General features: G+C 43.2%; 1 protein-coding gene across 1 annotated transcript; it reads right to left on the bottom strand.

Annotated features, from left to right (window-relative positions):
• Positions 1 to 42,705: 42,705 nt before the first annotated feature.
• LOC126298817 (uncharacterized) lies at positions 42,706 to 139,151 on the bottom strand. The gene is made up of 4 exons (XM_049990284.1): positions 139,080 to 139,151; positions 81,616 to 81,901; positions 56,343 to 58,865; positions 42,706 to 44,951 (listed from the first exon to the last, which is right to left on the bottom strand). Exons 1-4 carry the CDS (start codon positions 139,096 to 139,098, stop codon positions 44,729 to 44,731), a joined length of 3,051 nt encoding a protein of 1,016 aa, XP_049846241.1. The 5' UTR covers positions 139,099 to 139,151; the 3' UTR covers positions 42,706 to 44,728.
• Positions 139,152 to 144,179: the final 5,028 nt, after the last annotated feature.

Below are 144,179 nucleotides of genomic sequence, written 5' to 3'. Positions count from 1 at the left end.
TTGTAGAAGTTTTAACAGAGCGTAAGTTAACCATAGCTAACACTTGGTTCAAGAATCATAAAAGTAGATTGTATACATGGAAGAAGCCTGGAAATACTGGAAGGCGTCAGATAGATTATGTAACGGTAAGACAGAGATTTAAGAACCAGGTTTTAAATAGTAAGTCATTTCCAGGGGCAGATGTAGACTCTGACCACAATCTATTGGTTATGAACTGTAGATTAAAAGTGAAGAAACTGCAAAAGTTGGAAATTTAAGGAGATGGGACGTGGATAAATTGAAAAAAACCAGAGGTTGTAGAGGGTTTCAGAGAGAGCATTAGGGAACAATCGACAAGGAGGGCGAAAGAAATACAGTAGAAGAAGAATGGGTAGCTTTGAGGAATAAAGTAGTGAAGGCAGCAGAGGATCAAGTAGGTAAAAAGACGAGGGCTACTAGAAATCCTTGGGTAACAGGAGAAACATTGAATTTAATTGATGAAAGAAGAGAATACAAAAATGCAGTAAATGAAGCAGGCAAAAAGGAATACCAACGTCTCAAAAATGAGATCAACAGGGAGTGCAAAATGGCTAAGTTGGGATGGCTAGAGGACAAATGTAAGGATGTAGAGGCTTATCTCACTAGGGGTAAGATAGATACTGCCTACAGGAAAATTAAAGAGACCTTTGGAGAAATGAGAACCACTTGCATGAATATCAAGAGCTCAGATGGAAACCCAGTTCTCAGCAAAGAAGGGAAAGCAGAAAGGTGGAAGGAGTATACATAGGGTTTATACAAGGGCGATGTACTTGAGGACAATTTATGGAAATGGAAGAGGATGTAGATGAAGATGAAATGGGCGATATGATACTGAGTGAACAGTTTGACAGAGCACTGAAAGACCTGAGTCGAAACAAGGCCCAGGGAGTAGACAACATTCCATTAGAACTACTGACAGCCTTCGAAGAACCAGTCCTAACAAAGCTCTACCATCTCGAGAGCAAGATGTATGAGACAGGCGAAATACCCTCAGACTTCAAGAAGAATATAATAATTCCAATCCCAAAGAAAGAAGGTGTTGACAGACGTGAAAATTACCGAACTCTCAGTTTAATAAGTCACGGCTGCAAAATACTTACACGAATTCTTTACAGACGAATGGAAAAACTAATAGAAGCTGACCTCGGAGTAGATCAGTTTGGATTCCGTAGAAATGTTGGAACACGTGAGGCAATACTGACGCTATGACTTGTCTTACAGAACAGATTAGGGAAATGCAAGCCTACGTCTCTAGCATTTATAGACTTAGAGAAAGCTTTTGACAATGTTGATTGGAATTCTCTCTTTCAAATTCCGAAGGTGGCATGGGTTAAATACAGGGAGCGAAAAACTATTTACAATTTGTACAGAAACCACTTGGTAGTTATAAGAGCCGAGGGACATGAAAGAGAAGCAGTGGTTGGGAAAGTAGTGAAACAGGGTTGTAGCCTATCCCAGATGTTATTCAATCTGTATATTGAGCAAGCAGTAAAGGAAACAAAAGAAAAATTCGGAGCAGAAATTAAAATCCATGGAGAAGAAATAAAAACTTGATGGTTCGCCTAAGACATTATAATTCTGTCAGAGACAGCAAACGACCTGGAAGAGTATCTGAACGAAATAGACAGTGTCTTGAAAGGAGGATATAAGATGAACATCAACAAAAGCAAAACAAGGATAATGGAATGTAGTGTAATTAAATCGGGTGGTGCTGCGGGAATTAGATTAAGAAATGAAACGCTTAAAGTAGTAAATGAGATTTGCTATTTGGGGAGCAAAATAACTCATGATGGTCGAAGTGGAAAGGATATAAAATGTAGACTGGCAATGGCAAGTAAAGTGTTTCTGAAGAAGAGAAATTTGTTAACATCGAGTATACATTTAAGTGTCAGGAAGTCGCTTGTGAAAGTATTTTTATCGACTGTAGCCATGTGTTGTTGTTGTTGTTGTGGTCTTCAGTCCTAAGACTGGTTTGATGCAGCCCTCCATGCTACTCTATCCTGTGCAAGCATCTTCATCTCCCAGTACCTACTGCAACCTACATCCTTCTGAATATGCTTAGTGTATTCATCTCTTGGTCTCCCTCTACGATTTTTACCTTCCACGCTGCCCTCCAATACTAAATTGGCGATCCCTTGATGCCTCAGAACATGTCGTACCAACCGATCCCTTCTTCTAGTCAAGTTGTGCCACAAACTTCTCTTCTCTCCAATACTATTCAGTACTTCCTCATTAGTTATGTGATCTACCCATCTAATCTTCAGCATTCTTCTGTAGCACCACATTTCAAAAGCTTCTATTCCTTTCTTGTCCCAACAATTTATCGTCCACGTTTCACTTCCATACATAGCTACACTCCATACAAACACTTTCAGAAACGACTTCCTGACACTGAAATCTATACTCGATGTTAACAAATATATCTTCTTCAGAAAATTCGACTACATTTCGTTATCTTTGTTTTGCTTTTGTTGATGTTCATCTTATATCCTCTTTTCAAGACACTGTCCATTTCGTTCAGATGCTCTTCCAGGTCCTTTGCTGTCTCTGACAGAATTACAATGTCTTAGGCGAACCACAAAGTTTTTATTTCTTCTCCATGGATTTTAATACTTACTCCAAATTTATCTTTTGTTTCCTTCACTGCTTGCTCAATATACAGTTTGAATAACATCGGGGAGAGGCTACAACCCCGTCTCACTCCCTTCCCAACCACTGATTCCCTTTGATATCATTTGAGTCTTATAACTGCCATCTGGTTTCTGTACAAACTGTAAATAGCTTTTCGCTCCCTGTATTTTACCCTGCTAACTTCAGAATTTGAAAGAGAGTATTCCAGTCAACATTGTCAAAAGCTTTCTCTAAGGCCATAAATGCTAGAAACGTAGGTTTGCCTTTCCTTAATCTAGCTTCTAAGGTAAGTCGTAGGGTCAGTATTGCCTCAAGTGTTCCAACATTTCTACGGAATCGAAACTGATCTACCCCCAGGTCGGCTTCAACTAGTTTTTCCATTCGTCTGTAAAGAATTCGTGTTAGTATTTTGCAGCCGTGATTTGTTAAACTGATAGTTCGGTAATTTTCACATCTGTCAACACCTGCTTTCTTTGGGATTGGAATTATTATATTCTTCTTGAAGTCTGAGGGTATTTCGCCTGTCTCATACATCTTGCTCTCGAGATGGTAGAGCTTTGTTAGGACTGGTTCTTCGAAGGCTGTCAGTAGTTCTAATGGAATGTTGTCTACTCCCTGGGCCTTGTTTCGACTCAGGTCTTTCAGTGCTCTGTCAAACTGTTCACTCAGTATCATATCGCCCATTTCATCTTCATCTACATCCTCTTCCATTTCCGTAAATTGTCCTCAAGTACATCCCCCTTGTATAGACTCTCTGTATACTCCTTCCACCTTCCTGCTTTCCCTTCTTTGCTTAGAACTGGGTTTCCATCTGAGCTCTTGATATTCATACAAGTTGTTCTCATTTCTCCAAAGGTCTCTTTAATTTTCCTGTAGGCAGTATCTATCTTACCCCTAGTGAGATAAGCCTCTACATCCTTACATTTGTCCTCTAGCCATCCCAACTTAGCCATTTTGCACTCCCTGTTGATCTCATTTTTGAGACGTTGGTATTCATTTTTGCCTGCTTCATTTACTGCATTTTTGTATTTTCTCCTTTCATCAATTAAATTCAATATTTCTCCTGTTACCCAAGGATTTCTAGTAGCCCTCGTCTTTTTACCTACTTGATCCTCTGCTGCCTTCACTACTTCATCCCTCAAAGCTACCTATTCTTCTTCTACTGTATTTCCCCCCCCCCCCCCTCCTTGTCAATTGTTCCTTTATGCTCTCCCTGAAACTCTGTACAACCTCTGCTTCAGTCAGATTATCCAGGTCACATCTCCTCAAATTATCACCTTTTTGTAGTTTCTTCAGTTTTAATCTACAGTTCATAACCAATAGATAGTTGTCAGAGTCCACATCTACCCCTGGAAATGTCTTACAATTTATAACCTGGTAACTAAATCTCTGTCTTACCATTACTTAATCTATCTGAACCCAGTCAGTATCTCCAGTCTTCTTCCATGTATACAAACTCCTTTTATGGTTCTTGAACCAAGTGTTAGCTATGATTAAGTTGTGTGTTGTGCAAAATTCGACCAGACGGCTTCCTCTTTCATTTCTTAGCCCCAATCCATATTCACCTACTACGTTTCCTTCTCTCCCTTTTCCTACTACCGAATTCCAGTCACCAATGACTATTGAATTTTCGTCTTCCTTCACTAACTGAATAATTTCTTTTATTTCATCATACATTTCTTCAATTTCTTCGTCATCAGCAATGCTAGTCGGCATATAAACTTGTACTACTGTGGTAGGCGTGGGCTTCGTATCACTGTTGGTCACAATAACGCGTTCACTCTGCTGTTTGCAGTAGCTTACTCGCATTCCTATTTTCCTATTGGATTTTGTGTTTATAACCCTGTAGTCACCTGACCAGAAGTCTTGTTCATCCTGCCATCGAACGTCACTAATTCCCACTATATCAAACTTTAACCTATCCATTTCCCTTTTTAAATTTTCTAACCTGCCTGCCCGATTAAGGGATCTGATATTCCACGCTCCGATCCGTAGAACGCCTGTTTTATTTCTCCTGATAATGACATCCTCTTGAGTATTCCCCGCACGGAGATCCGAATGGGGGCTATTTTACCTCCGGAATATTTTACCCAAGAGGACGCCATCATCATTTAACCATATAGTAAAGCTGCATGCCCTCGGGAAAAATTAAGGCTGTAGTTTCCCCTAGCTTTTAACTGTTCGCAGTACCAGCACAGCAAGGCCGTTTTGGTTAGTGTTACAAGGCCAGATCAGTCAGTCACCCAGACTGTTGCCCCTGCAGCTACTGAAAAGGCTGCTGCCCCTCTTCAGGAACCACACGTTTGTCTGGCCTCTCAACAGATAGCCCTTCGTTGTGGTTGCACCTATGGTACAGCTATCTGTATCGCTGAGGGACGCAAGCCTCCCCACCAACGGCAAGGTCCATGGTTCATGAGTGGGGTGTAGCCATGTATGGAAGTGAAACGTGGACGATAAATAGTTTAGATAAGAAGAGAATAGAAGCTTCCGAAATGTGGTGCTACAGAAGAATGCTGAAGATTAGATGGGTATATCACATAACTAACGAGGAGGTACTGATTAAAATTGGGGAGAAGAGAAATTTGTTACACAACTTGACTAGATGAAGGGATCGGTTTGTAGGACATATTCTGAGGCATCAAGGGATCACCAATTTAGTATTGGAGGGCACCGTGGTGGGTAAAAATCGTAGAGGGAGACCAAGAGACGAATACACTAAACAGATTCAGAAGAATGTAGGTTGCAGTAGGTACTCGGAGATGTAGAAACTTGCACAGGATAGAGTAGCAAGGAGAGCTGCATCAAACCAGTCTCTGGACTGAAGACCACAACAACAACAACAACAACCAAGGAAAAAACACTTGGCAGCACCGGGAGTCAAACAGGGCTTTTCCCCCTGGAAGTCAGTCGCACTCACCACTCAGCTAGGGAGGCGGATACATGCTTAAGTGCTGTATAATCTGTTGAAGCTCTTAGGAGCGTTTCTTACTTTTGTATATTGCTACAGCTTCAGTATAGTATTTTATGATGAGTAAAATTCTGTAAATCTCTAAAAGAAGTTACATAACGTGTAAACCACACTCCCTCAGGCGTGCACCATCTTGTACATTCAAATGAAAGGTCTCCTACCGTGGAGTACGTGCTATTTGCAAACTACACTGAAGAACCAAAGAAACTGGTACACCTGCCTAACATCATGTCGGGCCCCGGGAGCACGTAGAAGTGCCGCAACACGAAGTGGCATTGATTCAACTAATGTCTGAAGTTGTGCTGGAGGGAACTGACACCATGAGTCCTGCAGGGCTGTCCATAAATCTGTAAGAGTACGAGGGGGTGGAGATCTTTTCTGAACAGCACGTTGCAAGGCATCCCAGATATGCTCAGTAATGTTCACGTGTGGTGACTTTTCCGACCAGTGGAGGTGTTTAAGATCAGAAAATTGTTCTGGAGCCACTCTGTAGACTTAAGGGGTGTCGCATTGTCCTTCTGGAATAGCCCAAGTCCATCGGAAAACGCAATGGACATGAGTGGGTTCACATCATCAAACCGGATGCTTACGAACGTGTCACCTGCCAGACCCGTATCTAAACGTGTCAGAGGTCCCATACCACTCCAGCTGCACACTCTTACGGAACCTCCACCAAATGCTGACATGCAGGGTCCATGGATTCACGAGGTTGTCTCCATACCTGTACACGTGCATCCGCTTGATACAATTTGAAACGAGGCTCGTCCGATCAGGCAACATGAGTCATCAACAGTTTAATTTCGGCCCAGGCGATGTGTAAAGCGTTGGGTCGTGGAGTCATTAAGGGTACACGAGTGGACCTTCGTCTCCAAAAGTTTATGTCGATGATTTTCCCTTGAATGGTTTTACCGGATTCCTGATATTCACGGCGCACTCGTGAAACGGTCGTATAGGAAAATCCCTTCTTGATCGCTACCTCGGGGATGCTGTGTACCATCGCTCGTGCGCCGACTATGATACCAAGTTCCACCTCAATTAAATCTTGATAATCTGCCTTTGCAGCAGCAGTAACCGATCTAACAACTGCGCCAGACACTTGTTGTCTTATATAGGAGTTGCAGACCGCAGTATCGAATTCTTCCTGTTTACATATCTCTGTATATGAATGCGCATGCCTATACGAGTTTCTTTGGTGCTTTAGTGTAAATGACTTTCTTTAATTTTCTTTGTCTTGAAAACGGAAATTTTTGTTAGTTGCAACAGCTCCTGTTTCAAAACTTTATCGACGTGTAAATGGTCTTTGATAATAGTTATTCTTAATTTGATTTACCTGACAGATTGCCGCGCGGGGTAGCCGCGCCGTCTTGGGCGTCTTGTCACGGTCAGCGCGACTCCCCCCGTCGGAGGTTCGAGTCCTTCCTCCAGCATGGGTGTCTGTGTCGTCCTTAGCGTAAGTCAGTTTAGTCTAGAATAAGTAGTGTGTAAGCTTAGGGAACGATGACCTCAGCAGTTTGTTCCCATAAGACACCCACAGATTTCCAGATTTTTCCTGACAGATTATTAGTGTTTATTAGGGTAATAACGCAACACGTTGACTATTAAAAACAGTATTGACAATGATTTCTCGATTGAAAAGAACAGAATATTTGTTCCTGTGTACGTGGCCATCCGAATTGTAGCGTATAACATAGCGATGTGTAACGCAACTATTTCGGTGGGTGAGAAACAGCGTGCTGTAATCGAGTTTCGAAGTGATCGTCCACGTATGGAACACATTGACCTTCAGCATGACAATGCCAGACTACCCATGTGCGCAGAGATATCTGCAGCACAGTGGGATGCCTTGGGTTCTCTGTGATCGATCATCCTCCATACAGTAACGACTTGGCCCCAGCCGATTTTCATAGCTTGAAGAAGAACACTTTCGGTGGCTTTACTTGATAGTGATGAAACGGTGCAAACAGAGGAGAGCTTGTTGTGTATTCGTCAACAAGATCAAACATGCTACAGTGACGGTATTGACAACACGGTCTCTCGTTGGGACAAATTTGAATGTCGCCAGGGTGACTAAGCTGAGAAGTAAATATGTAGACTTTAAGAATAAAGATTTAGAACGTTAATAACTTTTGTTTTATTTAAAAATCTTTAAAAGTTTTCATATAAGAAATTCGAATGAATTACTTTTGAGCACGCTCTCATAAGAAGGAGCATTAACGGTATATGTTTTCTCCTGGCCTCAAAAAAGGCAAACATGATATTGAGGCTCATTTAAATATATGTCTTCAATGTGGGAGGCTAGATTAACAGAGAGAGCTTACCAAAATAAATGGATGAGATCCTGTTCATGAGACTTCTCTATCAGTTTTAGAATCTCCTGGTTTCATGGGAAAAATGGTCAACGATAAGTGAGAGTAAACTGAAAGTATTCAATGCAAGAACCGAAGTGAGTGTAGAATGTAGACTGTTTAAAGCGATCGTTTCCCGACTCATTAGGGGAAATCCGGGAGAAGCATCCGGTGTAGACTGCGCACACCTCGTAGTTTCGGCAAATACCGACACAGTGTGTGCGTATGATCACTGCCGTTGCTCAATGGACGTCAGGCCATAATAAAAGTGTTTACATTTCGATCGAGGAAGTTTTAAATAAACTTTGGGGGAATAACTAAGGCAAGTTTATAAATATCCCTTCAAAATCTATTTAAGACTCACTATTAGTTCTTAGTGTATACAAAATAGTCAAATACTTCCAAATGCCTGAGTCTTTGTATTAACAGTAAGTTGTGCTGGGCGTCATTGATTCGAGTGCGGCCATCTTTGCTGCCAAGGTCATTAATTTGTAAGGTGTGGCGTCTCTCCCCTACAGATCGAGATACATGCCGCAGTAAGAGCCAATACTTACTCCTCACACGGTTTCGTTAGGGATACGGGCCGCACACATGAAATTAAAGTTGTATTTTCGATCAAACGACAAACGACTTACAATGCATTTTCAGGGTGTTCACACAATCTCATGAGGATCAATGCACAATATTGTTCAATATAAGTATAACCAATTTCTAGATAAAATTATATTTTTAACTTAATCAATAAGTATATTGGTTAGCTAAACTAGTGAACTACTTAGATATATAAATTTCATTAAAAACTTTTTTTAACGCTTTATCGTTTTTTTCTAAGCAAAAATGTATTTATCGGTATATTTATACATGTTTTGGGTTTAAAAAGAAAACATGGTACTTTCGCGGTTTTTTAGCATGTGGTGTATCACCCATAGAATAAGGGATAGACGCCGTAATGTAAAGATGTTTGCATGGTCAAATAGAATGCTTAAATGTTACATCGAAATAAATATATTTTATGTCACAAAAAACTGGTTTGTTTAGTTCTTTAAAAATAGTTTTACTAAACACGCACCATCGGACTTAACATTTGAGATTTTGAAACTGTGCGCCATCTCTTCCCCTACTTGGGTGTTCCTTTCTGACGATTGTGACCTGTGATGTCATTCATATATTCATCTCCATTTCTACAAGGAAATACCAAGAGAATTATTTATGTTTTAAGTATTTGACTGCGGAAGGTCAAAATACATTCAATGCTGTAGTGCACTCCATTGAAATTGCACCAAATGAAGAGTTCACACTCCACGTTGAAGTAATATAAGTGTTATCATTGAGCCGGCCGGAGTGACCGAGTGGTTCTATGAGCTACAGTCTGGAACCGCGCGACCGCTACGGTCGCAGATTCGAATCCTGCCTCGGGCATTGATGTGTGTGATGTCCTTAGGTTACTTAGGTTTAAGTAGTTCTAAGTTCCAGGAGACTGATGATCTCAGAAGTTAAGTCCCATAGTGCTCAGAGCCATGTGAACCATTTTTGTTATCACTGAGCTTGTGCCTTTTGAAAATGTTGATTGAGCTTACAATTCGAAATTTTGTCGTTTACAAGGATAGTGTGACGTTAAAGTCCACTCTACAATGTTAAGACGTGACATGCATAACTTAACATTACAGAGTCCGATTTAATATCCCACTGTGTTTGAAAATCATAAAATATCGAAGTTGCAATCGCAATACATATTTTCAGTAGCCTTTAGAGGAATCACACAAAGGCTGTGAACTCAGCCTTCATCAAAATTTTCATGTAAGGGTACTATAAAATTGTTACAACATGCTATTTTTAACAACCCAAACATGAATTATGTTTTGATCAGGAAATTTCATCTCACAACTGTTTTCAGCATCCGGTAACACATTGCTTCCTGACGCAAAATTTCGTGAAAAGGAAAACAGTTCTGATGGGGAAAGACAACAGTATTTAACCCATTACGATTTTGTGTTTTTTTAGTGTCGTATGCCGGTAACACAAATAAGGTAAGAGTTTGTAGTAATAATATCCATGTATATAATTAACGAGGGTTAATTTTCTAAATTAAATAAACTTTATTTGTTTCGTCCGTTTCTTGTCAATTTCAACGTCTTACTCCTGCCAACGCTCTGTTGCGTTCTTTGCGCCAACTACCTTCGATCCACCGCTGACTTTTAATTAGCTATTTGCTTTTGTGTTCTATCAAGCGGACGTGTTCTGTCGGACCCCTACACCATCGCGATTTTGGCCGGCAGGTAATCTGGCACCAAGCTAAAGCAGCGTATTAATAGTTTTCGACATTTACCTTCGTGGTGCTCTAGGTTTAAGTTAGATATTGTGTTACTGGAACTATTGTTGCATTATACGCGTTTGTTTTAATTCATCTACATCTACATTTATACTCCGCAAGCCACCCAACGGTGTGGCGGAAGGCACTTTACGTGCCACTGTCATTACTTCCCTTTCCTGTTCCAGTCGCGTATGGTTCGCGGGAAGAACGACTGCCGGAACGCCTCCGTGCGGGCTCGAATCTCTCTAATTTTACATTCGTGATCTCCTCGGGAGGTATAAGTAGGGGGAAGCAATATATTTGACACCTGATCCAGAAACGCACCCTCTCGAAACCTGGAAAGCAAGTAACATCTCGATGCAGAGCGCCTCTCTTGCAGAGTCTGCCACTTGAGTTTGCTAAACATCTCCGTAACGCTACCACGCTTACCAAATAACCCTGTGACGAAACGCGCCGCTCTTCTTTGGATCTTCTCTATCTCCTCCGTCAACCCGATCTGGTACGGATCCCACACTGATGAGCAATTCTCAAGTATAGGTCGAATTAGTGTTTTGTAAGCCACCTCCTTTGTTGATGGACTACATTTTCTAAGGACTCTCCCAATGAATTTCAACCTGCTACCCGCCTTACCAATAATTAATTTTATATGATCATTCCACTTGAAATCGTTCCGCACCCATACTCCCATATATTTTACAGACGTAACTGCTACCAGTGTTTGTTCCGCTATCATATAATCATACAATAAAGGATCCTTCTTTCTATGTATTCGCAATACATTACATTTGTCTACGTTAAGGGTCAGTTGCCACTCCCTGCACCATGTGCCTATCCGCTGCAGATCTTCCTGCATTTCGCTGCAATTTTCTAATGCTTCAACTTCTCTGAATACTACAGTATCATCCGCGAAAAGCCGCATGGAATTTCCGACACTATCTACTAGGTCATTTCTATGTACTGTGAAAAGCGATGGTCCAATAACACTCCCCTGTGGTACGCCAGAGGTTACTTTAACGTCTGTAGACGTCTCTCCATTGAGAAAAACATGCTGTGTTCTGTTTGCTAAAAACTCTTCAATCCAGCCACACAGCTTGACTGATATTCCGTAGGCTCTTACTTTGTTTGTAAGGCGACAGTGCGGAACTGTATCGAACGCCTTCCGGAATTCAAGGAAAATAGCATCTACCTGGGAGCCTGTATTATGTTGGAACGTTTTACACTGAAGAAAGTTAGGGATGCATAAATAATCTGTTGTGTCTTCCGCCTTTTTGATAGTGAACAACATGAACACATGAGCAAAGCGTTCATTCTCGAAGTCCAAACTTACTGTAATGACATTCTGCGCCACTCCTTCCGAAAATGGTACCATTTTTGTCGTATCAGCAGTGATCTACTGACCGGGGTTCCTTGAATTGTTGTATTCGTTCTTCACTGTCTCTGGTTTCAATTTCCGACACTGCCAGGGCTGCAATGTCTTCTGAGTGTGATATGTGTTCTTTGATTGAGATTGCCACGTCTCCAACTTATACAGATTTATTAGATGACTGTTTCAACTGGTGCATCTGTCACACACTAAAAATTTGAATGGATCTGTTTCGGAACTAGTGTATAGTGCATATGCACACTTTAGAGGGAGCAGATTCTTCGAACGGTTTTCATAGAGCGGAAAATACCAACAGTTCTGTAGATACTTACCGAGCTGATTGTGGTCATCGAAATCAGTATGCAGAGACTAAGAGCTTCTCAGTCATTTATAGTTTTTTCTTCTGTTTTCAAGCAGTTAATTCTGATAATGTTCTATTCGTTATAATACTTTCTACAATTTTTCTGTTTCCGATGTAGTACGCCAATTCCGTGTTACCCAATTAATGCGCACGTAATATAGATAAAGGAGTTGGGTATTCATATCAAACAGTGCAACTGAATTTAATTAACGGAAGTAGCTTCTGAGATGGAATAAGCTGGTACTTGAGTTTTCTCATGAGAATTTGATTGGAAACCACAAGGAAGGTATTACTGACTGAATTCAAAACATCCTCTTGTGACCTCAAGAGTAAAGACATTGTTGACATTTATTCTTCTTCATTTTTCTTGAATGTCCTACCCTGGAACTGCGATCCAGAAATAATCATTATGCGTCTCATTAGATACACCATGTTCTGAATTATTTTCAAGATCTCAACTCAACAGCATTCAGACACGCAAATCTTACAACTTTCGACCGATAGTGGGATTACAGTGACACGTTTCAGCACCTGACCAGTTAAGTCTGACAACAAATAATATTTCCTGTCACATTTAAAGAAATTTACTGTATTTACAGTTGACATATCGACAGTGACAAAGAAACGTATTTAGTGCGTCTGCGGATTTTTATGAAGGGTGTACAAACTTCTATTCGCCACTGAACCTCAAAAGCCCAACCAACGATCTACTCGCACAAGAAGAACTGCGACTCGCCATCGACAATAAAGGACTGTGTCCATCAGATGTCACATCTGAAATGCGAAGACGTAAAAGTCAATCAGTAGGAACTGTAGACGATTACAGAAGCACTCAAGAGAAGAAACAGTTGTATACGAAAACGAATATAACGATTAGGATGAAGTATACGAATATAATGCCTATAAAGAAAGATGAATATGAATGTAATGGGAATAAATAAGACTAAAAGAAGAGGTAGTTGCATATAGAAACAAGAAAGATGATAAAGATGAAGAAAATAAAAATAGAAATTGAAACTACTGAGATAAAGAAGATATGATACATTCAGAGAGTCCAAGTTTTCCTGTAGCAATGCTGAGGAATTACTTACAGTCGCAATGCTGGTAACTATTCTCTCACGAAAACTTTTTAGCGTGGCGAGGGCGTACTGAAAAGTACACTACTGGCCATTAAAACTGCTGAGAGGAATGGAGTATGTGCTGGCCAGGGCAGCAGTCGAAAATTTTCTGTATCCAGAAAGGCTCGTACAGGACCTGCAGCACGCGGTCGTGCATTATCCTGCTGAAATGTAGCGTTTCGCAAGGATCGAATGAAGGGTAGAGCCACGGGTCGTAACACATCTAAAATGTAACGTCCACTGTTCAAAGTGCCGTCAATGCGAACAACAGGTGACCGAGACGTGTAACCAATGGCACCCCATACCACCACGCCGGGTGAGACGCCAGTATGCCGATGACGAATACATGCTTCCAATGTGCGTTCACCGCAATGTCGCCAAACAGGGGTGCGACTATCATGATGCTGTAAACAGAACCTGGATTCATCCGAAAAAATGACGTTTTGCCATTCGTGCACCCAGGTTCGTCGTTGAGTGCACCATCCCAGGCGTTCCTGTCTGTGATGCAGCGTCAAGGGTAACCGCAGCCATGGTCTCCGAGCTGATTGGCCATGCTGGTGCAAACGTCGCCGAACTGTTCGTGCACATAGTTGCTGTCTTGCAAATGTCCCCATCTGTTGACTCAGGGATAGAGACGTGGCTACACGATCCGTTACAACCATGCAGGATATGGGGATCCAGCAGGGCGTTCCGTATTACCCTCCTGAACTCACCGATTCCTTATTCTGCTAACAGTCATTGGATCTCGACCAACGCGAGCAGCAACGTCGCGCTACGATAAACCGAAATCGCGACAGGTTACAATCCGACCTTTATCAAAGTCGGAAACGTGATGGTACGCATTTCTCTTCCTTACACGAGGCATCACAACAACGTTTCACCAGGCAACGCCGGTCAACTGCTGTTTGTTTATGAGAAATCGGTTGGAAACTTTCCTCATGTCAGCACGTTGTAGGTGTCGCCACCGGCGCCAAGCTTGTGTGAATGCTCTGAAAAGCTAATCATTTGCATATCACAGCATCTTGTCCCTGTCGGTTAAATTTCGCGTCTGTATCACGTCATATTCGTGTAGCAATTTCAATGGTCGGTAGTGTAATATATCCAAATTTTTGTGTGAAAACTGTCAAAACGTTTAAATAAAACCAACGTTATTCAAATTCTACATTTTTATTCTTCTTGTCTACATATTTGCAACTATCTGCCGCTAGAGGGCTCCGAATTGTAGTCTGTAACATGGCGGTGTGGAACGTAACCGTGTCGATGCATGAGAAACAGCGTGCTGTGATCAACACTTCACCACTTAATGCCTAAATTTCTTCATGGAGGAATAAAAATTATGTCACTCTTGAAGTACCCGAAACACTCAGGACATGGCAGCATATGTCAGAAGCGTCGGTAGCTTCGAGGAGAATGTTCACCTTCCGGCACTGGAGCTCGAAAATACACTCCTGGAAATGGAAAAAAGAACACATTGACACCGGTGTGTCAGACCCACCATACTTGCTCCGGACACTGCGAGAGGGCTGTACAAGCAATGATCACACGCACGGCACAGCGGACACACCAGGAACCGCGTTGTTGGCCGTCGAATGGCGCTAGCTGCGCAGCATTTGTGCACCGCCGCCGTCACTGTCAGCCAGTTTGCCGTGGCATACGGAGCTCCATGGCAATCTTTAACACTGGTAGCATGCCGCGACAGCGTGGAAGTGAACCGTATGTGCAGTTGACGGACTTTGAGCGAGGGCGTATAGTGGGCATGCGGGAGGCCGGGTGGACGTACCGCCGAATTGCTCAACACGTGGGGCGTGAGGTCTCCACAGTACATCGATGTTGTCGCCAGTGGTCGGCGGAAGGTGCACGTGCCCGTCGACCTGGGACCGGACCGCAGCGACGCACGGATGCACGCCAAGACCGTAGGATCCTACGCAGTGCCGTAGGGGACCGCACCGCCACTTCTCAGCAAATTAGGGACACTGATGCTCCTGGGGTATCGGCGAGGACCATTCGTAACCTTCTCCATGAAGCTGGGCTACGGTCCCGCACACCGTTAGGCCGTCTTCCGCTCACGCCCCAACATCGTGCAGCTCGCCTCCAGTGGTGTCGCGACAGGGGTGAATGGAGGGACGAATGGAGACGTGTCGTCTTCAGCGATGAGAGTCGCTTCTGCCTTGGTGCCAATGATGGTCGTATGCGTGTTTGGCGCCGTGCAGGTGAGCGCCACAATCAGGACTGCATACGACCGAGGCACACAGGGCCAACACCCGGCATCATGGTGTGGGGAGCGATCTCCTACACTGGCTGTACACCTCTGGTGATCGCCGAGGGGACACTGAATAGTGCACGGTACATCCAAACCGTCATCGAACCCATCGTTCTACCATTCCTAGACCGGCAAGGGAACTTGCTGTTCCAACAGGACAATGCACGTCCGCATGTATCCCGTGCCACCCAACGTGCTCTAGAAGGTGTAAGTCAACTACCCTGGCCAGCAAGATCTCCGGATCTGTCCCCCATTGAGCATGTTTGGGACTGGATGAAGCGTCGTCTCACGCGGTCTGCACGTCCAGCACGAACGCTGGTCCAACTGAGGCGCCAGGTGGAAATGACATGGCAAGCCGTTCCACAGGACTACATCCAGCATCCCTACGATCGTCTCCATGGGAGAATAGCAGCCTGCATTGCTGCGAAAGGTGGATATACACTGTACTAGTGCCGACATTGTGCATGCTCTACTGCCTTTGTCTATGTGCCTGTGGTTCTGTCAGTGTGATCATGTGATGTATCTGACCCCAGGAATGTGTCAATAAAGTTTCCCCTTCCTGGGACAATGAATTCACGGTGTTCTTATTTCAATTTCCAGGAGTGTAGTTAACCTTCACTTACAAGAGTCGCACTGGTGTGATGCGAATTCGCGACTCCCGACGTTGAGGGGTTAAAGACTACCTTAGTGCAGTGTTTTTCAACCTGTGGATCGCGACCCCCTCGTGGTTCGCAACGCCTTGTTCAGGGGGTCGCGGTCGAAGGACAAACCAATTGCATCATGGCTGGTAACGTATGTTTCATGATGATCGTCTGCTATGGTATAAATGTCACACGAAAGTGACAAGGGTCTTTGAAAGCAACTTGCTAATTCGCTCACTTTCAGATCTGGTACTTCTATTATATTTTTATCATACCTTTATTATGGTTCTGAGGGTTGCCAGAACATTTTTACTTGGCAAGGGGTCACGTATTCAAAATGGCCAATAAACACTGCCTTAGAGGATTTGATAGTGATGAAGCGGTGCAAGCTCAGGATAAGTTGTGGTTCGGTCAACAAAGTCAAATGTTCTACCAGTGGCGGTAGAAACAAACTGGTCTGTCGTTGGGAAAAATGTGTTCGTCGCCAAGAAGACTATACAGAGAAATGAATCTATAGATACGAAGAATGAAGGTGTAGAATGTTAATAACGTTTGTTTCATTTATAAATCTGTAGGAGTTTCTACACAAAAAATTCGGAGGCATTGCTTTTCAGCCCGCCCTCGTAATAGTCCCAGCATAATGCCATTTGAGTTCACGTGTCAACTTTTTTTTTTTTTTGCCATGGCTAGCTTTTACTCGTATCAAGAGACTGTGCAAAAGATGGACGTTGACCTTCACAATAATTGCTACCTTCAATAGTGCCGTCATCGTCAACTTTCGAAAGATACTTGTTCCATTAATTTCTCTCTCTCTCTCTCTCTCTCTCTCTCTCTCTCTCTCTCTCATTGTCATGATGAAGACATGAGCGGGAAAACAGGGTTATCTCAACTGTAAAGGCTTAGAGATAAATGTTGCCATCTTTTGCCGGATACGGGAACTATCAAAATTGACGTTGGTCTCACCCCTAAGGGATATTTAGGGGTGAGGCCAACGTCAGTTTTGATAGCTCCCGTACCTAGAAAGAGATGGCAACACTTATCTCTAAATTTTTAAACTTGAGGATTAGCCCAATTTTCCGCGCATATCTTCATTATGATTCTAGCCACTTGACAGAATTCTTCTTTGCAGATTCCGATAGAGCCAATTTTTTTTTTTCTTTTTAAATTGGTGGTAAGTTCCTATGGAACCAAACTGCAGTGGTCATCGGTCCCTAGGCTTGCGCACTACTTAACCTAACTTAAACTAAATAATCTAAGGACAAAACACACACACACACACACATCCATGCCCGAGGGAGGACTCGAACCCTCGACCGGGGGGGGGGGGGGGGGGGGGAGCCGTGCCAACAGCAGCAACGGGTCTCAGATTGCGCGGCTACCCGTGGGGCTAGAGCCAACGAGTATGTTAGAAAACACTTCCTTTCTGAACACACTTGTAGAGTATTGATTCCAAGAGAAGTAAAGCGAAGTCATTTTTCACGTAAGATCTTTTTTATTTTGCAGCCCTCTATCTTTTCATGATTGTCATAAGATATTTGAAGAATCTCAATAAAATTTGAATTTTAATTCCATAGATGATGTTTTAGTGCAGACCCAGCCACTCAATATCACAATCAATTTCCACTACCTTCAATGTAGAGCAACTCTTCCTATCATGACCGAGTTGATTGTCTAATTTTTCCCTTCTCAGTTTTCTTTGATCTGTCAATGTATTTAGTTAACAACTATCGACTTCTCAGGTAATTCCATTTCATATACGTGAAGGGCCGGCTTCTGTGGCCGAGAGGTTCTAGGCGCTTCAGTCCGTAACCGCGCTGCTGTTGCAGTCGCAAGTTCGAATTTGCCTCGGGCGTGGATATGTGTGATGTGCTTAGGGTAGTTAGGTTTAAGTAGTTCGAAGTCTAGGGGACTGATGACTTCAGATGTTAAGCCCCATAGTGCTTAGAGCCATTTGTAAAGGAGTACGTTTTTCCTGTCCCGATGATTTTAATTTTGATGCTGTCATCACTCACATATCTGAACATGCGATACCTTAGACTTTAGCAGGAATGAACATCACCCAGATCCCGAGGCATGGACACTAGGACTTGACCTAATCTGTGAAAAAAATGAACATGAACGTCATAATATATAGCCATTGATATTTATATTTTAGACTAAACCACTGCTCATGTCCTCTTCATTCGTATTTCTCTCATTTACGATCTTCTGTATCTTCATCCTTGGGTTCAAGTACCTGTTGAAGTTCATTGCCACTGTTTGATTTTATTTTTGTCCGTCTGTGAGAGAGGAAACGTTTTGAGGGGTGGTAATAGATATGTATTTATAACTACAACTTGCAATTTTTTGACTTTTGCTGTGCCTCTAAATTTGTCATTTTTAACTGTAAATGTTTGACACATCGTACGTTGGTTGAGTATTTACTGCCATACAGTGTTCTTCTTTGATCATTTCACACACATTACGATATTTTTTTCTTTTTTTTATAGATAACGAGTGAATACGGATATTACTTTTTTAGGAAACCAGAGACATAAGTGTGTTTAAATCTTACCTTGATCTGGATTCTCGATCTTGTCATACTTTTTCTTAGGATAGGGGGAAATATTTTCGCCTTTAAGACTCTGCAAATATCTCTTTCTCTTATAGTCTCATTCTAATGATTTAAGGAATTTTTAAAACGTCTGTATGAAAACGGCACGTATGGAGTTTGAACACAACATGCACTGATCACGAGGGTAGCATCTCACCAGTACGTAATAAGTATCTCAGTACACTTTTTCTGACTCTAAGCACACTTGCCCCTTGAAGTCATCAAGAGGTAATCACATCAGCCAGGAATATAAGAAAAGTGCATGAGTGTGATTTAAGTTTGTGTTCTATCAGTACCTTTATTCTCGAAGCATCAACTAGTGTTGCAGCATAAACTTTTTTTTCGAGGGTGCTCTTGCTTGGAGTTGAAAGTCACCTGTTTCGTAGCCTGGGTGTTTTCGTTTTCTCACTTATCCTCCAGTACAGCAGCCCTTTCATTGTGCAACTATTCGTAGTACTCGGCTATACTGCCATTCGCTGCAGTTTCTGCTTTCCATTGTGTAAAATCTTTTCAGAAGCCTTTAATTATGGAATTAATTAATTAATTAATTAATTTGATCAATGAAGGAATTACCATTGAAGTTTCTTACTTTATCTTTTATAAAATTACGAGCATAATTCGGAAAAGGAAGTTATTTGTGTGCAAATGGTCACATGTTCTCATTGTTCAGTAAGGTGTACAGGCTATTCTACTATAGACTGTACCGTGGACCTGTCCTCCATCAGTGCAGCAACTTATGGCAATGAACGCAACGGTTAAAGATCCATTCAGCTATAAAACATGTGACTCAATTTTTGCCGTCAGTAAGTCACACCCTTCGACATTCATAGTGATCGCATTCAATTCTATCACGAAAATGTGAATAGAGCTATCGTCCGCAAGTAACGCTGAACGTTTAATCACGGGCGAACAGATGTTCATGAGGCCGAGAGAAAGGAGAGTAAGGAAGAGGGCCTGCAAACCTCATTATTAGTAATATGTACGAGCAATCTCCACTAATGTCACATAAATCTTCGTATTAAGAGGCCATGCTTGAAAGTAATGCCTACAAATTTTTTATGCCAAAACTTTTAATGATTTTTGAACTAAACAAACGTTATTAACATTCTACATCTTTATTCCTCACTTCTACATATTATTTCTTAAGATAATCATTCTGGCGACGAACAAATTTCTCCCAACGAGAGAGTAGTTCGTTGACGTGGTGACAAAAGAATGTCTGAATTTGCTCACAGCGCCACAAACCTCAGCTCTGCTTGCACCGCTTCATCACTCTCAAAATTAAGTCATCGAAGGAGCTCCTTATGTTCTGGAAACTCATGATAATTGGATTGGGCTAAGTCGGGATTCTATGGAGGAATATTGGCGACAGTGATCCCAAGGCGTCGGATTGTTGCAGATGTCGCACCGCTTGTGTCTCTTCCGGTGTTGTCATGCTGAAAAACAGGGTGTTCCATGTAAGGACGAACTCTTCGAATTCGAACCTCCATTAGAGCATGCTGTTTCTTGCGCACTGACACAGTAACGTTACACGCCGCCATGTTACACGCTACAATTCGGAGCCGTCTAGCGGGCAAAGGACTGAAAATATGTAGACTTGGGGAAAACAGTGTAGAATGTTAATAACGCCAGTTTTGTTTGAAGAAACTTTAAGAGTCTTCACATAAAAAATCGGTGGTAATGTTTTTCAGCACGCCCTCGTGGATTGGCACTGAATTTCTGCTTCCAGGATTATGCTTCGATATCCGGGAGGCCGGTTGTGTGAAAAATTACTACCGAAAAGGACATCTAAGTATTACTCACGCATTATTGCTCTAAACAAGTTAGGAGGTACTGTGGTCGAAGCACTGGACTCGCATTGTCGAAGAGTGGTTCATGTTCGTGTCTGATGAACCAGATTTACTTTGACTGTGATTTTACTGAACTATTCGAAGCAAATGCTGGGACGATTACCTTGAAAAATGCCTGCCATTCATGGCCCTATACTTGTCAAATCCGGCATCGGGCTCGCTTTGCAAAAGTGTCATCGTCGAAGGGAACAGAACAGGTGGAGTTGCTCCCTTCTTTTGTTTCAGTACTTAAGGCGAGTGTTTGGAGAACAAGAAGCAAGTATGTAGCAAAATGTATTTTCTAGTCCATCGAAATTTAATGGACTATTCATTACACCGTAAAAAGTTGAAAATAGGTATATGTGTACTATCTTTTTATGATAATATCTATGATATATAAAAGTTCTTTACTTTTTGACCTGTTTTGTTTTAGTGTTCATAGCGTCAGCATAGCTAAATGGTTCACGAGACCTGTTTCTTTTTACTGAACCCTTCTGAAAGCTCCAGTCTACTAAAACACTGTGTCAATCCAAAGACTGACTATCGTCTCTAATGACATCGTCGTCGATGGGACGTTAAATACTGATCTTCCTACACTTTAATCGAACACGTGACGAATAGTGCAACTGTTCTTTGAATCTTTCCTGTCTTTTCCGTTAATCAAAATTTTAAGGGCCCTACACCGACGAAAAATACTCAAGAATTGGTTCAACAAGACATTTGCAAGCGCCCTCTTATGACTTTATATTCCACTTACTTAGGATTCTTCCAGTAAAACTGAGACTGGCATCTGCGAACCGACGATGAGGTTTACGGCATCGTTCCATCTTAAATCACTCCAGACAGAAACTCCTTGATGGCCGAAGGCTGCGACTGATTCAGTAACTGATCTCAGATCACGAAGTCAAAAGATGGAGGATCAATGCGTCCATTACATTAATTTTATTATGTTTAAAGTCAGCTACCAATCTCAGCACCAGGAGCAACATCAGCAACTCTCTTCATTTCGTAACAAGTTTCCAAGAACGTCATCTCGCTGTGCAGAACTGCATCGTATGCGAACAGCTTCTTAGCGCTACAGGCTATCTGGCATAAACAAGAACAGCCGTGGCATACACCTCTGAGTTACAGCACTACTGTCTTCGTTTTTGAGGGCACTTCTCCCTTAAGAACAACACACGAACTTTGTTTCCTACGAACTGTTCAGAAATTCCGTATACTGATTAACTGTCGATGGTGAGGATCTATCTCAACGACTTTCAGGAAGCCAATGTACAGTTGGTTTGTTATTTTCAGTTAATATGAGCACTTTGTTTCCCTCACGCAATGATGATATTACGACCATAGTTTTTTTCCTTTGGGAATTTCATCGCTGCAAACTGATCAACGCTATACAGTCAAATGTCTTCAGACACTCCTATGTAATACGGAAATGACCAGTAGATGTCACGAGAGGCAAACCAGCAAGTATAAAAGGAGGCGGGGAGCACTGTGTTATCACAACAGAAGCAGTAACTGTCCAACGTGTGCTAGTCGTAGGATGTCACCTAACTAACAATCCGTCAGGGACATTCCACTTTTCTAAAGCTGGTTAAGTCGACTATTGGTTGGTGCTGTGCTTGTGAAGTGGAAACGTAACCTGAGACACGCAAGACGGACAGGGATCGTCTAGCATTGCGGAGGGTGGATACGAAAAACAGAAGGGGTAATTCGTGAGTTCTAAATTCCTACCAGCTGTCGAGCCAGTACTACCACTTCGTGTAAGGAGTAAGTAAGAAAGGCGAATAACTCCTGGGCTCGACTCAGTTACGCACTGTCGCTTGCTACATAATGTGCGCTTGGATAGAAAGTTTTCTAACAGACGGGGAGCAGTATGTCGTCTTGAACGGGATGACTTCAACAGAAACAAGCGTAACTTCAGGTGTGCCCCAGGGTAGCGTGATAGGTCCTCTGCTTTTTGCTATTTACATAAACGGTCTGGTTGATGGTATTGACGGCGACCTAGGACTGTTTGCCGATGATGCTGTAGTCTAGAGGAAAGTAGTATAACACGAAAGTTGTGAGTAAATCAATAGGGATTTGGAGAAAATAAATGCGTGGTGTAATGATTGGCAGTTATCTCTCAATATTAGTAACTGTAACCTACTGCGTATAACAAGGCGAAAATCCCCATTAATGTACGATTACAAAATAAATGCTCAGTCTTTGGAAGCGGTAACACCCGTCAAGTACCTGGGTCTGACAGTTCGAAATGATCTCAAATGGAACTATCAGATTACAAAAGTAACGGATAAGGCGAACTCTAGATTGAGGTTTGTTAGTAAAATCCTGAAGCTATGCAGTCCTTCAACAAAGGAAATAGCTTACAATACGTTAGTTCGTTCAGTCTTGGAGTACTGTTCGTCTGTTTAAAAAAAAATGGTTCATATGGCTCTGAGCAGTATGCGACCTAACTTCTGAGGTCATCAGTCGCCTAGAACTTAGAACTAATCAAACCTAACCAACCTAAGGACATCACACACATCCATGCCCGAGGCAGGATTCGAACCTGCGACCGTAGCGGTCGCTCGGTTGCAGACTGTAGCGCCTAGAACCGCACGACCACTCCGGCCGGCTGTCCGTCTGTATGGGACGTTTACCAGTTGGGTCTGATTTAAGAGACTGAGAAGGTCCAAAGAAGAGCGGCAAGATTCGTGACTGGTACATTTAGCCATCACGAGAGCGTTACAAATCTCATAGAAAGTTTGAAGTGGGACACACTTGCAGATAGACGGCCCACCAACTTTCAAATCGCACAATGATCACCATTCGAAGATAAGGGAAATAAGAGCTCGTGCGGAGGCGTTCAGACAGTCGATTTTCCCTCGCGCGATCCGCAAGTGGAACAGAGGGGGGGATTATGACTTTGGTGCGAGTTGTGCCCTCCGCCACGCACCGCTTGGTGGCTAGCGGAGTATATATATATATAGATATGTAGATGTAGATAAACCTGACGGAGAAAACAATCGCAACACCAAGAAGGATTTGTGTGAAGTAAACGAAAGTTGATAGGCATGTTCCTACATCTGAAAGATGGAAATCAGGTTTGCTTTAAATACACACTGTAACGGTCGTGAGTGTTAGTTACATTTCATATTGGACGTGCTGAGTTGATGCCTGTTTAGAATAGGATCAAGGTGACAAACACGCCATTATCAACACCTCACTGTGTTTGACGAGATAACGTAACAGGACTACGAGGAGATGGATGTTCCTTCTGTGGTATTGCTGAAAAACTTGATAGGAATGTATGTATTGTACATGGTTGCTGGCAACGTTGGTCACAGGAGGGCCGGGCTCCGGACGGTCTCGTGGCACTACAAAGCGGGAAGACCTTCGTGTCCGGCTTATGGCTCTGTAGCATCGTACTGCATCTGCAGCAGTAATTTGAGCAGCAGTTGGCACCACAGTGACACAACGAACTATAAGAAATTGGTTATGTCAAGGGCAGCTCAGAGCCAGACGCCCTGTAGCAAGCGATCCATCAATTTTGACTTCAGCGGTGTCAAGCGGGAATTCACTGGAGCGCAGGATGGAGGTATGTCGTGTTTTTTGATGAAAACTGTTTCTTTCTCGGTACTAGTGACGGCCGTGTATTGTTTAGAAGAAGAAGGATAGTGAGGGCCAACAAACCAACCTGTCTGCGTGCTAGACACACTGGACCTACATCAAGTTATGGTCCGGGGTGCGATTTTGAAAGAGAGCTGGAGCATTCTCATCGCTGTCCCACACACATTGACAGCAAATTTTTACGTCAATCTGGTGATACTACCTGTTGTGCTCTCATTAACGAACAGCATTGCCGGGGGTGTTTTCCAACAGGATAACGCTCGACCACGTACCGCTGTTGTAACCCAGCATGCTCTGCATGGTGTCTATATGTTGTCTTGTCCTTCTCGATAGCTAGATCTGTCTCCAAAAGAGCACCTATGAGACATTATCGGACGGCAACTCATGAGTTATCCACAAACAGCATTAGCAGCTCCTACACTCCTGGAAATTGAAATAAGAACACCGTGAATTCATTGTCCCAGGAAGGGGAAACTTTATTGACACATTCCTGGGGTCAGATACATCACATGATCACACTGACAGAACCACAGGCACATAGACACAGGCAACAGAGCATGCACAATGTCGGCACTAGTACAGTGTATATCCACCTTTCGCAGCACTGCAGGCTGCTACTCTCCCATGGAGACGATCGTAGAGATGCTGGATGTAGTCCTGTGGAACGGCTTGCCATGCCATTTCCACCTGGCGCCTCAGTTGGACCAGCGTTCGTGCTGGACGTGCAGACCGCGTGAGACGACGCTTCATCCAGTCCCAAACATGCTCAGTGGGGGACAGATCCGGAGATCTTGCTGGCCAGGGTAGTTGACTTACACCTTCTAGAGCACGTTGGGTGGCACGGGATACATGCGGACGTGCATTGTCCTGTTGGAACAGCAAGTTCCCTTGCCAGTCTAGGAATGGTAGAACGATGGGTACGATGACGGTTTGGATGTACCGTGCACTATTCAGTGTCCCCTCGACGATCACCAGAGGTGTACGGCCAGTGTAGGAGATCGCTCCCCACACCATGATGCCGGGTGTTGGCCCTGTGTGCCTCGGTCGTATGCAGTCCTGATTGTGGCGCTCACCTGCACGGCGCCAAACACGCATACGACCATCATTGGCACCAAGGCAGAAGCGACTCTCATCGCTGAAGACGACACGTCTCCATTCGTCCCTCCATTCACGCCTGTCGCGACACCACTGGAGGCGGGCTGCACGATGTTGGGGCGTGAGCGGAAGACGGCCTAACGGTGTGCGGGACCGTAGCCCAGCTCCATGGAGACGGTTGCGAATGGTCCTCGCCGATACCCCAGGAGTAACAGTGTCCCTAATTTGCTGGGAAGTGGCGGTGCGGTCCCCTACGGCACTGCGTAGGATCTTACGGTCTTTTCGTGCATCCGTGCGTCGCTGCGGTCCGGTCCCAGGTCGACGGGCACGTGCACCTTCCGCCGACCACTGGCGACAACATCGATGTACTGTGGAGACCTCACGCCCCACGTGTTGAGCAATTCGGCGGTACGTCCACCCGGCCTCCCGCATGCCCACTATACGCCCTCGCTCAAAGTCCGTCAACTGCACATACGGTTCACGTCCACGCTGTCGCGGCATGCTACCAGTGTTAAAGACTGCGATGGAGCTCCGTATGCCACGGCAAACTGGCTGACACTGACGGCGGCGGTGCACAAATGCTGCGCAGCTAGCGCCATTCGACGGCCAACACCGCGGTTCCTGGTGTGTCCGCTGTGCCGTGCGTGTGATCATTGCTTGTACAGCCCTCTCGCAGTGTCCGTAGCAAGTATGGTGGGTCTGACACACCGGTGTCAATGTGTTCTTTTTTCCATTTCCAGGAGTGTATATTGACCGACCGAGTGCAACAGGCATGGAACTCCATCCCACAAACTGACATCCAGCCCCTGTACAACACAATGCATGCACGTTTGCATGCTTGCATTCAACATTCTGGCGGTTACACCGATTATTAATATACCAGCATTTCACATTTGCAATGACTTATCTCCCACTGTGATTTTTCAGTGTTAATCTCTTATATATGTTACCTAGACAAACGTATTCCTGAAATTTCATTGGTTTGCATTATTTATTTTTTGCTGTTTTTCCCTTCGGTGTATTTCTGTATTAAGTGCCAAGACACGCTTTAATTCGTGTAAACAGTGATGGCACTGGACGGAGTGTGGTCTCGAGGTCGCGTTCCCGCTTCCCGAGCTCAGGGTTCTGGATTCGATTCCCCGCGGGGTCAGGGATTTTCACCTGCTTCGAGATAACTGGGTGTTTGTGTCGTGCTCATCATTTCATCTTCATTCGTAAAAGTGGCGAGATTGGACTGAGCAAAGGTTGGGAATTTGTGCGAGCGCTGATAACCATGCAGTTGAGCGCCCCTTCTATGTGCAGTCACCATGGGTTTCGAAAACATCGTTCCAGTGAAACACAACTAGCTCTTTATTCACATGAAGTGTTGGGCGCTATTGATAAGGGATTTCAGATAGATTCTGGGTTTCCGGAAGGCTTTTGATACTGTATCACACAAGCGGCTCGTAGTGAAATTGCGTGCTCATGGAATATCGTCTCAGTTACGTGACTGAGACTGGATTTGTGGTTTCCTGTCAGAGAGGTCACAGCTCGTAGTAATTGACGGAAAGTCATCGAGTAACACAGAAGTGTTTCCTGGCGTTCCACAAGGTAGTGTTATAGGCCCTTTGCTGTTCCTTATCTATACAAACGATTTAGGAGACAATCTGAGCAGCCGTCTTCGGTTGTTTGCATATGACGCTGTCGTTTATCGTCTAATAAAGTCATCAGAAGACCAAAACAAACTGAAAAACGATTTACAAACGATATCTGAATGGTGCGAAAAGTGGCAGTTGACCCTAAATAACGTAAAGTGTGAGGTCATCCATATGAGTGCTAAAAGGAACTCGTTAAGCTTCGGTTACACGATAAATCCGTCTAATCCGAAAGCCGTAAATTCAACTAAATACCTAGCTATTACAATTACGAACAACTTAAATTGGAATGAATACATAGAAAATGTTGTGGAGAAGGCATGTAGATGCAGATGTAGATATAGAAACGAATGATTTGGAGTAACGAATTGCGCGATACACTGTGGCAATCCGATGGTGGGGTTTGGTTTTGGAGAATCCCTGGAGAACGAAGTGCCAGCACTGAAATAAGAAGAAGGTAGTGTATTTGTGACCAGGGTCTGGTCTCCTTATCGTGTTTAACGAAACACTAAATACAGGAAGATGCGAACACAATTTACAGCATTTAGTACTGCATACAGTTTGGAGACGATCAATTTGTATCAGCATGACAATCCTCCCTGCCATATAAAGTGTCTGTATTGCAATGCCTTGTAGACAGTAACATTCTTAAAATGGACTGATCTGGCCGGAGTCCCGATCTGATCCCAACTGAATAACTTTGGTATCAGTTAGAACATTGACTTCCCTCTAGACAGAAGCGTCCAACATCACTAGCTCTTCTGGTTTCGGCTTTTGAGAAAGCAGAGGCTGCGATTCCTCCGCAGACATTCAGACATCTCACTGAAAGTGTGCCCACCAGAGGTGAAGCCGTTATAAAGGCGAGGGGTGGACACACAATATTTATGTCATCGACCGAGGTAGCACAATGATTAATATATAGGACTCGCATTCGGAGGATGGGGGTTGAAATCCGCATGCGACTGTACTGAATTTTTCTTTTATTTTCCTACAATGCTTCAGGATAATGCCGGGATAGTTGCCTTGATAGGGCACAGCCGATTTACTTCACCATCCTTCCCTAATCCGAGCTTGTGTTCGGCTCTAATGACCTCATTGTCGACGGGACGTTAAACACCAATCTTCCTTCCTTCCATACCAATGTCCACCAATATGTTTCCTGATACTTTTGTTCAGATAGTATGTGAGCTCTGAACATTCTCTGATTGGATACCCCAAAATATAAACTATAATAGTCACATTTACTAAAATATTAATTTTGGACATTGTTAAATGATGCACTGAGCTGTAACACGCACTTTATTTTCAAAATTCAAATGAAATCAGTTGTGCTTTTTTTAGTGTGTCATACCTAGTGTGCCACATACGGTGAAGATCAGCTACGGTACGGAATATCAAATCTTTGTCACATCTAATTCGCACTTCAACGTTCTTTTATTCTGCAACATTCGTACTTCCATTTCTGAACTCGATCAATTCGAGGCAGTGCCTAGAAACCACAGCCTGGAATTTAATTTCTCCGGATTCTCACTCGCCATAAAATCTCATAAATTGCGATTGGCATCGAAGTTGTGGCTACCAGCTATTTATTACTAGCTCATATATTGGTTAATATACATTGGTGTGCAAAACGCAAGGACGAAAATAACTTTTGCATGCTGCGTCACTGTCAAGTAACATGGAACCGTTTAAGATATCGTAATTCGGTTTTTACCTAGATGAACCGAGAGCAAGTTCACAATAAACCACGAATAGTCTATTTTCTTACTTATATTAGTTAGATATCAACATCAACTTCGCTTTTTCAAATGGAAATACTCCAATTTCTGGTGCTAGTTCTGTAGTTCTGAAAAAGAGAGGATTTCAACACCAGTTCACACTTCAGAATCCGATAAGAAGTTCGAAAATAGATAACATATTTAGGACGTACGATACATCTATTTCAAATCAAATTTTCAAATGTGTGTGAAATCTTATGGTACTTGACTGCTAAGGTCATCAATCCCTAAGCCTACACTCTACTTAACCTAAAGTATCCTAAGGACAAACACACACACCCATGCCGGAGGGAGAACTCGAACCTCCGCCGGGACCATCCGCACAGTCCATAACTGCTGCGCCTGAGACCGCTCGGCTAATCCCGCGCGGCGACATAGTTTTTTCGAACGCGGAAACGATCTATACCTTATACAAAAGTTCGTGATTTAATACCCAAATTAGGAAATACCTCTCATCGGATGAAAGGTAACAGAGTGCTACGAAGACTCAATGCCAATATAAAAGGGGCACAGAGGGAATCCTCTATCATCATGTCTCGGTCGTTCGCTTATATCGAGTGCTGTTTAGTTTGAAAAACAAATACATTTCACAAACGAAGAGAAACTACACTGAAGAGCCAAAGAAGCTGGTACTCCTGTATAATATCGTGAAGGGGTTCCGCGAGCACGCAGTAGTGCCGCAACACGAGGTGGCATGAACTCGAATAATGTCTGAAGTAGTGCTGGAGGGAACGGACACCGTGAATCCTGGAGGGCTGCCCGTAAATCCGTAAGAGTACGAGGGGGTGGAGATCTCTTCTGAACAGCACGGTGCAAAGCATCTCAGATGTGTTCAATTATGTTCATGCCAGCGAAAGTGTTTAAACTCAGTAGAGTGTTCCTGGAGCCACTCTGTAGCAATTCTGGACGTGTTGGGTGTCGCACTGTCCTGCTGCTGACGTACGTGTCACCTGTCAGAGTCTACATTTACATCTACATCTACATCCATACTCTGCAAGCCACCTGACAGTGCGTGGCGGAGGGTACGTTGAGTCGTATTTAATCGTATCAGGGATCTAATATCACTCCAACTACACAAGACCCACAACGTTACGGAGCCTTCACCACCTTCAACTGTTCCCTGCTGACATGCACAGTCCAGGGATTCATGAGGTTGTATTCATATTCGTACACGTCCATCCACTCGATGCAATTAGAAACGAGACTCTTCCGACCAGGCAACATGTTTACAGTCATCAACATTCCAATGTCGGTGTTGACGGGCGCAGGCGAGGTGTAAAGCTTTCTGTCTTGCAGTCATCAAGGGAACACGAGTGAGCCTTCGGCATCGAAAGCCCATGTCGATGATGTTTCGCTGAATGGTTCGCACGCTGACACTTGTTGATGACCCACCATTAAAATCTGCAGCAATTGAGGAAGGGTTGCACTTCTGTCACGTGAACGATTCTCTTCAGACGTCGTTGGTCCCGTTCTCGCAGGATCTTTTCCGGCCGCAGCGATTTCGGAGATTTGATGTTTTCCCGGATTTCTGATATTACCGGTACGCACGTGAAATGGTCGTACGGGAAAATCCCCGCTTCACCGATACCTCGGAGATGCTGTTTCCCATCGCTCGTGCGCTGACTATAACACCACGTTCAAACTGTCTTAAATCTTGATAACCCGCCATTTTAGCAGCAGCGACCGATCTAACAACTGCGCCAGACACTTGTTGTCTTATACAGGGTGGTCCATTGAGAGTACCGGGCCAAACACCTTACGAAATAAGCATCAAACGAAAAAACTAAAGAGAACGAAACTTGTCTAGCTTGAAGCGGGAAACCAGATGGCGCTATGGTTGGCCCGCTAGATCGCGCTCCCATAGGTCAAACGGATATCAACTGTGTTTTATTAAATAGGAACCCCCATTTTTTATTACATATTCGTGTAGTATATTTTAGTTGAACTACTTTTTTCGCTTTGTGGTAGATGACGCTGTAATAGTCACAAACGTTTAATAACGTGGTATCACGTAACTTTCCGCCAGTGCGGACGGTATTTGCTTCGTGATACATTACCCGTGTTAAATGGACCGCTTACCAATTGCGGAAAAGGTCGATATCGTGTTGATGTATGGCTGTTGTGATGAAAATGCCCAACGGGCGTGTGCTATCTATGCTGCTCGGTATCCTGGACGACATCACCCAAGTGTCCGGACCGTTCGCCGGATAGTTACGTTATTTAAGAAAACAGGAAGTGTTCAGCCACATGTGAAACGTCAACCACGACCTGCAACAAATGATGATGCCCAGGTAGGTGTTTTAGCTGCTGTCGCGGCTAATCCGCACATCAGTAACAGATAAATTGCGCCGGAATCGGCAATCTCAAAAACGTCGGTGTTGAGAGTCCTATCAAATCAACCTGACGCCTGTCGCAAGACATCGGTACATGACGTCGATCAGGTGACAGTTGTTACCAGAGGTAAGTCTGGTTGCGGCCCTAGCTGGCCATCCCTGTCGATATGTCAGTGTGCGATTACTTTGTGTGGGGAGGCCTCAAGTCTAAGGTGTATCGCAACAATCTTCGTAGTCTTCAAGAACTGAAGCACATGATTTCGGATGAGATTGCAGCAATTGCAGCAATTCCAGCAGGCCAGCTTCGATCCGCCTTCAGCCACTTGCTGACCAGGGTGCTAAAGTACCAAACAATAAACATCTAGTATAGCCGGGTTAGTACTGTCTTTCCTTTCCTCTATTGTGTTTCTTTATACGATGGAACTCTGTTATCCGGGACACTTTTATTTACCCCTCCATGCACATTATTCGGCCGCTGAGATGCCGCATTGGCTGAGGCAGTATGAATATCAAAGACAATGGTGTGCGAAAAGTTGTTACGGGACTAAGTCACTGGTCATTAGTTCGTTGAAGAAACTGTTGCGCGTAAAAGATACGCACAGTTCCATACCAAAGTCCTACATGCTCTCTTAGAGGAAATACTTCTTGAAATACGTAGATGCATGAGGTAATAGCACGATGGATATCGGCCTCAGCATTTGAGGCTAGAAAAGCGCTCAGCCAGCTCTTTCTGGTCGCTGGATGGGTTGTCAAGGCATTATGAGTTGTGCTGCATGTTCACCTGATTTAACGTCACTGCACGGTTTTTTTTGATGAAGTTTATGCACAAGTTTCAGCGACCCAATAGGAATTAAAACATCGCATTGTGGCACTAGGTGCAATGATATGGGAAGAATCGCTTCGATCTATCCAGAAGTTCTCGTACCAATGACTGAAAATATGTACTGCAATACATGGATGACTTTTCGAGTAATTGGTGACATTAATGGAATTTTATGGAAGTTTTTATAATCGCATTTTTTGTGATTCCATTTTTGTGATTTTGTAATATAAGTATCTTTACATTAATTTCATGAAGCAAAGTTATTATTTAACAGTCTTTATACTACAGTTGCCTGTTTTACAAACCGAATAAATTATTTACTTTCTTTGAAGGGTCTGGCAGAAACAATAGCAGAACTATTACTGTAGTTAACTGGTGCCACGTCCTCTGCCTTACAGTTGTTACTTCGGTTTAACCACATGTAATCAAGTGTGATTATATCACTTTTACATTAAATTTGTCTCCATTATTCAGCTTTTGTTACACTACTGGACATTAAAATTGCTGCACCACGAAGATGACGTGCTAAAGACGCGAAATTTAACCGACAGGAAGAAGATGCTGCGATATGCAAATGATTAGCCTTTCAGAGATTCCACACAAGGTTGGCACCGGTGGCGACACCTACAACGTGCTGACATGAGGAAAGGTCCCAACTGATCTCTCATACACAAACAGCAGTACCGGCGTTGCTTGGTGAAACGTTGTTGTGACGCCTTGTGTGAGGAGGAGAAATGCGTACCATCACGTTTCCGACTTTGATAAAGGTCGGCTTGTAGCGTATCGCGATTGCGGTTTATCGTATCGCGACATTGCTGCTCGCGTTGGTCGAGATCCAATAACTGTTAGCAGAATGGGGAATCGGTGGGTTCAGGAGGGTAATACGGAACGCCGTGCTGGATCCCAACGGTCTCGTATCACTAGCAGTCGAGATGACAGGCATCTTATCCGCATGGCTGTAACGGATCGTCCACCCACATCTCGATCCCTGAGTCAACGGACTGGGACGTTTGCAAGACAACAACAATCTGCACGAACAGTTCGACGACGTTTGCAGCAGCATCGACTATCAGCTCGGAGACTATGGCTGCAGTTACCCTTGACGCTGCACCATAGAAAGGAGCACCTGCGATGGTGTACTCAACGACGAACCTGGGTGCACGGATGGCGGAACGTCATTTTTTCGGATGAATCCAGGTTCTGTTTACAGCATCATGATGGTCGCATCCGTGTTTGGCGGCATCGCGGTGAACGCACATTGGAAGCGAGTATTCTTCATCGCCATACTGGCGTATCACCCGGCGTGATGGTATGGGGTGCCATTGGTTACACATCTCGGTCACCTGTTGTTCGCATTGACGGCACTTTTAACAGTGGACGTTACATTTCAGATGTGTTACGACCCGTGGCTCTACCCTTCATTCGATCCATGCGAAACCCTACATTTCAGCAGGATAATGCACGACCCCATGTTGCAGGACCTGTACGAGCCTTTCTGAATACAGAAAATGTCCGATTGCTGCCCTGGCCAGCACATTCTCCAGATATCTCACGAACTGAAAACGTCTGGTCAATGGTGGCCAAGCAACTGGCTCGTCACAATACGCCAGTCACTACTCTTGATGAACTGTGGTGTCGTGTTGAAGCTGCATGGGCAGCTATACCTGTACACGCCATCCAAGCTCTGTTTGACACAATGCCCAGGCGTATGAAGGCCGTTATTACGGCCAGAGGTGGTTGTTCTGGGTACTGATATCTCAGGATCTATGCACCCAAATTGCGTGAAAATGTAATCACATGTCAGTTCTAGTATATTATATTTGTCCAATGAATGCCCGTTTATCATCTGCAGTTCTCCTTGGTGTAGCAATTTTAATGGCCAGTAGTGTAGTAGACTGTTGGCTGTGGCAAAGTTTATTGCCCCGTCAGCCTGCCGCGACAGTTCCACATTACAGCACGAACTTCCGCATAAGACAGCAAACGGATTCCTGTTAAAAACTGACGAGTTGTAATTTCTAAGAAAGTTATAACAAAATGTTGAAGACTGAGCCGCCGTTGAATTTGTTTGTCTTAGAAGTGAGATACCAGCGACTCAAAGTACTATAGTTTAATTTGAAAAAGCGATTGATACCGATACCTATGTAATTAATACAGCTGTGGAAAGAAACCATACGTCATTTAGTGGGGTCTTTCTCACAGTTCATCTCGGTGAAACCAGAATTTCGATATCTTAAACGGCTCTAGAAATACCTGAGGTGAATACCTCAGCCGAGCTACCCAGTATCAGTACAATTTATTTGCAATAAGTGTTTCATTTCCTTCTGGCCGTTTTAATATTGCTATAGCAATTTATTTTTTCGCCTCGTAATATGAAAATCACGCTAAATATCAAACACCTTACAGTTGTGAGTTTTTATTTGATTGAGACGTGAGAACATATTTTTATGTGACAGGATGGTGTAGTATATACACATTGATATAACTTATCTTTACAAAGGGCAACTGTGTAAAATCGCTAATTAAAAAGCAAGCCACAAAAAACAACATTCCGTTACAATGGTGTACTAGTGCCTTGAGTTCCTGACATTGTTGGCCATCTACATCCAAGGTAATCAGGGATGTACAAATGGTTCAAATGCCTCTAAGCACTATGGGACATCTGACGTCATCAGTCCCCTAGACTTAGAACTAATTAAACTTAACTAACCTAAGGACATCACACACATCCATGCCCGAGGCAGGATTCCAACCTGCGACCGTAGCAGCAGCGCGCTTCCGGACTGAAGCGCCTAGAACCGCTCGGCCCACGGTTAAGGTGTGCTCCTTAAGAGACATTTGGCCAGTCACCTCGGATAGGAAGGACAGCCGACGGAAATGTTGCGCCTCTGTTAAACATAGCCCAGATATATGCTACGGGATTAATGTCCCACGTGTGGTTTTGTTCAGTGACCCTCTCGTTGCAACACGTCGTTGATTATACAAGTTCAGATTAGACGAGTACAATGGTTCATAAGAAAAAACGAATTAATAATGAGATCAGCGTACGACAGAACAAACTGTGATAAGTCCACATGTATCCCCTAAAGGTGATTCGAGAACAATCATATAAGAATGTTTCGTGCACAGATGTAGCTTCGTTTAACTTTTCTAGTTCACTAAGAGAGGACGCACGTGACTCATAAGTCTATACAACAGCAGTACCCTTATATCTGGAAAATATGTATTCTTCTGGTAAGTATTCTACTATTTGCGATCTTTATCTCCAACTTCATACAACAATACGGTATCGTATCGTAAATGAAGCACATTCTGTCAGCCCTAGTGGCCGAGCTGTTCTAGGCGCTTCAGTCTGGAACCGCGCGACCGCTACGGTCGCAGGTTCGAATCCTGCCTCGGGCATGGATGTGTGTGTCGTCCTTAGGTTAGTTAGGTTTAAGTAGTTCTAAGTTCTAGGGGAGTGATGGCCTCATATGTTAAGTCCCATAGTGCTCAGAGCCATTTGAACCATTTGTAGCCCTAGAATATACACACGTCAACAGAAGTTTTCAATGAATTCGAAAGTAAAGTTCTATGTACTGACTTGGCAGAAAATCCTAAGAAATGTTGGTCCTATGTCAAAGCGGTAGGTGGATCAAAACAAAATGTCCAGACACTCTGTGACCAAAATGGTACTGAAACAGAGGATGACAGACTAAAGGCCGAAATACTAAATGTCTTCTTCCAAAGCTGTTTCACAGAGGAACACTGCACTGTGCTTCCTTCTCTAGATTGTCGCACAGTTGACAAAATGGTAGATATCGAAATAGACGACAGAGGGATAGGAAACAATTAAAATCGCTCAAAAGAGGAAAGGCAGCTGGTCCTGATGGGATACCAGTTTGATTTTACACAGACTACGCGAAGGAACGTGCCCCCCTTCTTGCAGCGGTGTATCGTAGCTCTCTAGAAGAGCGTAGCGTTCCAAAGGATTGGAAAAGGGCACAGGTCATCCCCGTTTTCAAGAAGGGACGTCGAACAGATGTGCAGAACTATAGACCTATATCTCTAACGTCGATCAGTTGTAGACTTTTGGAACACGTATTATGTTCGAGTATAATGTCTTTTCTGGAAACTAGAAATCTACTCTGTAGGAATCAGCATGGGTTTCGAAAAAGACGGTCGTGTGAAACCCAGCTCGCGCTATTCGTCCACGAGACTCAGAGGGCCATAGACACGGGTTCACAGGTAGATGCCGTGGTTCTTGACTTCCGCAAGGCGTTTGACACAGTTCCCCACAGTCGTTTAATGAACAAAGAAAGAGCGTACGGACTATCAGATCAATTGTGTGATTGGATTGAGGAGTTCCTAGATAACAGAACGCAGCATGTTATTCTCAATGGAGAGAAGTCTTCCGAAGTAAGAGTGATTTCAGGTGTGCCCCAGGGGAGTGTCATAGGACCGTTGCTATTCACAATATACATAAATGACCTGGTGGATGACATCGGAAGTTCACTGAGGCTTTTTGCAGATGATGCTGTGGTGTCTCGAGAGGTTGCAACAATGGAAAATTGTACTGAAATGCAGAAGGATCTGCAGCGAATTGACGCATGGTGCACTGTAGGAAATACTGCAACCAGCCAAAAGTTTTCTTGAAATGATTTTGTTATACCATTACTAGTTTCGGGCCTGAACCCATCGTCAGACGACAGCGTTGACTTTTTTTTGCATTTACCTCTTCCATAAAAGACCTACTCTACACATTTTAGAACCGAGACTTGATTTTGTAAAATCCATACTGTTAAAATGAAATGAACTAAACCAAGATAACTTAGTTCAATTCATTGATTAGTATGGATTGTAGAAGAAAATCAAACCTCTGTCCTTTTATATATGGAGGAGGGCTTTTCAGGAAGACACAAATGTAAAAGAGGCCAACGTTATCATCTGACGATGGGCTCAGGTTCAAAACCAGTAATGGTGTAATAAAATCATTTTAAGCAAATGTGTGGCTAGTTGCAGTATTCCCTACAGCGTAATCTATGAAAACAGCTGCTGCGTTCTCCAACCAAAATGGATAAAAGAATACACGCAGTTACCATGAGCGCTACCTACAGGTAAAACGCCACACTCGAATGGGTTGCAGCATTTCAGTTGAAAGTAAAGTGCCAGTATTAACGCATTAGACACGTCTGTGGAACGGCAGAGTGAACATCCATCATATCACGAAGGAGAAACCCAACCTATTATCAGGTTCGCATCATCACGTTACGCGTAGGCTTGCCAACGAAGAAAGTTACTCGACGTGTGTACCCGAGTCAAAATGATGTAGTGTGGACATGCAACGGTCCAACTGACAGGTAGTGTTAAAAGCGTACACAGCACAGGCCGTCCACGTTCGACAGATGCAAAGGATGATGGATATTCACCGATGTTTGAGCGAAAGGAACCGTGGACTGAGTGCTGTGTTGCTAATTTAGGCGTTCGAAGAGGCTAAATGATGTCGTGCATCACATAAAACTGTTAGGAGTCGATTGCATGATGTTTATTTCCATTCCTAACGACTGTATTGAGCATCACCTCAAACACCACAGCACCACGGACTTCACTATAGATGGGCCAGAAATTATGCAGAATGGTCGCCAAAGGATTGTCGTCGGGTGTTGCTTACGCATGAAACACAAATCTGTTGTACCATGACAATTTCAGACAATGTGTTTGGAAACAACCCGATAATGTCGTATGCGTCCAACATGTGCAACAAGGGGGTGGTGGAGTAATGCTCTTGGATGGCATCCCATGGGGCGACGGTACACCTCTCGTAGCAGTTAAGGGCAGTCTCAGTGCTCTAAGGCACAGGGACGGGATACTGCAGCCAACAACGGGACCGTGTAACCAACATTTTGGTGACAATTTAATCTTGGTGGATGATAAGTCGCGTGTCCATCGTGTTGTTTTCGTGAACGGTTTCCTTCAGCATGCTAGGAAGGGGTCGCCTGATTGTTCGCTGGAAATGAACCTGACCGAACAAGTGTGGTATGGATTCAAAGGACCTGTTTTTGGACGTCGCCAACTACCAGGTACTCAGCGCGTCTTACGCAGAATTGCCATTGAAGAGCGGGACAATTTGGACCAGTGATGGCTTGATTATCTCATCAGTGGTATGCTACGACGGATTCGAGCCTGTATCAGAGCAAGGGGAATTTCCACCACGTATTGCTCCAGAGTACTGTGAAAAAAGCTCCATGGCAAACACGATTTTGTCGTTAGTTTTCTTTAGGAGGAGTGGTGGGCTGAACATATTGCAAATATATGCGTATGCCTCAGAAACAGTTTTTGTTTCTTGTGGGAAGAATTTCGAAACTAAGGGGTGATGGAAAATTTTTGTTGATGAGTGCAAACTACACCTTAATGAAGCTCACAGCGGTAAGTTCGAATTCCTACTGTTGGCTGCAAGGCTCGATCGCTTGTAATTCGACAAGACATGTGGTTGAATGCAACAGCCAGTGGCATTCTCCAGATCTGTTCGAGCACTTTCCATTGTTTCTAAGGAATTCCACTGCAGTAGGTCGTTCCTGCACTAATGACCGACCAACTTACACTTTTCAGAGACGCTACATGATGATAGAAAATAATTCTGACGAAGCAATGTATCGCCTCACCCGTCCCGAAATAAAAATCTTGTACTGAACTTTGATGGTTTCTTAAACATCAGCACTTGACAATTATTCTTCCCCAGCTACTGTGAAGGGACGAACCCACGTGCGTAAGTGAGCGAAACTGCCTACCTCCAGTACGTACCTTCACAGTATATACTTTAATGTGAATCAGCATATAATGTTGGAGTTTCTAATTATTGTAATCAGCATAGAACGAGGAAATCATAATGACTGGACTAGACCTTATTGATCACAAGCGGCTCAGTCAGTTTTCAGATTACAGTCAGACACATAAGGGTGCAACAGGCATGTCTGAGACTTCCAATAGGTGGAAAAAGTACTATATGAAGCCTTGTCATACTAGCAAGTTTCTGAATTTCAACCAGGAACCTTACTTTTCTTATCTAATGGCAATGTTTTTACCGCCTGACGACCCCTCTTACAGCTTCAATTCTACCAGCACATGTCGCCTACTTTGTTCCATTTGTGGTAGCACAGCAAATGTTTTAGGACAGTGAACGTGATATTTGGACACTTGAACGGAGCTACTGGCAAAGCGGAAGCTGTGAGAGTAGGTAGTGGGGGTACATAGTAGGGCCGCTGGTAAAATATCGATATATCCATACTATTCCAAAAAAGTATCGATATACGCAGGTGATATTTCATTAAACCATACACTGATATAAAAAAAAGCAATGTCGAAGGCAGATTTTTTTTCTTTTATATTATATATTTTTGCAACTTTCGGTAAATATTTGAAACTGTTGTTTTAAAATTGTTGTAGAACATAATTTCACTTTCACTGTGTGAAGGAGTCTTACCATTTTTTTTTTTTTTTGAGATTTCATCCCGTCCAGTCTTTACTCTTTGCCTGTGTGAAGCAAGTGCAGGTGATATAAAGAAGAAGCTAGGGGATGGCGGTGTGAGTGGAGTAACTAGGTTTAACAATTTTTAACGCAACTAGTGTGCTATTTCTTCACATCGGCGTTCTTCAAAAACAGTTGCTGAAACTGACGAATAAAAATCTGAATCACAAGACTGGTCTTTGCAGTGGGCGGCGACGCGTGAGGGCAAATGCTGACGTAATCGGCACTCGGTACTACCAACAGAAACATCAACATTCAACTTCACCACACAGTTTTGACACTACGGCTGCTAGGTAACTGGCGTTGCAGAAATGAAAAAAACGAGGAAGTCGACATGAAGTGTTTTTTATAGACCGGTACGTCGTTAGCTTTTCCGACGATAAATCGATACATCGATTCTTATTTAGATTCAATGTGGGCCCATAATGATATTTTTAAATATCGATATATCGCATTCCCTATCTTTTTAAAAATATCAACAGTCCTAGTGCATGGTATTTAAAGACAGCAAAGTAGTTCTGATTCCAAACTCTAGTTCATAAATTCTGACTTTTCTTAACGTTGACAGCTGACTGCAAGATTGTGGCTAGGGCACGAAACAAAAGCATTGTTCGGCTAACAGTTAATTTACAACAAAAGTACCAGCACTGTTTCCCAAGAAGATCCATCCTGCAAAAACCACCTGAATATAGACATAGTAGGGAAACATCAAACGTGCATCGGTGTTTTGAGACTTTTACAAAGCATTTTTCATGTAAGTTACAGGTACTTAGAAGAAGAAATGAAGATAATGGGTTTGGGGGAAAACTATAATAAACGTAATGAGGAATATTGTAAGAGTACCTAGCCGGATAGCACCGCTTATTGACACACCGCATCAGGGATTCGGGGAGGTGCGCGGGCCTTATATCGAATCAGCCCAATTAACGTCGAGGGCCGGTATGCTGGCCAGTCGGGATGTGGCTTTTAGGCGGTTTCCCACATCCGACAAGGAGTATACCGTGCTGGTGTCAACGTCTTGCCCAAGATACGCGATTCGTATACATCTGGTAAACGTGGTCACACTTTTACGCAGGCAGACGGAGTACACAAATTGCGTCAGGGGAGGCGGGTGGGGGGGGGGGGGGGGGGGAAGGGGTTGTAAGTGGTGGTGACAGGAAGACTGGAAGGGCACTAGGCCACTCTCTAACACTAACGTTGTCACATCGAGAAGAATATGCCAGTCAAATAGTAAAGACTCGGGATAAGGCCAGGAAAAAGGGGAAATGTGATAAGGGGAATGAGAGAAAAAATCATGCTGACAGACAGATTACGAAAGACCTAAAGATACCACCTGGAGATCCACAAAAAAGCCCACTGTAGTTCGTGCTGTCTGTCATTTTTGTGGAACCTATTCTAAGACGGGTAAGTGTAAAGTTGACAAGTGTAGCACTAGAAAGAAAGCCCATGACGATCATGAAGTACGTTAAGGACGAAGGAGCTATAACAACATGTGAAATGAACATGAAACTTCTAGAAACTGATGTAAAACGTGTATATTTGTATACTGGGAAAGCCTCATTATGAATGCACGAGAACTGAAAGGAAAGGACAAATCTTGAACAAGATTGAGAATCAACTCTTCACGTTAGCAGTTGCTCTTGGTGTATGTCCGCTGTAGTAGTGAATAGGAGAGATGTCACGACAAAAGTTAAATGAACTTTAATAGGGAATAAACGAAAAAAATATTGATACGAAACAGCGAAATTGTCTCACAAATACATTAATGTTATCGAAGGTATAGTAGATCGAACAGATATTGCCTTTGCCCAAAATAATAGAGAAAAATCTGCTGCCTATTATCAACATATCGCAAGCTGAAATGCTTAAAATTCAAGTGTAAACAGTTGCAAGAGTACCTAAAATGGTGGATTGGATTAAAACTGATAACTTTGTAATCAGATGGACACTTTAAATTGTGTCAGTCAGAGCTGTCAACACTCCTACGCGTTTAAAGCGACAAGGCCAGAAAACCTACAACTGTTACTGACGTAGGAAAAATAAATTTAGAACCGAAATACATGAAGGAAGGCTTCTTGAAGAAAAAGATCTTAACAACACACTAGCTAATTAGTGAAAAACGGAAAGGAGGGACACGAAACACCATTGATGAAAAGTATCCTAATGCAATATGGAGAACCATAATCAATAGAACTCACACAGTAGAATCTTAGTAGTGTAAAAAAAATGAATCCAATCCGGTATCCGGTAAGACCAGAAGAAAGCTACTACGTGCAAATGAAAAGCAACTCAATCAGTAGGCTAATGAGAAAATTTCTATCCTACGTCATCAACAAACGTGGTTCCAGTTACTTACACCATTAACGAGTATACTCAAACTGCAAGTACAAAAACATATATATATGGCAATAAATTACACCTACAAAGTAGGAATTGGTTAATAAAATGAGATAAAGGCTTAGGATCTCGTGTAAGGGAACTAAACCGTATGGGGAAGAAAAATTCACGAGGCCTCAAGAAAACTATTCGTTGAATCTTAAATCAAGGACACAATAAACCAGCGGTTTTTGGTAGGTTTGAATACCACATTTAATTGGAAATTTTAAGCTTAATTTTATTTAAAAATATATTATACTAACAAGAGGAAGGATTTGGATGCCATCGAAAGAGGAAATTATTTATTTAATTACATCTTTTAGGTGATTTATTTAACTTGAGATATTTATATAGTATTATACAAGAGCAGAATGCATGTTTTGAATTACCAGCAACGACTTGAACAGACCCCACCATTCCAGGGACACTACCAAGGCAGCTGTCAGTAAGAGCATTGTTCACCAAAGGTAAGGATCTGTGTTCGATTCTTGGTCCAGCGTGCAGTTTTAGTATATTAGGCGATTTCAATATAATGTAAACTTCACTACAGAGTGAAACATTTATTCTACAATATTTTTATCTACAAAGATGGAACCTATAAACTTTCTTTATATGTACCTTAAACTAGTTTGACGTCTTCACAGTCCCCTTCCTTTTGGTTCGATACCATACAGTCCATTCGGGTTTCAAATTTTTTGCCACTGTAGGCATGTAAATAGCATTCCTTTGGTAGAGAAAGAGAGTTCCATCACATGTCGTCGGTCATGCTTCTAATTAAGAAGATATGTTCTTGATCAAATATAGACATGATCCGGTTAATTTATTCAGAACTAAACAGGGAAAATAAGTTTCGGATTGTTGTTAGTGGCATTTTTTCACTATGGAAAACACAGCCTCCAAGCAATAATTTAAGACGCAATCGTTCTTGATATGCAAACATGACTTTTACATAATGTCGAATTTGTGTGTTCTCCTCTTACCATGCAAAATCGATGGATGTGTACTTTAAAGAGTTAAGCAGCGTAGCGCTAAGGGAGTAGCATCGTTATGGTGCAGCTGTGCTTATGAATATGAATGTTAGAAATGTATTTAAAAGTAGCAACCTTCTTCACCAGAAATAATCTGTGATATGCACACATCTTTATTAAGCACTCTTTCCAACACACAATAATGTTACATATTACGTGATTTCTTTCTACAAAGTGAGTATACACAGGTACTGCCTGAACTTAATCAGGACGAGACAAAAAAATAAACATTCAAAAACACAGGAACTCGACAACAAAAATTAAAATATTGTATATTAATCCCAAATATTCGTTTAAACATACATAATTCTTCGTATTAAGAGCCGCATTTCACACACCTGAAGTCCGTTTAATTCACTGGACGCTGCCCATGAACGTTACAAGGCATAAGAGAAGATACCGCACATTACTTAAGAAAAGTGGAAAGTTTCGGGCAAGATAGCTTTGTAGACCTTAAGCACGACAGAAACACGCATTTCATTCAACCACTGAAAATAATCTTCTAGTTTTCAAAAATACACATCTGCGTAAGTAGCTTCCCACGTTTCAGGCATGTTATTCGCAAAATATTTCTTGTACACCGACTCTTGTTCATAAAACATAAAATCATATATACATAACTCGAAAGCACAACGAGTAAGTAGTTAATTTGACAACATTCGTCCTTGTTAAAAAAAGGCATGTGCAGCAACATTCACGCATCTAAATACTTAAACGATATCATTCATCCTTCTATTGTTTTTCACGATATTGCCACGTGTCCCGCCAGAGAGAAAATACTCTAACTACAACGAACACGCAATACTGCACCATTTTTCCCTATCCTCTTTTCATATTCTCTATGATTAGAGATATACATGTGTAAAATTTCCACAACACGGGAAATTGAAACATTACGTCGTAGGTTATCACTTTTTCCACACTATAGAAGTACTGAAATCATTTCAAGAAGAAATAGGCCAGAAACCCACTTCAAAATTTAAAAGCAATTTCAGTGAACCAAGGTTTTTGTTTTCTTGAAGTGCACCACATTCGCCGTTGACTGTGGAAATTATTTATTTTGAATTTGCAATTTCGGCCTTTGGGGCATTTTAAAGTGCTACTGCTAAAGATTATGCTTCAGCAGATGTCAGACTTTGAAATCCTCCGACATGCACACATGCCATCGTCATAAATGAGCCTTTTCACTGCAGAAATACAGTAGCATCAAAGTGCAAATCTCGGTACATTGCGAAATGAGTAACTTACGTGAAATGTTACCAGTGTTAAAATTTTTTACATAAATCGCCACAAATCAGTATTCCAACACACTGTTTACATGTGAATCTTTTGCAGTACTACTTGAAAATAACCAACCCTGAAACTGCAGATGTGAAATGAATAATTTCTGCAGAAAAACCGCGAATGTGATGACCTTTAAAGAGCTCTTCGTGACTGTGAATCCAGATCGTGAGAAGTTAATCAAGATTTCTGTGTTAGCGTTAATTTTTGAGTCATGAAGAAAATTGGCTAATAGTCTTCAACGTTACAAACTAAAATGCGTTACAGAGACATTCCAGGAAAACCTAGTTTGACGAAAAATATCAATTAGAAAACCAGTGGTTAAGAGTTGTCGAATCCACAAAGTGAAGTTGCGTTCCGATCATAGATTCCAAATGTGAGTCAAGTAAAACGTGTCAGTCATTGGGAATGTATACGTTTCCCTTACTACGAAACAAACTTTAGGAATTGAAAGCACGAAAGTATCAAAACCGACGAATGGCAGATCACGAAATGTTCCCGCACCAATGTTTGAGCTCCGCAGCACCGCTTACCCATCTGTGAAACTAGTCTATTTAATCTTAACCAGTTCTTTTGTTTTCCATTCAATGTAGCAATAGTTCCTGTGTCTACACCTGCGACTTCCAAACATAGAACAGCTTCTTGGCTGCGTCACTGTAGTAGAGACAGCACTAATGCCAGAGTCGAGCGGAAAGTTTTTCCCACTCTAGATGATTACCGCTGAAATGATGAGATTTACAATTTTGTATCCAAAGACCGTACGACAAATTTTGTGTAAAACGAGAGTCTGTTGGGGTGAGACTCGGCTCCAGTGTCAGCGAGTAGTGTGAGCTCAGGACCTGTCGGCGGGCAGCGGTCGCCGGCCACGCACCCTGCGAGCGGCCGAGTAGGCTTCGGCGTCGTACTCCTGTCCGGAGTAGCCGTCAGCCGGGGGGTGCTGCTGGCGAGCCCTCAGCCGCGACCGTGCGTGGTACGGCCTGCGGCCGCGCGTAGCCGGCGGCGCCACTGTCGCTGGCTCCTCGACCACTATCGGCGCCGGAGCAACCTCGGCGAACCTGCCAAACATTCCTTTATGCAACAATCACCTTCCAAACTGCAGACACCATCTGTTAGGAAAGAAAGGAACTAATATACATAACTCTACGTTAGCTGAACATGTACTGACTGCAACAATGGAAAATTGTACTGAAATGCAGGAGGATCTGCAGCGAATTGACGCATGGTGCACGGAATGGCAATTGAATCTCAATGTAGCGAAGTGTAATGTGATGCGAATACATAGAAAGATACGTCCCTTATCATTTAGCTACAAAATAGCAGGTCAGCAACTGGAAGCAGTTAATTCCATAAATTATCTGGGAGTACGCATTAGGAGTGATTTAAAATGGAATGATCATATAAAGTTGATCGTCGGTAAAGCAGATGCCAGACTGAGATTCATTGGAAGAATCCTAAGGAAATGCAATCCGACAACAAAGGAAGTAGGTTACAGTACGCTTGTTCGCCCAATGCTTGAATACTGCTCAGCAGTGTGGGATCCGCACCAGGTAGGGTTGATAGAAGAGATAGAGAACATCCAACGGAGAGCAGCGCGCTTCGTTACAGGATCATTTAATAATTTCGAAAGCGTTACGGAGATGATAGATAAACTCCAGTGGAAGACTCTGCATGAGAGACGCTCAGTAGCTCGGTACGGGCTTTTGTTAAAGTTTCGAGAACATACCTTCACCGAAGAGTCAAGCAGTATATTGCTCCCTCCTACGTATATCTCGCGAAGAGACCACGAGGATAAAATCAGAGAGATTAGAGCCCACACAGAAGCATACCGACAATCCTTCTTTCCACGTACAATACGAGACTGGAATAGAAGGGAGAACCGATAGAGGTACTCAGGGTACCCTCCGCCACACACCGTCAGGTGGCTTGCGGAGTACGGATGTAGATGTAGATGAAGAACCACGTTCCGAAAAAATTGGAAGACACTGTTGTTCCTGATAGAGAAATATTCCTGAATTCCAATCAAGAACAACTGCCAAAATGAAAAACGTAGAAGTAGATATTCTCGGTGTAACAAAGCAGCTTAATTCACTTAATAAATGCAAAGCCTCCGGTCCAGATTGTATACCAGTCAGGTTCCTCTCAGAGTATGCTGGTAAATTGAGATTCAATTGCAATTCCCTGCACCATGCGTCAATTCGCTGCAGATCCTCCTGCATTTCAGTACAATTTTTCATTGTTGCAACCTCTCGATACACCACAGCATCATCTGCAAAAAGCCTCAGTGAACTTCCGATGTCATCCACCAGCTCATTAATGTATATTGGGAATAGCAACGGTCCTCTGACACTCCCCTGCGGCACACCTGAAATCACTCTTACTTCGGAAGACTTCTCTCCATTGAGAATGTCATGCTGCGTTCTGTTATCTAGGAACTCCGCAATCCAATCACACAATTGGTCTGATAGTCCGCATGCTCTTACTTTGTTCATTAAACGGCTGTGAGGAACTGTGTCAAACGCCTTGCGGAAGTCAAGAAACACGGCATTTACCTGTGATCCCGTGTCTATGGCCCTCTGAGTCTCGTGGAGGAATAGCGCGAGCTCGGTTTCACACTACCGTTTTTTTCGAATCCCATGCTGATTCCTACAGAGAACATTTCTAGTCTCCAGAAAAGTCATTATACTCGAACATAATACGTGTTCCAAAATTCTACAACTGATCGACGTTAGAGATATCGGTGTATAGTTCTGCACATCTGTTCGACATCCCTTCTTGAAAACGGGAATGACCTGTACCCTTTTCCAATCCTTTGGAACGCTTCGCTCTTCTAGAGACCTACGGTACACCGCTGCAATAAGGGGGGCAAGTTCCTTCGCGTACTCTGTGTAAAATCATACTGGTATCCCATCAGGTCCAGCGGCCTTTCCTCTTTTTAGCGATTTTAATTGTTTCTCTATCCCTCTGTCGTCTATTTCGATATTTACCATTTTGTCAACTGTGTGACAATCTAGAGAAGGAACTACAGTGCAGTCTTCCTCTGTGAAACAGCTTTGGAGAAGATATTTAGTATTTCTGCCTTTAGTCTGTCATCCTCTGTTTCAGTACCATTTTGGTCAGAGAGTGTCTGGACATACAGTCAGCACGGATTCAGAAAATATCGTTGGCGTGAAACACAACTAGCTCTTTACACTCATGAAGTAATAAGTGCTATCGGCACGTGATGTCAAATTGATTCCATATTTTTAGATTTCCAGAAGGCTAACGACACCGTTCCTCACAAGCGTCTTCTAATCAAACTGGGTGCCTACGGAGTATCGCCTCAGTTGTGCGACTGGATTCGTGATTTCCAGTCAGAAAGGTCACAGTTCGTAGTAATAGACGGAAAGTCACCCAGTAAAACAGAAGTAAGATACGGCGTTCCCCAAGGAAGTGTTATAGCCCTCTATTGTTCCTCATCTACGAGGGTTGTCCAGAAAGTAAGTTACGACCGGTCGCGAAATTGAACCGACTATGAAAATACTATAAAGCTTTGCGAAGATGTGTTGGGCAGTGTCTCTAGTATGACTCTAGGTAGAATTATGTCGCTCTTTTCATTCCTGAGCTCTTAGTGAGCGCGTAAAGATGTTATAGAAAATAGTGTCTTCCGTCAAGTATGAGGGCATGGTGAGAATTTTCCCCTGAAGCTATGCAACCAACATTACATAACTGTCGTGCGGTTTCTTCTTCAAGACAATTCTCAGCCTCATTCTGCAGGGGCAATGAAGATGTTACTGCATCGTTTCAATTGGAAATGTTTGGTTACCCACAATACAGCCCATAATTGTCTCCCACTGAGTTTCATCTATGCTCAAACGAACCGCTGGCTATGAAGACAATATTTTGGCACAGACAACGAGCTTTAGGCTAGCGTAGAGAATTGGCGGAAAGCACTGAGGGCTGCCTTCTATGATGAGGGTAAGGAAAGTTGGTACAACGCTACGACGGATGTCTGAGTCAGAAGGGCGACTACGTAGAGAAGTAGCTGAAAGGTGTAGCTAACTGTTACAAATGGAACATTTCTGTTTTACACTGTGATTTTCATTTCGCGATCACTCGTAACTTACTTTCTGGACAGCCTTCGTATATCAATGACATATCTGAGTAGCCGTCTTAGATTGTCTGCAGATGATGCTGCCATTTACCGTCTTGTGAAGTCATCAGATGATCAAAACGACTTGCAAAATGATTTAGATAAGATATCTGTATGGTGCGAAAAGTGGCAATTGACCCTGAATAAAGAAAAGTGCGAAGTTATTCACATGAGTACTAAAAGAAATCAGGTAAATTTCGATTACGCGATAAGTCACACGTATTGGAGGGCTGTAAATTCAACTAAATACTTAGGGATTGCAATTACAGATAACGTACATTGGAGAGATCACATAGATAATATTGTGGGTAGAGCAAACCAAAGACTGCGATTCATTGGCAGAACACTTAGAAGGTGCAACAGGTCCTCCAAAGCGACTGCTTGCACTACGCTTGTCCGCCCTATTCTGGAGTACTGCTGTGCGGTGTGGGATCCGCATCAGGTGGGACGACATGGGATGACATCGAAAAAGTACAAAGAAGGGCAGCTCGTTTCGTATTATCGCGAAATATGGGAGATAATGTCACAGACATGATATGTGAATTGGAGTGGCAATCATTACAACAAAGGCGTTTTTCGTTGCGACAGGATCTTCTCATGTAATTGCAATCACCAGTTTTCTCCGCCGATTGCGAAAACATTCTATTGGCATCTACCTACATAGGGAGAAATGATCATCACGATAAAATAAGAGAAATCAGGGCTCGCACGGAAAAATTTAAGTGCTTATTTTTTCCGCGTACTGTTCGAGAGTGGAACGGTAGAGAGACAGCATGAAGGTGGTTCATTGAACCCTCTGCCAGGCACTTTATTGTGAATAGCAGAGTAATCACGTAGATGTAGATGCAAAGGGCGCAGGATGGACCTTTGAGAAGAATTAGAGATCTATAAACATCTTGAGTGCAGATACGGCAATTTACTAAAAGACCAGCTGCAGCTTGCCATTGGACAATTTTTCGATAGTTGCAACCCTATACTGTTCACAAAAAAATCTTCTTACGACGGCCCGTAGCCTTTACGAGTGGTTCATTTCTTCATAATTCTATTATAAAATTTTTGTGCTTACTTATTTCTTTACCAGTTAATATTGTACTAGGGTATTGATGCCACCCACTTTTGTTATGTTTGCCACTCTTCGGAGACCTATAAATTTCTGCTTTTTACTGACATTAGGTTTAATAGCGTGCTTATGCACTGGCAGTTTTACTTCCCGTATGATGATGTACTGAAGGTGATATTAACTTCATTTCTGTCAATATGCTTGTAATAACGTACCACTATTTCCGTATGATAATGTACTGATTGTCCTATAAGGATCTTAACTTACGCCAGTATATTTGATGTATTAGTCTTTTTTAACATCTTATTACATTCCAGTTCATTTGCATGGCATATTTGTATTGGTAAATTTAATGTGGTTACGCTTATTGGCTGTTTAGACCGCCAAATGTACATGTTTATAGGTGCATGTGCCTCAGAAAAAAATGTTCAAAAGTGTGTGAAATCTTATGGGACTTAACTGCTAAGGTCATCAGTCTCTAAGCTTACACACTGCTTAACCTAAATTATCCTAAGGACAAACACACACACCCATGCCCGAGGGAGGACTCGAACCTCCGCTGGGACCAGACGCACAGTCCATGGCCGCAGTGTACCTGACCGCTCAGCTAATCCCGCGCAGCCGGTGCCTCAGAAATTGCTTTACGTACATCCACGCTCTCCGCTTTCCTCAGTCGGCATGTAGCTACTAACACGGCCTATTAGTCTAATTGTTTATACTGATGTGACAAGCCCTTGATGCCAGGGACCTCAGTTTTTAAATATGACATACAAAACGTTGCCGATAAATGTCATTTGGAGACAGATTATACTGAGTAAATTGCTAATGTGAATTTGTAAGTACTACTTGCCCTGTTGTGATGTTTACCATATTGTTTGTGATAGTCCTACACTCAGCGTAGAGAGTAACTTCTGCTAGATATGTAATATTGTTCCATGGCATTTTCATTACAAGCTATTGCATTGTATACAGGTCTGTCCTTCTGAAGAAGACGGGTTTAGATCCGTCGAAACTGTGGTCAAGGTTATTTGAAAACCACCATTGTTTCAGCTGGTTGGCTATCTCTTATTCCCGCTGTTCTGTAACCGTTGCTGTAGTGCAGCCATGTCCAAAATATTATGGCTTACGTTGATCATTCTATACGAGAGTACTCGATATTTTAATTATTACCTAGAAAAAATAAAGTTACGTCATTAATTTTTTGCAGGTGAAACTTTAGGTTCTCCCACCATATAAAATATTAAAAGAACTTAACGGAAATGCACTTGGTGGCGTCTTCGACAACAGCCGATATTTCTACAGGTCCACACCCTGCCATTTACAGGGTACAAATGCAATGAGAGAGCTATTTGGAAGGAAGTTTAAGACCTCGGTGTGCAGGGCATATGCCGAAAGGCAACACACACGTCCACCTCGGTAGCTGCAGGGTTATAGCGGCAGATCGCTATCGGAAGGGACCTCAGCTTGATTTCCGGCCTGGTGGGAGACTTTCTCCGCTCGGGGACTGGGTGTTGTGTTGTCCATCGTACCACCATATCCAACACGAAAATCGCCTGCACAGCATCGGGTGACAAGTCTAAGCATACGTAACTTCCCTCCAGGGTAATTTGACACTCATGAATATCCTTAACTGTAGAAGCACGCTGTCGCGTCATCTTTCCCCTATCGAGATGGCTATATGGGTGCGTATCGAAAGAAAAAGAAAGTCGGAAAGTTGATGTAGGTCATGGTTGGCTGTGTGGTGGCGCTAGTATTTACAGTGTGTGTGTGTGTGTGTGTGTGTGTGTGTGTGTGTGTGTGTTGTTTTTTGGTATACGTCCTGCATACCGAGGTTTTAAGTGTCCTTGCACAGCGCTCTGTCGTTGCATTTGTGCTTTGTAAACGGCAGGGTGTGTACCTGTTAAAATTTCTGCCGTTATCGAAGACGTGACGCGGCTGCGTCGCTGTAAATAGTTTGAACCTTTTCTGTTTGTTTATAGGTACACGCCTGCATTTATGGTGCACATTGAAATTTCTGCACCACATTATCGTAATGGTCGCTAGAAGATCCAAAACAAAATGGCGCAGCCCGTTGATAAAGTGGAAAATCGTGCAATACGGTAATTCAATTTTTTGCGTTTGAAGGGGAACAATCTCGCAACAATCCATGCTGGTTTGGTGGAAATGTATGTAATAATACACCGTTATATGACATAAAAGTCAGTACGCCCAGATATTTTCATTGTGATCAAACAAGCCTGAATGACGCAGAACGAAGTGGCAGACCGCCTCTCTGTAAAGAACCGACAATAGCAAAAGAAGTGGAGCCACTGGTCCTCGAAAATACCCGTAATACAATCCAGGCGATACTGGAAAAAGTGAAAATTGATCAGGTATCACTATATATATATATATATATATATATATATATATATATATATATATATATATATATATATATATATATATATATGTATGTTACTTTCTACCTCAAATTGATTGTGAACATATTTCATCGCTAAATAAATGCCCTGTGAGATAGTGGTTGGCATTCCGAAACGCTGAAAGAGATGTCTGCTACTTTTTACTGATGTGCTAAAGCCATTAGCGAATTCAGTATTCCGAGATCCACAGTATCAACAGTGAGCCGAGGATACGAGATTTCAGGTATTACTACTCTCCACGACAACGCAGTGGCGACGGCCTTCACTTAACGACCAAGAGCAGCGGCGTTTGCATATAGAATTTCTAACAGACAAGTAACACAGTGTCATATAATCGCAGAAATCAATGTGGGATGTACGACGACCATAGGCATATTCGTGAGGACAGTGCAGCGAAATTTCTCGTCAATGGGCTATAGGCCAGAATTACACTATCAAATTTCTTTGTCAAAGATTTGATCAAAGATGTGATCAATTATTCCGTCACATATATTTGACAAAGATCTTTGACGTAGCGCTAGAAGGGGTATTTTTGGTCAAAGTTCAAGATGGCTGACAACAACAACTTGTTATTAAGCGCAACAGTTGCATGCACCACAACTGCACTGTGTGCATATGCGGAAGAGAATCGGGGGAAAAAAAGGAAACATATCTGGGTGAAGCCGTGGGTCTTACGACGACACAATAAAAGCATTCAACAAAACTTGTTACGTGAGCTTGTAGTGAAGGACGTCATGTCGTACATCAGTTACTTAAGAATGGATGAGCATACATTTCTATATGTGCTCAATGAAGTGTATCCTCATATCACAGGGCACAATATTCACTTGGGAACTGCTACATCTGCAGACGACAGGCTCACTGTAACACTCCGATTCCTTGCTACAGGAGAGGTTTAGGTTAGGTTAGGTTAGGTTAGGTCAGGTCTCCAATCTTCGTAATTTATTTTTGTATTCAGCGTGCCTCACATTGTAAAGTGCCTCATCAGCTTCATACAGCTCTATTAATTTTGTATTTGTCGGCACACACCAATTGTATTTACCCGCAATGTTTACAAAACCACTACAGACGACAGAATGCAGCGATGCTAGCGCTCCATATGGTAACATGTCACATTGCAGTGAACAAAAGACAAGCGACTACTTTGATCAAATCTACAGCGAGGTCCTAGATTTGATAAAATATTGGACGACATTTGACAAAGTTCCCTATTACACCATCAAATGTCTTTGACAAAGATAATGGACAAAGATATTTGACAAAGAAATTTGATAGTAATACCGGCCATAGCACCAGACTTCTGGCGCGAGTGCATTTGCTAACAACACGATATCGCCTGCAACGCCTCTCCTGGGCTCGTGACCATATCGACTGGACCCTAGACGACTGGAAAACCATGACCTGGTCAGATGAATGAAGATTTCAGTTGCTAATAGCTGATGGTAGGGTTCGAGTGTGGCGCAGACCCCACGAAGCCATGGACGGAAGTTGTCAACAAGCACTGTGCAAGTTGGTGATATGGGCTGTGTTTATGTGGTCTGTACCAGCTCCTCTGGTCCAACTGAGCTGATCATTGGCTGGAAATGGTTATTTTCGGCTACTTTATGATCATTCCAGCCATTCGTGGACTTCATGTTCCCAAATAAACATGTAATATCATCGGGCCACAGCTGTTTCCCATTGGTTTGAAGATCAGTCTGGATAATTCGAGAGAATTATTTGGCCACCCAGATCGACCGACATGAATATTTACGGGACATCATCGAGAGGTCATTTTGTGCACAACATCGTGCACTGGCAACACTTTCGGAATTACGGATGGCTATAGAAGCAGCATGGCTCAGTATTTCTGCAGGGGACTTCGAAGGATTTGAGACTATGCTACGTCGCGTTGCTGTACTATCCCGAGCAAAAGGAGATATCCCGCGACTTTTGTCAACGTAGGCTATAGTAGACATCAATTTAAGCATTTCGGACTTTAGTCCAGAGACTGGGTTGATGCAACTCTCCATGCTGCTATATCCTGTGTAAGCTTCATCATCTCCTAGTACCTATTGCTACCTACATCCTTCTGAATCTGCTTAGTGCATTCATCTCTTGGTCTCCCTCTACGATTTTTACCCTCCACGCTGCCCTCCAATACTAAATTGGTGATCCAAAGATGCCTCAGAATATGCCCTACTAACCGATCCCTTCTTCTAGTCACGTTGTGGCACAAATTTCTCTTTTCGTCAATTCTGTTCAATACCTCCTCATTAGTTATGTGATCTACCCATCTAATCTACAGCATTCTTCTGTAGCACCACATTTCGAAAGCTTCTATTCTCTTCTTGTCTAAACTATTTATCGTCCACGTTTCACTTCCATGCATGGCTACACTCCATACAAATACTTTCAGAAACGACTTCCTGACACTTAAATCTATACTCGATGTTAACAAATTTCTCTTCTTCAGAAACGCTTTCCTTGCCATTGCCAGTCTACATTTTATATCCTACATACTTCGACCATCATCAGTTATTTTGCTACCCAAACGGCAAAACTCCTTTACTATTTTAAGCGTCTCATTTCCTAATCTAATTCCCGCAGCATCACCCGATTTAATTCGACTACATTCCATTATCCTTGTTTTGATTTTGTTGATGTTCATCTTATATCCTATTTCAAGACACGGAAAGAAAAATCATCTGCACTACTCATGGCGAACCTGTCGCAGTTAGACCTAGAGCTGTAAAGCTCTTTTAAAACTTACAAGTGGAGATAGAACGTCTGACAATGGTTCAAATGGCTCTGAGCACTAAGATACTTAACTCTGAGGTCATCAGTACCCTAGAACTTAGAACTACGTAAACCTAACTAATTTAAGGACATCACACACATCCATGCCAGAGGTAGGATTCGAACCTGCGACCGTAGCAGTCTCTCGGTTACAGACTGTAGCGTCTAGAACCGCTCGGCCACCCGGGCCAGCCCTGACAGTAGGTTACAGGACAACAAAACGTTTTATGAACATTACAAAGCTGTTTAACCACAGTTGCAGTACTCCCCGTCCGGGTCTGATACTTTAAACGTATTGATTTTTTTTAATGGAATGTTTACAATTTTTTTCAATCGAGAATTGTACGCTTCATGTCTGACTGAAGTATGGAACTCGCAGCTAACAAAATGAAACAAAACCAAGCAGTTCATTGCTACTAAAAAATAATTAAATGCGTTCAAAATATCAATGCTTGGCAACAAAAAGGAATGTAACGAAAAGATTTAAATCAGTTGACAGAGAATTTCTGAAAGTTTTAACTAGGTCTTAAAGATACTTGTCATGGAAGCCCGCCGGCCGTGGTGGCCGAGCGGTTCTAGGCGCTTCAGTCTGGAACCGCGCGACTGGTACGGTCGCAGGTTCGAATCTTGCCTCGGGCACGAATGTGTGTGATATCCTTAGGTTAGTTAGGTTTAAGTAGTTCTAAGTTCTAGGGGACTGATGACCACAAGTCCCATAGTGCTTAGAGCCCCCACCCCCAGTGGCAGTCATTTGTGATATGAAAACATTTTTTCATAGTTTATTGTCACCTAAAGTGCGCGTCATTTATGATAGCGGCCGAGTTTAGGTTCGTTCTGCGCATCTGACGTCACAAAATACAGTCAGCCAATGAACAGAGAACGATGTTGCCAGAGCTCGATTGCAGTACAGAGCATGGACGAGTGCCTTCAGTTTTAGAAACCTTCAGTCATAATTAAAGTAATTGAACAAAAGCAGTGTCTTGATAGCAGACTTTTTTTATGTAAGTTTGGAAAAACATTCTTTATACCAGCTGCTTCATATTCTATTAATGAATTAAACGAAACAAGCAATAAGCCTTCTAATTCAGGCGATAGCAAGGAAAGTGTTTGTATCATTCTCACAAACCGCTTTTTCGCAATAAAGAACAGCGGTAATTATTTATTTCCTATTGTACTTCGACGAAAAGTGAATAATTCATTGTCATACCACCAGTGTTTGTCGGTATTTTGCGTGATATTTTAAAGTCCTCCGGGAGATGCACTGAGTAACGAGCTTCGTTAGCGTAATGGTTAAAGTACATGGCTGCTGAGCGAAACGTTCTGAGTTCAAGCCTTGTTCGGTGCTTATTTAAAAACAATATCGAAGTGTCTTACTTCGTGAATTTTATTCGTTTGAATCTAATTTTGTGAAATTTCTAGTGACAACTAAAATCGACTATACGGAAAGTATACGCTAGGGACTTTTACCTCTGCAAACTCTTCAAAATTTCGTGCAATGGTTTACTACATCTAATGCTGCGAAATAACTGCGTTGAACTTCGAAACAAAATTATGTCGTTTATGGGGGGAAGGTATCGGTCAAGAAGATGTGTAAAAATCAAATTTTTGGGCAAAATAGTTTTTGTGAAATCGAATGATAAAGTGTGGCAAAGCAGTCGAAACACCATGTGTCTGCACAGGCGAGCAGTGCAATGATGACAAAATCGCGCACATTGCGGAATGTGGGGAGCACGTCTCTGTAGCAGCGAAAGGGTTAATGTGGCCGTGGTGGCTTTACTTCATGAACTGCGCGCTCCCCCCTAAACGTTAGTTTGCGAACTATGATATGGCGCTGCTTCTCTTGGCGTGTGCAACTGGCAACGCAGCAATGACCCTCGTCTGGGCGGGCATGCGAGAACCGCCAAGATAAATGAATTGAACTATAGTAATCTACTACGAACTGAATGTTAAATAGCAAAGTAAGTAGACAGTTTAATGTGTTTTTTATTTTTGAATCTAAAGTTATTTGACAAACTGTAGATAGAAGGCTTTTACAACGATTGGAATGACATGTTACCTGTAGTCCAGTTCCGGCCTCTGCTGCTGTTCTTGGTCCTGTTCTAAGAACTGCTGCTGGTCATAGCGGTTCTGCTGTTGTTGCTGCTGGTGTTGCTGCTGCTCCTGCTGCTGCACCAGTTGCTGTTGCTGCTGGAAGCGCCGGGGCGCGCTGGCCTGCGTGCGCTGCTGGGCGCGAAGATGTTCCTGCACCGCTTGGTAAGGGTCTTTCAGAGCCGCCGCTGTGGCTGGTGCTGCCGTCGTCGCCGCCACGTACTGCACAGGCGCTGGGGCAGCTTCCGGCACTACCGGCTGTGGGTTGTAGGTAGGCCGCTGTTGCTGCAGAGTCTGAGCGTCGTGGTATATCTGCCGTCCTTTCAGATCTTCCTGAAAAATAATCTGAGGTGTTTCTATCTCCTGATAGGCAGAACTCGCTGTCGTCGGTTCTTGGTAGACAGGACGGACAGTAGTAAGCTCTTGGTACGCGGGCTGTGCTGTCGGACTTTCCTGGTAAACTGGAGCCTGAGTTACAATTTCTTGGTAGACGGGACGCTGTGTTGTCGAGTCTTCGTACACTGGCCTACCAGCTGTAGGGGACGGGCTAGGGAAGGAACTCAGATACTCGTCTTGCAGCCTCGTAGTCGGAGGAGCGCTGTGGGGCCTCTGCGGCCTTTGTGGCCGTTGTATCCTGCGTGACTTGCTTCTTTCCTGACCCACTGACTGAGCGGGAGGTGTCGGCGTTGCGTACGACCTTTGTCTCTTAGTCGAGGTTAACTGCTGCTGTGGCTGATAGTACACGGGGTTGGGAGCAGGAGTGTCACTCTCTGCCACTGGAGCTACTTTGAAACCGGCGTCGACAAGAGCCTGGAGCTCGGATTGGGTGAGAGGACGCTGCCCGTCAGGTGTGGGCAGACGCACGACAGGTAGAGAGTTCCCTCCTTCGGGCTCAGCAGGTTGTCCGTTGTCGAGCGTCGGTCGTTGAGATCTTTGTCTTCCCGAGGCTGTCGATTCGAAGACAGACGATTGAGAGGGTTGTGTAGTCTGTTCGAAGTACGAAGGACGTGCGGTGGACTGATAGATGGTCCTAGTTTCTGGCGCTTGGCCGAGAAGAGAGTTGATCACTTCCTCATCGTGGATCGGAGGGGGAGTCGTAATGCGCTGACGAGTGCGCGAGAAAGCCTGCGGCCGCCTCGCCTGGTGAGGGCGCGTCGTTTCACGCAAATACTGCTCTGGTGCCGGTCTGCGTGTTTGCTGCAACACGGGTACCTGGGTCTGGGAGTCTTGCTGCTGCTCGTACTCCTGATAGGACTGTGGCTCCCTGACCACGGCCTGTTGTTCCACCTGCTGTATGGGTCTGTACCTCTGGGATTCCCTGAGAGCCGCCTGCTGCTGTGCCTCTCGCAGCGCAGCTTGCTGCTGAGCCTCTCGCAGCGCGGCCTGCTGCTGTGCCTCCTGCTGTGCAGCCTGTTGCTGAGCCTCTCGTAGTGCGGCCTGTTGCTGAGCCTCTCGCAGAGCAGCTTGCTGCTGTGCCTCTCTCAGGGCAGCTTGCTGTTGCGCCTCTCTGAGAGCAGCTTGTTGCTGCGCCTCTCTCAGCGCAGCTTGTTGCTGTGCCTCTCTCAGCGCAGCTTGTTGCTGTGCCTCTCGGAGTGCCGCCTGTTGTCGGTCGGCTTGCTGTACGGCGGCGTGCTGCTGGGCCGACTGCTGTCGGGCGGCTTGGAGGACGGCCTGTTGGTCTTCGACACTCTGGTAGACTATCTGTGGCTGCTGAGCTTGCCTCAGAGCGGCCTGCTGGCGCTGTTCAGCAAGGGCAGCGTGAGACTGTTGTATAGCCACTTGTTGGACAGCCTGCTGGGGAGCCAGTTGTTGAAGCTGCTGCTGCTGCAGCTGTTGTTGTTGTTGCTGCTGCTGCTGCTGTAGCAGCTGCTGCTGCTGTTGCTCCTGAGCCTGTTGTCGCTGGGACAGAGCCAGGAATTGTGCCACCTGTGCACCTTCATACTGTGTCTGTGTAGGCGTCGGAGTTGCCACTATCAGCTGCTGAACGGCTGCGTTCGGGTCCTCACCTGCCAACGAGGCCCTCAGCCGTGCTTCGTGCACGCTGTGGGCTCTGGAGGGTGTCAGCTGCTGAGGAATGAGAGCAACTGGGCGTGGTGATGTTGCTACCACCAGTTGCTGCTGTGGCAGAGCTTGGGCCTGGGTCAGAACGTGTTGCTGCAGTTGTTGCTGAGTCAACAGTTGCTGCTGTGGCTGAGGTTGTGGTTGCAGCTGTGCTTGTGCTTGAGCTTGAGCCTGGGCTTGAGCTTGAGCTTGAGCTTGAGCTTGGGCTTGAGCTTGAGCTTGAGCTTGTGCCTGTGCTTGTGCTTGCGCCTGTGCTTGGGCTTGAGTTTGTGCAGAGTAATATTGGGCAGCGATCGTAGGCTCTGCCGCCACCAGCTGTAGCCTGGCTTGTGGGCTCGGTTGAGCCTGAGGCTGTGGTTGCACCTGTGCCTGCTGCTGAGCTTGGTGTGCTTGTGCAGCTGTATACTGCACAGCATTTGCTTCAGGAGTTCTGTGCACAAAACAAAAGAAATCACACATTAAAAACGCTTATTATCACACCAGGTCACGACATAAAATAAATATTAACAAACACCTTAGTGTAAACATAAAGTAAACTACTAATTGGCTGCGAATTTAGGCTGATAATTAGAGATTGTAAAATTTGTCAACATTTAATAGTTCCAATTAAATACTGGTTTTCGATTAGAGACTAAACCAAATATCTGTTAAAGTCTGCTGCAGTTTTGCTGGTTCTGCACATTAGATATTTTTATTTCAAGAATATTTGGAACTTCTTCTTTACTACCCAGTGTTTGAAGATTGTGGAAATAGAAAATTAGGTACAAAATAAACAGTTCTACAGCACTGGGTAAACACAAAAGCAATATGTTTCTGACAGAGACAACGGCTTTCATAACGTCAATGAAAGTATGCTCTCGAAAATTAACTGTAGAGACTGAGGATAAAATAGCGTTGACAATGAATATGTGCGTTCTACACCGTATTTCATGGCCATTTTTAACATTTTGACAGTGTAAATACGAAAACATTTGCCATGAAATCAGCACCGTGAAAAAATAACAAGAAATACAAAACAAACTGGAACATTAGGCAACGTTATAAAAGTGATGAGGTCAAATATTATAGATAAATTTCAAGTCCATTCACAAATTTTCCCCAATATGTAACTGGAAATGGTCATATAAAAACCTAAATCTTGGATGCAGCCTCATGTTTTCAAACCACACACGCACTTGAAGTGGTTGCTGTAAGTAAACAATGGAAGACACCATATTGTGATCGCTCCCATATTGTTTAGACGCAAAAACTCACACTACTCTAACGAGATAGTATTTTGAAGTAGATCACTTATTTAGAAACATGGAACTGTAATTTAATTCATAAACATACGATTACTAACACGGCCAAACTATTTTCTCCATGATGCCCACTGGAGAACCCATTAACATCAAACTACATTTTATTTTCAAGTTAGCACTTCTGAAACGGCACAAACAAATTGGAGCGTTGGTTCATAAAATATTTACCCATTATTTCTTTTTAATATCATTGTGTATCCTAATTTATACATTAAGATAAACATCCAGATATTATTCACGACAACAGACAATGCAAAATACTTTGGGGAGGAATTTCACTATCATTTCCATCAACGTGGGCCAGTGACATACAACTGATACTTGAGCTCTCAATGGGGCCAAGAAGAACCATTCTAAGGAAACTCAGGATAGCGATGTTATCAGAGTAAGAGCCCCAGCTCAAATTGGAAAAACTCATACTGTACACAACATTGGCCTTGCTCGAATAACTACGCTGGTAGCAGCATGTCAAATGTGTGACTCTAGTAATATTTGGATAATACTTCTTTCTCTGATCTATACTCATCCCAGTCTTTTTCCATTAGAGTTCCACTGCAAGTTTGCTAACAAAACTGCACAAGGCAGACAAGCTCTCAATGAACCATGGCCTTCGGTAAAGTAAAATGACAACATTGGCTTTTCGAAAGGGAGTTCGGAAATATTAAGACCTTGGCCGTAGCTGAAGTCAAACTTGCACGGTAACATTCACTTCAATAACTTTAATTTTAAACTGGTCTGGAGTGCTTACATGAGATACCGGATTCAGCATTATCTTAAACTGAAAATATGACATTGAGTTTAATTAATTTTTTGTCTTAGCGTATTTGTCTGGATAACACACACATTCTTACTAACATTACCAAAATAATTTATTATACTACTTTTGTATAACTGAGGCATTCTTCAGCTGGTTATACATGATTGAAACTATTCGGTGTACTGTATTGTTGAAGGTGAACTGCAAGCAGTTTTATAAATGTTTTTTGGAGTGAAAACCTCAGTAACTCAGCAGTGGTTCAAATGGTTCAAATGGCTCTGAGCACTATGGGACTTAACATCTATGGTCATCAGTCCCCCAGAACTTAGAACTACTTAAACCTAACTAACCTAAGGACAACACACAACACCCAGCCATCACGAGGCAGAGAAAATCCCTGACCCGCCGGCAATCGAACCCGGGGACCCGGGCGTGGGAAGCGAGAACGCTACCGCACGACCACGAGCTGCCTCAGCAGTGGCAAAGGTTGTCAAGAACGTCATTCTATTGCACACGACACGGCAAACTCTCGTTTCAGATCGCGAAATTTGTGTAAATGGATGCCCCAAGGGAAGAAGTGGTTTCATTGATGCCCTTTATACCTTCTCCAGGGGCCTTTTCGAGCCGATTCTGAGCGGCGGTGTGTCTGAAATCTTTTCCACAGTCACTCATAAGGAAACTGGGTAATTTCAACGCTGGGCGTCATGGTTTTGACTCCCAACGCAGAGGGGTGAGATGTGGGTAACGGAGCGTATGACGTCCTTCCCATCGCGTGACATTTCCATGTCGGTGTTGGGCAGAATTTTAGTGAAACTTGCTGCCGAGGTAACATCTTTAAACCACTTTCACCTCACATAAACTTCTGAGCTCTGGCCCATTTTTTCGCCAAGCCCCAGTGTGACATTTCAGGGCGACATGCTTTTGCACCATTATGGAGGAAGGTTGTAAGCACCATTGAGCCAAATTTCAAACTTTTCCATTGCAGTGACGTACAGTTACGTTGTTTTGGAAAAGTGGCCTTTTAATTATGTTACGCAGTGTATATTCATTTGTGATAACTTGTTCATCACACTCCCAGTTCAACATTTCTAAACGGATATCACTAACGTCGTAACATACCAGTACGTCTGACTGATTTTTCGTTCCATTTCAGCGAATTCAGTTCAAATCATCCGACCTCTGTTCCAGTATTCATGCTCCTTGACAGTACATACTATTATTCATCTCTATTATAACCGCTATCAACCGTCAAAATCGTCATTGGAAGGGACATTCCATGTAAAGCAGGATACACTTATGATTTTTAAAAGTTAGAATTTGGTACTTATTATATATTGTTTGAAAAAGCTGGATGTCGACAATGTTTATTGCCCATTATTACTTTCCCTCCATAATTTCTAGCCATTTTTATAAGGCCATGTGTTTTCCATGTGATTTCAGTCTGAATTATTGGACATTTTGGATCTTGATTTCAACTAATTGGCAGGTAAGAATTAGTATATCATATCTAATTACTGTTACATACCCTAATGTATTGCATAAACAGTATAAACTTGAGGTAGGTAAATTACAGGTTAGGATAAATAACATAATACAACAGCATGAACTTTCATGTAACACAGGCCACCTTCACAATTAAGTTTTTATATTAAGAGGAATGTTAGAGCGAACTTCATCTTGTACAGTAATTTATATCGTTGTGTGAATGTGAGACTAATATCACTATTAAAAATTTCCCTATTTCAACCAGTCACGTAATCTGAGTCAGCTTTTTTTTTAAGAGTAAAAGAACAGGATGCCCTTAACAGCAGAAGAAAGGCAGCAAAAGAGGCAGAGAAAGTTAAAGTGTGAAGAAAATTATGAAGAATTTAAGAAGCAGCATCTGGTAGGAGCTAGAAAATGTCAACAGAAGCATAAACAAAAGTTTCTGCATTTGAGAGTGACTTATGTGAAGAAAGAGCTAAAACTAGGGAGAGAGTTAGAAAACATACCGTAACATAAGATAAAAAATCAGAAACCTAGTAAGGCTGGTTTGTCACCATATAAGTCACATAGTGCTTTAGGTGATGCCACGGCACGAACTGATCGTTTCTTGCTATCTTCACCACAACGTAAAGTCATAGTTGGTCCTGAGCTGTTCAGTGACTTGTGCGGAAATTCTTCAGATGGAAAGTCTGAAAGACCCAGTCATGGCAGTAGTCCACAAAATAGAGCCCTTAGTTCTGAAACTAAAGACTTGGTTACTGGTTTCTACTGTAGTGATGTCAGTTGCCAGAAACCCAACAGGGAGGATACGAAAGTGATTAGAGAAAAGAATGAGAAAGAAAAAGTTAACATTCGTCACTTACTCATGTCCATCATGGAAACATATGAGGTATTCAAAGAGGAACACTCTGAAGTTCAAATTGGGAAATCTAAGTTTGCAGAAGTACGGCCACCACATGATCACTTAAGCAGCAAAGTACCTCATAACGCATCTTTGATTCAATATCACAAACATTTCATAAATGCTATCAGCAGCCTTCATAGGAAACATAATATCCCAGCTTTGTATCAACCATTATATGCCAGCCACCAAGTGAGCTTAGTTGGCAGAATGAATGAAATTGTCAGAATGGTACAGGTGTCACAGAGGCCTACAAAATTGACGATCTGGAAATTGTGAATTTATCATAGAATATTTGGAACATGGAAGAAAACAATTCTATAATTATTAAAGTCAAAGAAGAAGGCTCTACGGCTGATATAGTGAAATACAAAATTTCCATAATTCCTCAGTTTCTTGCTCATTGCTATACATAGAGAGCTCAGTTTGCATCTTATTATCAGTAAAAGGAAATGGTTCTGAGCCACGATTCTAAGGAGTTTGAACTGCTGCATATTAATTTTGCTGAAAATTACATCGCTGTTTATGAAGATGAGGTTCAAAATGGCTCTGAGCACTATGGGACTTAACATCTGAGGTAATCAGTCCCCTAGAACTACTTAAACCTAACTAACCTAAGGACATCACACACATCAATGCCCGAGGCAGGATTCGAATCTGCGACCGTAGCAGCAGCGCGGTTCCGAACTGAAGCGCCTAAGATGAGGTTCAAAGTGCAAATTAAGCACAAGCACAAGTTAGTATTTTCACTGTGTCACTGTGGCATTCAGGTTGACATCACACAATTGTTGTTTCAGACAGCTTAACCCTTTGCAAAGATACTGTGATTGCATACATTAGCAGGGTACTGTCAACCATACCTGAAAATTTGGAAGTAGTTTCAATCTGGTCAGATGGACCTGCCTCAAAATTTAAAAACAAATATATTACTGCACCTGTACCTCAACTTCAATCGTTCATCAATGTGGAAATCTAATGGAACTTTTTTTCTGCATCCCACAGTAAAGGAGCCATGGATGTAATTGGTGCACTTGTGAAAAGGCAAGTGTGGAATGCAGTAAAAAAGTGAAAATTCGTAATAGGTGATACATTAACGTTTGCTCAGGCAGCTGCAAGTGCAACAACTATGCAGTTTTTTCATATGACCGCTGGTGAAATTCAAGGAATAAATGCGAAACTTAATGTGTCTCAAATATTTCCTTCAGCATCACCAGTACCAAACATAAAAATCATTCATTGGTTTCACTACAAGAATGGAGTACTACAAGCATATCTGTTGTCTCAAACAATTTCCCTGCTCCAGATAATCATACTGAAGGAACTATAGAAATGGTGAAAATTGGAGACTGATACAAAGTAGAATATGATGGTAAATTCTATGCAGAGAAGTACACGCAATTTTTGGAAATTCTTGCCTAATCAGTGCAATGGAGAATGCTGGTCAGTATTGGAAATGGCGTGCAAATGGTGATGAAATTCTATTCACACTTGGCAAAATTATAAAGAAAATTAATCCACCTGACGTCATGCATGGCGATATTTTCAGTTCTGTAACTTCTCTCTGAGCTTACAGTTTACTTTCCCAGAAGTCATGCTCTTATAATTTTTTAGTGTTTAAAAACGGAAATGTTAATGTTAAGTTTATCTTATTGGTAAATAAGTCATATTTTCAGTTCTCTGCTTGCAGGCAAAAGTTTTTCCCACAATAAATAGTAAGTAACATGAGGCATGTAACATTCAGTCACGTGATGTTTTCAATACATTACAATATTTTACATGGTATAAATATTTTTAGAAAACGGTAACTGTGTTATTTGAATGCTAACGTGATATAGATATTCTGTGATAAAAACCAGATCCACACTCCTCATAGTTTGAGGAAACTTTTGACCTAAACTGGACATTAGCAATAGCACGCCCCAAATTTGTAACATGAATCACAATATAAATTACATTCTTGTCCTTTAATTTTAATGGTCTTAAGTGCTTAAATATTAATTCCAGATCTCCGAATACCATAATATATAATGATGATTTACAAAAGAAAATAATGGTTTATAGATTGCCAAAAGTCAACACAACAAAACACTGATTTTAAAATGAAACACTAGTCACAATGGAATCTCCCAGAGGTCCCCACAAACACCGAACATCATATAATTTCATTACCAGTTGCCATATATTACAGCACTTGATTCAGCACCACACAGTGAGCTTCGAAAGAAAACAAGTTTCTGTACGATATCTGTCAGAAGCTGGGACTGAACTGAGTACTGATTCAGAGGCAAAATGCAAATTTACGCTCTTAACGTAAATTTATCAAGAGGTGCAGTCGCGACTTAAGATGGGCGTCAGAAATGGTTATTTACAGAACAATCATAAAGTCTCTACATTAAGTTCAATGAAGTTTCCGCTGTGGTTGTCTGTTACCTGAATTTATTTGAATTAAATGTTTTGTTCGTTACTGTAGGCCAGTTTCTACTATATGGTAATTTTCAACTATCACGTACAGGAGTTGAAAGAAAATATAGAAATACCTCGAGAGATGCGTGCTTGAACATAGGTGATGATGCTAGCCAAGCCTGCAAGTTGAACTTGACATTTGACAACGAAAGCCACCTGTGCAGTGTTGCCATTAAGTTGCAAGTTTCAGTTGTGGTTAGAACTGAGTTCTATGTAGCCGTGAGTGCATTTTGTCGGACCTAAGTGAACTAGAACATGGACGACTTGTCGGTGCTTGTATGGTGACTGCTTCCTCAACCAAGGTAGTCGAAGTATTCCAACTTTCAAGAGGCACCGTATCGAAGCTTTATACCCCACACAGAGAAAGCGGGAAAACATCATTCGCTAAGCCAAAAATCAGACGAAAGCGTATGTTGAGTGTCTGTGACAGACGGTCATTCAGTGGGACTGGACAAAAATTAAGAGGATGATTCTGCAAACGTCACTGTAGAACTGAATGCTACACTCACGAAGCCACTCAGATCCGCAACAGCGTGAAGGGAGCTCCAGAAACGGAGGACTGACGCTGACATTTCAGAACTGATAATCAGTGATGCAAACGCTCGTAACTGGTAAACGTAGTGCCAGAGCCATAAAACCTGGCCAATGGAGCAATGGAAGAAAATCATTTGGTCGGATGAGTCTTCTTTCACATTGTTTCCAACTTCAGGACAAGTATACGTCTCGGTGATGGTCTGGGCATGGGCCCCATGGGAAGTCTGCATCGTCACAATATTGCGAAGTATTGTGTTGTTGTTGTTGTGGTCTTCAGTCCTGAGACTGGTTTCATGCAGCTCTCCATCCTACTCTATCCTGTGCAAGTTTCTTCATCTCCCAGTACCTACTGCAGCCTACATCCATCTGAATCTGCTTAGTGTATTCATCTCTTGGCCTCCCTCTATGATTTTTACCCTCCACGCTACCCTCCAATACTAAATTGGTGATCCCTTATTGCCTCAGAACATGTCGTACCAATCGATCCCTTATTCTAGTCCAGTTGTGCCACAAACTCCTCTTCTCCCCAATTCTATTCAATACCTCCTCATTAGTTATGTGATCTACCCATCTAATCTTCAGCATTCTTCTGTAGCAGCACATTTCAAAAGCTTCTATTCTCTTCTTGTCTGAACTATTTATCGTCCATGTTTCACTTCCATACATGGCTACACTCCATACAAATACTTTCAGAAACGACTTCCTGACACTTAAATATATACTCGATGTTAACAAATTTCTCCGCTTCAGAAACGCTCTACTTCGACCATCGTCAGTTATTTTGCTCCCCAAATATCAAAACTCCTTTACTACTTTAAGTGTCTCATTCCCTAATCTAATTCCCTCGGCATCACCCGAGTTAACTCGACTACATTCCACTATCTCCGTTTTGCTTTTGTTGATATTCATCTTATATCCTCCTTTCAAGACACTGTCCATTTCATTCAACTGCTCTTTCGAGTCATTTGCTGTCTCTGACAGAATTACAATGTCGTCGGCGAACCTCAAAGTTTTTATTTCTTCTCCATGCATTTTAATACCTACTCCCAATTTTTCTTTTGTTTCCTTTATTGCTTGCTCAATATACAGATTGAATAACATTGGGGAGACGCTACAACACTGTCTCACTCCCTTCCCAATCACTGCTTCCCTTTCATGTCCCTCGACTCTTGTAACTGCCATCTGGTTTCTGAAGCTGTTTGTAATTGTAAATAGCCTTTCGCTCCCTGTATTTTACTCCTGCCACCTTCAGAATTTGAAAGAGAGTATTCCAGTCAACATTGTACAAAGCTTTCTCTAAGTCTACAAATGCTAGAAACGTAAGTTTGCCTTTTCTTAATCTAGCTTCTAAGGTAAGTCGTAGGGTCAGTATTGCCTCACGTGTTCCAATATTTCTACGGAATCCAAACTGATCTTCCCCGAGGTCGGCTTCTACCAGTTTCTCCATTCGTCTGTAAGGAATTCGCGTTAGTATTATGTGACAATTTTAGGTGATCAGGTCATTCCCATGGTACAACGCTTGTCCCCAAATCGTGATGCCGTGTTCCAACACGACGGGGTCCGTGTGAGAGCGAGGATGAATTGTCACATGCCCTGCCCATCACAGTCATCAGAACTCAACATTATTGAGCCTTTGCCGTCTACTTTGGAGAGAAGGGTCCGTGATCACTATCCACCTCCATTAACTTTAAGTGAACGTGCTACTATTTTACGAAGATTGGTGTAAGATTTCCTTGAAAACCATACAGGACTTGTATTCATCCATTCCGAGACGACTGGAAGCTGTTTTGTATTTCAGCGGTTTCCCTACACCGTATTAGGCACGATAATGTGTTGTGTGTTCGTTGTATACATATTTTTGTTCACTCTTCGTACATGTGATGGTACATTTGCTAATAGTAGAGATTGCATAGAGCCATGAATAAAACAAGAAAATTTCGAGGTATATCCAGTTCTATTATCAACCCATATGACTGTAGATAGCATGGCGCAACACAGTAACACGTTAGTCTGCTTACAACTATTTCCAAATGGAACATACAGTGATGATTCAAATCATTATGACCACCTGTTTAATAGCGTTTTGTTCCACTCTTTGGAACGGAAACCCTGGCACGGATTAGACAAGTCACTGGAAGGTTTCCGGACTATGTGCTAAGAGGTATCTAAGCACAGGTCACGCAATTCCCGTTAATTAAGGGCCGGTGGGTTAGGGCGCTGAGCTGGCACCCGTTAGCGACCGAGAGGTGTTCCATTGGGTTCGGATCAGGCGAATTTGGAGACCAAGGCATCAAAATGAATCCACTGTCATGCTCATTAAGTCACTTCAGCACGATTCTGGCCTTGTGGCAAGGAACAGTTATCCTACTGAAAGATGTCTCGCCGTCGAGGAAGACATCAAAAATAAAGGGATGCAGGTGATTCGGAATAACATTCACGCACTCCATAGCTGCCATGGTGCCTTCAACTACACTACTGGCCATTAAAATAGCTACACCAAGAAGGAATGTAGATGATAAACGGATATTCATTGGACAAATATATTTACTGGAACTGACATGTGATTCCATTTTGACTCAATTTTGGTGCATAGATCCTGAGAAATCAGTACCCATAACAACCACCTCTGGCCGTAATAACGGCCTTGATACGCCTGGGTATTGAGTCAAACAGCTTGGATGGCATGTACAGGTATATCTGCCTATGCAGCTTAAACACGATACCACAGTTCATCATGAGTAGTGACTGGCGTATTATAACGAGACAGTTGCTCGCCCACCATTGACCAGACGTTCTCAATTGATGAGAGATCTGGAGAATGTGCTGGCCAGGCCAGCAGTCGAACATTTTCTGTATCCTGAAAGACCCGTACAGGACCTGCAACATGCGGTCGTGCATTACCCTGCTGAAATGTAGTGTTTCGCAGGGATGGTAGAGCCACGGGTTCTAACACTCCTGAAATGTAACGTCCACTGTTCAAAGTGAGGTCAATACGAACAAGAGGTGACCGAAACGTGTAACCAATGGCGCCCAATACCATCACACCGAGTGATACGCCAGTATGGCGATGACGAATACACACTTCCAATGTGCGTTCACCGCGATGTCGCGAAACACGGATGCGACCATCATGATGCTGTAAACAGAACCTGGATTCATACGAAAAAATTACGTTTTGCCATTCGTGCACCCAGATTCAGCGTTGAGTACACCATCGCAGGCGCTCCTGTCTGCGATGCAGCGTCAATGGTAACCGCAGCCATGTTCTCCGAGCTGATAGTCCATGCTGCTGTAAACGTCGTCGAACTGTTCGTGCAGATGGTTGTTGTCTTGCAAACGTCCCCATCTGTTGACTCAGGGATCGAGACGTGGCTCCACGATCCGTTACAGCCATGCGGATAAGATGCTTGTCATCTCGACTGCTAGTGTTACGAGGCCGTCGGGATCCAGCGCGGCGTTCCGTATTACCCTCCTGAACCCACCGATTCCATATTCTGCTAACAGCCATTGGATCTCGACCAACGCTAGCAGGAATGTCGCGATACGATAAACCGCAATCGCGATAGGCTACAATCCGATCTTCATCAAAGTCGGAAACGTGATGGTACGCATTTCTCTTCCTTACACGAGGCATCACAACAACGTTTCACCAGGCAACGCCGGTCAAGTGCTGTTTGTGTATGAGAAATCGGTTAGAAACTTTCCTCCTGTCAGCCTTGTGTGAATGCTCTGAAAAGGTAATCATTTGCATATCACAGCATCTTCTTCCTTTCGGTTAAAATTCGCGTCTGTAGCACGTCATCTTCGTGGTGTAGCAATTTTAATGGCCAGTAGTGTAGTACCACAGGTCACATATAGACTCGTGAAACCTTGCAGCTGGTAATCTTAGCCGTTTCTAAGGTACTCCTTCTGAGGAGTCGGGGCGTAGCAATGTATCTTCTGTGGAATTCTTTGCTTGAATGATTTCCCATTCGTCTCGGCTCCCCTTATGTACTTTCCTTACCGCATCACTCACACGTAAAGCCACCAGGCGGCATTATATCTCGCTATGGGTAGTGGCCATAATGCTCTGGCTCATCAGTACAGTTGTGAAATTACCGTAGGCTGCTGTAGACCATAGTAAGTCAGCGTAGCACTACAGTGGTTTTTATAGTAGTTTTGGTTAGTTAAAATCGCAACCGCATGACCTGTGAGAGGTTTGTTGCACACCAGATTTCGATTGACTTGTTTGCGTAAGCGATCAGTGTCTTACCATGTTCCCTTGATGTCGATAGCGACGAACCATTTACAGACTGACTGAGGATATATAAAGGGTGGCGTAATTTACGGAACATTTTTGTTCTACGCAGTCATTCTTCTGTTTGTTCCGTAAAAATAAACAGTATTTATACCAAAATTTAAATTACCAGTTTTTAATTCTGGTTTTATTCGAAGACTGTTGATTTTTAACGTGGAACAGAGGGGTGTTGTAGTAAACGTGAAAAAAAAACAACAGAATTATCATATAGCGCTAGAAACCGCAATTACCTCAAAAAAGAACGTCAGACACAAAAAACAGCAAAACAAAAACCTATCAATCATCGCTTCACAACTTCTTCGAGATTATACAAAATATGTTTCTCTTATTCACAAACTGGTCTCGCATTAATCAATAATAACAGGAAACTCTTGCCTTTGGTCATGAGAAAGCATGTTCTAAGTAGAACAAAAACAGCAATAATTATATAGATTCTTTTATGTTTGTGCATTTAAATGTGCTTTCAGCAAAAGTAGTTGCTTTCGTTACATAAAAACGCAGATGTTATGCGATCAACTAATTTTTATTACCCACAAAATGCAATTTATAGTTTTGAAGGATATAAACTACTCAGTGGACTAACATTGAACGATAAGAGGTTCTAATGATGTGCAAAATAAATAAACAAACAAAAAACAAATATAGGCCTAACTGCCAAGTCATTAGGTTACCCTCTACGCATTAACAGACCAAAACATTGCAGGGACAAATAACCAAATTCCTTACAAACAATGTAGTTCCGTGCTTATTATCGAGGATTAACGCGACAAGATATTAACAGTACCTACTCTATTATGATAAACATGCGCTACGCTGCAAATCAACTATAAACGTGGGCACGGCAGCGCGTATTGCGAACCGTAATAACCTGCCAGGTAACAAGGGAATAACAATGAATTATATGAAACGGAACCATAACGAAATTTTCATTTTGTGTTATAGAAATAAATTTATTCTGGGAAAGGCTTATATGACCAATTCTGGAAAATTCCTTGTTCCTGTCTGGGATATACTGTTCTGTTAGTTGCTACAGCTTGTATTTCTTTGTACGTGGGGTATACACAATCTGAACTAGAGAATCACTGAATAAGTGTAGCCATTCCATCACGAAAAATTACTTATAAAACTTATGAAACAGATTTTCACTGAATAATCATGAAATATTCTGCAGTTGCTGCCATATGACCATAATAAGGACTCTGAAAAGCAACGAATTATATTCATTGCACAGTGTATCGAGGAGTACCAGCAATAATTCTCTCCACGTTTTATGCGTTAATATGATGCTAAAATCGTTTTTGTTCGATGCCGCGAGAACTATTAACGTCCATCTGCCCTATACTAACTAACAAATTAGAGTTGTTTTTTAGATACTAAATCAAATGGACCAATTTATGAAATTTATTCGTGGGTGTAATCTTATAATAGATTTCAGTTTTCATTCCATTTTTCTTAGGACTTATCTCTTCACAACTTCTACAAGCTTTTCATTTGCTTTTCATTTTTTTATCATTAGCAATCATGACCTGTCGTTAGCATCACCCGTTTCATGATCTGTTCTTTTATATCTCCTTTTTATCGAAGGATTTTTAGATACCTGAACTTTCGAATTCACCATCTAACATTAAATATAACTTATAGATAATCTCCCTGTTTACGACTGCAATGGGTTGTTTTCTGCTACAATAGCGAATGTGTAGTCAATTTCGAAAGTTCCGGCAGCATTTCGTCCTCTAAAGGCGGTGTTTGGTTGATATATTTAGACCAAAATCCAAGGCCAAGTGTCGACTGGAGGTATGAGAAATCCCGACTGCAGTGACAAGTTATTTATTCATTTCACAAAAAAGATATCAATGGCTTGTAAAGTATACAGTGAGGTTTCATGCGTACATGTGATTCAGGAAACCTTCAGGCAACCTCAATGAAATCGACCTTACCAGGAAAATCAGTTAGGTTCATCTATGTCTTGTTACTGAATTGATTTATTATCTCTGTGTTAATTCTTTCTGTTCCTTCGTACATCTCTACACTGAACTTAAACACATATCATTAAAGCATTTTACAAATGTTTTAGAGAAGTTAATCACAGTTTGCAGTTTGAACTTACAGAAGGAGAACAATACGATCGTAACGCTTCTGAGATAGCAATCTACAGTCGCGGGGACTGTGACCACGCCAGCAAACGACTGCGTGCCGGGGAAGTAGAACAGCATTGCGACACCAGAGTTGCACCAGGTGAGTGGACTTGCCGTTGCAACACGCCACAGATTGATCTCTCGAAGCCACCTAACTTGTTTTCGTGCGTCCCCAAACGCTTTCGAAGCTGGACGTTGCGCTTGTCGAGAACGTGCTGCCGCCGAGACTGAAGAAGTTGCTGGCCGTCACTTTTTTATGAGTTGTGAGGTTATGCTGTCCGTTCTGAAAGCGTCTGTTCGTCGATGTCGGTGCGGGACTGATTTATGTCGCCTGATCTGGGCAGCTAACTGATTGCGCCACCGATTCCATTTTCGGTCTTCGACGTACTTTGTTTAAGGTGTAGGACGATGAAACGCTGGTAAAAAGTTTGACAATAAAGGGAGAACACTGTGTTTTCCTCACTTAGTGTAAGTAGAAGGCGAGCTCATCTCTATTAGATAGTGCGTTTGACATAACGGACGAAGATAGCAGCTCATAGCAGAAACCTACAACTGGAAGAGAGGTTCACGTCTTGTCAACGTTGAGTTATTAGAGAAGAGAAACAGCCCAATACTGGACAAATACGGGGAAGAACATAAGCCGGGGCTTTTCCAAAGCAACCATTCGGCATACACTTACAGTGATTAAGGAAACTATCGAAGTTAAAATGTGGATGTTCTACCGGCAGTTTGGATCCCACGATTGAGAATGCGAGTCCAGTACCTTAATCACTGTGCAAAAGGCTGCAAACTGCTGTTTTACCTGGCTTCCCTCTTTATCAAGGTCACACGAATAATTTGACCGTCTGTACTATATGCCATTCTGTAATACTGTAACGTGTTACATATCCATCTCTTTTTAAATTTATTCTTCCCGTAATCAGCTACGAAATCCATTAACAATCCAATAAAATCTCTTAATTGAGATGCTAACATAAAAAGCAGTTTATTGCATACAAGCGCTGTACGTCTTATTTACATAATATACACTATAATTTTTTAAAGAGGGCGCACTCACGTTCACTCAGAGGAGGGTTTTATATCTTATACGAAAATTAAAAGAAATGAATGGTGTTAATCTTCTTTCCTTGATCAATTTGATACACAACAAATCAATGAAATATTGACATAAAATGGCAAGTCCAAGGTAGCCGTAACAGTGCTACATATCGACTGAGTCTGTCGACTGAATGTTCCGGGGGGCATTGCTTAGAATCACGGCAGGACAGCCTTGCGAGGTTACTATATCTCACTCTTCCTTCTCTTCGTCTTCTTCTTCATATGAACTGGAATACGAGAAACCCCACATGTTCAAAAACTAAACTTTTCAGGACGTATAAAAATCACTGAATTTCTTAAAATTATCTTATTCTTATTTTTCGTTAAACGAATGTAGAGAAAAGAATGCCAATGTACTGTAGACAATTGTGATACGTTTTCTCGAGGTTGAATAAAATTTTTTCAGTCGATAATATTTTGCAGTAAATAAGCATAAATCATTACTCAACTCGTACTTTATTGCTAATATGGACAAAAATCAACCAAATTATGCCTATTTTCCATTGTCTTGGGAATTATAGTCCACACATGGTTCTTTGACACATGTTGGCCGATTGAATATGTCAGCATACAATTTCTGGGTGATTTCTTCTTTTGGTAGAAATGGTAGAATTCGCCTTAGGTCACGCATTTTCTTGTCCTATATAGGCACATATCTATAATTCTCTCTGTTTAAAACAGTGCTGACAACATAAAATTTTGAGGAAGTCCGTATCTTTCGTACATGTGGGTGTTCCTCTTCGATTTAGCTGACACAATGGCTGCAAAATAACATAGAAAATGCCAGAACATATGGAGTTTCTCTATATCATGATGGACTTATATGTTTAAAGCACAAAATCATAGATAACTCAATTTTATAAAACAATGGGCATGTGGTTTTCCTCAATATTCACATTCATATACTGATCTTCTTTTTTATCCTCTCTTTCTTCTCCACTGATTAAGCGTTAAGCCTGTTTTGTTTTCTGCTTATCTTCCTAGATCTGCTCCATCTGCAGATCATAAACTAATGTTAACTACTGAAGTCATGTATTAGCTTCAGGAATTGTGCCATTTATTTATTTTTCATATAGCTTGTTCTACTTATCGCTCTTTTTTCACTTGTTCGTCTCTCATTCAGTCGTACCTTCTTAGCACGTAGCATCGCTGCTATAACGAAGTACTGGAAGAAGAAGTTTTATTGTCTTATGGATGTCGTCCCACATACTTCCAAAAATAAACAGTTTTACACCTATATTTATTACTCTTTGGCCAGTATGATAGCCCGAATACATACTTCTTCCAAGATTATATTTTCCACCACGATTTTGCTTCGGGTTGGAGCTTTACAACAGAAAGCCGTCATTGTGGCCTTAGATTTAGAGATCTCAGCCTGGTTTTGTGTACATAAACAACTCAAATGGTGAAATTCATGTTGTAAGTCAACTTTTTTTGCTGTATTAAAACATCTCCTGCCTACAGTAATACACAATTTCAAATAATTTAGTTTGACGTTTTGATACTCTTGCGTATATTGCTTTTAATTCTATATATTATTTATATAGCTATTAAAATAAATGATAATAATTACTCCGATCATACGCCTTTATTTATTAAATAAACATCAATCTTTGATTTAGATACTATTATTACATTCTTCGATGGCTATTGTAGACATATCATGGCTTTTATTAACTTCCTAAGAAAGGCATTGTTTATGTTACTTCCGAAAATAGTTTCTGTTTATATTAACAAATGCTTTTGGAAAGACTATACAAGCTATTTGTATATTGCAAGTTGTATTTTCACCTTTTCTCTCTTTCTTAATGTGGTATACATTAATTGATTACAGTCGATTTATCCTTTCTAAATGCATTATATTCTTCATAAACGAGAATTTTAGACGTTATTTAAAACCTGTTGCTTCTTATTCTTGCATGTAACTTATATAATGATTTGATAAGATACGACGGTGCAATTCTTACCATCTTTCTTAATTAAATATATTGAGTATGCTGTTTTCGATGTTTTGGTTGGTATACCTGCACACCAACAGAGATTGATAAAGTGTAACGATCTCCTCTGTAGTGTTCTGCATTCATGTTTTACCAATTCTGCCTTTATTTTCCTGTTTCCGGCCTTTGTGGCCGAGCGGTTCTGGGCGCTTCAGTCCAGAACAGTGCGACTGCTACGGTCGCAGGTTCGAATCCTGCCTCGGGCATGGATGTGTGTGGTGTCCTTAGGTTACTTAGGTTTAAGTAGTTCTAAGTTCTAGGGCACTGCTGACCTTAGATGTTAAGTCCCATAGTGCTCAGAGCCATTTGAACCATTTGAATTTTATTTTCCTCTTTCACTTCAGTCAAGGTCTTTTGACTTTTTCTGTTGTTATGTGGTGAGCTTCATTAAGATCAGGGTCTCTTCTACGCATAGGTCTTCCTATTGTATCTGCTGGCACCGTAGTTCTCTGTAGTGCTTCACACAATGATTGTGTTCTTATTGCATCTTTCTCACTCTTTTTGATGTGTTTAAAATTTTATATGCGTAATTGTGATTAGCTCGGATATTATTACACTAAATGTTCCTCTTTTGTCGCTTTAAATTAGTAAACTAGCATTATTTCTTCTAATTTAAACATTCCTGATCAACCAGTAGACGTATGGGCTAAATACTGAACGTACACTTCTCTACTTGGATAAGGGACAACGGTAAAAAATCTTCAGAAAGGCGGTACTTTTTCATAAAATTAGAAGTAACCTCATTTACCATCAACAGGCTACTGTTTTGTGTGATAATGGTATCAAAATGAGATGAGAGGATAAAAGTTACGGGAAACACAAGTACCGCCATCTCGAATATGTCAGAGAAGTCTGTGATTTAACCAGGACAATAATGCACTTTCTGACTACTAGAAGGCCATGTGGCTTTCGGTAGCAACTCAGATAAAGGGTGTACATAAAGTCCGGGAACACTTTCAATTATTTATTGCACAAGAACTAAACGTTGAACGTTGTGCAGATGTCATACCTATACCATTTTGAAGAGAAACTCTGAAAGATTTTTTTTTAATACAAACATTCGATATGCCAACCATGAGTGACCCGGCAGACGTCAATACGGTAATCGAATTCCTGCCATAACCGTCCCAGCATGGCATCATCGACTATGGCAGTCGCTTCCCGTATTCTCTTCCGGAGCTCTGATACATCGCGTTGTAGAGGCAGCACATACACCAGATCCTTAATGTGTCCCCAAAGCAAAAAGTCACACGGAGTGAGATCTGATGATCTGGGAGCTATGAAACAGCTATCCCCTTCTTTAGCACGGCTCCTACACTCTCCATGTTTGCGACTAGCACTGACTAGCGGCAGATTGCCAAACTACGCTGTGGCAGTACACATGAAAAAAAAAAAAAACATGTTTCAGGGTTTCTCTTCAAAATGAAATATGTATGGTATCTGTACAATGTTTGGTTCTTGTGCAATAAATAACTGAAGGTGTTCCCGGACTTTATGTACACCCTGTATATACGCTGCAAAGCTACTGGTCTTGGCTCCCTTACGGAAGGTACTCAAGTGCATCTATCAAAATAGTATTATTATATACTAACCGAAAAATGGCGTCAGCAAGAAGGAGTTATGCGACGTAAACGAAAGTTGGCAGGCGAGTCTCTATATGTAAAAGATGGCGTCTATTCAAATTTCGCCCCAGTCGGATGAGAGTGGCGCTAGTAGCGCCACTACGAGAATGTGAGTCAGGTTTGCTTCAAATACACGCTGTAACAGTCGTGAGCGTTAGTTACCTTCGAGATAGGAAATGGTGTGTTGATGTCAGCTGAGAATGCCTTTAAGGCGACAAAGACGCCATTATCAACACCTCACTGAGTTTGAACGAGGCCATGTAATAGGGTTAAGAGAAGCTGGATGTTCCTTCTGCGATACTGCAGAAAGACTTGGCAAGAATGTAGCCACTGCTGGCAGCGGTAGTCACGAAAAAGTACGGTTTAAGAAGACAGGGCTCCGGACGGCCAAGTACCACTATCGAGAGGGAGGAGCGTAGTGTTCGGCGTGTGGCTCTGGCGCATCATCCTGCATCTGCAGCAGCAGACTGAACAACCGTTGGCACCATAGAACGAACTGTTAAAAATCGGTTACTTCAACGACAGCTCCAAACCAGTGTGCATTCCACGGACCCCAAACCACCGCCGTTTTCGACTTCAGTGGCGTCATGCGAGAGCTCATCGGAGCGCAGTGTGGATGTCTGTTGAGTTTTCTGATGAAATATACCAGTGATGGACGTGTGTCGGTCAGAAGAAGGCCAGATGAGGGCCTGGAACCCATTTCTCTGCAGGCTAGACATATTGGACCTGTATTTCGTATGACACCAAGGACACTCTTGTGGTTATCTTACGCACCCTGACAGCAAATTTTTACGCCCATCTGGTGATGTGACTAGTTGTGTTGCCATTCATGAACAGCATTCCAGTCCGTGTTTTCCAACAGAATAACGCTCGTCCACATACCGCTGTTGTAGCCAAGCATGCACCACAGTGTCGGCATGTTGCCTTGACCTGCTCAGTCACCATAATCTGTCTCCAATCGAGCCGATATGGGGCAACTGCAGCATCATCCACAACCAGCATTAATCGTCCCTTTATTGACGAAGTGCAACAGGAAACGAACTCCATCCTACAAACTGACATCCGGCACCTGTACAACATAAAGCATTCTTGCATCAGCATTCTGGCGGTTACACCGGTTATTAATGCAGGAGCATTTCACATTTTCAATAGTTTATTTCGCGCCTGTGATCTTGAAATGTTAATCACTTACATATGTTCCTTAGAGAAATGTATTTCCGAAATTTCATTACTCAACATTAATTACTTTTTGGTGTTGCGATTTTTTTTCGTGTCAGTGTATTCTAAGTCTCCTCTTCGTCGGCAGGACGTTAAATCCTAACATACCTTCTTTTTCTCTTTTGTGATAGTGTGAGGCAGCTCTGGGCGTAGGGAGTGGAAGAAACTTTTCTATATCTAATGCACAGGATTCGTCCTCTTCCAAAAGGTTAAGCCTTGTGTCTGTAGCCATAGCTTCCTCTCTTCACCAGTCCTCTTCATATCCTTGTGTGAAGAACAAACCATCTCACTGAACATATTTCTTAAACAGGATGTTCCCTGTCGTTCCCTCGTTTCCTCACCTACGATCTTGCCTTCGAAAATGACTAATTAAGTGTCCAATGAGTTTTGCTTTGCGTTGGCAAATTTCAATTGTTCTCTCTTCTCTCTTATGTTCTGTAGAACCATCTCCTTCGTTTCTATGTCAGTGCATCTAGTTCTTGTAATTCTCTTTCAGAACCAAATTTTTGCCATTTCTTGGCGAGTTTTCTCCTGCTCTGCTAACGTCTTGGTTTTACATCCGCATGTGAGGGCACTCTACACAAATGTATTTACAAGTATTTTCTTAGCGTGGAAGCTGATGTGCTTGTTGAATAGAAGGTTCTTCTTACTTTGGAAATCACTCTTGGTTAACTTTTTTTTCTATTGATTTCCCTGAGACATCTCTTGTTTTCCTCCACACTGCTTACAAGATGGTGAAATTCAACTACTTCCCCGAGTCACTAACTGACAATTTTTTTATCACAGCCTTGCCTCCGCTTAGTTTGTTTTCTATAACCGTGACTTTTGTCATCTTGTTATTTGTTTTTCGTTTCAGTTTTGTTGTCTTTGATTACAAATATTAACCTTTTTGTTTATTTATTTCTGTGAGTCTGCCACTATTGCAACGTTATCGGCAAACCTGATGCAGAGAATATGAAACCCATCAACCTTGATTCCAGCCGTTTTGTTCCTTCACTGTTGTTATTCCTTCTCGGTGAACATATTTAATAAGTAACATGGCAGAGGGCATCTCTTTCTTACTCCCTTTTTGATTTTTGCTTCTCTCTTGCTACCATTAATATCCATTTCTGTAGTTTAACTTTTGTATACATTCAAAATTAATCGCCTATCATTTTAGTCGAGTACTAATTTGGGCATTGCTTTAAATAATAACTTCCAGTCAACTACATGAATTGCTTTTTCTATCTCAATAAACGCTATATATTCTTTATTTCTAATAACTCTGACCTACTGCCAATATTGCTTCTCTTGTTCCTTTCCCTGTTCTGTACCCAAACTGATCATTAGCTAAGTTCCAATGTATTTTCTTTTTAACCCTCTCTTTAACAGTTGACAATAATGTTTTAGATGCATATGACACAAGGACTAGTGTTCTAGATGCAATAAGTAGGAGAGCAGAGAATCTGCCATTGTGATAGGTCCTCGGAACACAATAAAATAGTGTGCCTAACTAAGATAATAATTTACTGTCAGGTGGGTTTTGGGTGATGTCTGCAAGAACTTTTGGTTCGTCCCATTACAGAGGAATGCCTATCCTCATTCATGATACTCGTACGTGATGATAAAAAAACTGTTTCAGCGAATGCACAAACGCTCTAACCGTTGAAAGACTGAAGGCGAGTTCATAGAGTCCTGCGAGTTTCAGAACCCGGTGACTATTTTCGACAGTTTTTTGTGTCTTGAAAAAGAGGCTGCGATCAATGACAACCAATAAAGCAGTATTTCATATTTGGAGAGTTATCTTGCTTTGGCTACTACGTCCCCTTTAACGAAGTATTATCGACAGCTTAAATATAGGATGGTGAGAGGGTTGTGATTTAGCCTCAGTGGACTGAGGATCAGTATTAGATTGAAGAGCTAGTGGGTATTTGGGGTAAATAATGACCCCAGACAGGAATTAAATGACGCCCTTTATAGTGTAAACAAACCTTATTTAGTTTGTCGAAACTGTAGTTTATGATTTTGTGAGCACTTACCTCTTGAACGTAAGACCTATCATCCCAAGAATATTTTTCGGAGAATACATTTTGGATGAGAAGTGCTCACTGTGGTGATATTTTTCCGCTCTAGTGATCGGACCAGGTGTCCACCCGAGAGACTTTTACAGGATTAACAGTAGTAGTGTAGGAGATGCGTTTATTTAGCTTTTGTGTAGCACTTCATACTGAGGCTGGTAACTTTCCTCAAATCTAATTAGCCGCGTGGGGTAGCTGCGCGGCCTAGGGCGCCTTGACACGGTTCGGGTGGCTCTCCCCGTCTGAGGTTCGAGTCCTCCCTCGGGCAAGGGTGTGTGTGTTGTCCTTAGCGTAAGTTAGTTTAACTTCGATTAAGTAGTGTGTAAGCCCAGGGACAGATGATCTCAGCATTTTGGTCCCATAAGAAATTATCAAAAATTTCCAAGTTTCACATCTAATTCATAGGTATAGTAATGCAGGAAGTTAGCATGCGTCTACCGTTTTTATGGTTTCCTTACCGAAAGTCGCATTATTGTGTCGGGTCCAAAAAACATCAGGATCGAGCAGCACTTGGAGCATGTGAACAAACACACACGAAGGTTTCTGGTTCAAATGGCTTTGAGCACTATGGGACTTAACTTCCGAGGTCATCAGTCCCTTAGAACTTAGAACTACTTAAACCTAACTAACCTAAGGAGATCACACACAGCCATGCCCGAGACAGGATTCGAACCTGCGACCGTAGCGGTCGCGCGGTTCCAGACTGTAGCGCCTAGAACCGCTCGGCCACCCGGCCGGCGGAGGTTTTGTCTTTGCTTAGATGTTAAGGAACATTATAGTATGTACTCTTTATGTCTACAGCCTTCTACGTAAGAGGGGTAACTGAAGCCCAGAACAAATTTCGACTTTGCGTGTTTATGAAATTCGATTAAATAAACTTTCTTCCTTACTGTAAGCTACGCGGCTATCGTGTTTTATAGCAGCTGGTTACCGCTCTAACATTCATTTGTGCAGTTGGAGGGAATTGATTGTATTGACTGCATTAATTGAACAGAAAGTGGTGATTGAAACCAACCCCCTAGTAAAAGTGTAGCTACCATACAGCTGGCTGGGATATCCCCTGGGATGAGTTCAGGCTCCTGTCGGAAAGTGTGTGAAATCTAGTAGTGCAGGCAAATAGACAATTCATTCTCCATCTGACGGATGGATCTCCATCAACAGTGCACGAGCCCTCATATCGTGAATAATTGAGGATGTCGGGTGCAAGTGCTACTCTGAGGTGGAGAGGTACGTACAGGAGAGGAACTGGTGGTGGGCTGCAACAAACTAGTGAGAAGACTGACGACCCAGAAGATAAGAACGTAGAGGCGAGTACCTGGTGATGACGATCTGCCTGAGGCCGGGCTGCTGCTGTTGCTGGACGGCGGCGGCCGACGGCGCCTGCTGCGCCTGCTGCTGCGGCTGGGCCACCAGCTGCTGGAGCAGCCCCAGGTACTCCGGAGGCAGCTGCTGCAGCGCCTGCTGGGGCTGCGCCTGCGATTGCGGCTGTGGCTGAGGCTGCGGCTCCTGCGAGCGCAGCACGTACTGGCCCGGGGACGCTCCGTACAGGGCCTGCGTGGACCCCGCCTGGAGGCCGCGCACGCCTGCTGCCAGGAGGCACGCTGCAACCACACACAGCCTCGTCAGCTCCACAACTGCCGCATTACACCACCTCTTTCTCGTCATCTACATCTACATTTATACTCCGCAAGCCACCCAACGGTGTGTGGCGGAGGGCACTTTACGTGCCACTGTCATTACCTCCCTTTCCTGTTCCAGTCGGGTATGGTTCGTGGGGAGAACGACTGCCGGGGAGCTCCCGTGCGCGCTCGAATCTCTCTAATTTTACATTCGTGATCTCCTCGGGAGGTATAAGTTGGGGGAAGAAGCATATTCGATACCTCATTCAGAAACGGACCCTCTCGAAACCTGGACAGCAAGCTACACCGCGATGCAGAGCGCCTCTCTTGCAGAGTTTGCTAAACATCTCCTTAACGCTATCATAACCCTGTGACGAAACGCGCCGCTCTTCTTTGGATCGTCTCTATCTCCTCTGACAACCCGATCTCGTACGGATCCCACACTCATGAGCAATACTCAAGTATAGGCCGAACGAGTGTTTTGTAAGCCACCTCCTTTGTTGAAGGACTACTTTTCCTAAAGACTCTCCCAATGAATCTCAACCTGGCATCCGCCTTACCAACATTTAATTTTACATTATCATTCCACTTCAAATCGTTCCGTACGCATACTCCCAGACATTTTACAGAAGTAACTACTACCAGTGTTTGTTCCGCTATCATATAATCATAAAATAAAGGATCCTTCTTTCTATGTATTCACAATACATTACATTTGTGTATGTTAAGGGTCAGTTGCCACTCCCTGCACCAAGTGCCTATCTGCTGCAGATCTTCCTGGATTTCGCTACAATTTTCTAATGCTGTAACTTCTCTGTATACTACAGCATCATCTGCGAAAAGCCGCATGGAACTTCCGACACTATCTACTAGGTCATTTACATATATTGTGAAAAGAAATGGTCCCATAACACTCCCCTCTGGTACACCAGAGGTTACTTTAACGTCTGTAGAAGTCTCTCCGTTGAGAACAACATGCCGTGTTCTGTTTGTTAAAAAGTCTTCAATCCAGCCACACAGCTGGTCTGATATTCCGTAGGCTCTTACTTTGTTTATCAGGCGACAGTGCGGATCTGTATCGAACGCCATCCGGAAGTCACGGAAAATGGCATCTACCTGGGAGCCTGTATCTAATATTTTGTGGGTCTCATGAACAAATAAAGCGAGTTGGGTCTCACACGATCGCTGTTTCCGGAATCCATGTTGATTCCTACAGAGAAGATTCTGGGTTTCCAAAAATGATATGATACGCGAGCAAAAAACATGTTCTAAAATTCGACAACAGATCGATGTCAGCGATATAGACCTATAGTGCCTAATTCAAATTTTTAGCGCTATGCGTACCTGTATCTTCCACCCAGCTGCGGGTATGCCCCGAGGCACTCTTCCCTCTTCTCCCGTTTATAGCTCTAGATTGCAGACAAGACTATTCCGCCTTTTCTCGTTCACCTACTTCGGCACGTGAATGACACGGGTTTCCTAGTCGTCTACCGTATACTACAAGGGCCCCAACGTTCCCTCCAACCAGTTTACTTCCTGGTGTAACCAGCATCTCCTCAAGATAAGTCTTTCGTAATCTCAGTAATTAAAAGACAAAAGACCACAGCTGCTGCTTCCATGACTTCTCCCTAAGCGCCGCGCGGAGTAGCCGAGCGGTCTTGGGCACCTTGTCACGGTCCATGCGGCTCCCCCGTCGGAATTTCGAATCCTCCCTCGGGCATGGATGTGTTTGTTGTCCTTAGCGTAAGTTAGTTTAACTTAGATTAAGGAGTGTGTCAGGTTAAGGGTTGTAGCCTATCCCCGATGTTATTCAATCTGCTTACTGAGCAAGCAGTAAAGGAAACAAAAGAAAAAATTGGAGTAGGAATTAAAATCCACGGAGAAGGAAAAAACCTTTGAGGTTCGCCGATAACATTGTAGTTGTTCAGAGACGGCATAGGACCTGGAAGAGCAGTTGAATGGAATGAACAGTGTCTTGAAAGGAGGATATAAGATGAACACCATAAAAGCAAAACGAGGATAATGGGATGTAGACGAGTTAACTGGGGTGATGCTCAGGGAATTAGCTTAGGAAATGAGAAACTTAAAGTAGTAAATGAGTTTTGCTATTTGGGGAGCAAAATAACTGATGATGGTCGAAGTAGAGAGGATATAAAATGTAGACTGGCAATGGCAAGGAATACGTATCTGAAGAAGAGAATTTTGAGAAATTTGTTAACGTCGAGTATAGATTTCTGAAAGTATTTGTATGGAGTGTAGCCATGTATGGAAGTGAAACATGGACGATAAATAGTTTGGACAAGAAGAGAATAGAAGCTTTCGAAATGTGGTGCTACAGAAGAATGCTGAAGATTAGATGGGTTGATCACAGAACTAATGAGGAGGTATTGAATAGAATTCGAGAGAGAAGAGGAGTTTGTGGCACAAATTGACTAGAAGAAGGGATCGGTTGGTAGGACATATTCTGAGGCATCAAGAAATCATCAATTTAGTATTGGAGGGCAGCGTGGAGGGTGAAAATTGTAGAGGGTGACCAAGGGATTAATACACTAAGCAGATTCAGATGGACATAGAGTGCAGTTGGTACTGGGAGATTAAGAAGCTTGCACAGGATAGAACAGCATGGAGAGCTGCATGAAACCAGTCTCTGGACTGAAGACCATAACAACAAGCTTAGGGACCGATGACCTCAGCAGTTTGGTCCCATAGAACTTACCACAAATTTCCAATTTCTCCCTAACCATTCACGACTGTCCCATCCAGTCAACTAACACACTAAAATATGATGGACTAACTCTAGACTAATACGCAAAAACTTGATTAATACGCAAACCTCATCTACCCGTCCAACGGACAGCCAATAAGAGACTGCATCCACTAACAGGCCCAACATAGAGAATGCATTCCTTTAACATTCTCCACACCTATACAGTTCCATAATATCTTTTCCCAGTCGTACCTGTTTGCTATTCCCATTCGCTATTGAGGAAGCTAAGATTATTTACCAGTATATGGGGGATGAGGGCTTCTATCCAGTCGATAGCGTGGTTTCACCATAATTCTAATAAACTGATAGTGCTCAGGCCCCTGGGGCTGCCTTTAGGGCCTGTCATCTTCCCCTGACGGCTGATATTTCCCAGCGCACATTGGAAAGGAACTACTGATAATCTTCTTTCTCGTTTTTTCCTAGCCTATCTTCGCTTGTTGTGCTTGTAAATTATTGGCTATGTCAGAATTAGTGGTAGAGGGTGGCCAGCTGCCCGCACTGTAGCCCCCCCCCCCTCTCCCTCCAGGACGGAATTTCTGTACTCCAACTATCTGTGTCTAATGTTATGGTATGTTAAAGTGTGTGAACGTTTTCTGAATGTTTGCAAATCGTGTAACTGAGGTGGGATGCGGGTACCAGGCCGGTATTCACCGAGTAGAATGGGGTAAACAGTCTAAAAAACACATCTAGGTTGTCCAGCACACCAGCCCTCGTCGTTCATCTGCAGGTGGATTCGACCAGAAATGGCACGCCTCCATAAATACCGGAAGCGGTGTGTCAACGCGAGTGGCTCTCTGGATGGGTCAACGAAACTTCTGCGAATGCTGGCAGAATGCTACTGCTAATAGAAGGACCACGAAAAGGACAACTGATATTCCTGCATTCGGCCACTGATAGTGGTTGGTAGGAAGGCCTGGTTAAATAATTTTGTGCAGAGGTTTGAAGCTCATGAAATAGAGAAATCAACCGGCTGCGCATGTGGGTTGTAGAACTGGTTCAAAAAATGGTTCAAATAGCTCTGAGCACTATTGGACTTAACATCAGAGGTCATCAGTCCCCTGGACTAAGAACTACTTAAACCTAACTAACCTAAGGACATCACACACATCCATGCCCGAGGCAGGATTCGAACCTGCGACCGTAGTGGTCACGCGGTTCCAGACTGAAGTGCCTAGAACCGCTCTGCCTCTCCGGCCGGCGTAGAACTGCTGTACCCTTTGAGGCAGTTGTAGTGGTTTCGAAGAATATTTCTGGAAGTGGGAGTAGGTGGCCCTTCGCTATCAGCCAATTTGCTTTTCAAATGAGGAGAGACTACAAGGATCGATAATGTTTTCCCTTGTGCCGACCATTTAGCCTGGGATGCCGTACTACAAGCAATATGTACAGATGTATTAGTTACGAAATTATATCTAAAGTAGACGTAAAATGGACTTGTTCACATAAAGTAGATCACAGGAAATGGAATGTACGTAATACACATATACACTGCGCAACACAATTAAAGAGACACTGCTTTGAAACCCCCGTAATTCTAACCTACTGCGACGCAGCACTTTGAAACTTGGCTCAAATGTGCCTATAGTTGACTTCTGTAACATTGTCAAGAACGTCGTCCTATTGCTTATCGCGCCGCAAACTGCCATTTTGGACCCCAAAATGCGTGTAAAGCACGCTCCAGAAGAAGGGGTGGTATCATTGTCGCCCTTTGCGCCAGCTCCTGAGGCATTGTGGCGATTCTGAGCGGCGGTGTGACAAATGTTTTCCTCGGCCACTCATAAGAACGCCGCGTGACTTCAAGGCTAGGCGTCGCGGTTCTGATTTCCATCGCTAGGGCCTCAAAAGAAGGAGTCAGGTGTGGGTAAGAAATGACTCGACTACCTTCACATTAAACTTCCTGGCAGATTAAAATTGTGTGCCGGACGGAAACTAGAACTCAGGACCTTTGCCTTTCCTGCGAACCGCAGGAGAGCTTCTGTAAAGTATGGAAGGTAGGGGACGAAGTACTAGCAAAAGTAAAGCTCTGAGGACGGGGCGTGAGTCGTGCTTGGGTAGCTCAGATGGTAGAGCACTTTCTCGCGAAAGGCAAAGGTCCTGAGTTCTAGTTTCGGTCCGGCACGCAGTTTGAATCTGCCAGGAAGTTTCATGTCATCGCACACTTCGCTGCAGAGTGAAAACCTCATTCTACCTTCACATTGTGTGATACGTCCACGGTGGTGTTGGGTATTTTTTAGTGGCCAAATCTGGTGCCAATGTGATATCAGTAACCCATATTACACCTCACATGAACTTTTGAGCTCAGGAATCTTTTTCGCTTGCGTCAACACCTTGTCGTTAGAAGAGTCCTAAACCAGAAGTTGACGTCATAGGACACCACGGTTTTGCCCAGTTACGGAGGTAGATTATAGACACCTTTGAGCCACGTTTCAAATTTCTGAGTCGCATTGAGAGAGAATTACGGAGTTTCAAAGAACTGACTGGAATCTCTGTACCACAACTGTCTGTATCTAATGTTATGGCATGTTAAAGTGTGTGGACGTTTTCTGAATGTTTTCAAATCGTGTAACTGAGGTGGCATGCGTGTAACAGGCCGGTATTCACCGAGTAGAATGGGGAAAACAGTCTAAAAAGCGCATCTAGGTTGTCCAGCACAAGAGCCCTCGTCGTTCATCTGCAGGTGGATTCGACCCAGGACTTGCACGTCCCCATAAATACCGGAAGCGGTTTGTTAACGAGCGTGGCTATCTGTATGGGTCAAAGAAACTTCTGAGAATACTAGCAGAATGCTGGCAGAATGTTACTGCCATTAGAAGGAGCACGAAAAGGACAACTGATATTCCTGCCTTCTATGTTATATAATAGTTATATTATATGGTGTGCTGGAGGGCTGGTGTGCTGGACAACCTAGATGTACTTTTTAGACTGTTTCCCCCATTCTATTCGGTGAATACCAGCCTAATACCCGCATCCCACCGCAGTTACACGATTTGCAAACATTCAGAAAACGTTCACACACTTTAACATGCCATAACATTAGATGCATATATTCGATACATTATCTATACTATGTTGTGCAGTATAGTTTCAAATGTGGTAGTTTCTCATTGCCGGCCGTTCTGACCGACTGGTCTAGGCGCTTCAGTCAGGAACCGCACTGCTGCTCCGGTCGCAGGCTCGAATCTTGCCTCGTGCATGGATGTGTGTGATGCTATTAAGTTAGTTAGGTTTCAGTAGTTCAATGTCTAGGGGACTGATGACCTCAGATGACAAGTCCCATAGTGCTTAGAGCCATTTTAACCGTTTGAAGTTACTCATGATCAACGTGTTAACGCTCCTGCATGAGTTGAAGAGCATTAGATTTCTTAATACCGTATTACTTGACGACGTGTAACATTTCCTGCAAACGCAGTTAGGTCATGAAGTGGCTGGTATGTGATGCAGATCAAGTAGTCGTTCTTGAAAGAGGCTGAGGCTGCGCTGGTGGCGCTCCCTGCACGCTCACTTCCAGCTGACACCTCTCACTGCCAGCCGTGCAGAACGGCGACACGCGGCGCCAGACACGGCCAATTACTGGCGCAGCCTTCTCTCCGCCACGTCACAGCGCGCCTGTCTCAGTCCTTGTTTTGGAGCACAGTTGATGTGTAAACACAACAGACTGCGGAAAGTCGTAATTGGTTCAAATGGCTCTGATCACTATGGAACTTAACAAAATGGTTCAAATGGCTCTGAGCACTATGGGACTTAACATCTCAGGTCATCAGTCCCCTAGAACTTAGAACTACTTAAACCTAACTAACCTAAAGACATCACACATCCATGCCCGAGGCAGGATTCGAATCTGCGACCGTAGCCGACGCGCGGTTTCAGACTGTAGCGCCTAGAACCGCCCGGCCACCCCGGCTGGCAAAGACCTAATTAGGGGGAAAACTAGACTATGTTAGTCAGAAGTCTGTGAACCCGCCAGGGTAGCCGAAAGCGCTAACGTGCTGCTTCCTGGACTCGGGTAGGTGCGCCGGCCCAGGGTCGAATCCGCCCGGCGGATTAACGACGACGGCCGGTGTTTCGGCCAGTCTGGATTTGGTTTTTAGGCGGTTTTCCACATTCTACTAGGTGAATACCGGGCTGGTCACCACGTCCCGCCTCAGTTCCACGACTCGCAGACATTTGAAACACATTCACACTATTTCACGATTTACACTAGACGCAGACAGCTGAGTTCCACTACTTCCGTCCTAGGGTGTGGGGTGGCGGCAGGAAGGGCATCCGGCCACCCCTTAAGATTAACCTTTCAGTTCCGTACTTAACCCTGCCGACCCTGCGCTCACTGCAGGATAAAGGCAGTAGTGAAAGAAGAAGTTATTCAGAAGTCTGTGAAATATTTCAGAAATTCTCTACGTATCAGTCACGTAATGGACCACTGTATGTGTCATCGTCACTGAAAAGGAAAACGCTCTTTAAGTTCTTACGCACTCATGAACCATTGAACCAGACATAGCTGATTTGTTCTAGAGACAGGTGGCCATATCCTTTGTTACCTAGAAGGTCACCTCAAATATTTATTAACACAAATTTCATTAATGTTTAATATGTAAATTAATATCTGAATTTGCTTCTAGGCCGGCCGCTGTGGCTGAGCGATTCTAGGCGCTTCAGTCGGGACTGCGCTGCTGCTACGGTCTCAGGTTTCAATTGTGCCTCGGGCATGGATGTGTGTGATGTCCTTAGATTAGTTAGGTTTAAGCAGTTCTACGTCTAGGGGACTAATGACCTCAGATGTTAAGTCCCATAGTGCTTAGAGCCATTTGAACCATTCTGTGCCTCTCGGCTGAGTGTCGCACTGATTTAATTCTTTGCTTACAAAATATGCTGTAAGACAGGAATTGATCGTAATAGTATCGTTCCCGCAAGAATATAACGTGAGAACACTTGTGTGCTGTTTATGTGGACAAAGTGTGACAGACAGGTAGAAAGTCTACGCTGAAGCTATGCTAAGATGGCAGTCGGAAGTTGGCGACGATCACAGCGGGGCGGAAGACAAAGATAAGTCAAAGACAACAGTGATTGGTGTGCGGTCCCAGTCAGAAGTGTGCGCAGAACTGAAAAAAATTGTAAAAATAATGTCGAGGGTGCAAAATGATGATGATGATGATGCTTGGTTTGTGGAGCGCTCAACTGCGCGATCATCAGCGCCCGTATAAATTCCCAATCTGGTTCAAATGGCTCTGAGCACAATGGGACTTAACTTCAGAGGTCATCAGTCCCCTAGAACTTAGAACTACTTAAACCTAAGTAACCTAAGGACATCACACACATCCATGCCCGAGGCAGGATTCGAACCTGCGACCGTAGCGGTCGTGCGGCTCCAGACTGTAGCGCCTAGCACACTGGACTCGCATTCGGGAAGACGAAGGTTCAATCCCGCGTCCGGCCATCCTGATTTAGGTTTTCCGTGAATTCCCTAAATCGCTCCAGGCAAATGCCGTGATGGTTTCTTTGAAAGGTCACGGCCGACTTCCTTCCCTGTCCTTCCCTAATCCGATGAGACCGATGATCTCGCTGTTTCGTCTCTTCCCCCAAACAATCCAATCCAAAATGCAGCGCCTAGAACCGCTCGGCCACCCTGGCCGGCAAATTCCCAATCTGTACACAGTCCAATGCAGCCACTTACAAGAATGGTGATGGAATGCTGAGTACAACACAGACATCCAGTCCACGAGCAGGGAGTATCCCCAACCCCGCCGGGAATCGAACCTGGGACACTGTGAGCCAGAGGTTGCGATACTAGTCACTAGGCCACGAGCTGCAGTCAGTCACACTTGTGAATAACTGGTAAAGTACTACGTTCGAATCAGTTTTTGGCAGAGTGCAGCCACCAACTTACCACTGACAATGTCGTCTAACAATGTGGGTCCCGTAGAGAAACGGGACAGAGGCAAAGAATACGCAGGAATTTGATTGACAAAGAAGGTTCAAGTTAGTACTAGCTCTGTGCATTAAGAATTGGTGCCTAGAACATGAGTGTTAAATAGCATTTCGTAACTAAGAACTGAATACAATTGTCGATTTATAATTTAATATAATCAGTTCCCACTAACATCTTGTCAGAAATTCGCAGTGACCTCACCAAGATGGGAGCTGTGACCAGCCACTCCTTCCTCGTTACAAGGTAAGGATGCCGTCGTCACACAAAACCTCAGTTAGCACAGAGCATGGAAATCAGTATGGCGCAGAACATCACCATTCCACGCTCTAAACGAAAAAAAAAAAATCAGCTGCACAAATAAGTGTGGCGCATTCCACGTGTCGCGATTTATCCTGACTGTCAAAAGAAAGGAAGATAAGGGTTTAACAATCCGTCGACGATGGAACCATTACACAGGAAATGTTGTCAGGAAGGTGGACAAAAGACTGTGTTTTAGAGGCAGAACACTTAGAAGATGTAACAAATCTGCTAAAGAGACTGCCTACACTACATTTGTCCCTCCTCTTTTGATATATTGCCTCACGGTATGCAATTGTTACCTGATACGTTTAACGGCGGATCTCGAAAAAGTTTGAAGAAAGAGAACACATTTGGTATTATAAATAAGGGAGTGAGTGTCACGGATATTGTAAGCGACTGGGGGTGTCAATCATTAAAACAAAGGTGATTTTCGTTGGGTCCAGCCTCTAACGTTCTTCATCAAGAGTACAAGAATGTTCTGTTGACTGCTACCGACATGGCGCAAAGTGATTGTCTTAATAAAATCAAAGAATTCGGAGTTGGCATGAAAAGATTTAGGAGTTCATTTTCCTACGCGTTTTTCGATAGTGGAACGGTCGAGAATGCCGCGCGGGATTAGCCGAGCGGTCTCAGGCGCTGCAGTCATGGACTGTGCGGCTGGTCCCGGCAAGGTTCAAGTCCTCCCTCGGACATGGGTGTGTGTGTTTGTCCTTAGGATAATTTAGGTTACGTAGTGTGTAAGCTTAGGGACTGAGGACCTTAGCAGTTAAGTCCCATAAGATTTCACACACATTTGAACGGTCGAGAATAAACAAGTTTATTGTGTGAACCCTCGGCGAAATACGTAAGTGTGCAATGGAGGGTAATCATGTGTATGCAAATGTAGAAGTAGATCATTAGAAAACGGTAAAATCATATGGCATTGTTGACTGGGAGACCACAAGAGGTAGGTTCAGCGGCCTAGTGGGAATGGGTTTACTTCCTCTTCGCACAGTAGCCACTTTACATACGAATATGTGAGAACTGTTTCTTATACCTGTTGAATATAGGGGAGTGTAATAGCTGTGCGTATAGTGTGGTGTTTTGTTGATGCTGTATTATTATGATGATGATGATGATGATGATGACTGAAGGAAGAAGGTAGAACCAGGTGCCGGGACATAGTCTACTCCTCTCGGATAGCACGAAGACGACGGTCGGGCTTAACATTCCCGTCAGACTGATGGATCAGCATCAACAATAACACATGCCCTCACATCATGATAAACTGCGGGGAAAATTCGTATTTGAATAGGATATAGGCACAAAGTTTGGTAATCAACTCTCACTGCCTTGTCGGCTAAATACTGGCAGCGAAAATTTCATCTACCACCTAGTTTGGTACCAACTTACATCAGACTCGAGCGCCACCACACAGACCTGAGTTAGCGACCTCGGCTCCAAAGGCTCTTAGGTCACTAGATATCGGGCACAGGATCTTATTGGGGAAATATGGGGAGTAATTTCAAAGGAACCATCCCGGGATTCATCTTAAGCGATGTAGGGAAATCACAAAAAACCTAAACACGGATGGTCGGATGGAGATTTGAACCACCGTCCCCTTGAATACGAGTTCAGTATCTTAGCACTGAACCACCTCGCTCCGGCTGGCAACAGAGCACCCTTCCGGCAGCTGGTGGAGGCATTTTCTGTGGATTTGTGCAGATGCATCATTCCTCTACCATCGGCTCTGACCGGCAATAATGCAGAAGATAACAGAACAATAGAAAATATTCCGATTGAAAGAAGCGGAAACAATAACGGATAAAAAAGTATTCCACGATAAAACTTGACATAAAAATATCAAAACAGAACCAAAAGATAGCTTTCAATGTTTACAGAAAACCAACTGACAGTGACACCACTATACCAAACTCCTCAACACATCCCTCCTCCCACAAAAATCTGCTTATAGATCAATGCTGTACAGAGCACACAAATTTCCACTTCAACATACAGAACTCCAACAAGAAATAAAAACCGTAACATATACTGCAATAAACAATGGATATGACCCTTCTCTAATTAATACCATGTCACAACAGATACAAAATAAACTGAACAAACAACATCAAACTACACTTACAACTGACAGTGCCCCAGCAGTCAAATATGTAAAAATGCTATATCTTGGAATAGTATCTGACAAATTAGCAAGACTATTCATAAACAGAGAAGTTAAAATTAGCTTCAGCATTAACAACAACCTTATTCACAGTATAAAACCACCAGATACAAATCTTGATGCATCCAGCATTTACAAAATTACCTGCAGCCAATGTAATAAATATTATATCGTCCAAACATGCAGAAATTTCAAAACCCGATTCAAAGAACATTTAGACTGCTACAGGCTTGATAAATGTAACAAATCAGCAGTAGCAACTCACAATAAAGACACAGGCCACTCTTTGCAAATCAAAAACCACCTCGAAATTTTACACAGAATAGGAAAAAGTAAAATAATGGGTATCATGGAAGAAATGGAAATTTTCATACATAACACAAAGCATGGAGATAACATTCTTAATGAAATAACCGTATTCAAAAAGTCTAAATTCTTCAACAGTCTTAAGCTAGTTCTAACTCAATACATTCACAAAATGTAATTGCAAATAATCGACTAGAGCCAAGAATATCGATACAAAACCTCGATAATCGATACGGACTCACATGCTACAGCCCGCCATCTTGTGTTGTGTGTATAACATTGAAGCAATTTATGCAGTGCCATTCAGTGACAAAATATAATGTGCAAAGGTGTAATGTCAATCAACAGCTCCGCCATTACACCAGTGATACAAGTGAAGCAGCAAGAGAATGTAACTGTCATATAAAAGCCTTTCACACTATTTTCGTAATACATAACTGATGCACATCTATCTGCATCCGACACAGGCTGTGATATACATAGTCAACAACAAAGAAGAAAGTCAGCAGAAGACATCACTGACTTCGATTTCTAGATACAGAGTGTTACAAGAAGGTACGGCAAAACTTTCAGGAAACATTCCTCACACACAAATAAAGAAAAGATGTTATGTGGACATGTGTCCGGAAACGCTTAATTTCCATGTTAGAGCTCATTTTAGTTTCGTCAGTATGTACTGTACTTCCTCAATTCACTGCCAGTTCGCCCAATTGAAGGAAGGTAATGTTGACTTCGGTGCTTGTGTTGACATGCGACTCATTGCTCTACAGTATTAGCATCAAGCACATCAGTACGTAGCATCAACAGGTTAGTGTTCATCACGAACGTGGTTTTGCAGTCTGTGCAATGTTTACAAATGCGGAGTTGGCAGATGCCGATTTGATGTATGGATTAGCACGGGGCAATAGCCGTGACGCGGTACGTTTGTATCGAGACAGATTTCCAGAACGAAAGTGTACCGACAGGAAGACGTTCGAAGCAATTGATCGGCGTCTTAGGGAGCACGGAACATTCCAGCCTCTGATTCGCGACTGGGGAAGACCTAGAACGACGAGGACACCTGCAATGGACGAGGCAATTCTTTGTTCAGTTGACGATAATCCTAATGTCAGCGTCAGAGAAGTTGCCGCTGTACAAGGTAACGTTGACCACGTCACTGTATGGAGAGTGCTACGAGAGAACCAGTTGTTTCCGTACCATGTACAGCGTGTGCAGGCACTATCAGCACCTGATTGGCCTCCACGGGTAAACTTCTGCAAATGGTTCATCCAACAATGTGTCAATCCTCATTTCAGTGCAGATGATCTCTTTATGGGTGAGGCTTCATCCCAACGTGAGCAAATTGTAAATTTTCACAATCAACATGTGTGGGCTGACGAGAATCCGCACGCAATTGTGCAATCACGTCATCAACACAGATTTTCTGTGAACTTTTGGGCAGGCATTGTTGGTGATGTCTTGATTGGGCCCCATGTTCTTCCACCTACGCTCAATGGAGCACGTTATCATGATTTCATACGCGATATTCTACCTGTGCTGCTAGGACATGTGCCTTTACACAGTATGACACAACATGTGGTTCATTCACGATGGAGCTCCTGCACATTTCAGTCGAGGTGTTAGTACGCTTCTCAACAACAGATTCGGTGACCGACGGATTGCTAGAGGCGGACCAATTCCATGGCCTCTACGCTCTCCTGACCTCAACCCTCTTGACTTTCATTTATGGGGGCATTTGCAAGCTCTTGTCTACGCAACCCCGGCACCAAATGTAGAGACTCTTCATGCTCGTATTGTGGACGGCTGTGATACAATACGCCATTCTCCAGGACTGCACCAGCGCATCAGGGATATCATGCGACGGAGGATGGATGCATGTATCCTCGCTAACGGAGGACATGTTGAACATTTCCTGTAGCAAAGTGTTTGCAGTCACGCTGGTACGTTCTGTTGCTGTGTGTTTCCATTCAATGATTAATGTGATTTGAAGAAAAGTAATGAAATGAGCTCTAACATGGAAAGGAAGCGTTTCCGTACTCATGTCCACATAACATATTTTCTTTCTTTGTTTGTGAGGAATGTTTCCTGAAAGTTTGGCCGTATCTTTTTGTAACACCCTGTATACACAGCCCCCCTCCTTCCCCCCAAATGCCACACCAGCAGCTACAGTAAAAAACAAACTGTTCTAGATTAATCTAGTTTAAAACTGTTTATCTTTAAGTAACATTTCTCGATGTTCAAATGGTTCAAATGGCTCTGAGCACTATGGGACTTAACATCCATGGTCATCAGCCCCCTAGAACTTAGAACTACTTAAACCTAACTAACCTAAGGACATCACACAACACGCAGTCACCACGAGGCAGAGAAAACCCCTGACCCCGCCGGGAATCGAACCCGGGAACCCGGGCGTGGGAAGCGAGAACGCTACCTCACGACCACGAGCTGCGGACTACGCGATGTATGTACGTATGTATGTATGTTAAATTAAGCATAAAATAAAAAGTGACTGGTAGCGGAAACTTGAAATAAATACTTTTCCCACATAGTCACGGTTTACAAACATAGCCATTATGGCTGAAAATAATTAAAACTGACAGTAGACTTACTGCAAAACATGAATCACCAAAACAAAAACATAATGGCATTTACATGAACGCAATTTCTGGCCGGACCGAGAAATTTTCTCCCTGCCTTGGTAGACGTTTCTGGATATGGAACAGAAAGAGAAACTGGGAACTAGCGCATTGCTGAGACGCGGAGAGGGCGCCAGTCGGTGCCAATAGACGGCCGGCTGCTGATACACGGAACACTTTCACTGCTGCTCTTTCTCCCGCGGGCAGCCGGCCAGAGCCCGCGGTGCGACACAATACGAGGCAGAGCGCGGACCACTGCCTGCCAATGCATTCCGCCCTCTCTCCGTTTGGCTTGTCCTCAAATAGCGGAACTACCATCCTCCTCGCCACCAGAATGCGATGATGTGGATCGACGATTGATCTTCCAACTCTACCCGGTGTTTAACATCTGCTTGATTGGTCAAATAAATTACGGGTTTGCTGCCTGGTGACGTCGTCGACCACCGCCGATATTTCGACAGGAGCACACCCTGCCAATCTCAAAGCACAAATGCAAGGAGGAATCAGTGTGCAAGGGAATTTAATACCTCGGTTCACAGAGGGGAAACAAGGAAGGTACCACACACTGAACAAGTAGCCGCAGAGCCAACACACAACCAAAGAAAACCAACATCAGAAATATCGATAGTGGGTTGCGATGTTACGTTGGTTAAGATACGGGATTCATGTATGGGGGATCCAGTAGCAAACCAGTCACACTGATTTTAGGTTTTTCGTGGGTTTCTTAAATAATTTAAGGTGAATTGGGCAATGATTCCTTTAACATGTCCCCGTCAGATTACTACCTCTATTTTCGTTCACCTGTTTCTTGTGATCCAGTTTACATCAAAAGATTGATTAGATGAACGTCTTTTTACTAATCTCCAGTAATAGCAGAAATACACCTCTGAAAAACAGTATTAATTATGTACGAAATCACAGATCTTGGAAGATACGAATTATCGTTTGTAAGTAACATGATAGTCGTTTCATCTCATATCTTCCTAGAGTACGCAGGGTTAATATTTGTGTGTCTTACAGAGGGACCGTGCCTACTCGTCATAATCGATTTCGTCCAAATGTACGGTATAAAAATGGCTTCGCCAGACATGAAAGCCGGGAGGCGTGGCCGAGCCGTTCTAGGCGCTACAGTCTGGAACCACGCGACCGCTACGGTCGCAGGTTCGAATCCTGCCTCGGGCATGGATGTGTGTGATGTCCTTAGGTTAGTTAGGTTTAAGTAGTTCTAAGTTCTAGGGGACTTATGAGCTCAGATGTTGAGTCCCATAGTGCACAGAGCCATTTGAACCAGACATGAAAGTGACAAAGTGGGAGCTGCAGATGGCCGAGTGTTTAGAAAAAACAACAATCGTGGCGCCGGTTGGGCGAGGTATGAACCGTTTATGTTAGCGTGCTGCTCAAGCAGCGGTTAGCGTGTAAAGATAAGCCGAGAATCGTATGGTCATTTCCGAGAAAAGGTTGTACTTAGAGCGTCCACGAGGAATCTGTAACTAACTTCCAAGAAGGAACTCTATTTAAAGTGTACGGGCTGCGTATTCCGTTAGTTTAGCTTTGACCTTCGCGTAGACCTAGGCAGCTACGAGGTCTGTTTTAGCCGTGCGGTAAATAATTCGATAAAAAATCTTAAAAATTGCTCTAATCACATCGACAGAGAAAAAGAAATCACTTCCCGAGAAGATTGCATCTAAATGCATTTCACTACACATGACCAGCTACCCCCGCCAATATTTGCCGAAATGATGCGTTGCACGTGGTTTACTGCCAAATAAGTGATAAGAGAGAACATTTTATGAGTTTGTTTTCAATATAAACTTTAAAACAGCCATGTAATTGTCAAAATGCAAGGTTTACTACGTATGGAAGATGCTAAGAAAATTACTGCTTCCACTGTTTTACTATGAATATCATCCCAGCACGTGTATCACATCGATTGTAGAATAATAAAAGCATCTAATTTTACATACGCCTTACAATCCATTCCTGGAAATTTATCTGCATTCCCAAATTTTCCTTTGCCTTTCCGTTTCATGTCTTTATGAAAATATCAATAAATACGATATGTTTAGCATTCTTTGGGTTTATTTGCTGTTGAAGCAACGTAAAAATTGAAAATCAAAAACTTCCGCCTAGAGACACGATCCCACAACTGCATACTTTCCACCGCCAAGACAATACACTAACAAAAATACTCATGGTTCGTCTGACACTCCTCAAAACTACTTTTTTTTCCAAGTGGTTAGTCATCTGGAGCTTTCTCTTACGTCACTTTAAATTGCATATACCATAAATTTGGACAAAATCGGTCATGACGAGTAGGCGCGGACCCCCTGTAAGACAGACCAATATTAACCCTAGATACCCTAGGAAGATACTGCATGAGATCAGATGACTGTCATTTGACTTATAAAAGACAATTTGTAACCTGCGAGATATGTGAATGAATTTGATACATAATTGAGGCTGTGTTTGTGTCTGTATGTGTGCGTTTGAGGGTTAGGGGCACTCAGCTGTGGAGTTATTAACACATTTAAGACGTCTACAGCGTTAAACAATAAAATAAAATCTCGGTTAAAATCGCACTCGTTCTTTCCCACTCTCCCTCTCGTTCACCCAAACATCATACTATCAGTCAAATTGTAAAAGGCTAACATTGGCCTCATATTCTACAAAAATTTTAAAGGTAATATTAATGAGTATCTGCTTGAGTTTTGTTGCTACCGAGAAGACTAAGACGATGAAACAAAGATAGAAACAGCGTTTCTAACACTACAGAGTTTGCTTATGCTCATCAGTCACATGGAATTTTCGGTTAATGAGCCTGAGTTTAATGTTTCATAAACCATGTCAGGGTAGAAGTATTCTCAGCATGTAATTCTAACAGGGCGTTAAAATGGTTCTTATAATGGACGAAAGAAGAGAGCGATGCTGCTACTCTGCTACTCACCGTTGAAACTGGTTTCGGATGGATAGATAGGTCTGTGATTCGAATTCTTTCGTTTCTTCTCGCTAGTACTGGGAACGACATTTTAATCCTGAACATCACGACCGATGGATCCACTGAGACACGATTCACTGAACACTGTATTCCTATTCGGAATAAATCGGACACATCTACACCTTCACTTACAATGATGTAGCCTTCATGTGTGATCTGCCACTCTCGACAAAAATACTATGATCACTTAATCTGCTCCACAATTGCCACCATAATACCTAACCAACCAGAACCAAAGATTTTTGAATGTTTTTAACGTGAGGTTGGTTGGTTGGTTTTGGGGGTTGGTAGGGGCTAAACATCGAGGTCATCAGTCCCCTGTTCCAAACAGACATGCTTGTAAAAGGCCTATACAGTAAAAGGGTAACCTCTGCACCCAGAGGGAGGGAACACCAAGGGGTACAGAGCTAAAATGAACACCGCAACAACACAAAACAGAGGACACTTAAAAGGAGCAGAGCAAATAGTTGACTATAGTAAAACAGACTACAGTGGTTGATGGATCAGGTAAGAGGTCAACCACTCAACTACAAACGAAGAACCTCCAGCTGGAAAGCGTTGATAGAGGCACCAACACAACTTGTTGCCACAAAAGACACTATTTTGGTATCCACGTCACAATTAAAAGCGCTGGAGTGGGTGTAGCCTGAGAAATCATGCAAGAGCGCCCACACTAGAGTGAGTGATAAAACCCAGCTGCGCGGATAAAACGTAAAACTGAGTCAGCTATAGAGGCATCGTCACCTAGAATTAAAGGCAGTGCAGCTGGTAAAGGACTGCCGCAAGGGGGCTAGAAGGGGGCAGTCCATCAGAAGATGGACCACTGTCAGCCCTGCATTACAGCGACACCTGGGCGGGATCTCACGGCGATGGAGATAGCTGTTGGTCAACCGCGTATGTCCGATTCGGAGACGGCAGAGAACAACGGAGTCCGTAGGCGTGCTCCTCAAGGATGAGTGCCATACGGTTAACGTGAGGGAATTATGCACATGTAAAAAATGGAAAATCGTATCTTTGCTTCAGACTGTTAAGAAAGCGACGCTATGCAGTTATTGTTCTCTTTACTGTAAAACAAAGTCTCCTCAAAGAAGTCCGTCATAAGGATCGTCACTACATAAGGATAATTTTTAGAGTAGATTATCGACTTTATGGAAGACACACTTGGTTTGGGGGCTGTTGCCAACAGTGTCAGACAGTGCAGAGTCAAGTAGAACGACAGTCCCACCTATCATCAAAACGCTGGCTCATTCCCAACTGTAAAAGATATAGCGTAACCGAGCTCGATTGTTTATATGCATTCCGTTTCATTACCATGCTGATGACTCTAGTCTATAGCTCCTTCACGCTGTCAGACAAAGTGAATCTCGCCGAAGATATATAACACATACGAACAGAGTTCCAAAGCTATGTGTACTCTTATCGGCTTGTCCGGCGGGCAGTCAAAATCACTAACGCTAATGGAAGGGCTCAAAACCAATAAAGACAAAGACAAAGCAAGGTTCGACCATCTACTCTGTGCCGGCCAAAATATTCGGAAACATTACCAACTCCTAGGGAAGGAGGACGTCTGCTGAGTTAACCTCCAGCTTAAAATGCCTCCTCCAATGCAGAGGTCGCAATCGCTAGCCTGTGCACTGGCACTCAACATGAAGGTGGTCTGATCCAATCCCGGTGGTAGAAGAATTATTCACCACCGGAATTTCGCCGGCAAGGGGAGAAGAGGTAGAGGCGTAAGATTTATGATTACCAAACCTCGCGCCACTATCCTAGACTAAATACCAAAGTTCTCCCCAGTATTTTATGAAGTGAGGGCATGTGACACCGTTGATTGTGATCCGTCTGTAAGGTGGGGACGTTAAGCCCGGCGGTCAAGCTAATACCATGCAAGGCACTAGGAGTAAACTTCTTTGTGTTCTGCCTTAGAGCAGGCCTTGTCATGCGGGAAGCCTCGTCAGAGAGGTCCACGGCATGAGCGTCTAGACAAGTGATTCCAGTGGTGTTTCCCCGTTGCCTTCCACTAAGGATGATGAAATGATAATAAGGAAACACAACACGCAGTCCCAGAGCGGAGAAAATCTCCGACCCAGCCGGGAATCGAACCTGGGGCCCTTGGCGTGTCAGACCGCCGCGCTGACCACTTAGCTATCGGGGCGGACGTAGTAAGAGTAATCCACTAAATTACAGGCCCATATCATTAACGCCGATAAGCAGCAGGATGTTGGAACATATATTGTGTTCGAACATTATAAATTACCTCGAAGAAAACGGTCTTTTGACACACAGTCAACACGGGTTTAGAATACATCGTTCTTGTGAAACTATATCTTTACGCGCACGAAGTGTTGACTGCTACTGACAAGGGATTTCAAACTGATTCCGTATTTTTGGATTTTCGGACGACTTTTGACACAGTACCACACAAGTGATTTGTAGCGAAATTACGTGCTTGTAGAATATCGTCTCAGTTATGTGACTAGATTTGTGATTTTCTGTCAGAGAGGTCACGGTTCGTAGTAACTGCCGGAAAGTCATCGAGTGAAACAGAAGTAATTTCTGGCCTTTCACATGATAGTGTTGTGGACCCTTTGCTGTTCCTTATCTATATAAACTATTTAGGAGACAATCTGAGCAGCCGTCGTTTATCGACTAGTAAAATCATAAGGATATCAAAAGAAACTGCAAAACGGTTTAGAAAAGAGATCTGTATAGTGCGGAAATTGGCAATTAACCTTAAATAACGAAAAGTGTGAACTTCGGTTACACGATAGATCAGAAAACATAAGGGCCGTAAATTCAACTAAATACTTAGGAATTACAATTAAGAACAAGTTAAATTTGAAGGAACACATAGAAATTGTTGTGGGGAAGGCTAACCAAACACAGCGTTTTATTGGCAGAACACTTAGAAAATGTTGCAGTTCTACTAAAGAGACTGCCTACACTACGCTTGTCCGTCCTCTTTCAGAATAATGCTGCGCTGTGTGGGATCCTTATTAGATATGACTGACGGTGTACATCGAAAAAGTTCAAAGAAGGGTCGCACGTTTTGTATTATCGCGAAACAGCCGAGAGAGTGTCACTGAAATGGTACAGGACCTGGGGTGGACATCATTAAAAGAAAGGTGTTTTTCTTCGCGTCGGAATCTTCTCACGAAATTTCAATCATCAACTTTCTCCTCCGAATGCGACATGTTTTGCTGATGCCGACCTACACAGGGAGAAACGATCACCATAATAAAATAAGGGAAATCAGAGCTCGCACGGAAAGATACAGGTTTGGGTTTTTTTGCGCCGGCTATACGAGATAAGAATAATAGAGAACTGTGAAGGTGGTTCGATAAATTCTCTGTCAGGCACTTCAATGTGATTCGCAGAGTATCCATGTAGATGGAGATGTAAATGTACATGAGGGGAGTCGGCTATGTGCTACCACCTGGTTTCACCCTATCCCTTCTCTCATCGTCATGCAACACAAACGTGACATCACACTGAACACACAACCATTACGTTGACCTACAATCAACAGATCCAGTTAAGAAAAAGTTATCACTCACGCAGAGGAAAGGGATCATTGTGCTTGGATGAAGGGGGCGCTCCTTGATGAGGCGTCTCCCAGCCAACAGCACGATGCGACTTTTCCTGTTTGTAATGTCAAAGACGATCTACGCCTGCTGAAACGGTGTACGTGCCACATTCTGTGCCAATATAGCACATCGTTTATGAAATAGGCAATTATAATGATTAATGACAGGTGCAAGGAAAATCTGCGTCATACTGGTGGGAATCAGCAGAGGAAATCAGCTGACGCCTCGCACTTTGTAATGTATAACTATGAAAAGAGATAATACAGAACTGACTTCACGATCCTTCTGCGGCTAGAGTAAACCTAAATTGTTAACTAGTTTAAGTGTTATTTCATAAACGAAGGGAGGACTCGAACCTCCGATGGGGAGAGCCGCCCGGACCGTGACAAGAAGCCTCAGAGAAACAAATCGATTTAATTGTTAACTTTACGGTGGTAAAATTAACAAATGTTGAGAGAAAACTGAAAAAAGTTAGTTCTATAATTTGTATATGTGAAAGCAGGTTGTGGTGCACGAGCGCCGTAGCTTGGGTGACTTTTATATGTCAATTTGAAGTGGTTTCCCGGCATGATATACCACAAGCGTCCTGTATCAAACTGATCGTCTGGATGTCCCCTAAACCGCTCTGCTACGTTGTAAGCAATTCTTGCTTACACCATGTATAAATCGTTTTGATGTAATAATAATAATAATAATAATAATAATAATAATTGTTACTATTGCCGCGCGGGATTAGCCGAGCGGCCTGAGGCGCTGCAGTCATGGACTGTGCGGCTAGTCCTGACGGAGGTTCGAGTCCTCCCTCGGGCATGGGTGTGTGTGTTTGTCCTTAGGATAATTTAGGTTAAGTAGTGTGTAAGCTTAGGGACTGATGACCTTAGCAGTTAAGTCCCATAATTTTTCACACACATTTTAACATTTAGTTACTATTATTTTTATATCATTTGTTCACGTAAGTGCTTGCTACACTGCTTTTGTGTAATGTCAAGAATTTCATTTCAGAGATGTGCAGCATTTTAAAAGCGTTCGTCCGGAAATTTCGAGAAATACAAGTGTTATGCAACTGGTTTGTGAGCTATAATAGCAAAAAACTCTCACACCTTAAGTTATGTCACAATTTACACAATATAAAATCGTAGTGTGCGCTCACCGTTATCAGAATTTCTCTTAAGTTACCACTGTGAAAACAGGTCTCAAGCATTGGCTATGTGAGCGTGAAATGAGAGGAATCCTGTTTTGTTGAGCCATTGCCCTCTACGTTCAGGAAGTCAGCCTTTCTGTTAAATTTTTTTTAATCGAGGTTCTTTCCCTTTCAGTCTTGCCTTATTGAACTTCGTCTGGGTTGTTAATTCCACCTGCGGACTCACGAACCGTTTCGGATTTGGATTGTTGTTAGTCGTAGGTAGCGTCATCCTGTGAATGAGTACATTTAACCTGGCTGGACATCTCTCTGCAGGTACTCAGGGAAGAAGCCCATCCACGTGGACAGGCAATGAAAAGTGTCCTGTATTGAAGACAGCTCGTAAGTCCCAGAATTCCTTGCAGTTACGAGACTCTTAGTTTACACACCAGTTTATTCTCTGGATATTATATAAGACATCTGAAAAGTTAAATACACTCCTGGAAATGGAAAAAAGAACACATTGACACCGGTGTGTCAGACCCACCATACTTGCTCCGGACACTGCGAGAGGGCTGTACAAGCAATGATCACACGCACGGCACAGCGGACACACCAGGAACCGCGGTGTTGGCCGTCGAATGGCGCTAGCTGCGCAGCATTTGTGCACCGCCGCCGTCAGTGTCAGCCAGTTTGCCGTGGCATACGGAGCTCCATCGCAGTCTTTAACACTGGTAGCATGCCGCGACAGCGTGGACGTGAACCGTATGTGCAGGTGACGGACTTTGAGCGAGGGCGTATAGTGGGCATGCGGGAGGCCGGGTGGACGTACCGCCGAATTGCTCAACACGTGGGGCGTGAGGTCTCCACAGTACATCGATGTTGTCGCCAGTGGTCGGCGGAAGGTGCACGTGCCCGTCGACCTGGGACCGGACCGCAGCGACGCACGGATGCACGCCAAGACCGTAGGATCCTACGCAGTGCCGTAGGGGATCGCACCGCCACTTCCCAGCAAATTAGGGACACTGTTGCTCCTGGGGTATCGGCGAGGACCATTCACAACCGTCTCCATGAAGCTGGGCTACGGTCCCGCACACCGTTAGACCGTCTTCCGCTCACGCCGCACATCGTGCAGCCCGCCTCCAGTGGTGTCGCGACAGGCGTGAATGGAGGGAAGAATGGAGACGTGTCGTCTTCAGCGATGAGAGTCGCTTCTGCCTTGGTGCCAATGATGGTCGTAAGCGTGTTTGGCGCCGTGCAGGTGAGCGCCACAATCAGGACTGCATACGACCGAGGCACACAGGGCCAACACCCGGCATCATGGTGTGGGGAGCGATATCCTACACTGGCCGTACACCTCTGGTGATCGTCGAGGGGACACTGAATAGTGCACGGTACATCCAAACCGTCATCGAACCCATCGTTCTACCATTCCTAGACCGGCAAGGGAACTTGCTGTACCAACAGGACAATGCACGTCTGCATGTATCCCGTGCCACCCAGTGTGCTCTAGAAGGTGTAAGTCAACTACCCTGGCCAGCAAGATCTCCGGATCTGTCCCCCATTGAGCATGTTTGGGACTGGATGAAGCGTCGTCTCACGAGGTCTGCACGTCCAGCACGAACGCTGGTCCAACTGAGGCGCCAGGTGGAAATGGCATGGCAAGCCGTTCCACAGGACTACATCCAGCATCTCTACGATCGTCTCCATGGGAGAATAGCAGCCTGCATTGCTGCTAAAGGTGGATATACACTGCACTAGTGCCGACATTGTGCATGCTCTGTTGCCTGTGTGTATGTGCCTGTGGTTCTGTCAGTGTGATCATGAGGTGTATCTGACCAAGGAATGTGTCAATAAAGTTTCCCCTTCCTGGGACAATGAATTCACGGTGTTCTTATTTCAATTTCGAGGAGTGTATGTCGAAAAATAACCGCGTTGCCAACTTAACGAATTATACGTTGAAAACTAATGTCTATTGATGATGTTTATCTCTCTCGCTGTGTGTGTTGTGTGTGTGTGTGTGTGTGTGTGTGTGTGTGTGTGTGTCTAAGAGAGAGAAAGAGGGAGAGTGAGAGTGAGCTGAAGACACCCACCCACCCACACACACACACACACACACACACACACACACACACACACACAGAGAGAGAGAGAGAGAGAGAGAGAGAGAGAGAGAGAGAGAGAGAGAGAGAGAAGGAAAGGCGACACTCGTCCGGGAAACGTAAATTACGTTGCAGCGATAAAAGGCGGTTTTAATAACAAAATAAATATTTGTAATTAATTTTGTTACAATCATTTTCTTCATTAAGTGCTCAATGTTTTTTATCAGTATTTTCCACACATTTATTGATGGCTCCAGTTGTCTATGTTCTGCATTGGGCAACAGAATATCAATCCTTTAATACAAATTAAATGCTAACTGCAGTATTTAATTTAAAAAGCTACTTGGTTGGTTGGTTCTTTGTTTGCGTGTTCCATTGATCAATCGCACGGTACGGTAGCCGTTATGATGTGGAACGTGTCAAGTGCACAATAAATGCACTTATGAAACAAGATTTTTAATATATATATATATATATATTACAGAGTTAAGGATTAATATTTATTTTATTTACCCCATTACCTTAAACAGCACAAAATGCTTATACTATATTTATAGATTTAGTTATTCGTATTGAAGAAATCATCTATGGTATAGAAGGAGTTGTCAAGGAGATATGATTTCAATTTATTTTTGAAGCTATTACTGCTGTCTGTCAGATATTTTATTTCATCTGGTAATTTGTCGAAAATTTTTATAGCAGCTTATTTTTACCCGTTTCTGTGCCAAAGATAGGTTGAGTAAATACAGTGTAAGTCTTTCTATTTTCTGGTATTGTAATCATGAATGTCACTGTTGTTTTTAAACTGGTCCATGTAGTTGAGAACAAATTTCGTTAGTGAGTAAATGTACTGTAAGGCTGTTGTAAGAATTCCCAATCTTTTAAAAAGATATCTGCAAGATGTGGGACTAAGCACCTCAGACACTATTGTAACCACTTTCTTTTGAACAGTGAATAATTTTTGTCTAAATGTTGAGTTACCCCAAAATATTATGCCGTATGACATCAGAGAGTGAAAGTATGTTAGCTTACTAGTTTCTATATCCTCAAAATTGACAATTATTCTGATTGCAAAAGTTGCTGAACCTAGTCGCCTTAGAAGATCTGTCTCCGATAGAATGGGACACCCTCTATACTCTAGGACACGGCTGTCGTAGATGATCCGCCAAATCCAGTGGCAAACCTTTGCTGTTAACGTTTAGATAACTTACGTAACTCGAAGAGCCAACCAATATGATACCTCTTACTTTTATCTTGCGCAAAGACCATGAAGTAGAGAGAATCGAACTCACGCAGGGACTTACCAACAATTGTTCTTCCCGGCGAACCATTCGTGATTGGAACAGGAAAAGGGGAACTAACAGTGGTACGCAAAGTAGCAGCAGACACACACCGTGAGGTGCCTTGCGGAGTGTAGATGGACATGTAGACTGTGCTTTGTGTGTGTCTGTCTTTAGGATACTTTAGATTAAGTAGTGTGTAAGCTTAGGGACTGATGACGTTAGCAGTTAAGTCCCATAAGATTTCACACACATTGGAACTTTTTTTTTTCGTCTAGCACCGAGCGCTCCCCTTTCTAGTGCCAGCACTTCCAAGCTCGCAAGCACGAGCAGTGCTATTCCGTAGTGCCAGAAGCGATGATCGTGTTAACTACCGCGTCACCATGGCTGTTACAGTTAATGCGTGTGATGTGTGCATTACCAGTGATCCAGAACGGTGAAAGGTGAGAGCAGGAAGGGAACTGCTTTTGCAACGACGTGTGAGAGCATAGCCGGCGTCTGGGAATCGGAGCCAGCGTACTCGTAAAGCTCACGTAACGCGAGTCGTGTCTTGTTCTATCGCGCTCGCATTCTTCCTTTCAGTTACGGAACGCGCCAGTTACACTTTTTACACAGTCGCTGTACTGTACGTTCCCGTCCTGGAAAGTTTTTATCGTCGTCGTTAGGGCGGGCTTATGGCTATTGTAGTTCAGCTGCTGACAGATGTCGAAACAGTTCTAAGAAGGTTTTAGTGTAGTAGTTGGAACAAAACTCTGAAGACGGGGACTGTGATCGTAATCACGCTTTTCTCTTCGCTAGTATCAACCGAGTTAAAAGCGCGTAACCCGTTACCGACGACTCATTTCTTTTATGGGTAGCCAGAATTCACTAACGTTCGCTATGGAAAACGCTGCTGCTGCTCGCCCCCATCACAACCATTCAGGTCACTGCGAACGTACTACGATGTAACGGGTCCGAAAAGAAGGTTTTTAGCGATTCAGTGTAACAGGGTGTCAGATACATGGTCAAGAAAAATGTTCCCGGGCCAAAGGAAATAGGAAAATCGACGTTTCTCTGAATATTATGGTAGATGAAAACCCCTAATATCAGCAGGGAAATCAGAAAGTGACGTACACTTGTCGTCCCAAGCTAAGAGAAAAATGGTCAAATGGCTCTGAGCACTATGGGACTTAACATCTGAGGTCATCAGTCCCCTAGAACTTAGAACTACTTAAACCTAACTAGCCTAAGGACAGCAGACACATCCATGCCCGAGGCAGGATTCGAACCTGCGGCCGTAGCGGTCACGCGGCTCCAGACTAAAGCGCCTAGAACCGCTCGGCCACAATGGCCGGCCCAAGCTAAGTCCATTGCATAACAACCGTCTCTAATTATCTCGCTGTCGACGCGACGTTAAGCACTAATCTCCGTTCTTCCTTTCATTGCACTACAAGAATGGTCATTGTCAGAAGACAGTGCACAGACATCCATATTACGGTTTCATCCAGATACAGTTTTCAAAGTCTTATCTTAACTCTGTATTTTTATAGCTATTACTGGCTGTATGGTCTATGTTACCTTCTTCGCCAGAAGATGAGTACGACACTCTTCGAAACGTCGCGGTATTTTAACCCTGCCACTCTGGTGGAATCTCGAGAGCTTTTCACCAATGACACGCCTAAATAAACAAAACGAATAATAGGTGCATCACAGTGTACGACTGAAATGGCACAGCAATTAAAAACGTGCCCCAAAGTCGAAGTACGCGGATCAGCACGATTATTATGGTCAAAACGACTAAATTCACGTTTAAATTCTGACGTTATATGAAAAAAAATCAATATTGCGTCGAGTCATAGTGAAAGGATGCCACAATTTTACCACGGCTGCAGAGATGTGGGTGATGCCGAATTGGAAGTCCATTTCTGGTACAGTGTGATTTCCAACTTTTTTGCAAGGTGAGAGAACATATGGTGTTAAGGAGATTTTACAATGATGAGTAAGTTCACACAGCAGTTCTTGAATGGCTTCAAGACCAAGGAGCGGATTTATGTCGTTGACGAATTGAAAGATTATTAGAATGTTCCGACAGTAGTTTACAGTTACCTCGTGACTATGTTGAAAAATTGTGGCATTTATTAATGTCACTCTGAAGCTTAGTGGAGGATTCAATAAAAGTTACTTGGCCTGCCATAATAACGAGTAATTCATTTTTAGCCCCTCGTATTGCCTTCCAAAATTACCGAATGAGGCGGCGCAGTGGTCACGACACAAGGCTCGCAATCGGAAGGACGACGGTTCAAACCCATATCCTGATTTAGGTATTCCATGTTTTCCCTAAATCGCTTCAGGCAAATGCCGGGATGGTTCCTTTGAAAAGGCACGCCCGACTTCCTTCCATAATCCGATGGGACCAATGACCTTGCTGTTTGGTCCGCTCCCCCAAATCAACCAACATCCAAAATTCTTCCATTCCCATTTCAAAATATCCTCCTTTCCAAATGCGCTCGAAACATTTCAGCACGAACTTGACAGCTTCCCTTAATTTCTAATCGTATAGTTACAATCGCATTATGAACACTGCTAAATGAATCAGTAAACCTATCTCCCCTATAATCGACAGTGTTACCTGAAGTAGCATAAAGCAAACAAACCTGTAGTGAAATATTCCATTGGGTTGGAGTCTTGTCAGCGAGTTGACTGTACCACACTATTTAAGGTTTTTATTTTGTCGTAGGTTACTTCCCCAAGTAATTTTTAGGGCATATCCTCTTCAGAGTAAAGTTAAAAAAAAAGCAGTTTACTTCAACTCTTGAAAGACGTGTTATTACTGAAGCGTAAATAAGGTATTTCAAGCGTTTCGGCTAATTTATAATTGGTCCTGCAGAAATTAGTATTTTCAGGTAGAGCTTAGTAAAACAATGTATCCGTTGAGACAGCACTGGCGAACCATAATCAGCTCTGTAGCGACTGAGAGAGAAGGTAAAATTGAAACCTGCCGTTTACAGATACTCTGCCTCTCCCAAATAACACTCTGCGTAATTTTCTTATCCGATGAACGAATCACCATTAACAGCTTGACACATCCTTTCCTTGAGACACCGCTGAGAAGTTTGTAACTTGACCCAGGAGACTGGCGCGTACCTTTACGATCAAAAATCGCAAGTCGTCACTTTCCCACCTCTTACGACTTAGTGAGGAAATTATCTCGACCGCCGAGTAGAGAGTCATCACATTTCATGGCTTTAGAAGCCTCTGCTGCAGAGCGGGCTTGCTCCCCCTTTAATGGATTCGAGACTGATGGAAATTCTTCAGTAGCGCTGCTTTAAAACCGCCACCCAGTTGAAAACCCGAGAACTTTCCAGCAATGTTAACTAAGGCCTAAATAAATAAAACCATGACAGGTGCATCATATTTCAGCATAACGTTTGACATGATGCTCCATTGCAGACTGTTGATGAAGGTACCAGCATAAGGGTTAGGTGCCCAGATATGTGGGTGGCTCGAAGACTTTTTAGGAAATAGAACCCAGCACGGTGTCCTTGATAGCGAGTGTTTATCAAGAGACAAGTGTATCGCCAGGAGTACTCCAAGGGAGTGTGGTAGGACCGCTCTTTTCTCTGCACTCTGATCTGACGGACAGAGTGATCAGCAATTTGCGGCATTTTTCTGAAGACGCTGTGGTGTACGGGATGGGGTCGCAGTTGAGGTAATGTGCGAGGGTACAAGGTGTCTTAGACAGACTTTCTAGATGGTGTAATGAATGGCAGCTTGCTCGAAATGTAAAATAATGGCTCTAAGCCCTATGGGACTTAACATCTGAGGTCATCAGTCCCCTAGACTTAGAACTACTTAAACCTAACTAACTAATGACATCACACACATCCATGCCGGAGGCAGGATTCGAACCTGTGACCGCAGCAACAGGCGCGATTCTGGACTGAAGCGCCTAGAACCGCTCATCCACAGCGGCCGGCGCTCTAAATGTATTAAAATGTAAGTTAATGTGGGCGAGTAGGAGAAACAATCTTGTAACGTTCGAATAAAGCATTAGTAGTATGCTCATATAGATTAAATATCTGAGAATAATGCTGCAAAGCGATATGAAATGAAATGAGCACATTAAGTTGGTAGTAGGGGAGGTGAATGGGCGGTTTCGTTTTATCGGCAAAATTTAGGGAAAATGTATCTTATCTATAAAGTAGACGGCGTAGAGAACGCTAGTGCGTCCCATTCACGAATACTACTGGAGTGTTAGGGACCGTAAGGTGGCTTGCGGAGTATGTATGTCGATAAACGGTAAGCTCTAATGTTCCCTCTTATCTTTGTAGTCAGAGTCATCTGTACAAAAACAGCTCTTCAAAAACTGAGTGACTGGTATTCACAGTTTATGAAGGTTTGTAAATTGAAGCAGTCTTATTGTGCATTCTAGACCCCAAAATATTTCACTTGAAAAAATCAGGGACACAGTCAATTCAAAGTTTGTTACAGAACAAGCGTGATAGCCAGCCGCAATGCTTTTGGTTGCAGTTGGCCTAGCATTTCGAAAGAAAGCCTGTAGCCTTCTCGCCAACTGAGCAAACGAAATCTTATCTGGAGATCTAGTGGACTTTTCAATGTATTCAATGCATTCTGCATGTTCTAGAATTTGTGGATGAGGCTTCCTGTATAAAGTTTGACGTATGTCCGTTTGTAAGTCCCGCCCTGATATTGGCGTTTCTCACAACACATTTCTGTATCTTAAGCCACCCACAGTGTATCCTTACATAGTGTGAATGCTTGTTTTCGCAAGCTGGCCTATGTTTACAAGGCGTCTCACCAATTCGACCGTCGCTAAACATTTAGACGCTACCAAAGCGTATTTCATTGGTGAAGATAATGTCGACAGTCAAAATAGTCACATTTAGGATTACGTAAATCCCCTGACGTCCATTCCTCTTGATTTCAGCAATCATTGGGCACTATTTTGTGGAAAAATATAAGGTACGCCCAATTCAAAAGGAGGCTATTTCTGTAGCGGAATTTTATGTAAACCCAGTGGGTGAATGTGTTTGCTGTGAGATGGTGTGATGGTATTCCCAGTTGCAAAAGATGAGTTAACGACTTCGCTGCAATTTCCTCATTTCTGGAGATCTGTATCCACAGTTAGGCGCACGATGGACTTTTCCCGGTCAGCACAAGGAGTGGTTATCCATTTTCATCGCCCAGATTTATCGCAGGATGAAAGAGGTGTAAGGAAAGCAGTATCTCGCACGGTGCACAATATCCTGGTCGTGTCAGCGTAATGAGGCGGAAAGTCTAAACATCAAGGACACGCCACGCCCTGGGCTGGCGCACGTTGTCACCGCCAGTGCGACGATTTCTTCTGTGGAAGAGCTCATACGGACGAATCGTCTCATTATAAGCAAAGGAACTGCACATCACAATTAAATTTTCTATAAGCAAAGGAACTGCACATCACAATTAAATTTCCCCCCAGACATTTAAGTCTCATCTTTATCCACAATAATGCTGGAAGCTGAAGAAGATCTGTATGATGACCTGTGGTACGGGACTTCCCCATTGCGTCCAACGCTCAGGTGCTATTCCAAAGTCCTGGAAAGTGTGGTAATTTAGGGGGAAAATAATCTGAAGATATGAACTGAAGTTTGTGTTTGGGAAGGCATTTAACTTGAGTACTTCGTTCAAAAATGGTTCAAATGGCTCTGAGCACTGTGGGACTTAACGTCTGAGGTCATCAGTCCCCTAGAACTTAGAACTACTTAAACCTAACTAACCTAAGGACATCACACACATCCATCCCCGAGGGAGGATTCGAACCTGCGACCGTAGTGGTCGTGCGGTTTCAGACTGTAGCGCCTAGAACCGCTCGGCCACTCTGGCCGGCTTTCCCGTTATAGATCGTATCGAACAAACACTCGATAAAAGTTCATAGATGGAGATGAACCGAAACTGTTGGCGGGCATACTTCTCGTATTTAACGCCATTAGACTCTTTCTTGTGGTGCTACATGGGAATAATTGTTAATGTGAATTCTGGACAGCCGGGGGGAGACTTCGTTGCACTGTTTATGGGTTCGACAGAAATTATCCGCCATTCTTCAAGTATTTTGACCAGAATATATCAAAACTTGTCAGCCTCCGTATAAATTACATGGAGGTGCAATCCTTCTATCATTCCACAGCTTTTTTATACCAACAAGCATTTTAGCGTCTACTAGTACAGCCACCTTATTGGAGTTATCCATCGGCAGGCTGCAGAAGAGTTTGGCGAAAAGTTCGTCAAAATTCCTACGGTCTGATGTTAAATCCACCTGACTGGATGTAGTCAGTGGGAAGATTCCTACTATAGTGAAGTTGGACAACATCAGTGTAACCCCAAATCATCTCTCCAGAAAGTGTCAGTTACAGGATATCCTCGCACAGAGATTTATTTTTTTCTGATCAAACATCAATCTAGTCGTGAGGAAGAAATAAATTGGCTTTAATTAGCCCTACCAGCATCGACATGAAAGTTATTTTTCAACCAGAATGGCACATGTTGCCAGCTGCAAGGTACGTGGCTCATTGCACTCATTACTCGATTACCACAGCTACTCCGCATATATATTAGACTAACAGTCTTAACTGCAATAGCATCACTGGAACACGCGACAAAAGTGCGGTAGAAATTCAGTATAAATTTGCAAACTTAATAAACCACGGAATAATGTAGATATAGAGGTAAAAATTGACAAACGTGCTTGGAATGACATGGGGTTTTATTAGAACTAAAATGCAGGATGGCGCTCCACCCCATGTTGCTAGACGCGTGAAAGATCTTTTGCGCGTCGTTTGGTGATGATCGTGTGCTCAGCCGCCACTTTTGTCATGCTGGCCCCCCAGGTCCCCAGACCTCAGTCCGTGCGATTATTGGCTTTGGGGTTACCTGAAGTCGTAAGTGTATCGTGATCGACCATCATCTCTAGGGACGCTGAAAGACAACATCCGACGTCAATGCCTCACCATAACTCTGGACATGCTTTACAGTGCTGTTCACAACATTATTCCTCGACTACAGCTATTGTTGAGGAATGATGGTGGACATATTGAGCATTTCCTGTAAAGAACATCATCTTTGCATCGTCTTACTTTCTTGTGCAAATTATTGCTAATCTGATCAGATGAAGCGCCATCTGTCGGACGTTTTTTGAACTTTTGTATTTTTTTGGTTCTAATAAAGCCCCATGTCATTCCAAGTATGTGTGTCAATTTGTAGCTATCTATCTACATTATTCCGTGATTTATTCAGTTTTCAAATTTATACCCGGTATGTTGAGTGACTCCAAAACTTTTTAATCACCTCTGCCTGAGTACGAGTTGAATTGCAATGAGGACCGAGAACGCTCTTGGAGTGCTAATGGTCTTTCACTGAACCGGAACGATTATCAGCATCCCGAAAAAGAGAGCATTTAAATTTAATTTTCCCGTTCTCAACACGAAGAAATTTAATTTACAGTGTTAAGTTTAAATAACGAAAAAGGAGTGGAGAAAAGAAGGAAAGAAACACGGTGAGTAATATAGTGTGGGAAACAAGCCAAAGAAGCCTTTTTCGATAGAAACTGAAAGATGAGAAGAAAGGAGCTGAGTTGTTAGTGCGGCTGCCTGCGATGCGGAAGACCCTGGTTCAATTCCTGGTACTGGCAGCGATTTTTTTCTTGATGGGAGGCCACGAACGGGATGAAATTAGCCTCGTGATTGCAACTGAGGAGCTACTTGACCGGGTAAAGCGGCTCCAGGTCACGAAAACAGAAAACTTCCGAGAGAGCGATGTGCTCATTCCAAGGCCCTCCATACGGCATCCAACGAAGCCATTGGCGGAGGATGACACGGCGGTTGGTCGCTACCGATGGGCCCGCCAGAGCTTGTGGACGGAGTATAACTTAATGAGCATATAAAAGTTATGCGACGAATATGCCAGTCGTCATATCGGTCAATTTCTCTTGTTAACTACGAAAGAAGCATCAAAATTAGCGTGTGGCTCTGAAACTCAGGTCGATTTTGTTCTTGTATGAGGGTTGGAATTTTAATAGCGGCAATTATTTGCTTACAACTTATGCACGATAGATAAAAGGTTCAAAGTCTTATTGTTCTTTAAAGAAGTCTCTAGCACTGAGGATAAACTGTTGCCAGCGATGTGGAAGTCGTAGGATACCTTTAGCAGCGCCATTTTTCTCGATAGTTCGAGTGGAGCGGTTTATTGCACTACGAATCTTTGTAATATTTCTGAATGGAAAGCCATGAAGTGCTTCTTGTAATTTAGGAAGCAAGTTTAAGTCACAAGGCTTAAGTTCGAGGAGTGTGGTGGGTAGTGCAGCACTTTTTAGCTTCATCGATCGAACAAATCATTAACAACTTACGCCATATGCGCCAGACCGCTGTCCTTCAAAGTAATGGACGGGTCCTGCAGAAAGTGTCGCCGCTTTTTTCTCTTAACTGTTCATTTTTGGAACACAGCCGCGTGGGATTAGTCTAGGGCACTGCAGTCATGGACTGTGCGACTGATCCCGGCGGAGGTTCGAGTCCTCCCTCTGGCATGGGTGGGTGTGTTTGTCCTTAGGATAATTTAGGTTAAGTAGTGTGTAAGCTTAGGGTTCAAAAATGGTTCAAATGGCTCTGAGCACTATGCGACTTAAATTCTGAGGTCATCAGCCGCCTAGAACTTAGAACTAATTAAACCTAACAAACCTAAGGACATCACACACATCCATGCTCGAGGCAGGATTCGAACCTGCGACCGTAGCGATCGCTCGGTTCCAGACTGTAGCGCCTAAAACCGCACGGCTACTACGGCCGGCTAAACTTAGGGACTGATGACCTTAGCAGTTAAGTCCCATAAGATTTCACACACACTTGAACATTTTTTAACATAGACTGTGAGCAGCTTAGAAAATGAAGCGGCGACGTTTTCTGCAGAACTCGTCCAACATTTTGCAGACTAATACTCTGGCGCATTCGATACGAGTTGTGACTGATTTGTTCGATTGACGAGGCTGGGAAAGTGCTGTACCACCCACCACACTCCCCGGATTCAAGCCCTTGTGATTTCAAATCGATTTCTAAATTGCAGGAAGCACTTCATGGCATTCGATTCAGAGCTATTAGAGAGATTCGTCGGACAACTGGCCGTTCCACTCGAACTGTCAACAGAGCCGGCGCTCCTAAATGTATCCTACGACTTCCACATCACTGGCAACGGATTTTAGACAATACTCGTGACTACTTTGAACGACAGTAAGACTTTGAAACACGTGTGTATTGTGTATAAGTTGTTAATAAATAGTTGTCACTATTGAAGTTCCAACGCTCTAAGTAACATAGAAAGCACAGTCTCCGTTTATACAGGGTGAAAAGTATTTAAACCGACAAACTCTGGGAGGTTGTAGGGGACATCAAAACAAATATTTTTCCCTAATGTAATTTTTTCCTACGAGGAGTATTTAAAACGGTAGAGGAAGATTTCTCTGGTGGCAAATTAATTAAACCAACAAACACTTTTCCATTTTTTTATGACCGAGAGACAACAACTAGGTAGCAGATATGGCCCAATTAAACAGTCTCCAACTACACCGACCCACAAATTAATAAAGAACCGCACTTGATGACTCTTAGTAACTGTGGCATGTGTGTTATCCTCACTCCAAACATGCGAATTGTGCACGTTGAAGACTCTATCACGCCCGAACGGTGCTTCTTCGGTAAACAATACAGAGGATGGAAATTTGGGATGCATTTCACACTGTTCCAGGTACGCCGGCCGCGGTGGTCTCGCGGTTCTAGGCGCGCAGTCCGGAACCGTGCGACTGCTACGGTCGCAGGTTCGAATCCTGCCTCGGGCATGGATGTGTGTGATGTTCTTAGGTTAGTTAGGTTTAAGTAGTTCTAAGTTCCAGGGGAGTGATGACCACAGCAGTTGAGTCCCATAGTGCTCAGAGCCATTTTTTTGTTCCAGGTACCACTGCGAAAACTGCGCTCCGGGTGAATAATCAACTGGTTCCAGGTTGTGGGCACGCTGTAAGTGAAATCGACGTAACAACTGCTCTCGAAGGGCTGTTCTTACATTCGTCTGATTCGTCCTCATGTGACGTACCATTGTACGAGTGCTAATTGAAGGATCCAGCTCCACATGATGCAAGACAGCTTTCTCAAATTGCAGCTTTCTCACCGTGCGACGGCATCCCTGTGCAGGTAATCTGCTGAATGACCTGGTCTCACGCAGACGTTGGTACATAGCATCAAAGATCGTATGATGCGGGATACGGCGATTAGGATATTGTTGTTGATAAACCCGCTGTGCAGCTCGTCCGTTGTGGTGCGCTATGTAGTACGCACCAACCATATTAGTGTACTCACTCCAGGTGTATGGCTCCATTAGTAAACAGAGACAATGCACTACTACATCGGTGGACAGCAGTTGCCTACAACTGAAGATCGTAATACGCCCTCTAACTACTGAAGATCGTAATACAGCCTCTATCAACTGACGAGCGTAATACGGCCTCTAACAGTTAATAATACTCGTAGGAAAGGATGACGTTAGGGAACAATATTTATTTTGATGTCCCCTACAACCTCCCAGGGTTTGTCGGTTTAAATACTTTTCACCCTGTATAGCGGATCCTCCATAAAAATTGATCTACTAGGTGCCTTCTATATTTAATAGGAATTTAAGAACCTACATAATCTTCTTGTTGACGCAGCGTTGTGCAACCGACTGTAAGAAACCGCTGGATCCAGCGCACCAGTTGTTACAGTAAGGTGCTACCGTCTCGGGGTTCTTAGCGGGAAAATTTCAGGCAAATCGTTCATAAAATGTTGAAACATCTTTTGCATAATATCTGCAGCGGAGAGAACAGCTTGTGGATTATCGCAATGAGAACTATGCAGAAAAAAATTAATGTGAAGTACTAACGACTACTTAAATGCAGCTATCAACGTTTTACGGCTACTTTCAATAAAACTGCTCGTTCTTTGCTGTGTCACAGCCGAGCTCAATTAACAGCGGCCTTTATGCGGATCTGATACGTAGCTTGGAATGGAAAGGTTGGCTTCCACTCTGATGGAGAAAGGCGTGGAGGTTCTCCTTGCCTGTGGGTCGGCTGCTGCCTTCTCTCGCTCAGTTACGTGAGTGACCGTGCCGTAGCCCCGCAACCGTCGAGACATTTATCTTAGCGCCTGTCGGGTGAACGGGATGTGTGGGACTACGGCACGGTATCATGCACAGGATCCGTATAGACTAACAAGAAAACTGTCGATTGGCGCAACAACAACCACCTTCCTGGTGCTTGTTGACACACACTCGTTTACAGAGAAGATCTAGTACCGTGATGTAATCGTCAGTAATGACCCGAAATTAGGCAAATATGCGGGGTAAAATATTATGAAACAGCTCGTTAGGATAGTACACCAATTATTGCACGAGATCTTTCAATTCAGTGGTTTGATTAACACGATATCATTACCGCCTCTAGCTGGGTAATATGCCGTGATACAAAGAAATTGGCATTATTTGGCGCTTAGTGTGAATAGGTGTTATTCTGTTGGAATGCTGTGGTGTTCTTGGGTGTGTTTAGATATATGACTGCAAAATTCTGTAGATGTGCTGCCCTACGACAAGGAGGTACTACAGTTGGGTGGTCTGCTGCAGTTTTACAGACATTTCGTAATGGTTGTGTTTTCCATCGGAACGAGAAAGCTGTAGGTTGAAATGCATCATGGATAGGTAGCCTGCCTCCCTTCTCAGATGAACACAGACTAACATTGTAGCCCCTCTGCGCAATCAGTTGGTATTGAAATACAAACAGCATATAATACATGCGGTTACGGTTTATCCGAAGTCATGACACATTTACTTTACGTGTTGTAAACGTGAGGGAGCAGTTTTATACTGACGTTCCTCTGACGTCTTATGATACGTGATAAGTGGCACAAATGCCATGTCAGTCAGTAGACATAAAAACAGCCGAGATGACCAGCGCAGTGGAACGACTACTTGTTGGTAAGAGATAAAAGAAGAAATTTGCGTTTCCTCAGACACACAATATTCTACGAAACAAGTAAAAGCTACTACTGGGGTAAAAGAGGTGAGTGAATACATTAGAACAAAGGTAGGTGGGAGTGTCTAAAATTTGTGTTTCTGGAGACGGAGAGACTTTAGAGCTTCTCAAAGGGAGAGGTAGGATGCGTATCGTCAGAAATCAAAATTAATGCCACATTCATAATTACAGAACTCGACGTTTTTCGGTCTGAACTGAAACTGCGATGCTCGTAATTTGCAGTTGGAGAAAATGTGGAACACAAGATATACTTTTTGTATAGTTAAGCACGAAGATGGTTCAAGGTAAAAGGGAAAAGTTGCATGATGGTGAAATCTGTTACAGTACATACACACTAACGGCATTTACGTGGTAGTTCATGGATCACATATTCCCGATGCCTTCGATACATACTGATGGGCATTAAAAGTAAATTCACCACGCAAAAGAATTAAAGGATCACTATTTTGGAAGCCTGTCATTCTCCCCCATCACAAGTTTGAAAATTGGCTCAAAGGTGCCTACAATCCTCTGTAATGGTGCAGAAGCGTGGCGCCCTGAGATGTAATCCTCACGCTCATCGACGCTACAAACAACAAAGCGTCGACACACGCGAAAAATATGGCAAGAGCTCAGAAGTTCATGTTAAGTGTGACGTGGATTAATGAGGTCACATTGGCACCAAATGTCGCCAAAATTCTTCCCAATGCCACAGTGGACGTGATACACGATGAGAACATCGTCGGAGCCCCTCCCCCCCCCCCCCTTCCCTCTCCATTACCCACATCTCGCCCACTTCTCTTGACGCTTCTGCAATGGAGGTCAGGACCCCAACAGATATCACTGAAATCACGCGGTTTGCTTTTGGCAGGCTGAGAAAACCATTTCACTCACAGCAGCGCTAGGTATCGCCATGAAAGGACCTCAGGCATGGTGTAAAGGGCGTCCATTGGAACATTCACTTACATACTCCCGCGGTCGAAAACGACAGTTTGCAGAGCTATCTCCAATAGAGAGTCTTTCTTGATAACATTTGTGAGGCTGTAACCCCAGTGAACGTGACCTGAGACACTGGAGTTCAGCATGACTGCAGTTCTTGCTCTTGCACACATGATGGAATCACAATGGAGAGTTCAAAATCATTCGACGACATTTGAACATGATCCGAAGTAGCAAAGGGTTATGTATGCTTTTACAACTCTTCTGTTTCTATTTCTGTGCCGTTATGACGATGTGCGGAGCAGGGTGGGGGGTTTGCGACATTTGACAGGTGTATGAATAAAACGACAAATGGTCCCTCTAAGAACCCCAAGTTCGGCAATACTTTCGGTGTCACCTAAGCACCTTTGAAAAATGTACCTGTACAGAGATAACCCCTGGCTGATTCCCAGGCACAAAGTTTAGTGGTTAGTGGTGCTACACTGCTGGTCTAACGCCTGCGTAATGCGGAATCTGATGGGTCTCGAAGGGTTGCCTGCTGGCAGGCGCATAGGAAACGGTGAAGTGTTGTCTCTGTAAAGGTACCTTTTTCAGTTCTCAATAAACGAGTGCAGATGGCCCAGAATGGAGGGTCTTAGAGGGACCATTTATTCATCCATGTGTCCATGTTGCAAACCTCTCACCCTGACCAACTTCCCCTCGTGATTGCACCACAGGAGGCCACGAATAGGAGGAATATAAAAGTATAAACATCCTTTGCTGCTTCATATCGCGTTCAAATTTCAAAGAATAGATTTGAAGTGACCCTAGTGATTCCATCCTGTATACCAGACCAAAACTTGCGGTCGTGGCACATTCTCAAGTGGTCAGATCACCTTCATTGTGGTTGCAGCCTCACACGATGTCCATAGAGACAGAGTCAATTGTATGGGAGACGTCAATAGTGTTAAAGTTTATCAAGATCGTCGTTCTGTTTTACATTGCACTGCAAACAGTCGTTTTAGATTGCGAAATGTGTGTAAATGGACGTCCCATGGGTAGGGGTGGTTTCATTAACGTCCTTTATGTCCCCTCCTCAGGCATTTTCGTCACCATTCTGAGCGGCGGCGTGCCCAAACTGTTTTTCTAGGCCGTTCATAAGAAAAATGTGTGGTTTCGGTGCTGGATGTCGCAGTTTTGACCTCCATCGCAGAGGTGTCAGGTGAAGTAGCGAGATGTTGGTAATGGTGGGGAGGGGGAGGGGGTGGACGACCTTCCCATCTTGTGACACGTCCAGTCCTCTCTTACCTCAGATTAACTTCTGAGCCTTAGCCTTTTTTCGCGTTTGTCGATAAGTTGCTGTTCGAAGCGTCGCCTAGCTCGAAAGTGACTTCGCAGGGTACCACCCGTTTGAAAAATTACAGAGGAAGGTTGTAGTCACCTTTCAGCTAAATTTCAAGCTTCTGCGACGCAATGGGGGACAAGTTCCAAAGAAGTGACCCTTTACTAATTCTACACCGTGTAATTACAAGCGTTACAGAGATCTACGTTATTTGTTTCATCAGTAGTTCTTTTCTGAATAAAAACAGACATTTCAGCTCGAAGCATGTTCTGCAATCAGCTTCAAAAGTAGCAGACAGTTGCCTAGTGGTACTATCGCATACGCCCACACCACCAGGAAACATTTTCTGTGTGAAATGTTGGGAAAAGGGAAAAGTTAGAAAGGGAGCATCAAGTAACCACAATTATTACCAAGTTGCGCAGTGTTGCTATTGGGAAACTACTTGTATGGCAGCTACAAGGAAAGTGAAAGGAATATTATTATTAGAGTATGCAGAGTGCTACGTTAGGAAAGGAAAAGAGAAGGTTCTCAAACGACCCTGCAACTGATAGATCACGAGAGAACTGTTCCCCGAAAGCTTTCGAATCAGGATTTCGTTATTAACGCTGATGCTTTCAGCCACCTCATAAAAACGTCTACAATTGAAAACTTAGAAAGCGTCCCAATATGTCGTTCTTACCACTGACCTGATCTTTATTTTCTGACTTGTAATTCTTAACAGTATGCCGACCTTTCTCCTCTGACACGCCATTCCTAGGAGTAAGCCGATCTTATTCTTTTCACTTAGGAAACGTCTTTCTCTCTCAATGGAGACGACGACGGAGTGCAGTCATGAAGACAACAAATTATCTGCTTAAACTTGATTCTTGTTGGCTGCGATTGATTACAGCATCCTTCACCTCTAGCTGTCCACCGCATGTACCGGTCTGGTCAGTTGAGCAATTGATACCATGAGTTTTCAAAACGTATCAGCGTAGACTTGAAGCAACAGCTACCAAGGCACACTGCTGGATACGGAAATTTCGGCATTATATAAAGCCTTGGCACTTTTATTCTACGGTTCAGGACTAACATTCTAGAGGAGTTCAATTGAAATCTTTGTCCGACAATTCAGATTAATTTTCCGTTGTTTCCCCATATCTGTAAAGACGAAAGGCTAGATAGCCCTTTCGGAAAGTATATGAGCGTTCTGCAACCCATACTTGTCCTGTACGACTTTTCTTAGTCTTCAGTTACCTTGTCATCCGCTGGAGCCATTTTCCTTTTACTGTCAACAATTCAACAGGCTCTCACCTGACTTCATTGTTTTCATACTTTTAATGGCAGATGATCTGGGTTTGTTATGAATTATTCCTGCTAATCGTATCTCTCACTCATTAAGGAAATAGGCCCTGCAGCGTGTATCCCCCATTTTAACGAATCATACCTACTGAAGATTGTCGTGAGAAGAGCACATCGTATAGAGTCTGCATTTCTAAAGCTCCACGAGACGTCGAAATCATCTTAGATTTCAAGTAGTTCGGGTTGGCCTTGTATCATTCCATGAATGCAGAAATAAAGGTTATTTGAACGAACATGAACTCTAGGAGTAGTTCACGTAATTATCCTTAACGTTTCCTTTTAATATTTAAAGGTTTCATAAGATTGCGCATGCTGAAATGTAATTTGCACGTATTCATGCCAAGCAGCGAATAATGTGTGAACAATTATTCGGTTCAGCTGTTATTCAACACAGTTTTCAGTGCTAGAAGATCTGGCAAGTAGGTAAGTGCTCACTTGCTGGAAATAGCTCCATCAAGTCGCTGGGAACTACTACTCGATTGCAGCACGGCTACATACTGGCTTGACAAATCAGTTTTACGTGGTTTCAAATATTCTTTTATGCGACTTCAAAGCTATTCGTTAGTGGGCTGCAGTGTTAGCACAGTTCAGAGGAAGAGTACTGAAGTTGGAATAAATTAAAGACGAATGAAATTTATTCCAAGCACTGAAATGGCATACACATATTATGAGAAATATTGGCAACGGAAAAACAGAAGTTTTTCTCCTGACGTGTATCGAAAGGTTACATTACGTGATCATTTCACTGATAACTTTTATAATTATGTGAATATTTGGAAGATGCAGCAGCAGCAGTAATACTTAAAATAACTGGAGGCTGAGATTTAATGGAAGGTAAAACCGTGGAGGCCGTTAACTCTGTACAGCTGACGTGTGGTATATCAGTTTCTGATACGATGTCATGACCCTAACACGTGTGTGTTGACTCGTAACACAACAGATTAATAGCAATGCCTCCAAATCCATTGTAGTAGCCGTTCACTTTCAAGTTAACATGATGTAATCACGATACTCCACGTCCATCTAATAGACTTTCGCCAGACTAGTTACCCCAAGGCAATAGTTTTATGTTGAGTCGAGTGGTACTTGGAAAGGACTGCCTTCTTCTTGCATAATAAATAAGTGGAGCAGCCCCCTTCACTTAGGCGAAGGCTCCTGCACGATGTCATCAACAGATACCATCGCTGCTTCTCCAAGGATCTGATTCTCTCTTGTAAGAAACACGCTTCAGTTATTGCAAGCATTATCGTAATATTGAACGGAATGGACAGTGTCTTGATAGGAGGATATGAGATGAACTTCAAGAAAAGCAAAACGAGGATAATGGAATGTAATCGAATTAAGTCGAGTGATGCTGAGGGAATTAGATTAGGAAATGAGACACTTAAAGTACTAAAGGAGTTTTGCTATTTGGGGAGCAAATAAACTGATGATGGTCGAAGTAGAGAGGATATAAAATGTAAACTGGCAACGACAAGGAAAGCGTTTCTGAAGAAGAGAAATTTGATAACAGCGAGTATAGATTTAAGTGCCAGGAAGTCGTTTCTGAAAGTATTTGTATGGAGTGTAGCCACGTATGGAAGTGAAACATGGATGATAAATAGTTTGGACAAGAAGAGAATAGAAGCTTTCGAAATGTGGTGTTACAGAAGAATGCTGAAGATTAGATGGGTAGATCACATAACTAATGAGGAGGTATTGAATAGGATTGGGAAGAAGAGAAGTTTTTGGCACAACTTGACTAGAAGAAGGGATCGGTTGGTAGGACAAGTTCTGAGGCATCAAGGGATCACCAATTTAGTACTGGAGGGCAGCGTGGAGGGTAAAAATCATAGAGGGAGACCAAGAGACGAATACACTAAGCAGATTCAAAGGGATATACGTTGCAGTAGGTACTGGGAGATGAAGAAGCTTGCACAGGATAGAGTAGCATGGAGAGCTGCATCAAACCAATCTCAGGACTAAAGACCACAACCACAACAACATCCTGACTTTTTTTATCAAAAGTTTTGTGATTTGCTGTGTTTCACATATATGCAGACTATTCTTTTGTAAATCAGAACTTTGATGTTTGTTCCATGTTAGCATTCAATTAAACGAATTTTTGCCAGCGACTTTCAGCGTCAGTATTAGTATTAGAATACTATGAGACTGGTCTCTCCAAAGCGATTTTGGAGTCTAAAAACATTACGTTTTCAGATGTACACTTTCAAATTATCAGTGTTACGCACCAGAAAAACCACTAATTCAAATTCCTGGATGCTTGCACTGCTTCGACTTCGATTTCACAAATCTGTAATTGGCTGGGCAGGAAACAAGGCAACTCAGAGGTGAGTTATTGGAGATTTCGCAGTGTAGCTGGTGTGATTATCGTTATAGTCAGCTTCATTCCTTTTCAAATTCCAGCTTTAACGTCTCCCTCCTTACTGTGGCAATATCTATGTCCGCAAGTGTCCCAGTTCTAATCACGGTTGCCACCTTTTTGATGGGGTGTAAACGTTATGCGTTTTTTGGACTATAAAGAATCATTAACGTTAAAAGCTACGATAAAGCAACTAATGGTTATTAGGATTTAACATGCGACGACGACTTCATTACAGCAGGAGTGTAAGCTTGGCCAGGGGAAAGAAACTGACCGTCTGCTTTCGAAGGAACCATACCGGTTTTCGCTTTAAGTGATTTAGGAAAACCACGGAAAACCTAAAACTGGATGACAAGCCTGGGATTTGAACCATCTTCCTTTCTGATACGAGTTTAGTGCCTTATAACTGCGCCACCTGCCTAAATTATAATTTACAACCATTATCTAAAGTATAATGGCAATCACGGCACGCCGTACATTTTGAAACAGTCAGTACCGACTTCACTACTATCTCTACCTCGTATCTTACGTCTTACTGAATTTAGTATTCAGCTAGTTAATCTTAGCAGCAGGAAAATTTCGAATTGAAGCTCTCATTAGGTGTGGAATTTTTTGGACCATGCAATGATTGTGCCGCGCGGGATTAGCCGAGCGGTCTCGGGCGCTGCAGTCATGTACTGTGCGGCTGGTCCCGGCGGAGGTTCGAGTCCTCCCTCGGGCATGGGTGTGTGTGTTTGTCCTTAGGATAATTTAGGTTAAGTAGCGTGTAAGCTTAGGGACTGATGACCTTAGCAGTTAAGTCCCACTTCACATACATTTGAACATTTTGCAATGATTGCCAAAAGCCGTCCTGCATAACCGAAATGAAAGATCCACTGTTGCTATCTGAAGTGGCATAGGGTCAGGAACACGTACACACCGTACACACGTAGGGGTGCGGTGATGGCTTCGGCCTATAGGGATAACTTCCAACATCTGCACTTTTGTGTGTGTTGGGGTTTTGGATTCCATCTGATGGTAGACTGGTGGACGAGTACCTGCAACATGAGCACATCCCACATCTAGAAGGGCCAGCTCGTTCCCTGGACTTACTTGGGGTCCAGATTGCATGGAGCGCTCTCGGTCAAAGGACTCCAGATCAACATCACCCACAGACCATTGCTGACCTACAGAGGCTGCTAGTCCAGCGGTGGGAGGCTTTTTTTCTAGCCAAAAAAATGGCTCTAAACACTATGGGACTTAAGATATGAGGGCATCAGTCCCCTTGACTTAGAACTACTGAAACCTAACTAGCCTAAGGACATCACACACATCCATGCCCGAGGCAGGATTAAAACCCGCGACCGTAGCAGCAGCGCGGTTCCAGACTGAAGCGCCTAGAACCGCTCGGCCACAGCGGCCGGCCTTCTAGCCAAGCTTGCCCGACTCATCCACTGCATGGATAACGGTTTCGTATTTCATATAGCAGTAAGAGGGCACCATAACGTGTTGTGATATTCAGGAATGTCACTGCCGGAAGGACACAATACGCAGTAACTGCTCACCCACGTCCTCTGCTATGTCGCTTTTGTTGTTACTTGGCTATCTACATACAAGGAAACAAAATGACGAACTAAGAACTGATTGTCGTCGTTACTAACCTAGCAGCAAATATGGGCGAGTATCTTTGTGAAGCAGTGGATTGACCATGTATTCTTACAAGGTGAAACGTCATCCTCCTGATACAAGGCATCGTATGTATGCACTATATGGCGTTATATAAACTTATAACACCCAATGGCGTAGCAAAACAGTGAGGTATGCTTCATGGTGAAGTGATATACATCAGCTAATGAGTCACAAGGACAGTGAGCCTATACGAGAAAAAACAATCATTGTATACAACAGCACGAATTGACAAGACGTGAAATAGACTCTTGATGGTGAAAATGCTTTATATATCATCAAAATCAAGCGAACTTTGCAAAATTGGAAGAACATTACTTTTTACCTATGAGGATCCCGTCAGATATGAACTGCCTATGGACGATACTCAGCACCGATCCACAAAGTCTTGATGGAAGCGTCACATTGGTTTAAGGGAGTCTATATGAAACGGAAAAAAATTAGCAACACCAAGAAGGAGTTGCGCAACATAAAAATTGGTAGGTGTGTTCCTACCTCTGAAATATGATGTCTATTCAAATTTAGCGCCAGTCGCGTGAACGTGGCGCAAGAAGCAACACTATGAGAATGCAAATATGAACTCTTTTAAATACGTTCTGTACTGGTCGTGGGTGTTAATTACCTTTGATATTGGATGTGGCGAGTTGGTGTTAGTTAAGAATTACTTTAAGGCGACAAAGACCCCATTATTAAAGCCTCACCGAGTTGGAACGAGGTCGTCTAATAGGGCTGCAAGAAGTTGGAGGCTTCTTCTCCGACATTGTTGAAAGACGATGCAGGAATGGAGCCTCTGTACATGATTCCTGGCAGCGATGGTCACGAGAATGTACGATCGCAAGAAGACAGCGCTCTGCACGGTCACCTGGCACAACCGAGAGAAAGACCATCGTGTTCGGCGTATGGCTCTGGCGCATCGTACTGTATATGCAACAACAGTTTGAGCGTTGGCACCTCAGTGACACAACGAACTGTTACAAGTCAGCTAGTTCAATGACAGCTCCGATCCAGGCGCCCCGTAGCGTGCCTTCCACTGACCCCAAACCAACACCATTTGCGACCTCAGTGGTGTCATGCGAGAGCTTACTGGAGGGCAGGCTGGAGGTCTGTTGAGTTTTCTGATGAAAACTGGCTCTGCCTCAGTGGCAGTGACGACCGTGTGTTTGTTAGAAGGAAACCATTTGAGGGTCTGCAACCTACCTGTCTGAGTGCTAGACACACACGGACTACACCAGGAGCTATGATCTGGGTTGCGACTTCGTATGACAGGAAAAGCACTCTAGTGGTTATCCCACGTACCTTTACTGAAAATCTGTACGTCAGCCTGGTGTTTCGATCTGTTGTGCTGCTATTCATGAACAGCATTCCGGGAGGTGTTTTCAAACAGGATAACGCTCGTCCCACATACTGCTGTCGTAACCCAACATGCTCTACAGATTGTTAACATGTATTGGCCTACTACATCACGAATCGGGCACATTTCGGTCATCATCGGACGACGACTCTAGCATCATTCACAAACAGCATTAAGCGTCCCTACCGACCTACTGCAAGAAGTGTGGAAATTCGCATCACAAACTGACACCCGGCACCTGTGCAACAGCCGGCCGGTGTGGCCGAGCCGTTCTAGGCACTACACTCTGGAACTGCGCGACTGCTACGGTCGCAGGTTCGAATCCTGCCTCGGGCATGGATGTGTGTGATGTCCTTAGGTTAGTTAGGTTTAAGTAGTTCTAAGTTCTAGGGAACTGATGACCTCAGAAGTTAAGACCCATAGTGCTTAGAGCCATTAGAACCATTTTGAACCTGTGCAACACAATGCATTCAAGTTTGAATGCTTGCATTCAACATTCTGGCGGTTACATCGGTTATTAATGTACCGGCATTTGACGATTGCAATGGCTTATCTCGCGCTTACATTAACCTGTCATCTTACAATGCTAACCATTTAAACATGTTGCCTAGAGAAATATATTCCAGAAATTTCATCAGTGTAAATTAATTATTTTTGGAGCTGCGATTTTTTTCCGTTATTGTATACCCTTATCAGCCAAAGTATTATGACCACCTGCTTAATAAATTGTTGGCCCTTCTTTGGGACGCATTACGTCACCTGTTCAGCGTTTCATGGATTCGACACTTTATTGGTACTATGAAACCTCGCCTTAGAAAAATTTATGAATTACTGTGCTGTTAAACCCCTTAAGTTATTTGATTTTCAAACAGCTGCCCAAACCTGAACGTACTCAGACAATTCTCTCTTTACTCATTCTGATCATCACTGAAATGACGTACAATATTTTTAGCGCAACGCAATCTGACTTTCAATAATATTTACAAAAGAATGGCCGTGACTAACAATAACCTATACTTTTCATGAATCACTTACCTCACAAAAATCTTCGTTACTCGAATTATTGCGATAAAGCGAGCGCCAATCCTGCCAGCTAAATAAAGGATTCTAACTACTGAAGGCACTAACTACTGATAGGCATAGTTAGCAAATGAAAGATTTTGCTAGAGAACAAACAATGTATTTACCTTAATAGTTTTCAAAAGTCATTATATATATATATATATATATATATATATATATATATATATATATATATATATATATATATATATCAGTTCATGACATCCAGTCTTACAAATTTCGTTTTTCTGACGGACACACGTCCAGATCGTCCGCTCTCAAAACTATGCCATCTCTCTTCCCACATCCATCACTGCTGGCGGCTCACCTCCAACTGCGCAACACTACGCGCTGTTCACATCCAACTGCCCAACACTACAACAGCGAATATTCCAACAATGCCAACCAGCCACAGACTGCACGCAGCACAGCCAGTGATTTTCATACAGAGCGCTACGTGACGTTACCAACATAAAAACCTAAACAACCTACTTGCAGTAAGTTTATTCTCACCAGATGACCACCCACAAGTCATGTGACTAAACATAGGGCTGCTCATTTGTGTAGGCTATGATAGCGCCTGATAGCGACCCAAATGGGTTCTATTGTATTCACATCAAGCACATTTCGTGGAAAACACGTCAACGTGAGTAGACTATCATGCTCCTCCAACCACCGTAACACGATTCTGACTGAGACACGGACAATAATCCTACCGGCAGGTGACATGGCTAGTGGGAAAGATGTAAGCATGAAAGGATTCAGGTGACCCAGACCTGTCAGCGTGTCTTCGAAAACTACTGCAGGTCCCACGCGAGCGCAACAGAATGTCTCTCATAACATTATACTGCTCCCACCAACCAGCGTCCATGGCAGGGTGCACATTTCAGACTGCCATTCGCATGGATGACGGCGTTTGTGGAGACGACAAAGACCTGGTGAAGCGCAAACGTGGTAAATCCCACAAGACGATACGTTTCCATTAACCTAAGGTCCAGTCTCGACGATCCCGTGGCCACTGCAGTCGTAATTGACGGTGTCGTTGGACCAACATGTGAACACGTAATGGTCGTCTGCTCAAATGGCTCAAATGGCTCAAATGGCTCTGAATATTATGGGACTTAACATCTGAGGTCATCAGTCCCCTAGAACGTAGAACTACTTAAACCGAACTAACCCAAGGACATCACACACATCCATGCCCGAGGCAGGATTCGAACCTGCGACCGTAGCGGTCGCGCAGTTACAGACTGAAACGCTTAGAACCGCTCGACCACACCGGCCGGCTGGGTCGTCTGCTGTGGAGCCCCACGTTGAATAATGTATGCTCCGAAACACTTATGCGTGCATCAGCGTTGTATTCTATCGACAGAGATGCCACAGATCGCAACCCATCCTTCTCTACAGAGCAAGCAACCTTCTAAATCCCATGCTCTGTGAGGAGTCGTGGACGTCCAACCACTTATCACTCAGTGGTAGTTTCACTGTCGTTCGCCGGCCGGGATGGCCGAGCGGTTCTTGGCGCTACAGTCTGGAACCGCGTGACTCCTACGGTCGCAGGTTCGAATCCTGCCTCGGGCATGGATGTGTGTGATGTCCTTAGGTTGGATAGGTTGAAGTAGTTCTAAGTTCTAGGGGATTGATGACCTCAGAAGTTAAGTCCCATAGTGCTCAGAGCCATTTGAACCATTTGAACTACTGTCGTTCTACCACTTTCTGTAGATGCTCACTACAGCAGCACGTTAAATTCGACCAGTTTCGCCGTTTTCGAGATACTCCTTCGCAGGCTCTGGGTAATAGTGATATCACCTTTGTCAAAGTTGCTTATGTCAGTAGATTTCCCCATTTGTGGTCCATGTCTTTGCTGGAATTATTCCTCATCTGTCTTTGATCCTCTTATATACTTTCCTTACCATATCATTTTCCACATTGCCACCAGGCGACATCCAAGCTCGCAGTAGACATTGGCCATACTGTTTTTCTGATCAGTTTATACAGGAAGATTCACTGCCCCTACCTCTGGGTTTTATGCAACCCTCAATACCTTCAAAAACGGCGCAGGGGACTGTCACATTCTGTCGCTCACTATATGCGAACCATTAGTTCTACATAAAATATGTAAAATTGGACGCCATAGAGTTATTTAAGAATAACGTATAGAAGTGGCCTTAATATGCGTATTTCTTGAATATCTGAAAACTGTAACCCTCTAACGAAAACGTATCGCAGTAAAACGTTAAATAAGTACATTACATTAAATTTCCTACATAAACGACTTCTTCAGTGTTTCTGTAGGAATAATAGTCTGCGCACAGCGTTAAGAGAACATGAAAAAGTTCCCTTTGGTTTTTGAAGGCATTGTGCGTTGCATGAAACCCGTAGGTGTGGGCAGCATATCACTCTGTATACAGGGCGAGCAACATAAGACGTAACACCCCTTTTAGTTCGTGAACGGTTCTAGAAACAGATAAGAGGTTTCCAGCAAATGATAGTAGATTACACTAAAGGGCACATGCTTTTTTGTGTGATAAAGAGTCTTAAATACAATATAGATCGAGGTACTGAAACAAGTATCTTTTTTTTTTAATTGAATGATATACCTTTTTAAATAGCATCCGAAAGCGCATGAAAAGTTGAGTGCATTGATATGTTTCTTATTAATAATGGCGTTGAAGCCTTCTGCAAAAGAATCCGAGAAATGTGTTAAAATTGGAAAGCAATGGGATCAGAGGCGACTATTGCGGTGTAAACACCGCCAACATCTCGCGCCAGGGTCCATTGTTATATGCAGCAAGACCAAAGTAAAACTAAACTCCGTCCAAACAGGCCGCGAAAGGCCCAATGTTTCTGACCGACAGCACTGTCATTCTCAGCAGATAGGCGTCACTGGATGCGAATATAGAGGTGCATGTGGTCAGCTCACCGCTCTCCCGGCCGTTGTCAGCTTTCGTGACCGGAAAGAAAGTCCTATGCCACTAAGAGAAACCCCATTTCTGGTACGACATAGATCAGCTATGAGTTTTGTATGTAGGTCTTCGGCGCATCAAATAGAACTTAAGAAAACCGTTTCAATTGTGGGTACATTTCCAGATGCTTGTGGAAACAGGTGCAACTTTGTCTGGCAATTTTCCATTTCAACCTTCTTGCTGCTGCTTGCTTGTCATAGCCGAAACAGAAACTTCGGTCGTTCATACTTCATAATGATAAACAGCCCTAGTCACAGAAGAAATAAACTAGTTAATTAACGTCCTTCCATTTGTATAATAATGGTGATAATAATAATAATGATAATAATAATAATAATAATAATAATACTTGACCTTTCATTGTCTGGTGATGCCTGAATACTTCTTAAAACTCCCTACTGTCGGACGAATGTGTCTGTAGAAACTACTCGAAATTGTCATTAGAGTGAATACACATTAAAAAAACTAAACACTTTATTCAGAGTGACTGACGAAATCTCACCCACATAATAAATGGTTTTCTTAACAAAACGTGGTTTTACACTTTACTTAAGCTTGTGCTCACAGTGTCTGCCATCGAAATGTAAGGCAAATTTGAAATCATCATTCGAGAGAGAGATGGACAGATGAAAAGACACTGGATGATAGCTGCTTTATGCTGTGCCGATTCGATGGCGCGTATCGTCTTGCGTTGTTGGGAATTCACGATAGACTGCATCCTTCATTGGTCTCTATAGAATGAAATCAAGAGGAGAGAAATCAGGGGATCTGGCCGGCCACTGTATTGAAGCATTTCGGTCAGTTTAACGGTCAGGAAACTTTTCGTTTAGTATATGCGTTGCAACGCAGGAAGAGTGAGCTGAGCAATAGACTTATTGAGGAACCGATGACCTTAGCAGTTTGGTCCTATAAGACCTTACCACAAAACAGACTTGTTGTGAAGAGTGAGCTGAGCAATAGACTTATTGAGGAACCGATGACCTCAGCAGTTTGGTCCTATAAGACCTTACCACAAAATAGACTAGTTGGGAAGAGTGAGCTCAGCAATAGACTTGTTGAGGAACAGATGATCTCAGCAGTTTGGTCCTATAAGACCTTACCACAAAATAGACTTGTTGGGAAGAGTGAGCTGAGCAATACACTTGTTGAGGAACCGATGACCTCAGCAGTTTGATCCTATAAGACCTTACCACAAAATAGACTAGTTGGGAAGAGTGAGCTGAGCAATAGACTTGTTGAGGAACCGATGACCTCAGCAGTTTGGTCCTATAAGACCTTACCACAAAATAGACTTGTTGGGAAGAGTGAGCTGAGCAATAGACTTGTTGAGGAATCGATGAACTCAGCAGTTTGGTCCTATAAGACCTTACCACAAAATAGACTTGTTGGAACAAAGACACTGTCGCTTAACCAGTGTTACATCTTCTAGAAAAACATGTGGAATTTTCGTAAGTGTGCAAACGTATTATCATTTAACATCCTTGGGTTGACGTAAGGTCCCACAATGGAATTTCTAACCAGGCCGCACGATACTTTTACGCTACGCTGTCATTCGTGTTGTACCTGACGAAGCTAGCGTGGGTTTTGAGCTGCCCAGTAGTGCATATTACGTAAATGCACATTACGTAGTTCGTAAAATGTGCTTCGTCGGTAAAAATGGCTCTGAGCACTATGGAACTTAACTTCTGAGATCATCAGTCCCCCAGTACTTAGAACTACTTAAACGTAACTAACGTAAGGACAACACACACATCCATCCCCGAGGCAGAATTCGAACCTGCGACCGTAGCGGTCGTGCGGTTCCAGGCTGTAGCGCCTAGAAGCGTCGGCCACATCAGCCGGCCTTCGTTGGTAAAGAGCACACTTTGGAAGAACGTAGTGTCATCTCCCAGGCGCTGCAGAGCAAACCGACAACATTCTGTGCTATGGTCGAAATCAAGTCCTTCGAGTGCCTCATGTAGAGATAGATGACAGGGATGGAATTTATGTCGCTATAAGATGCGAATGCCACTCGCCTGGCTGATCCCACACCCCTTGGCAATGCGTTTCGTACCACCGGCGGACTGATAAGTGTGTCGTAGCCATAACAGCTTCTTCGTGTGCTCTGTCAGTTGCAGTCTTCCTGCTCGTCCTCTCTTTGACATTCAAGCTGCCTGTTCAGACAAGTGACCTCATAATTCGGGCAATTGCCTGTCGCGACGGACAGCGACTATCGGGTTCGCCGCCCCTATACCGCCGTACTGTTTCGACAGCATTTCTTTGACATTCGCCTTATAAAAGTAGCATGTCTACCTTCTCCTCACCCGTCGCAGTAGCTGAGCGGTCAGAGTGGCGGATTTCTAGATTAGATCATTAGAGGCGAAGTAGAAAAAGAAAAGCCGTGCGGGATTAGCCTAGCGGTCTAGGGCGCTGCAGTCATGGACTGTGCGGCTGGTCCCGGCGGAGGTTTGTGTCCTCCCTTGGGCATGTGTGTGCGTGTTTGTCCTTACGATAATTTAGGTTAAGTAGTGTGTAAGCTTAGGACTGATGAACTTAGCAGTTAAGTCCCATAAGATTTCACACACATTTGAACATTTTGAAAAAGAGAAAGATCGTGATATTTGGGTACGTGATTTAGAGAAATAATCCCAAACAGGTCAAAGAGCTGGATGCATTTTGATTTTGTAATTGACTAAGTATATGGATCTAGCCTGCAAGTATATCAATGTTATTTTCTTAGAAATGGCTCTCACAAGATCTTTGAATGACGCAACATTCTGTCACGAATGATGTACCAATACTCCATATCTAATTCAATTAAGGAATATTCAATACCATTTTGAATAAAGCCTACATATACGAACAAGTATCTAGAGAACTTCTGCGCCCTAGTTCGTTGTCTATCTATGTATAACCTAGTAAGAGGATTACTATGGTTGTTATAAACGAAGAAGACATCATACTTTACAGAAAACGCTTCACTGTGAGTGACTAAATCTCTGCGCCTCGAGCTAGGTAATGTGCTGAGTCGGTCCAATAGAATACCTCGCCTTAGCATCTGCAGTGAGATATGCTATCACTACGTTCCTTGTTGTTGTTGTTGTTGTTGTTGTTGTGGTCTTAAGCCCTGAGACTGGCTTGATGCAGCTCTCCATGCTGCTTTATTCTGTACAAGCTTCTTCATCTCCCAGTACTTATTGCAGCCTACATCCTTCTGAATCTGCTTAGTGTATTCATCTGTTGGTCTCGCTCTACCACTTTTACCCTCCACGCTGCCCTCCAATACTAAATTGGTGATCCCTTGATGCTTCAGAACATGTCCTACCAACCGATCCCTTCTTCTAGTCAAGTTGTGCCACAAACTCCTCTTCTCCCCAATTCTATTCAATACCTCCTCATTAGTTATGTAATGTACCCATCTAATCTTCAGTATTCTTCTGTAGCACAACATTTCGAAAGCTTCTATTCTCTTCTTGTCTAAACTATTTATCGTCCACCTTCCTAAACTAACATATTTCCAGAATGCCTTCTGTTACAGCCTATACTTCTAAGCAAACGCAGAAAACTACAGACGAGTTCCTATTATACTCGTGAACCCAGCACTTTACACGTGGCTGAGATATTCGCCCGGACTCCGTCAGTCGAAGCTGCAATACCACCCAAGGCCAAGCGTTGCTTTACATGCAAATCACTGCCGCAAGGTCGCGACAGACTAACCTGAGAGCACCGAAAAATCCTTGACGACACCTAATTGTTTACACTGAACTCTAAGTGGCTTTAACGTTACTGCTCTACTTAAGAGTCAAATTACTGAAATTTGCACCCAAAACTAGCAATTTATGTTTACGAGGCAAGGGCTCAACGTTAAACGCCTTTTTCGCTATTCTGCTATGCGGAAGTTTCTGAGTCACAAGCTAACATGATCTGAAATAAACACATGATTATTTTCACCGTTTCGTTAGGTTTAAAAACCCGCCTACTTCGTCACAGAAGTATGTTCGGAGTAAAATACCACAACAATCGTTAAAGTCTAGAAATGACCAAAAGTTTCCAGTAGCTTTATTTTAATTTATATGTCCAAAAAAGTATAATTCACATTTCACGGGTCCAAATTGAACTATAAAAATTCATAATGTAAACAAGCAACCAGTAACGAGTGTTATTTATAAATAAGAAATACTGGAAGTATGTGCTTCACTGATGACAAGTGTAGTCTTCAAGCAATATCATTTTTTTAAGTATTCTGTTTTAGTTCTTGAATACTATTTTCACTACATAATTCATTCTCGTCTACCATCCAGAATCGTCGCTCGGTGCTACAATTGCGCTATTTATGAAAAACGAGGCAGACGGTATCTGCATAATCATGTCTCACGGTCGCACTTCAGAGTGGAGGAGACAATAAACTGCTGTGCCGAATCTGAGACGCTGAAGGACCACATGGCTGAAGCTGTATCTGGTATCCGACGTGGGAAGCAACTTGCCTGTTTCAAGTTTCTCGGCTTCGCATTCTGCAGCATTGCATCACAGCACACGGTGCGTTGCGTAATTCGTGCCTTACGCAACTTTTTTTATGAGTTCGCTTTTCAGCACGCTGTAATTTATAGAGCCAAAGAGGTCGAATTTGTTTCGCATAAAGAGAGCACTCGATTATCAAGTTCAGAGGTGGGTAAGCAGGGTGTATCCTTCCAAAGGCAGGCTCCTTAACAAGTACTTACGACATAAATAGCATAATAAGTTCGGAAAGTCGGTGAATACTGTCCACTGCTTTCACACGCTGTCTTTCTAAGAAACAGAGCTACTACAGAATCATACAAATGTATCCCATAAATTGATGGAAATAATTGTTAAATCTAATGTAAATTTATTGATTACATCTGTGGCTTTTTCCACTACTTCCTTATAATACTTGTTACAACCAATAATAATGAAGAAAATAAGACCGAACCAATTAAGGAACCAAAGTTTTATTTAAAATGAACTGAAAGTAAGAAGATAAATAGGGCGAAACAGGGCACATTGAAAACTTTTTAATGTTCGAACATCTTCAGACTTATTTTAGAAACATAGTTCTATGTAATCTTGCGTAATCATATTCATATTTATCTCTCTACTTACGCCCGATGTACGGAAATAGTATGAAAAAGGCTTTTATTTTGAAAAGTATTGTTATCAGTTACACTCTCTGTATTCAGCTCAAAATGAATGTATTTTATATTTACATACTGATAGCGCAATCGTCGGATATTCTAGTATACTCTTTAACCTATTATTATATCTCTGTTAAATAAAGTGTATCATAATTTTGATTATGCCGAATCGTTCAGTGCGTGTGCCATAGAGTTTTACTACACCATGATTCAAATTCATGCTCGTCCCTGTTTCACTACAGACTCCCCAGTATTTGATGTCAATAACTAACATTCATTATTTAGAAACGAAAAAGCAACACGATATAAAATCCACTCAGGGGGAAAACTCAAAGCAGTAACTTCACACTAACGTCAGTTATACCAATAATTGACTCACCAAAATCATTCCCACCGAAATAATTCAGACAAGGTCTATGAACGAAAGCAACATAAATACAAGAACAGAAACAAAACAGAATGCAATTCCTCTCATATGGACAAAAAGTGAACTGTTAGTTCGTCTTTTTAAAGTTTTCGTTGCGTGCAAAGCGTATAATTTTAAAGAAAAATGTTGATGAGGTCATTTAGAGATAATTATGCAGTGTCGAAAATGCTTTTGTTTGAATGGACTGACAGTTTTTCTCTGCTTGAAACATAATTTCACATTTACGGTCTTCTTCGCAAACTATTTTATAAATTTATGTAAGCATAACTCGGGCCGAAACAGACAAGTCTGCTACGTATCAATGGCACTTGAAAGCTGCAGTGGAGACATTGTACGAGAAAATAAGATAATTAGTTCATATTTTTCCATGAATGTAAAAACAAGTAACTATGTAAATGCTTCATTGTATTTCTATCACGAGACAAGCACTAGCACAAATTCCAAGTTTGTGGCAGACTACAGGACTGTGGAAGAGCAGTCTGAGAGAAAAAGAACGAAACAATCGCCTCCACATTCTCGAAGAACTATGATAGTGTACTGTAATTGTTAAGCCTGTGAAACGAGAGAACGGAGCTGTATGTGCCGTTTGAGCCTGTGGGCGTGACGTCGCAGGGGCCTCGGCCTTCGTATCGCTGTCGTGGCCCGCAGCTGACGCCGCCCAAGGACCTAGCCACACTTTGCAACCTAACGGAACAACGCACGCGGCGCCGGTGAAAGTAACCGGCGCGGGCCTTCCGCCTACACCTAGATTTAAACCAGTCTCCTAAAAAGTCTCGCACTCCGTGACGCCCTATCGCATAGTATCAGTTACTAGATATCTCACATCCCGCATCGGCGACTGCTGTGCAGAGAAAACTTAAAGATTAAAAATGAGAAACAAAAGCAATATAACTCCTGCGATTCTTGAGTTTCTCCCGGAGTATTTGTTGATCGAACAGTCCACGGGTATACTGCCGGTTCATAGTGCCCAACGGGCACAACATTTCAGCGATCAGACATGTCGCGAGCGTCAGCGCACCTGACGATGGCGACATGTCTGATCGCCGAAATATTGTACCCGTTGGACACTATGAACCGGCAGTATACCCGTAGACTGTTCGAGCAATATAACTGCTGTCTTATCAGTTACACGGTTACGCAGAATAGAACCAAAACATTGTCACAGTGGTAAGAACAAGTTAGTGGTGTCTTCATTTTATGGCGCCCTCAACGCAGGGCACTATCCACCAATGAAACCGCAAAGGAGTAAACCGGGAAATATTTACCGGTGCCGATCAGGAGGAAGAGATCGAAAGCATAAAAGGTATTGAACCCTGCAGCCTAAGTTACGAGCTCAGCGCGAACAGTAGGTGATTGCGTGGTGCGACTTACCTGCAATGAGGAGCCACATGTCTGCAGGGAGTGGCGCGGCCGGCGTGTAGCGATCTAGGCGCGGGGCGGCGCGGCCGGCGCTTTATAAGTCCGGAGAAAGGACGCCGGCGCAGGCCAAAGCCGCTACAGGCTGGAGGGGCACTCGCAGTCTCCCCCCCCTCCCCCCTTTTCCTTACTGCCGCGGAGCCTTTGGGAAAACTCAGTTTCACTTTCGAGGCGAAAGGCTCCAAATATCGGAAGCTCTGGTTATACGAGTAGAGCGTTTCCTTCTGCAGCCGACGTGGACTCTGGCGCATCGGAACAGCTGACGATGTACCGTTAACAGAGGTCGACAGGCTGTGACCGCATGCGGTGACCCTCTCTGCTTCCCTCCGTTTCGCGACATAGCAGCTGTAGCCTACGGTGGCCAAGTGGACTTTCGGACTGTGGCGTCTCTGAGCTTGTTGTAGGTTTAGCACAATACATGTCCATATCAGAAGCGCAGAAGAAGAGACGAATGTGTTTCCTGTCTACTTCTTTGCTCCCAGATAAAATACAAAATAAATATGAAAAACCTTTTTCCGGATTTAATAAATGGCTCTGTTCACTATGGGAATTAACATCTGAGGTTATCAGTCCCCTAGAACTTAGAACTACTTAAACCTAACTAACCTAACGGTATCACACACATCCACGTCCGAGGCGACGGTAGCGGTCGCGCGGTTCAAGACTGACGCGCTAGAACCGCTCGACCACACCGGCCGGCGACTGGAAATGGTTATGTTCGGCTACTTGGAGACCATTTGGAGCCTTTCATTGACTTCATGTCCACAAACAACGACGGTATTTTTACGGGTCAGAACACTTGTAGAAATAACGCAAAAAGCGTGCCAAATTTACACGAACCCAGAATCTCCAAGATTGGCGATCTTTTACAGAAGTTCGAAATTTGGCGTGGACTTCAATGCGAGATACTTATAATAGTTTCCACAACGAATCTTTGTCAACGAAACCTGGCACAAAATCCAAAGAGTAGTATGTACAGTATGCTAGCTGCAAGGTACAACCAATACCTTCTCTGCGCGATAGCAATGGAAATACCATTAATGACAGAGCTGCTAAAGCAGAGTTACTAAGCACGGCCATTCGAAATGCCTTTACCAAAGAATACGGAGTAAATATTCCAGAATTAGAATCCAGAATTGGGAATCAGTACTTTCTTTCTTGGTGATGAGTTACCCCAGAAAATTATTCCGTACGACTTTATAGAGAGGAAATATGCAAAATATGTCAGGAGGTTGATACGTTTGTTTCCAAAATCAGCAATTATACGAAGAGCAAAAGTAACTGAACATAATTGCCTGAGAAGCTCAGTAATTTGTTTTTTCCAATTCAAGTTTTCATCAATATGTGCACCCAAAAAGTTGGAGCATTCTATCCTTCTTACTGACTCTTGCTCATGTACTACATCAGTTGTTGATACGACTCTATTTGTTTTATGGAGCTGCATATAGTCCGTTTTCAAATGGTTCAAATGTCTGTGAGCACTATCGGACTTAACATCTGAGGTCATCAGTCCCCTAGAACTTAGAACTACTTAAACCTAACTAACCTAAGGACATCACACACATCCATGCCCGAGGAAGTATTCGAACATGCGACCGTAGCAATCGCGCTGTTCCGGACTGAAGCGCCTAGAACCGCTCGGCCACTGCGGCCTGCTCCGGATTTAATAATAAGATGACTGAGTGGTCACCGAAAACCACATTGTTACACACTGAAATACACTAAAGAGCCAAAGGAACTGTGCCGGCCGCGGTGGCCAAGCGGTTCTAGGCGCTTCAGTCAGGAACCGCGTGACTGCTACAGTCGCAGGTTCGAATCCTGCCTCGGGCATGGATGTGTGTGATGTCCTTAGGTTAGTTAGGTTTAAGTAGTTCTAAGTTCTAGGGGACTGATGACCGCAGATGTTAAGTCCCATAGTGCTCAGAGCCATTTTAACCAAAGGAACTGGTACAACTCCCTAATATTGTGTAGGACCCCCGCGAGCACGCAGAAGTGCTGCAACACGACGTGGAATGGACTCGACCAATGTCTGAAGTAGTGCTGGAGGAAGGACACCATGAATGCGTAAGAGCACGAGGGAGTGGGTATCTCTTGTGAACAGCACGTTGCAAGGCATCCCAGATATGCTCAATAATGTTCATGTCTGGGGAGTCTGGTGGCCAACGGAAGTGTTTAAACTCAGAAGAGTGTTCCTGGAGCCACTCTGTAGCAATTCTGGACGTGTAAGGTGCCGCATGGTCCTGCTGGAATTGCCCATGTCTGTCGCAATTCACAATGGACAAGAATGGATGAAGGTCAGCAGACAGGACGCTTACGTACGTGTCACGTATCAGAGTTGTATCTAGATGTGTCAGGTGTCCGATATCACTCCAACTGCATACGCGCCACACCATTACAAAGCCTCCATCGGCTTGAACAGACCCCTGCTGATATCCAGGGTCCATGGATTTAAGAGGTTGCCTCCATACCCGAACATGTCCATCCGCTTGATACAATTTGAAACGAGACTCGTCCGACCAGGCAACATGTTTCCAGTCATCAAGAGTCCAATGTCGGTGTCGACGGGCCCAGGCGAGGCGTAAAGCTTTGTGTCCTGCATTCACCAAGGGTGCACGAGTGGACCTTCGGCTCCCAAAGGCCATATCGACGATGTTTCGTTGAATGGTTCGCACGCTGACACTTGTTGATGGCCCGGCATTGAAATGGTTCAAATGGCTCTGAGCACTATGGCACTTAACATCTGAGGTCATCAGTTCCCTAGAACTTGGAACTACTTAAACCTAACTAACCTAAGGACATCACGCACATCCATGCCGTACCGGTCTCGCGGTTACAGACTGAAGCGCCTAGAACCGCTCGGCCCCACCAAGCATTGAAATCTGCAGCAATTTGAGGAAGGTCTGCACTTTCGTCACGTTGAACGATTCTCTTCAGTCGTCGTTGGTGCCGTTTTTGTAGGATCTTTTTCCAGCCGCAGCAATATCGGAAATTTGATGTTTTCCCGGATTCCTGATATTCACAGTACACTTGTGAATTGTTCGTACGGCAAAATCCCCACTTCAGCGCTTTCTTGGAGATGCTGTGTCCCATCGCTCGTGCGCCGACTATAACACCACGTTCAGTCTCACCTAAATCTTGATAACCTGCCATTGTAGCAGCAGTAACCGATCTAACAACTGTGCCAGACGTTTTCTGCCTTATATAGGCGTTGCCGACAGCAGCGCCGTATTCTGCCTGTTTACATATCTCTGTATTTGAGTATGCATGCGTATACGAGTTTCTTTGGCGCTTTAATGCAATAAGATGTCTGAGTGGTCACCGAAAACCATAGTGTTACACACAGCTATGAAAACAATGTTCCCTGAATTATCCCTTACTGGTTGCGATTTTCACTTCGACCAACGTCTGTGGAAGAAAATACAAGAACTGGGATTAATGGACGAACAGAAAGACAGAGATGAATCCGATTGTTTTTCCATACGTGTGATGCAGTGTTCGCTAAACAGTGTTGATGCGCAGATGATGATGAAACTGGACGAGGTGACCTGTGAAAAAAGGCCACGTAGTTCACAGACTGTCTGGTCAATCAGTGGATGGAAAACCCTAGCTGCATAGGACAAAAACTGCAGTCGAAATCTGGGACACGAAACTAAAGGCCTCAATAAATCAAAAACGTCTTAACGTATATTTTATAATAAATAATCCGTAGAAGGACGCAGTAAAGGCTTCAGCCGAAATTAATAAATGTTCCACTCGCTTACATCTACAGAAACGAAATAACATCTACCTTAACCTTGACTAAAGGTAAAGACAAGAATATTTGACGATTAGAGGGATTTGAGATGTTTAAAATCTATTTTTTCTTACAAAAAATTGAGTTGGAAATTAAAATATATAAAGTACGACATTTGCTGCAGTAATGCTGTAGGAGGAAGAAAAAGAAATAAAAGAATCAACATGCCAATTTACATGCCTAAGCCCGGATAGAATGTGAAGGGATGTTCTTACCAGTAAAACGGTCAGAACATTCACGGCTAAAACATTAATTGTAGTTGCAAACACTATGTTGACGTCACGGAATGCAAAGCCCGTGGTCGTGAAGTTCACGACACCCCTGCAACGGCTCATCCACTGCCTTTCACACATTTACACGTAGCAGTTGGCACACGCCTTCATAGACGAGGTCGTTACCAAGTGCTCGTACAGAGTCGCTCAACCTGGATACAATCAACTTGAAAGCTTTTATGACGTATCCTTTAAAGAACGAGACTGAGTGGCGTTGGGTTCCCAGATTGTGGTTCTTCTTGTGGTCTTCAGTCCGAGTATTGGTTTGATGTCGCTCTGCGCCCTAGACTATCCTGTGCAACCTTCTTCATCTCTGCATTTTTGTTTTCATTAGTCTTCCGATTGGTTTGATTCGGCCCACCACGAATCCCACATCTTCAGCAACCTATAAACCTATATCCAAATGAACCTGTTTACTGTTGTCAATCTCCCTCTATAATTTTCACCCCCTGTGCATCCCAATATTAACAAACTGAGATTCATTGATAGTTCAGGACGTTTTCTGTCAACTTATTCACCCCTTTAATCAAGTTGCGTCACAGCTTCTCATTTTCCGAACTCGAGTCAGCACCTCCTCAGAGGTCAAGTCACCCTATATTATTTGCTGCGTTATTCTGTATTAACGTATTTCCAAAGCTTCTGTTCTCTACTTGCCAGAAATTTTTATTCTCTATGTTTCGCTTCTGTATAAGACTTCACTCTAGACCAGAGGTAGTGAACCTTATTTACCTACCGCCCACTTAAGTATTTATTCTAACAGTAAAATTTTCTAACCACTCACCGGTTCCTCAGTAACGGTGATCTATGAAGTAGGGAAGCCACTTTAGTTCACAAAATTTATAAAGCAGAGTTACAGCAAGTTGAAATATGTAATACTAACTACTTTCTAAATAGTTTATGACAAAATTTTATGAAAACCTAATGAAAATGTTTTCAAACCACCTACTGCTATGAAAACAGGAATGCCCACTAGTGACTGTAGAAACTGAG

The sequence above is a fragment of the Schistocerca gregaria genome, chromosome X (assembly GCF_023897955.1).
Source record: "Schistocerca gregaria isolate iqSchGreg1 chromosome X, iqSchGreg1.2, whole genome shotgun sequence".
In the NCBI taxonomy this organism is placed as follows: domain Eukaryota; kingdom Metazoa; phylum Arthropoda; class Insecta; order Orthoptera; family Acrididae; genus Schistocerca; species Schistocerca gregaria.
The sequence above is the reverse complement of the archived record's forward strand: the minus strand, read 5'-3'. Positions and strand labels throughout refer to the sequence as shown.

Coding starts and splice junctions, on each gene's coding strand:
- LOC126298817 (XM_049990284.1), bottom strand. Junction 58,866..81,615: donor AGGCAGATCGTCATCACCAG/GTACTCGCCTCT, acceptor TTTTGTGCACAG/AACTCCTGAAGCAAATGCTG. Junction 44,952..56,342: donor AGGCCGGAACTGGACTACAG/GTAACATGTCAT, acceptor AATGTTTGGCAG/GTTCGCCGAGGTTGCTCCGG.